This window comes from Periophthalmus magnuspinnatus, chromosome 18 (genome assembly GCF_009829125.3).
Source record: "Periophthalmus magnuspinnatus isolate fPerMag1 chromosome 18, fPerMag1.2.pri, whole genome shotgun sequence".
In the NCBI taxonomy this organism is placed as follows: Eukaryota; Metazoa; Chordata; class Actinopteri; order Gobiiformes; family Gobiidae; genus Periophthalmus; species Periophthalmus magnuspinnatus.
The window spans coordinates 2,972,191-3,116,369 of NC_047143.1; the positions used below are offsets into that span (position 1 = coordinate 2,972,191).

At 40.9% G+C, this 144,179-nt stretch overlaps 8 protein-coding genes and 1 non-coding gene across 15 annotated transcripts in view; 6 read left to right on the forward strand and 3 right to left on the reverse strand.

The window, feature by feature from the left end:
• Positions 1-946, forward strand: part of LOC117386286 (E3 ubiquitin-protein ligase TRIM21-like) — a 3,531-nt gene extending 2,585 nt beyond the window's left edge. The window contains exons 8-9 of the mRNA XM_033983627.2: positions 60-182; positions 351-946. Of these exons, the coding sequence (XP_033839518.1) occupies positions 60-182; positions 351-749 (522 nt within the window). The 3' untranslated portion in view covers positions 750-946. The remainder of the gene's footprint in view (positions 1-59; positions 183-350) is intronic.
• A 15,341-nt stretch (positions 947-16,287) lies between these two features.
• Positions 16,288-22,530, forward strand: LOC117386651 (cerebellin-1-like). Its single transcript, XM_033984062.2, has 3 exons — positions 16,288-16,607; positions 21,571-21,690; positions 22,306-22,530. Exons 1-3 carry the CDS (start codon positions 16,335-16,337, stop codon positions 22,501-22,503), a joined length of 591 nt encoding a protein of 196 aa, XP_033839953.1. The 5' UTR covers positions 16,288-16,334; the 3' UTR covers positions 22,504-22,530.
• Positions 22,531-28,757: 6,227 nt separating this feature from the next.
• On the reverse strand, positions 28,758-33,180 carry leap2 (liver-expressed antimicrobial peptide 2). The gene is made up of 3 exons (XM_033983641.2): positions 32,810-33,180; positions 30,810-30,979; positions 28,758-30,469 (listed from the first exon to the last, which is right to left on the reverse strand). Exons 1-3 carry the CDS (start codon positions 32,879-32,881, stop codon positions 30,415-30,417), a joined length of 297 nt encoding a protein of 98 aa, XP_033839532.1. The 5' UTR covers positions 32,882-33,180; the 3' UTR covers positions 28,758-30,414.
• An 8,232-nt stretch (positions 33,181-41,412) lies between these two features.
• Positions 41,413-44,287, reverse strand: bmp15 (bone morphogenetic protein 15). The gene is made up of 2 exons (XM_033983637.2): positions 43,944-44,287; positions 41,413-43,278 (listed from the first exon to the last, which is right to left on the reverse strand). The coding sequence occupies exons 1-2, from the start codon at positions 44,221-44,223 to the stop codon at positions 42,317-42,319; spliced, it is 1,242 nt and encodes a 413-aa protein (XP_033839528.2). The 5' UTR covers positions 44,224-44,287; the 3' UTR covers positions 41,413-42,316.
• A 1,607-nt stretch (positions 44,288-45,894) lies between these two features.
• phka1a (phosphorylase kinase, alpha 1a (muscle)) lies at positions 45,895-90,800 on the reverse strand. 7 transcript variants are annotated; one of them, XM_055229185.1, is made up of 35 exons: positions 90,564-90,800; positions 87,842-88,000; positions 87,020-87,067; positions 81,259-81,427; positions 79,681-79,763; positions 79,493-79,573; positions 75,577-75,675; positions 74,439-74,585; positions 73,396-73,449; positions 73,042-73,164; positions 72,220-72,315; positions 70,742-70,849; positions 70,104-70,182; positions 68,407-68,541; positions 68,217-68,326; positions 67,258-67,402; positions 66,738-66,816; positions 66,091-66,251; positions 63,524-63,694; positions 62,756-62,850; positions 62,214-62,359; positions 60,081-60,234; positions 58,948-59,106; positions 58,565-58,694; positions 57,295-57,396; positions 56,930-57,045; positions 55,750-55,776; positions 54,882-54,917; positions 54,108-54,143; positions 53,938-53,973; positions 53,168-53,212; positions 52,093-52,254; positions 50,761-50,814; positions 50,138-50,338; positions 45,905-49,904 (listed from the first exon to the last, which is right to left on the reverse strand). In XM_055229185.1, exons 1-35 carry the CDS (start codon positions 90,639-90,641, stop codon positions 49,731-49,733), a joined length of 3,798 nt encoding a protein of 1,265 aa, XP_055085160.1. In that variant the 5' UTR covers positions 90,642-90,800; the 3' UTR covers positions 45,905-49,730. The 7 variants fall into 7 exon arrangements, with proteins under 7 accessions (XP_055085164.1, XP_033839534.1, XP_055085163.1 ...); XM_055229188.1 differs by lacking the exons at positions 54,108-54,143; positions 54,882-54,917; positions 55,750-55,776 and having other exon boundaries at positions 45,899-49,904; positions 66,184-66,251; positions 90,564-90,794; XM_055229186.1 differs by lacking the exons at positions 54,108-54,143; positions 54,882-54,917; positions 55,750-55,776 and having other exon boundaries at positions 45,899-49,904; positions 90,564-90,794.
• A 557-nt stretch (positions 90,801-91,357) lies between these two features.
• On the forward strand, positions 91,358-120,141 carry hdac8 (histone deacetylase 8). Its single transcript, XM_033983632.2, has 11 exons — positions 91,358-91,574; positions 91,667-91,719; positions 93,240-93,370; positions 95,368-95,509; positions 95,745-95,857; positions 95,928-96,005; positions 97,183-97,291; positions 98,898-99,070; positions 100,288-100,382; positions 110,258-110,363; positions 118,223-120,141. The coding sequence occupies exons 1-11, from the start codon at positions 91,461-91,463 to the stop codon at positions 118,243-118,245; spliced, it is 1,137 nt and encodes a 378-aa protein (XP_033839523.1). The 5' UTR covers positions 91,358-91,460; the 3' UTR covers positions 118,246-120,141.
• A 6,918-nt stretch (positions 120,142-127,059) lies between these two features.
• cited1 (Cbp/p300-interacting transactivator, with Glu/Asp-rich carboxy-terminal domain, 1) lies at positions 127,060-134,568 on the forward strand. The gene is made up of 2 exons (XM_033983640.2): positions 127,060-127,291; positions 131,342-134,568. Exon 2 carries the CDS (start codon positions 131,353-131,355, stop codon positions 131,878-131,880), a length of 528 nt encoding a protein of 175 aa, XP_033839531.1. The 5' UTR covers positions 127,060-127,291; positions 131,342-131,352; the 3' UTR covers positions 131,881-134,568.
• Positions 134,569-140,663: 6,095 nt separating this feature from the next.
• rps4x (ribosomal protein S4 X-linked) overlaps positions 140,664-144,179 on the forward strand; it is a 4,716-nt gene continuing 1,200 nt past the window's right edge. The window contains exons 1-5 of the mRNA XM_033983635.2: positions 140,664-140,744; positions 141,303-141,380; positions 141,845-142,025; positions 142,752-142,849; positions 143,031-143,202. Of these exons, the coding sequence (XP_033839526.1) occupies positions 140,742-140,744; positions 141,303-141,380; positions 141,845-142,025; positions 142,752-142,849; positions 143,031-143,202 (532 nt within the window). The 5' untranslated portion in view covers positions 140,664-140,741. The remainder of the gene's footprint in view (positions 140,745-141,302; positions 141,381-141,844; positions 142,026-142,751; positions 142,850-143,030; positions 143,203-144,179) is intronic.
• On the forward strand, positions 142,380-142,449 carry LOC117386744 (small nucleolar RNA SNORD61). Its single transcript, XR_004542719.1, has one exon. It is a non-coding gene; the product is annotated as a small nucleolar RNA SNORD61 (small nucleolar RNA).

A 144,179-nucleotide genomic window follows, 5' to 3' on the forward strand; every position in this document is an offset into this window, starting at 1 on the left:
CGTCCATAGGGACTTGTCTGATGTGTATTTGTGATCTCACCTGTATCTGTGCTCCTCAGGTGAGCCTCTGCAGTCAGAAGAAGAAGCTCCCAGTGACCGACAACGACAAACGCTTCGACTCGTGCGTCTGTGTCCTGGGCAAAGAGAACTTCTCCTCTGGGCGACAGTACTGGGAGGTCCAGGTGAGGACAGCTCTATGTTCTATGGATTATGTTCATCTACAAATGTGTTCTTCTAAACAAGAGAATACAACCTTTAGTTAGGACTGTGATGATGAATCCACTAAGAGAATCAGGAAGTGCACGTTAGCATCCCAGTGTGTAACAAAGCTGTCTCGTGTTATGTTGCAGGTTGGAGATAAGACCGACTGGGACGTGGGCGTGGCTCAGGAGTCCGTGCAGAGGAAAGGCACTATCGTCGTGCGTCCGGACGCCGGTTTCTGGTCGATCTGTCGTCGAAGGGGCAGTCTGGGCGCGTGCACTAGCCCCTCCCTCCCCCTGCCTCTGACCCCGCCCCCACAGAGAGTGGGCGTGTACGTGGACTATGAACAGCGCTGCGTGTCCTTCTACGACGCAGAGCTCAAAAAACTCATCTACAGTTTCACAGACTGCGACTTCAGCGGAGCCGTGGTCCCGTACTTTAACCCATGTGTGCAGGACAACGGGAAGACGCCCCCTCTGGTCATCTGCCCCGTGGTGAAGAGCACGAGAGACGCCCCAAAAGACCTGATCATGAGGACCACTGTCTGACTGTGTCCTCGGGCCGCACAGTATATCACATTCAAATGAAAAACACTATTTAAGTTGTATCTGTAGTTTAGACCAAACCTTTCCTTAGTATTACTATGTGTCAATGAGTCCAAATGTTACAGGACCAAACTTACATGGACCTGATGTGTTAAAGACTTTGTTAAGCTGCTATAATTTGACTCTTTTATGTTTTTATACTCGAGTATTTGATGTTAGTGACCTGCACCAGGTCGGACTTTGATTTAAATATTGTGAATTCACAATAAAACAAGTTTAAAATGAAATCAGCTCCATCAGTTTTATTTCAAAAAGGGTCAATACACTTCTATTAACAGCTAAAACAGATTTACATCACCATCTTACCTTTTATTTCATCATCACATTTACAAAGTTGAATTAATATCAGTTTGTTTTTTGACACTCACTGTTTCTCTCTGTTCTGTGAAAGGAGGGAGGAGCAGGGGGCGGGGCCATGTGTTGTGGGTGGAGCCTCGAACACTGAACTGAAGGGAGGGTTCGACTGGGGACTGGGAGAGATTGCTAGATTACTCAAACATGTGCGGGTGACCTTTAAAACCTTTGGCTCGTTTTTGATGAGGGAATGACATTATAAAGCTTCAAAAAAACACAGTACCGCCTCTTTAAACACTCACACTGAGCCATAACCATCACGATATGATTCTTTTCAGGATTTTAGTTTAATGACTTTTAAGCGACTAACTTATCTTTAATATATTTTATGTTTTTTTTGTTTTCTTGTCTCGGTGGAGATATTGCTACACCTGAAAAGTTCTACAGTGTGTTGCATTTATTAATTTGCAGATGTTTCTATTGATAAAAACAAAATAAAAAACATGCAGTCTCTCCTTTACGCAGATCTGACCAGGGCCGGTTCCAGCTTTCAGGGGGCCCTAAGCTGAATGTGTCTCTGGGGCCCCTCCTGGTTCAGCTGTTTGTGATTCACATTTGACACATTCTGACTCTCATCACTTTGTCCAGTTGTTTTTGTTTTTATCTGAACAACATCAGACTGAAAACATAAGAACGACACAACTACAACAACACAATCATTAATTTTCACCTTAATTACATTTTTAAGCTTGGACAGAACCTCAAAACTCTGCAGTTGCTCCTCACTGATTTATTTTTGCATTCAGAGCATCGTATCTATTCACCCCGATGAGTTTATAAGCACTTTTCACACTCTCAGAGACCGAGGCAGGGTTTCGACGACAACAACTAGCATGCTAACGCGCGTAATTAGATGCAGACAGACGCGGTGCACTTATTTTGACCTCAAGAGCTGCTTATACAAAAAGAAAAAAATCAGGTACTGGCCCTTTAAATACGATAACATATGTTGGACACTCAGCATTTGTGTGTTTGGAGGGAAGCAGCGGGGTCGGATGAGACAGATGGACCGATGTGAGACAGAGAGGGACACGGAGCAGAGACGTGTGAGGACGGACGCACACGAGCAGCAGACAGGTAAGAGCTCAACGTCCTACTAATACAAACAAATATGGAAAATACGTTAAAATAAATAAAAATAAAAAACTGTATGTGTTATTTTTTAGATTTGAAATTCCAATTCCAACAGGTTCAAATCAAATACAGGTTTTACTGATCACGACTGTACGGCTGATTTAATCTTATTATTATAAAATGTTTGTGTTGTAATTTGTGTTTTGGTTTGAGACAATTATCCAATCAGGAAGCAGAACGAGCCTCACACTTGGGATGAGTCTCTGATTTGTGTTTCTCTGCGGAAATTCTTTTTGAAAACTCGACGATTTCTGAGCGCAGACTTTTACCTCTGTGTTTATTTTATTATTTTGTGTGCGTTTTATCATTACTACAGCTTGAATTAGTTAAAGATAAAGATCTGGTTGAGTGTCTGTCTCCTGACGTCCTCCACGGAGATAAATAAACAGTAAATAACAAGTGAAATGAAGCTTATAATGTTTTAAAGCCAGGAGTGTTCCACAGTACGGCTTTAAACGCATTTATCTTTCATTTATTTAATTACACATGTTAAAAATACCTCAAAAAGTAACAAGAGAGAGTAACAAATGCTAACAGTGCACTTGCTGATCATCCGGTGATTGATAGTTTGCAGTGACATCATGCTGGGGGTGCTTTGCCTGTATGTGTATGGCAGAATGTTCAGCAGCTGTTTGGGACAAAAAGGTGAGCGTGACTAACTGAATGCGTTTAACAGGAAAAATCATCTCATCTGTTGTGTTTTTTTTGTTTTTTTTTGTGTGGTCGGATTGTGTTGAATAAATTCTCAGACAGACCGTACCTACAGTTAGCGTCACACCCCCAGGGAAGGTCCAAGACGTTAAATCAAATGCACCTCCTGATTGTTCAGTCTTAAAACGTCGTGTCCTGCAGCTGATCTCACTCTCAAACTGCTCCATGAAGCGGAGTTCTGTCGTTCATTATACCGTCCATCTTATCTTTATTTTGAGGGTCTGTTTCTCCACTGCCTCGACCACGCTCTCTGAACTGACCCCCTCCCCCAACAGACTGCAGCATAAAGAACAGAGTTAGCCATGACCTCCTGATGAAACACATGCAGTTCACCGTTTACATGAAAAGACCTCAGCTTTTTTAGAAAGTACACCCGGCTTTGGCCTGTCCTTTAAAGTACATGTGTATTTCTGTCGTCCAGATGCACCTCCTGGTATTTATAAGTGGACACTACTTCAATATCCTCCTGAGACCCGGTGTCCTCATCTGTGGACAACACATTTTGGATTGTTTAGGCCACAGTGCAAATTTTTAGAAGAACAGCAACAAGAACATGTTCAATTTTGAATATTTCTAAGAGTTTAGAATATTTTTTTTTTATTTTTTTTATTTAATTATTTTTATTTAATTATTTTATTTTTTTTTTTTTTTTTTTTTTTTTTTTTTTTTTTTTATTTGATTAAAGCTCGGGTCTCAGGAGGATATCTTCCCCAACGCCTTGAGGACAGTTCTCCAGCCCGACATACTGAGGTCCACCTGTCACAGATCCACCTCATGAAGGATCAGTCCACCCCCAGACTCCGGTTTTTCACGAAGAACAGCTGCTCTGACGCTGAACGTTCTTGAAAAATCCAAAAACACAACACTGACATAATGATGTGGTTGATCCAGGTGATGGGCATGTTTAGTTTGAGATCTTAACCTTTCAAATGTTTTCATAGTATGACAGGTGAGAACTACTGGTCTATAATTATTTGGTTGAGCTGGGCGTCTTACTTTAGGTACAGGTACTACACAGGACTTTTCCCACAGAGTAGAGACCCTGTTACTGAAGACTCGGGTTAAAGAGCTTCTGCAGCAGCACAGAGTTGACCAGAACGTTCTTTGGACCAGCAGCTTTCTCAGATTCCTCAGTCCCATCAGTGCAGCTGGTTCAGACACTGAGATCAGACGTCTCTGGAGCAGGACTTTTAGTGGAGGAACCTGGAGACAATGACCTGGACAGAGGAGGAGGAGGAGGAGGAGGAGGAGGAGGAGGAGGAGGAGGAGGACTGATCGATGATGCGAGTGGAGAATTTGAGGGTGGAGTCTCTGATGATGATGGAGGTGGAGAGGTTAATGAAAGAGGAGATGTCAAAGCTGCTGCGGTAAAGGGAGAGTAGGAAGTAGAACAGGCTCCTGTGTCAAACCTGTGGATAAACCTGTCGAACGCACCGGCTGTTTCCTCATCTCCATCTATGGTCACACACTTCCTTCTCTTGTGTAACGTTAGAGACTCTTGTGTAACGTTAGAGACTCCCTGCCGCACTTCTCTGATGTTTTGCTCGTTTTAAGCAGTTTTTGGACATGTTTTACCCTGGCCTTGTTCCTGCTTTTAAAGGCCTCCTTTTTTGATTAAGAAGTGACTTGTTTTCCCTTGTGATCCAGAGCTTGTTCTTAGTGAAGCAGTGGATGGTTTTTCTTTGCAAGGACGTTCTGTGTACAGAGAAAGTCCGTCACACAGTCTGTCAATTCATCAGTGTCCTTAAATCCATCCATGAGAACAATCCAGTCTGTCACAAGGTGAAGGAGAACCAGGCTGTGGACAGATTTTACAACTGGAGGCCTCTTTGACATTAGCATAGAAGAGAAGAAATAAAACATAAAAAAATACATAAATACATGAATAAATAAATAAATAAATACATGAATGAATAAATAAATAAATACATGAATGAATAAATAAATAAATAAATACATGAATAAATAAATAAATAAATACATACATGAATAAATAAATAAATAAATAAATACATGAATAAATAAATAAATAAATAAATGAATAAATAAATAAATACATGAATAAATAAATAAATAAATACATGAATAAATGAATAAATAAATAAATACATGAATAAATAAATAAATAAATACATGAATAAATAAATAAATACATGAATAAATGAATAAATAAATAAATACATGAATAAATAAATAAATACATGAATAAATAAATAAATAAATACATGAATAAATAAATAAATAAATACATGAATAAATAAATAAATAAATAAATACATGAATAAATAAATAAATAAATACATGAATAAATAAATAAATACATGAATAAATAAATAAATAAATACATGAATAAATGAATAAATAAATACATGAATAAATAAATAAATAAATACATGAATAAATAAATAAATAAATACATGAATAAATAAATAAATAAATAAATACATGAATAAATGAATAAATACATGAATAAATGAATAAATAAATAAATACATGAATAAATAAATAAATAAATACATGAATAAATAAATAAATAAATAAATACATGAATAAATAAATAAATAAATACATTAATAAATAAATAAATAAATACATGAATAAATAAATAAATAAATAAATACATGAATAAATGAATAAATAAATAAATACATGAATAAATAAATAAATAAATAAATACATGAATAAATAAATAAATAAATAAATACATGAATAAATAAATACATGAATAAATACATAAATACATAAATGCATAAATAAATAAATAAAATGCTTTCTATTTAGATGCAGACAGTGCACATTGGGCTTATTAAACATCAAGAGCTACTTATACAAGGCGACGTAACTTTATTTGTGAAGTGCAATTGGTACAAAAAATAAGAAAGACATTCAAATCACAATACAACAAATCAAAATAAATAATAAATAATCACGATAAGCTCTTTGAGTCACATGCACAGATAAACAGAAACGTTTGGAGTCTGGATTTAAACATTGTCAAAGTCGAGGTCTGAGTCACATCTTCAGGTTTAAACTGCAGAAAACTGAAACACTGACTCCCCATGTTTAGTCCTGGTTTAGTCCTGGTTTCATCCTGGTTTAGTCCCAGTTTACCTTTGTTTTTTGACATGTTTTTAGATGTAAAAAGCTGCAGATGTTACTGATTTGATGTGTCTGTTAAAGTTCAAGTCTGAGTCCTTTATTAGTTTAGATTTCCATCCTGATTTGAAGGTTTTAGAGACACTGGAGGCGACTGCTCCTCTTTGTTTCTATCTTGTCTGAGTTCGATTGTTTTTGCATCTACACACTGATCTGGGACACATTTCGCTCAAATACATGAGAAAAAATCAGGTACAGTCTCGTTAATACCATAGTGTGGAACATACGGAGACAAGCAGGTTGCTGTCTCGCCACCAGAAGAGTTCCACAGTGCAGCTTTAGTGAAAATAGTAACTTGCCGCACCTTTTTTTTCCTTCCTGTTTTACTTCCGCTGCGATGGAGTAGCAGAAAATCACAACCAGCTCAACAAATTTAAACAACTACTGCAATGTTTTGATGACAATAATTTATGTTAATTATTAAAATGAGTCACGGTGGCATGTGCTGTAGTAACTCATCACTTTTAATTTAACGACGGGTAAACATCCGGTTTGAGTCCAGTAAAGTAATTACCCAACCCCTGTAATTGGATCTGACTAAATAAACTATTATCAACTCCATATTCTCAGCAGTAGTTATGTAATTCTACTTGTATGTCTCACAGGACTTTTGTGTGTTGTATTATTCCATTGTTCATCATCAAATTACACCAGTTCAACACAATCCAACTTGATCTTAAAGGGTTGAAAGGTGATTTTTCAAGATTCTGATCAAGTTTACTTCATTCAGCGTGCGGTAAAAGATGCTAAACGCTAACGACTTTACACGGCGACGGTTTATTTAAGGCTAATTTATTCAGGATCAGGATCAACAGTGAGGTAAACCGGCGTTCAGTTAAAGACCTGTCGCCGAGCTGTTGTTTTTCCATCTCTCGCAATGCATTGTGGTCCATATTGACCAGCGGAGTGACCACTACTTTCACAGGTGCATTGTGAGAGATTTTGAGCGCACTATTTTCTCACCAACTGGACATTCGGACACTACGAAAAATGGCGTTACCTCTAAATAGTGCCCAGAAAAATAATAATAATGATAATAAATAAATAAATACAAATAAATAAATGAATACAAAATTTTAAAAAATAAATAAATAAAAATAAATAAATGAATACAAATAAAAAAATAAAAAAATAAAAAAATAAATGAATAAAAAAATAAAAATAATAATAAATACATTAAAAAATAAAAATAAAGAAATAAATAAAGAAAAAATGTTGTAAAAATAAAATAATAATAATAATAATAATAATAATAATAATAATAATAATAATAATAATAATAATAAATAGATAAACACAAATAAATAAATAAATGAATAAAAAAACAAAAATAAATAAAAATAAATAAATAAAGAAAGAAATAAAGAAAAAATGTTGTAAAAATCAAATAATAATAATAATAATAAATAGATAAATACAAATAAATAAATAAATGAATAAAAAAACAAAAATAAATACAAATAAATAAATAAAGAAATAAAGAAAAAATGTTGTAAAAATAAAATAATAATAATAATAATAATAATAATAATAATAATAATAATAATAATAATAATAATAATAATAATAATAATAATAATAAATAAACTCACTCATTCATTCATTTTACCTGCTCAGCAATAAAACATTAGCTCAATGTACCAGGCTGTTTTGTACCAGGTTTGTCATTTTCTTGTCTGTTTCTTTGTCTCCTTTACATGTTTCAATCTCTTGTCAAATCCTGTTATGTTTTGTACTGTCCTTTTTTTGTGTGTGTGTCTGAACTATGGAATTGATGATTTTCAGACTCTTTTCAGACAATGTGCTGATGTCATTCTCTCAGACAGGCGCTAAAAGCATTTTTGTTTTATTTGTTGTACTCTAAAAGTCCATTTAAAACCTTGTACGGACATGTAAAATGAGTTAAGTCCTTCTATAGATTGTAGTAGTAGTACCGTTTTTGGACTATAAGTACTGGAAAAACTCCCTTGAAACATAACGTAACTTCACTCATCTGATCAGATAAACTTCTTTCAACTCTCTACCTGGTTTGCGATCTCTTCTTTCACGATTACAACGGCACAAGAGCCAGTTTTCCTCATTGATTACTTGTACTTTTTGTTGGCGTATCCAAAAAGTCAATTCACAAATGTTGAATCTGATCATTTCTATTGCGACTTGACCCTAAATCCCGATATATTCCAACAAAAATCAGCATTTTAACAACACATCTGTTTGAAATAATAATGGACTTTAGAATTTTTTGATGTTGCGTCATCTCAAATGTGGCAATAGTGCGGTGATTTGGACACACCCTGAGACTTCTGCTCATTTTACGTAACATTTTCTCAACCGATTGGGTCACTTTTTCGTGTCCAATCAGGCTCTAGCGATGCGGCGTTCGTGAGCCAATCGGAGTCGGTTCTTTTGAGTTTCCTTCACGTGAACGTTTGCAACTCAGGACCTCAGTTTTTGAAAGAACCGGATCGTTTTCTTTCTCATTTTTATGCGTATTTACTGGCAACACCAGTGAGCGATTTTTTTTAAATTTACCTCTAAATAGTGCCCAGAAAAATAATAATAATGACAATAAATAAATAAATACAAATAAATAAATGAATACAAAATAAAAAAATGAATAAAAAATAAATAAATAAAAATAAATAAATGAATACAAATAAAAAAATAAAAAATAAATAAATAAAAATAAATAAATGAATACAAATAAAAAAATAAAAAATAAATAAATAAATGAATAAAAAAATAAATAAATAATAAATAAATAAATAAATAAAAATAAAGAAAGAAATAAAGAAAAAAATGTTGTAAAAATAAAATAATAATAATAATAATAAATAGATAAATTTGACCCTGATTGGGTCACTTTTTCGTGTCCAATCAGGCTCTAGCGATGTGGCGTTCGTGAGCCAATCGGAGTCGGTTCTTTTGAGTTTCCTTCACGTGAACATTTGCAACTCAGGATCTCAGTTTTTGAAAGAACCGGATCATTTTTTTTCTCATTTTTATGCGTATTTACAGGCAACACCAGCGAGCGATTTTTATTTTATTTTTGTAGTGCAACGTTTTATTTTAATTCCGTATCATTCCAATCGGTAAAAAACCCTCTGTGTGATTAGTTTGTAGATAAAACGAGTTTGCACATTGGCTTCTGTTGTTTAAATAAATAGTAAAAGAGCCAGTCTTTCGAACGGCTCTCCAAAAGAATCGAACTCCAGTGAAAGATCCGAAAGTCCCGTCAAAATCAGACACATTGTTACTAAGAATTTTCAGAAACAAAACTGTCTGACACGATCTGAAACACTCGAATCTGCTGGTGGTGCATTTTCAAGCGCGACAAAACAAAACAAAACAAAACAGTCGCAGAGGTGTGAGAACTGTATGGAAACAACTGCATGACACGATCCCAGACACTCGTCTCTACGAATCACGATGAACTCACCCATGAGTCACTCTTTCAAACCAGGAATTGTCCCTTTAATTAGCGAGAGGGACTAATTATACGTTGAGTCAAAGGTATAATTAGTTAAAGCAACATCTAGGTCATTTTTTTTCAGGTTTTTAGTGCTGATTTTAAACGGTTTTGAAAGGATTTTAATGTATTCTTATTTATTCATCCATTCAAGTTAAACGCTCTTTACATTGCGTATTGTTTGGCTGCGAAATACGATAAAATCTGTTTATTTTACGTAGTATTTTCTCAGAGCGTAATGACGGGGCTACTTCTTTTCGTCCAATCAGGAGTGAGGATGTACTTCTGCTTTTCGAGGGACTTTTGGTCTTTGTTCATCTAAACTTGAATCCAAATACCTGCACGTAGACTTCGCCTCGACCAGTATGTTCTTTTGACGTTGAGTACAAATGGGTTTTTATTGCTCAAGAGTTTGGAATGAACCGGCGAGCTCGCTGTTATAGGGCGACCTCTACAGCGGCTGAGTAGCGCTGCAGTTGTCGACCGGCGCCTTGTGACTAATTGGACATAAAAAAAAAAGTAATTGTAGTAGTAATTTTGATCATCTTAATCGTCACGTCAAAAGTATTTCTCATGCTCATAAATATCCGTCCATTTTCTAGCAGGTCTAAGCAGGGATTCCCAGACTTCCCTCACCCCAGACACGTCCTCCAGCTCTTCCAAGGCGTTCCACATTGTCCCTCCGCCGGTTCAAAAGTAATAAACTTGAAATATTCTCTAATTATAAGCCTTCGTTCGCCGTATTCCAGCTGTTATATTTGGTTAAAAAGTGCGTTTCGGCTAAACTGGTTATTATAGCGGAAAGGGGTTGGACTGAACCGGTAAGCTAACCGTTATAGGGCGACCACTGCACCAGCTGAACCACTGTGGCACCTGGTATTCTCAGTGGTCTCCCGTCTAAACACTAATCGGGCCCGAAAACGCAAGAGCTGGGAAAATGTTTAGATGTAATTTCATGGGTCTTGTCTGGCGTTAAGGCGAGAAACGTTTAAGTCCATTTTTTTTTGTGATGTGAAATGCTCCGTAATAGGGCTTTAAACAGAGCTAGTTCATTTTAAACGGGTTGCGGTGGTCCAGAGTTATCCCTCACTTACCTTATGCACTCAGAACATCCTAATTATTCACCATGATGAGTTTATAAGTGTTTTTCCACAACAACAACCAAAAAAACGCTGGCTTCAATTCACTTTCTATTGAAAAACCGTCACCTCTCTCTGTACATTTTGGTCTTAAAATGTTCGTATTAACCCGCTCTACGTGATCCTGGTGTTTTTATTTCACTTTTGTGTGCGTAAATAAAGATACGAACATTAATAACAGACGAATCGGGCGTCTTCTTTCCCTGAGATCGATCCCGCTAGCGTTAGCAACAGGTTTGACTGACAGCGTTGCTAAGCGCCTGCTCCTTGCTAAAACAGCAGTGCGGACAGAAAGGGGCGGGGAGGGGCGTTACCTTCAACAGCCTCGCTCCGGATTGGCTCTTCGGTTGCTATGACACCCACGATCGGAATTCCAAATCGGGAACTCGGGAACTACAAATTCGCCGCTATAACCGCTAGCCCACTTCTTTATACAGTCTTTGGGTTTATAATTCGATGCAGACAGTTCACATCGGACTTATTTCGACCTCAAGAGCTGCTTATCCTCTACGTCTGACACTTTTCCCTCAGATCCACGCGAAAAAATCGGGTACGGATCCTCGAAAGTCCGATTCATTTCCTTATTCTTCAGACGTGACGGCGCTAATATGGTACCGTCCACAGCGCGTTATTTATAGACTGTGGGGGGAAGGCGGAGGCAGAGGGGGCAGGCGTGGGAGAGCGTACCCGCAGATGGCTTCACTCCGGTGGGATGGTGGTAGTCCGGAGTCCCCCTGTAGAGTCCAAGCTGGTCCAGATCACGTAACGTCATTTCACGGCCAAAGCATTACCTCATTTTACCGACTGGGTTTGGTGCCTTTTGCAGAATTCGCTGTTTAACTGATGCAATTTGTCAGATGCAAATTAGCTGACCTGGTTTACGGGCAATATGCTAATTACTACTACTCAGTTTCGTAAAGTTATGTCATTATTCAACCCCAAACAAGTGACTATTGTCGGCTGAAAGGACTTTAAGCCATAGGATTAGTTTGCCGCTCCCAAACAGGTAATGACCAGGTTCAACGTTTGTTTGGAGTTTGGAAAGTTCTTTTAATGACAGAGAATCTCCCTTAGTAAATATATAGTCCCCTGCTTTAAAATGACATCAGACTGTTTTAAACTCAACCTCCTATGACCCGAGCTCTTGCATGACATTCTTTATTAATTAGTCTTTGTTATTTGGGCTGATTGGGACCTGAGAAATGTAAAAAAACAAAGCATTTTTTTGACTGTATGTAGTTATGACGACATCTGTTCTACATTTTAAACATTTTGATAGAACTCAATAAAGCCACATTTGAATAATTATTTGCAAAATCTATGCATCAAGCGGCTGAACATGGCGACATTTGTCCTGAAAAACAAAACAAGAAGCAACAATTGTGGCTGTTGGAGCAATTGTGTCTCATGTGAAGAGCTGCAGACAGATGCAGGAGACGTGAGCCTTCACAGAAATATATAGAAACTCTTAAAAATATTCATTCTAAACTCAACATTTTTGCATTGTTGCTGTTCTTCTTCGTCTAAATAATTTGCACTGTAGCCTGGACAACCCAAAATGTGTACGCCAGGTCCCAGGAGGTTCAAAAAAACAACAACGTAGACCTGCAAAATGGACTTTTCCAAGATTTTGACCATGTTTTAGTTGTTTCCTTCACATTTACCCTGAACATTTTTGCATTGTTGCTGTTCTTCTTCGTCTAAATAATTTGCATTGCGGCCTGGACAACCCAAAATGCGCACGCCAGGTCCCAGGAAGTTCAAAAAAACAACAACGTAGACCTGCAAAATGGACTTTTCAGACCTTTTATTTCCTTCACATTTACCCTGAACATTTTTACATTGTTGCTGTTCTTCTTCTCCGTCTAAAAAATGTGCACTGCGGCCTGGACAATCCACCTTAGCACACGCTAGGTCACCAGGAAGTTCGCCTTTTTCCGAGCTTTTGACCGTGTTATAGCTGTTCCCTTCACGTTTACCCTCTCAAAGTCGTTCCTGGAGCGTTTCGTCATCTTCAATCGCTCATTTCCGAGACGCCATTTTGCCGATCAACCCCCCGTTTTCACCTCCACCGCTCTACGCCCGTCCGTGCCGCGATGACATTCCCGGTGACGTCGGCTCACACGCGGAACATTTCTTACACTAAGTCGTTTTAGAGGAACATTGCGAATATTTAAACGTGCAAATTATAACAAAATGATCCACAGGTGTCACAGATTAAAACTATAGAGCGACACAAGCTTTAAACCTGGAATAAATAACTTTTCCAGCCTCGGAGATGTTAATCCATGACCAGGAATGTTCCACAGAATGTCCCACACATACCTGAAAAGTGCCATAGTGCCATAGACACCTCCTGAGACCTGGTGTCCTCATCTGTGGACAACACATTTTGGATTGTTTAGGCCACAGTGCAAATTTTTAGAAGAACAGCAACAAGAACATGTTCAATTTTGAATATTTCTAAGAGTTTAGAATATTTATTTTTTGTTGACTTTTATTTTATTTTTTTATTTAATTATTTTTATTTAATTATTTTATTTTTATTATTATTTTTATTGTATTTTTATTATTTATTTTTTATTTACTTTTTTTTTTTTAAATTTGATTAAAGCTCGGGTCTCAGGAGGTTAATAATAATAATAATAATAATAGTAATGATTATAATAATAATTACAGCACATTATCACATGAAGTACTCGCATATTTTAACTTGGCCCGTCGTCCCGTCCTCAAAAGACTTCGTTGAACCTGAACCAGAGAGAGCAGCGCTATAATTTGAAACTTTTAATTAAAACACACCTTAGTCCGGGTGTGTCTGACAGTTTCAGGGAAGCGCTGGCACCGACGGTATTTGCTAATAATAGAACACAGGGGCGTGCTTTCGCTAACATTGGATTGTTTTAATTAGACATGTCTGGAAGAATTCAAAGGTGTGAAAACTCAAGTTCAGCGTTTAAATATAATGTCTTCAAAATGCCACTTTGAGGACACAATGCAACAAGAGCACAGACAGTTAAATGGGTCACACGTTTGGGATTAAAATGTGAATAATTGCGATTGAAAGTACGTTCTGTTCAAAGTTTATCATTTAAACACGTCCAGAAGAATTGACAGAACTGACAGAACATGTTTGCGCAGACGTAAACTACATTGTTAGCAGTTTTTTTACGCAGAATAAGACGGGACATTTTGGGTTTTTTTGTGGAGAACGTGATGCTACTTCACAAATGCTAGACTTCGTGAGCAGCTTTGATAAACGTTTGCCGACCTGTAACTGTATAAAGATCGAGTACAGAAGTGGACTGAGTGACCGCGGCGTTCAGTTAAATGAAGCTCGTCGAGGTTAGAGCGGTTATAGCGGCGAACTCGGAGCAGATTTCCATATTTGGCGAGGCTGTTGAAGGTAACGCCCCTTCCCGTCCGCTGCCTCAGGTTTAGCAGGGATTAGCAATGCTGGCAATCAAACCTGCTGCTAATGCTAACAGAGGGGAACTCCGGGAAAGAGAGTGACTAATTAATGTTCAGATCTTGATTTACAGACACAATAATGAAATAAAAATAAAACGATCATGTAGAGAGGCGTGTTTGAACATTTTAAGAGGAGTCTGACAGCAGCAGGTACAGAGAGGAGACAGTTTTTCAATATAAAGTGAACTGGAGCCAGTGTTGACGGAGCCCGTGCGCACTTCCTGTTTATAACGTAGCAGCTAGCAGGTTAGCTCTGTCCATTTACAGTTGAAACCAGAAGTTTAGATACAATATATAAAAAGACACATACTTTTTTTCCCTCTCGCTGATATAAAATCAGACAAAACTTTTCCTGTTTTATGGCAATTAGGATGGCAATTATCTGTGTCAGATGCCCTCCCAGTGTGTGTCAGATGCCCTCCCAGTGTGTCAGATGCCCTCCCTGTGTGTCAGATGCCCTCCCAGTGTGTCAGATGCCCTCCCTGTGTGTCAGATGCCCTCCCTGTGTGTGTCAGATGCCCTCCCTGTGTGTCAGATGCCCTCCCTGTGTGTGTCAGATGCCCTCCCTGTGTGTGTCAGATGCCCTCCCAGTGTGTGTCAGATGCCCTCCCTGTGTGTGTCAGATGCCCTCCCAGTGTGTCAGATGCCCTCCCTGTGTGTCAGATGCCCTCCCTGTGTGTGTCAGATGCCCTCCCAGTGTGTCAGATGCCCTCCCTGTGTCCTGTCTTGTCTTGACTTGCTCCGAAATGCGATTCTTGTCTTAGTTTGTCCGTTTTTTGTCACTCTTTTTGTCAAGTCTTTTGAACGTGTTTTATCAAATATTATTACTGTTATTAAAATATAAATTGCAAATCTAACCCCAGTGCTAATCAGAGAAATCAGTCATTCTGTCATTCTGCCCTGGGTTTGTACAGAAGGTCAAAACGTGCTTTGGTTACTTAACAACAAGGAGTGTAAAGACGATACGAGCCTTTTGTTCGTGGGTTTGAAGCGACTGAATGAACTCACTGAGATGTTGTTTGTGTTGCAGGTTTCACCTCAGCAAAGACTCCGGACGGGCCCCATTCCTGTCACTCATATTTGGACTTCCTCTATAGAAGGGAAAACTTTTACAGGCAGGAAAATTACAGAGTTAAAGTGGAAGTGTGAAAGTCAAATAAGACACTTTATATTTGAAATGGACAGGAAAAGGACTGGAAGAAAGAGAACGATAGATACATAGATAGATAGATAGATAGATAGATAGATAGATACAAAGAAATAAAGATAGATAGATACAAAGAAATAAAGATAGATAGATAGATAGATAGATAGATAGATAGATAGATAGATACAAAGAGAGACAGATAGATACAAAGACGGAGAGATAGACACAAAGAGAGATAGATAGACAGATAGATAGATAGATAGATAGATAGATAGATACAAAGATATAAAGATAGATAGATAGATACAAAGACGGACAGATAGATAGACAGACAGATAGATAGATAGATACAAAGAGTACAAAGAAAGACAGATACAAAGACAGATAGATAGATAGAATCAAAGAGAGACAGATAGATACAAAGACAGACAGATAGATACAAAGACGGAGTGATAGACAGATAGACGGACAGATAGATAGATAGATAGATAGATACAAAGAGTACAAAGAAAGACAGATACAAAGACAGATAGATAGATAGAATCAAAGACAGACAGATAGATACAAAGACAGACAGATAGATACAAAGAGAGACAGATAGATACAAAGAGACAGACGGATAGATACCAAAACCAGTATCAAAAATACTCAATCTAAGTATAAATACTGAAAAAATCCCCTAAATGTGACATAATCTGACCTTTCTAGAACAGTTCTAGAGTCATTTTGAACTTGAACAACACCAGTATAGAACCACACATTAACAAAGCAAAGAGTTATTATTTTATGCTGAAAATTACATCATATTCTAAGTGTTTTTCTTTTCATCGTGGTCTCTAAATCAGTATCGAGTATCGGGCCTTTTCCGTAGAAAGAGAGAGAGATATTTATCCAGAGAAAGAGATTACTATGCCACATCTTCAGTGAAATCCTCTGACTGTGGAACCATGCACCGCTCTGGCCTCGTCCCGCTCGTAGTGCTGTGTCTCGTCCAGCGGGGGGCGTCGGAGGTCGGAGGGCAGAACGACACGGACCCGGTGGTTTTGGAGGGAAAGTGTCTGGTGGTGTGCGACTCCACCCCCACAGCGGAGCCGACGGTGGGCGCTCTGGGCATGTCCATCAGGTCCGGATCAGCCAGAGTGGCCTTCTCCGCTGTGAGAAGCACCAACCACGAACCGTCCGAAATGAGCAACCGCACCATGGTCATCTACTTTGATCAGGTGGGTTTGTGAGGCTGGATATGACCAAAGTTTGTTGATTCGTCTTGTTGATAACGTCTCGAACCCCGGGGCTTAAACATGGCCGCCCGCTGACTTAGCTCAATGCTGCGTGTCGCTAGTTTAGCAAAGAGAGCAAGCGAAGTGGAGGATGCAAAGGAATAATAAACCCACAATAAATGATAATGTTTGTGCTTCCAGGAGCTTCTAAATCAGTAGTGTCAAACTCGCAGCCCGGGGGCCAATTGCGGCCCGCGAGATGATATTTTGTGGCCCGCAGGACGCTATGAAAGTTTAATGTTAGTTGCGCTGTGTACTCCTGTCACAAAAGATTCAACAAATATCGATGTACAGCCGTAAAATCCATGAGAATTAGCGTATTTCCTGATGTATGTTGAAAACAGAGATGACGTTTGAGAAGATTTTAACAACACTTCTTTTGTGGAATACCTGATGCGGTCCAGCTTCACCCGGACTCTACCCCCCGGATCATTTGAGTTTGAGACCCCCGTCCTAAATCATGTTCTAAACCTGCAGCTCGTTCACGACAGTCGGGCTCGTTCACATCGCTCAGACGCTCGTTCGTGTCGTACCACGTGATCGCTCGGACCGGCGCTTGAGGTTAGCTGGAGCGTAGCACAGGCTAATCATTGAAAAGTATTTTAAGGCAACAGACGGATTTTGAGCGAAGAAAAAGTGTATGATCTGGGAATAGGTAAAAATCAGCACAAAATTTGACCTTTGTGAAAGTTCTTGGCGCACTGTCAGCTCCTGTCAGACGAACACGAGCAGTTTGTCTTTACATTTCGCTCTATGAGAATAAATTCTTTCTGGGCAGGAGGGATTTTTTCGTTGCAGTACCAGTGAGTGGCCACTAGTCTAACTCAAATCAGCTCTAAGCAGCAACACCCTGTTCAGTTATTTTAATAGATCCATGTAACTTCTACGGATCTGAGACTAGCGCTGCATGCTAGCCGTGTTTTCGCATTTGTAAAAGTTAGTAAATAAAAAGGAAAAATTGGATTGTTTACGGCGAAACTCTTCTGCTGGGACAGGGGACACACAGGGCTCAAAACTGGGACTGTCCCGGGTCAATAGGGACGTCTGATCACCCTAGAAACACTTGATATCAGTCGCACCTCTGCTTTTTAAGGTACGATTCAAGATCTTTTTGTCGTAGACGGCCAAAATCAGACAGTGGACACTTGGTTAAAGCAGAACTAAGTAAACGTCTTTGTCCCTGTGATGGTTAAATCTGTATTTTCAGGGCGTTCGAGGTGTCTTGCTCGAGCGTTTTTTAAATATTTGGCAACGTCATGTGTTTAGGTATGTGATTATCTTGGCTTGAATTAAACATTAACCGCTTCGTTCCGGTTGACTGCTGCATTAAGTTTGTATTTGATTGAATAAGTAAAATATGTCTTTCATCAGATTGAGTGACACCGGCTCCCGACTCGATTGTGACGCATGATTATTGGCAAAAACACAGGCCAAAACGCAACAACAACAAGCTCCAGAGGTTAGGAGAGTAGAAGTAGAAGTAGAAGTATTAACGTAGTAGTCCGAGAAATGGCTCAAGTCACAGTAAAAAAAAGTACTACTCAAGTAAAAGTAATTGTAAGACGTTATAATTTGAACTTGAGAGATTCTGGGTTATTGTTGCGCATTGGGATGTGTGTGTTTTTTACCGGATTTACCACACGTCCACATTGAGGGAGAAGCTAAACGGGCTAGCGGCTAATTAACCCTTTCACCCCGAGCGTCCGAGCCACTCAGCGACAACCTGCCAAGCCAAACCTAACGCCATAGCTATTCGTTTATTAAAGAAAAAGGCTGTGGTCGGTCGCAGCCTTCAGCAAAAACAGACCAATGCGACAGGGAAACCGTCTCTTGGACTGGGGCAATGCAAAGGTCATAGGTCACAGGCACAAAGAACGATAAGTCCAACGGCAAAAGACGAAGTTTAAATCTGCCAGTTGCTCATCCAAGCCGCTTCTTCATTCTGGTCGGATTGTCGAAGAAGCGACTTGGATGAGCAACGAAACGTCTTCACTCCTACAACGATTTGTTTGACGTTTGACAGATTTAAATTTAAACTTCGTCTTTTGTTATGGATCAGACCCGGACGACTGAGGGATTACACGGAAATAAGTCCCGTGGTTGGATCAGGGAGGCCATCTTTAAACCCGTAAACGCGCCCACCAGACTGTCAATGGAGATGAGGGGACATACCAGCTCGCTCACACCTACAGTTCAGAAATCGTTCCACTTGGAGCAGCAGGACGACTTCAGAACTGTATCCATGTGTCAGTCTAGAGCAGGAGTGGGCAAACTTTTTGAGAAACGGGCCACGATAAGGTCTAAAATTTGACAAAGGGGCCGGGCCAGGATATATTTATGTATATGTATTCATTACATTAGAGATTTGGTCTGTAACATGTAGCAAAGTATGAATAACTTTGATGACTTTGGTACTTTGATCGGATTTTGGTGAAAAAATATAAACACTCGGCGCTCACTATCCACTTTTCTTTTTTTTGATAAGCTCATTTTTGTGGAAGAGCTGATAAGAGAATAAGAGAATAACACAAGGTTGATGTAGCTGAAGTGCGCCATAATTTGATCATGTTCGGCGGGCCAGATTACTAAGATCGACGGGCCGTATGTTGCCCCCGGGCCGTAGTTTGCCCACCCCTGGTCTAGAGCCAAAATCTGTTTAAATCAGCTCAATATGTTTCATGTTTTAAAATGTAATCAGTATTTCAATTTCATTTAAAGCTGAGCAGACGCATCACAGAGGAAGGCAGGAGAGTGCAGCCAAACAAATTTTAATGTAGTTTAATATAAAACAGAAGTCTCAAACTCGAGGTCCGGGGGCCAACTGCGGCCGCCGAGACGATATTTTGTGGTCTGCGGGACAATATGAAAGTTTAATGTTAGTTGTGGTTGGCTGTTTGTACAAAAGATTCAACAAATAACAATGTGTATCCATAAAATCCACAAGAACTGACATATTTCCTGAAAGCAGCGATGATGTTTGAGAAGTTTTTAGCAAAGCTTTTTTGTGGAATACCTGATGCAGCTCCCAGCTAATTTGAGTTTGAGACCCGTGATATAAAATAAAAATGTTAATCCTTGGAAATATACATTTACAATACATATGGGTGTTACAAAGTAGAAATGTATTAGAGTTACTGCTTGGGTAAAGAAATAAATATAACTGCCAAACAACACCATCATACCTTAATTTGAGGTATGGAAGTTCGTTGCGTTGAGTCGACAGAGGCGTGGCTTAACCTCCTGAGACCTGGCGTCCTCATCAATCACATTTTGGGTTGTTTAGGACAGAGTGCAAATTTTTAGAAGAAGAACAGCAACAAGAACATGGTCAATTTTGAATATTTTTAAGAGTTTAGAATATTTATTTTTATTTAATTTTTTATTTTATTTATTTTCTTCTTATTATTATTTTTTAATTTAATTTTTTATTTTTTTTATTTAATTTAATTTTTATTTTTTTTATTTAAAGGCACATGTCTTCCTGCACCTGTCAATAGCACTTCAAATGAGACACATTGTTCCTAGAGGCACAATTGTTTCTCATTTTGTTTTTTTACACTCAAATGTGTGTGTGTTCAGGCACTTAATAGTTTTTGCAAATAAAGTCTTGCGAGAGCTCGGGTCTCAAGAGGTTAAGTCATTCACATATAATTACATAAGTTTGCATTGTTGTACTTCATTTCTTCCGTTCATCACTACATTTCACACAAGTCGGTCTTTCTTGACGTTCGTTACACATCGAGGACAGTTCACGGTGACAAAGTAAAGGTAAAATCACAACAAAAGTAAGACCGCAGGCGGGATCTCCACGGCAACCTCACGTATAAAGATGTATCATTATATTAAATCAGTTAAAAGCTGATGTTTTACAGTACGGCTACGTTTTTAGCCGCTGCGCCGCCATCACCGCTCCGCTACAAAACGTCCCACACGCAGCGTCACCGTGAACGTTTAGAAATACCGATTAGCGCCACGATGGAGATGAAACTTACAGACAAGACTTGATTTTTTCTACCACCTGGAGACGAGGGACAACGACGAAAACGGACCAAAAAATGTGTGAGGTCAGAGGTCGAGCGGGTGAATCGCTTATACTGACTGACAGCTCAACGAAAATGGAGTTTCTAAGTGTTCGCAGGCGAAACTGAGACGATACCACGAAGTAAACGCAATACTATGAGATCTAAGTTTTGTTATCAGCGATTTTAAAGGAAGATTTTTGATTTTAAGTAATGTTTTGATTTTAAATTCTATAAACGTGACCTCACTGCGTCCCCAGATTTGAGCTAAACATGTTCAAATCACAGCTGTAATGTTGATTTATTCTTAATTAAAACACATCGGACACGACGCTCAAGTTGTTTACGTTATAATTTGGCGTTTTTCGTCCAATCAGAAAGCAGAACGAGCCTCACGTGACTCTGAAAACGCTGAAATCCTGTTGGTTTAAATCTAAAAAATGCCTCTCTCTGATCTGAATCGTCGCTGCCTAAACCCCAGAACCTGCAGCCAATCATGAATCGTTGCTCGTTAGATGTGAGTTTTCTCGTGTCTCGTGCCGCTTCCTTCACGCTCAGGTGTGTGTGTTCGTCGCCGCACGTGCTGTTGAGTGAGCACGCCGATGGGAATGCAAGACATCGCCTTTGTCTTGCCAATCAAAACAGTAATTATCATGTTTCAGACAGTTCTTTTCCCTCATTGTGCTTTTAACAAAACGAGATTCCACCCGTGTCCCAAAGCGAGGGTCACACATTCCTGCATCAAACGCGGCGACAGATTCGAAATGTGACCTTAAACCAAAATGACCAAAACAGCCGCTATCCCCCCACAGCGTCATACATGTCCACTGCTGCATGATGGGAATGTTTTGCACCTTTGTAAGAATATCGTCCACGATTTGTTTCAGATCCTGGTGAACATCGGCGGACATTTCGACCCGGCGAGGAGCGTTTTTGTGGCGCCGCGAAGAGGAGTGTACAGCTTCAGTTTTCACGTGGTCAAAGTCTACAACCGGCAGATCATCCATGTGAGAATGTGTCTGTTTATGGTTCATATCTTTGTAATTACAGGGCTGATTCACGGGGAGCACACATTGGCACAATACTCTGGTTTTCTGCCAGTATAAATGAACTTAAGGCGGGGTTGTTTTTTGACAGCTACGAGAGCGTAAACTTGGGTGTAAACATGTAAAGTGCTGCGTTTTATTACAATCTGACTCATATTCGTAGAGATGACAGACAGAAGCTCGTCCCTTTGTGCTTTCGTCGCAGCTCTGTCTTTGAAATAATCTCTGCTAAAGCTCCAGTGCGTCTGCGATTTCGAGTTTCTACAGTGAAAGCTCCAGCGTTTGCGTCTGAGGCCTGTTTATTTTAACAGTAAAGTGAGTTTTGTGGGTTCAGCTCATTGTAAAACTCATCTCGTTTGGTTCGCAGACACAGGTTTTCCCGATCACTCTGCGTTAAACTGAGCCGACAGCCTTAAAGGTGGAGTCATAGCGGATGGTAAAAGTGTCAGTCACTCATCAGCGCAGATAAAGATCCATAAAAAACGGTTAAAACAGATAGAAATAACACGTCATTTCTGGTAACCGTGCTCGTCTCCATGGAGATGTTAAATTCTTGTACTCCTCTGTTGTTCCCAGGTGAGTCTGCAGGTGAATGGGTGGCCCGTGATGTCGGCCTTCGCGGGGGACCAGGACGTGACCCGGGAGGCGGCCACAAACTCCGGTCTGGTCGTCATGGAGACCGGGGACAAGGTCAACCTCAGACTGGAGCAAGGACACCTGCTGGGCGGGTGGAAGTACTCCACCTTCTCCGGCTTCATGGTCTTTCCGCTGTAGAAGGACACGACCCGCTGCGTATAAAGTTTTAAACAGTTCAATATCCGCGTCATAAAAGCGTATTATGGGACATTTACTGCTACTGTGTGTTTTCTCGCCCAGCCTTTTGTCTCGTACTTGTACAAATCTGAATATTTGTGAGTTTTTTGACGCAAATTCGGCCTGAGAGCATGACTATATATATAAATTGCGCTGATTCTTTGCAGTAACATCGCTCTGGGGGGGTGCTGCATGTATGTCTACGCAGGATGTCCAGCTGTTACCATGGCAACACGATGCACACAACAGCAAACAGCCAGACATGATAAAAAAAACACATTTTCAGAAGCTTTCGATCAGTACAAGTCCTGTTTAGGTGTTTGAGTTTCAACATAAAAGGTGACTCACTGAAACACCGTCGGCTAACGCTAATGCTAATGCTAGCTAGCGCGTGACTAATGTTATCGGAGAGGGACGTGTTTACCAGCACCAATCAGCTCACATTGTTGTAGTTCCAGCTAGGCCAGTTCTTTATGTTCAGATTGTGTTAAAACAAAGCACAGATTCAATTCTAGTTTGAGAAATAGAGCTTCAGACAGAGCAGTTCCTCCAGATAGCATCGCACCTCTAGGGAATGTTAAAGACATCATCAGCTGCAAAGTATCTGTGGGCCTAGTCGAGTCAAGTCTGGGCGCACAAAATGATTCTTGCTCTTCCCTTGAGTCGGATAAAAGCTTCTATAAGATTTAAAACAGTTTCAAAGGCTTTTATTTTGTCTTTTTTTAGTCTCAGAACGTTCTTTGTTTTGTTAAATATAAGAAAATCCACTCATTCTGTATCGATGTGTAAACGCCGCAACAAAATGCAGGGTTTACGTCCTGATTACGACGTGTTTTTGGTGGGAAAGTATCTGATTAACGTGTCATATATTTTTATCGGTCAAATAAATAATAACTATCGTGTAAATGTAACTGTTATGAAATAGTAAAACTTGGATGAACAACTCCAGGTCTCTGTTTTTTTCATTGAAGTGTGGAGGACTGGGGTGTAATGGTGAGGAGTGGACACCAGAGGGCGCTGCAGGTCTCTGTTTGAATCAAAGTCACTGTCCCTGTGATGATGTCATCCCCTGAGACAGATCACGTTGTACTTTACCTTGAGTTTCCTGTATTTATTTTCACAGCGACTGAGTAATTGTTTTTTTCCATTACTTTACTTCACAGATCTGACAATTTACCAAAGTGTGTGTCATTTCTGCTGCCCCGGCTCCAACCAGGAAGTACAATTATAAACTTAAAATGGAAAAAAACTGAACAAACTAGGTAGAAATGTGATTAAAACCTTCACATTAAGATATTATATAACATAAGTTTATTTTATTTTTATTAGGGTATTGTGCTTGGTTTTTTTTTTAAGCTACTGATGTTTTATATTTTCTTAACTTTACTTTTTGATAGTTTACATTTTAATAAGACCTGGACGACTGAGGGATGTTTGATAACTCTATTCTTCTGCTGAAACTAAAATTATTTCTCCTTGGGGATGAATAAAAGTCATTCTGATTCTGATTGTTCAATAACAGTTGTTTTGTTTTTGTTGCAGTTTTTGCAGTTTTTTGGGGGGGTTTTGCCCAAAAATTCCATGGAAAGTCGTGCATTCTTACTGTGAACGGAGTTGTCTCTCAACAGATCTGACCTGTAAGTTGGGCTGATGGCGTCACCTGCCTGTCACTATGGAACACTGCAGGCACAACAATGAGGTCTCAGGAAATCAGGACACATATTTAACAAAAAAAATTTAAATAATAAATAAATAAATAAATAAATAAACAAATAAAATAAAATAAAATAAAATAAAATAAAATAAAATAAAATAAAATAAAATAAAATAAAATAAAATAAAATAAAATAAAATAAAATAAAATAAAATAAAATAAAATAAAATAAAATAAAATAAAAATAAATAAATAAAATAGCATAACATTAAATTAAATTAAATTAAATTAAATTAAATTAAATTAAATTAAATTAAATTAAATTAAATTAAATTAAATTAAATTAAATTAAATTAAATTATCAAATCAAATTTTTTAGCCATGTTACACTGTTGTCCCCTTGTCAACAACACACCTGGAGTTGCATTTTGTTTCATGAATCCATTAATCCAAACTTGTCTTTTTTGATCTCCCAAAATGCCTTGTTTACATTTTGCATGTTTAGTTGTGTCATACATAAAACTCCAGACTTCTCCTGTGTGTTTTTGAAGTCCATAAAACATCATCAGACTCATTCTACAGTGAAATTGTGTTCGCAACAAATGGCTCTACTAGCATAGCATGTTTCTACTAGCATAGCATGGCGGCATTAGTATAACATGGCACTATTAGCATTATGTGGCACCATTGGCATAGCGTGGGTCTTTTAGCATAACATGGAACCATTAGCATAACATGGCAACATTACCATAACATTACCATTACCATTACCATAACGTAGTACAATTAGCCTAAGATGGCACCGTTAGCATAGTATGGCTCTATTAGCAAAACACAGTGCTATTAGCAACATGGCTCCATTATTAGCATGACATTCAAGGGGATAAATGTTCAGTTGTTTAGTTTCCTGTTGATTATTGGAAACGTAGGTGAAGTTTATGAAGTTTAAGACATTATTTTAAGTTAGAAAATGTGAAATACATATCCCAAGGAGACTAAAAGCAGATTTAAAAGAGAGTTAAATCCAGCGGAATGTATAATGTGTGTTCTTTACGATAACATGAGAAAAATAAAGGTCGTTGTGAGTCGTTGCTATGGCGATCCTGTCCAAACATGTCACATACAGTAAGTACAGTTCATGTTATAGTGTCCCATAGTAAACTCTGACCTAAATGTCTACGCCTCCTGCAAAGTGAACACAAACACAGCAGGACGCATCAGACGCACAGTCACGTGACACAGCCAGAAGGGGGCGCCGTGGAGCCTCTCTATGAGCAGTTTGCATGTTCTGTCTGTGTCTGGGTGCTCTGTGTTTTCCCATCAACCACAAAACATGCACAAGAATCTTCCAGCAAGGTACTCCTGAGCAGAGCTGTAATAAACCTGGAGCTCGAAATGATACGAGATTAGATTTATAAAATCATAGAGCTGGAACAAAGTGTTTGAGATTCAGGTTTAGTCCTGATTTAGTCCTGGTTTAGTCCTGATTTAGTCCTGTTTTAGTCCTGTTTTAGTCCTGGTTTAGTCCTGGTTTAGTCCTGGTTTAGTCCTGTTTTAGTCCTGTTTTAGTCCTGGTTTAGTCCTGATTTAGTCCTGGTTTAGTCCTGGTTTAGTCCTGGTTTAGTCCTTTTTTAGTCCTGGTTTAGTCCTGGTTTAGTCCTTTTTTAGTCCTGGTTTAGTCCTGGTTTAGTCCTGGTTTAGTCCTGGTTTTAAACAGCCAAAATGTGAATTATGATTCTTATAAACGTTTGGAGACTTCATTGTGAGCCGTGCAAAAGACTCTATTTAAACACTAACCCTATTTATCACTGGGTTTCAGGTATGAATGTGTGAATGTGTGAATGTGTGAATGTATGAATGTATGAATGTGTGAATGTGTGAATGTGTGAATGTGTGAATGTGTGAGTGGTTCCTTGATATAAAGTGCCTTGAAGGTGGAAAAGCGTCATATACAAATGTGACAAATGTGACACTAACCATAACTATTTTTTTATTCGGCTAAATACTGTTTTTCTGATTGTAGGTCACACTCCGGGATGGGGCCAAGAGACAAATTCCCCTATTAATTACGTTGCAAAATGTTCTCTAAAACGTCTAAAATGTAAATAAAATAAAAAAAATATCGAACCTGATCATTTCGATTAGTGACCATAAATCGTTACAATATTTAACACATTCATTTCCGCTGTCCCCTTCTGTGCTAAATATCATTGGCCTATAGAATGTCGCAATGTCAAATCCTCACAGATAAGATAAGACGAGACAAAAACATGACGGAGGGAGTGGTTTCTATGGCGATCCAGTCCAGACATGTCCCATAAAGTAAAGTAAATACAGTTCATGTTAAAGCTTCCCATAGTAAACTCTGACCTGAATGTCTCTGTCAACACCCTCCTGCAAAGTGAACACAAACACAACACGACACATCGGACGCACGGTGACGTAACGGTGGCAGAAGGGGGCGCCGTGGGGCCTCTCTGGCGTGAGTCGGTGCTGGATAGTCTCACGCACATAGACGGTGTAAAGAAGCGGACTAAAAGAGCGTGACGTCGCCCGTAGATCCGGTTAAATGAAGCTAATCGAGGCTAGCGGTTGTAGCGGCCGAATTTGGAGAAGAGTTCCTTATTTGGAATTTTGACCGCGAGTATCGTAGCAACCGAAGAGCCAATCCGGAGCGAGGTTGTTGACGTATCTTCCCCATCTGCACCGCTAGTTTTTGCAGGGAGCGGCACCTAGTAACGCTCTCAATCGAACCTGTTGCTAACGCTAAACAAAACTGAAATGTCTGTTGTCAATGTTCATATCTTGATTAACGGCGACTATAACGAAATAAAAACACCAGGATCATGTAGAGGGTTAATACGAACATTTAAGACCAAAATGAAGAGTCTGACAGCAGCAGGCACAGTTTTTCAATAAAAAGTGAATTGGAGCCAAAGCCGATGGAGCAGGAAGCGCGTCCATGATCACTTCCTGTTTGGTGTAAGTTGATATAAAGCTATAAGTGACATATTTGTTTTTAAAATTAGTTCTGACAACCATTTAACTAATCCAGTACCTAGTCTTAGTCCTGGTTTAGTCCTGATTTAGTCCTGGTTTAGTTACAGTTTAGTCCTGGTTTTAGGATTCTTTTAGTCCTGGTTTAGTCCTAGTCCAGTCCTGGTCTTGTCCTGGTTTATTCCTGATGTAGTCTTGCTTTAGTCCTGGTTTAATCCCAATCCAGTCCTTGTTCAGTCCTGGTTTAGTCCTGATTTTAGTCCTGATTTAGTCCAAGTTTAGCCCTGATTTTATCCTGGGCTAGTCCTGGACTCTTTGGGACCTTAGGGACCAGCATTCTCTCTTAGTCCTGCTTCTTTCCTCCCACAGACCTGGTTTAGACCTGGTTTAGACCTGATCTAGACCTGAGTGGACTCTCTCGGGGGCTGGCTTCCTAAAGTTCTTCTATAATCCTGATGTAGTCCTGGTTTACTTTTCATTTAGTCTTGGCTTAGTTCCTTGTGTAGTCCAGGTTTAGTCCTCCTATAGACCTGGTTTAGACCTGGTTGGCCTCTCTAGGGGACCAGCCTCCTGTAGACCTGCTTTAGTCCTTGTGTAGTCCAGGTTTAGTCCTCATATAGACCTGCTTTAGTCCTTGCTCAAACCTGGTTCAGTCCTGAATTCTGCTCTTCAAATCCACTTTAGACATCACATTTTTGCTGCTCGTGTTTGGCAGATGTTGCAGTTTTGAGTCACGCGAGTTGAGATCAGTTTTGAAGAGTCTGAGTTTACGAGATCCTCCAGACGAACGCGCCGGGTCTGTGGTTTCTCTGCATTTTTAAACAGCCAGAAAGTGATTCATAAATCTCTCATAAACGTTTAGAGAGTTGCGAAAGCGTCTATTTTAAGTAGAAACACGTTGGCGCGTTTCAGATGACATCACCACATTCTTCAGGCTGATTGTGATGACGTCATACTCCCAGAAGGGGCGTTTCGACCACACGACGCCATGAAATACCCAAACGGGAAACTTACAAATGTTGAACCTGATTATTTTTATCAAGAACTCACCGCGTTACAACCGAAATCTGCGTTTTTAACAACATTCATTCGAGTTGACCCCATCCGTCCATGATCTTCCATCTATTCAAGGTTTGATCGTGCGGACATCAGTCTAAGGGATTCCCGGACTTCCCCACACCCCAGACGCTTCCTCCAGCTCCTCCAGCGGGACCCCAAGGCGTTCCCAAGCCAGGCCGATGGATACAGTCCCTCCAGCGTGTCCTAAGTCCTCCCCCCGGGGACCTCTTTCTGGTAGGACACGCCTGAAACATCCGGAAAACAGATGCTGGAGCAGGTTCAGCAGGTTCCTCTCGACGTGGAGGAGCAGCGACTCTACTCCGAGCTCCTCACCCCTCATCTCTAAGGGAGCGTCCGTCCAGCCCTGCGCTCGTTTCGGCCGCTTCTATCCGCGATCTCGTCCTTTCGGTCATCACCAAAGCTCATGAGCGTAGGCGAGAGCGAGACAAACGAGGCGATAAAAAGTCACGTTTTCCATAAATTCACAAAAGACGATAATGTGTGTTTTATTTTTATTTATTCTTTCTTTCCACGTTTCTCTTTACAGCCGTCGTACAGTACATCCGGTCACAGTACAAGGATAATTTAAAGTTTCAAAAGTGCAATCCTACCCAGAGAAACCTGCAACGATTCACCAGAAAATGTACCGAAATGATTCAAAGTCTTATGTGCAAAATAAAATCTGGTTTAAGCATTGACACATATTTATAACGTGACTTAAAAGTTGTTGAAATGTGAAGGTCTGAGCAGGTTTTATTAAACTCATTGGAAAAACTTTGGCCGATCGACACAAAAAACTACGAAATATGACAAAAAGAAAATGGAAGTCAAAGAATTCAAACTGGTATAAGGTAAACAAAAGAGAACATGTCATTTCTACAAGAATGTCATCTGGTTTAGACCTGGTTTAGTCCTGGTTTAGTCCTGGTTTAGTCCTGGTTTAGTCCTGGTTTAGTCCTGGTTTAGACCTGGTTTAGTCCTGGTTTAGTCCTGGTTTAGACCTGGTTTAGTCCTGGTTTAGTCCTGGTTTAGTCCTGGTTTAGACCTGTTTTAGCCCTGGTTCCCGGTTCAAGTCTCTGTTTAAGTTCTGGTTTAGTCTTGGTTTAGTCCATGTTTGGTCCTGGTTTAGTCCTGTTGTAGTCTTGGTTTAGTTTTGTTGTAGTCCTGGTTTAGTCCTGGTTTAGTCCTGCTTTAGTCCCATTATAGTCCTGGTTTAGTCCTGGTTTAGTCCTGCTTTAGTCCCATTGTAGTCCTGGTTTAGTCCTGGTGTAGTTCTGACTTAGTCCCCGGTCTAACTCTTGTTTAGTTCAGGTTTAGTCCCAATTCTGATCTGACGTGCAGCGTGAATGCAGCCCAGGACTAACCCAGGACTAAACCAGGACTAAACCAGGACTAAACCAGGACTAAACCAGGACTAACCCAGGACTAAACCAGGACTAAACCGGGACACGGTGCATTCTCACTCTGTTTGTTGAGGTCATCTCTTTGTGATAAAGTGTAAATAGATTTTGTTTTTTTTCAACAAACAGATATGGGAGAGTCCCGGCTTAAGTTCAAGGTTCTGTAGTTTTTCTGAGAACTCAAAATATTGTCCTGAATCAGAACTTCTTTTTAGCTTTAAAGTAAAATGTAAAACATAAAAAAATAAAACATGTAATCAAGTATGAAAAGTGAAAACCATGACTTGTTTTTAAATCCCTGACTTTTCTGGTCAAAATACAAGAAATTCAAAAAGGTGAAGATATTTAAGTTAATCTGACTATATTTCTCCAAATGCGACACACAATCTGCATATTAAAAGTGCACCGTGTAACTTTTCTGCCCGTCTCCATGGAGATGTTATTGGTTTGACTTGAGGGTTACACAGAATTCCATAAAACGTATAAAACTCCATTAAAATAAGCCGATATTTCCACAAAACCGAGTATTTTCTGGCCATAAAACAATGTCTGAACGAATAAATAGACACGTTTAATGCCATACTGCGGAACATTCCCACATGGAGACAAGCAGGTTACATAGTGCCTCTTTAAATTGTCTGAGCAGGTAACAAAACTCACAGCAGTTAGCTCGACACTAACTAAATCAGAAACTTTGGTTACGAATCCTGTTTGAAAAAGTCCAAATCCTGGTCCCGAACCTGGATCTAGTCCGGATTTGGTTCAGTTGGTGACGGAAAACTTTGCAGTGCGATGCATCGTGGCGCAGAATCCATCCCTGAAACAACAACGTATTGAATTTAAAACGACAATACTTCTTCGAGACGTTTGTTGCTCAGAAGTTAATGATTTTGCTTAAAGTGCGCCGCTAGAATGCTAACCGTCGCTAACGTTATGTCGCTGTAAACTCCGCGCTCTGGTCTGAAAAAAGTGCTTATAAACTCATCACGGTGAATAATTAGGATGCTCAGAATGTATAAGCTAAGTGAGGAATAACTGGAATGACATCTAAAACGTCTTGCGCGGCGTTTTACCATAGCAGAACGCTCCGTAAAGTCCATTTTGCACAATACCTCCTCTTTAAAGAACAGATCTGATAAAGCGCTGGGGTGAAGTACCTGCAGAGGCCAGTGGAGCACTCGTAGTTGTTTTGGCAGTACGCTCCGAACGGTTTGCTGTTCATAATCCTCCACAGAGGGGTCATCCGCGCTGACCTCCGGAGGGTCTTCAGAGTCTGGGTCTGAGATGGGACCAAGGACTCAGAGCCTCCCACTGGACCAGCACTGATCTGAAGAACGGGCGATTGTAAATGATGAATGTTTGAGAGGATCATAAACGTTCTACAGGTCAATGATACAAACACAGACACAGGCAGATCAAATAATCAGGTGTGTGTTGTGCTACACTGAGTTCTTGGGTCTAGTCACTAATAGAAATGAAAAAAAAAAGCATAATCTCCCCAGAATCTGAGAGTAAACGTTCTACAAAGTGGGTTAAGTGTCGTGCCCAAGGACACAGTGGCAGGGATGGGAGGAGGAATTGAACCTCTGAACAAGAATAAGACTAAAATGTTGCGAGCATTATATTATTTTTTCCTTGTTCTGGCAAAACGTATTTAATTGAAATAGATTCATGAGATCCCAGAATCCTGGTTTAGCTCCAGTGCATCCCCAGTAAAGTCCTAGTTTAGTCCCGGTTTAGTCCTGGGTTAGTTTCTATGACTCAGTAGTCCAGGTTTAGCCCAGGTTAAGTCCAGATTTAGTCCGGTTTTAGTCCTGGTTCAGTCTACGTTTAATCCTGGTTTAGTCCTGGTTTAGTCCTGGTTTAGTCCGGTTTTAGTCCTGGTTAAGTCCAGATTTAGTCCGGTTTTAGTCCTGGTTCAGTCTACGTTTAGTCCAGATTTAGCCCAGGTTAAGTCCAGATTTAGTCCGGTTTTAGTCCTGGTTCAGTCTACGTTTAGTCCAGGTTTAGTCCTGGTTTAGTCCAGGTTTAGTCCAGTTTTTGTCCAGGTTTAGTCCAGGTTTAGTCCTGGTTTAGTCCTAGTTTAGTCCTGGTTTAGTCCAGTTTTAGTCCAGTTTTAGTCCTGGTTTAGTCCTGGTTTAGTCCTGCTTTAGCCCTGGTTTAGTGCAGGTTAAGTCTAGGTTTAGTCCAGTTTTAGCCCTGGTTTAGTCCAGTTTTAGCCCTGGTTTAGTCCTGGTTTAGTCCTGGTTTAGTCCTGGTTTAGTCCAGTTTTAGTCCTGGTTTAGTCCTGGTTTAGTCCTGGTTTAGTCCTGGTTTAGTCCAGTTTTAGTCCAGTTTTAGTCCAGTTTTAGTCCTGGTTTAGTCCTGGTTTAGTCCAGTTTTAGTCCTGGTTTAGTCCAGTTTTAGTCCAGTTTTAGTCCAGTTTTAGTCCTGGTTTAGTCCTGGTTTAGTCCTGGTTTAGTCCAGTTTTAGTCCAGTTTTAGTCCTGGTTTAGTCCTGGTTTAGTCCAGTTTTAGTCCAGTTTTAGTCCTGGTTTAGTCCTGGTTTAGTCCTGGTTTAGTCCTGGTTTAGTCCAGTTTTAGTCCAGTTTTAGTCCTGGTTTAGTCCTGGTTTAGTCCAGTTTTAGTCCAGTTTTAGTCCTGGTTTAGTCCTGGTTTAGTCCTGGTTTAGTCCAGTTTTAGTCCAGTTTTAGTCCTGGTTTAGTCCTGGTTTAGTCCAGTTTTAGTCCAGTTTTAGCCCTGGTTTAGTCCTGGTTTAGTCCTGGTTTAGTCCTGGTTTAGTCCAGTTTTAGTCCAGTTTTAGTCCTGGTTTAGTCCTGGTTTAGTCCAGTTTTAGTCCAGTTTTAGCCCTGGTTTAGTCCTGGTTTAGTCCTGGTTTAGTCCTGGTTTAGTCCAGTTTTAGTCCAGTTTTAGCCCTGGTTTAGTCCTGGTTTAGTCCTGGTTTAGTCCTGGTTTAGTCCAGTTTTAGTCCAGTTTTAGCCCTGGTTTAGTCCAGTTTTAGTCCAGTTTTAGTCCAGTTTTAGCCCTGGTTTAGTTGTGTTTTTCATTAAGCTCTTTTTTAAGTGAATCAAACACAAATGTCACTCACAGTTTCACATTATTCATACGTCTGTAAAGTGAAATTAACTCCAAACTCAAATCATATTTTTAAATCTCACCTGTTGAATGAGCAGAATCCAGACGAGCCCCAGAGCAGCAGCTTTCCTCACGCTCCACAACATCTGGTCCATTTTAGATTCACTCCAGAAGGATCTGAACTTATTTTAATTTAGAAGTTCTTCTTTAGACCTGCCCAGATCATGAACCAGTCTTAGATCTCCAATCTTAGTCCGGATTTTCTTTGGTCTTTGGTCTTGGAATATCCCTGATCTTGAGTCTTGAGGTCCAGACTCTTCCTTATCTCTGGTTTTGGTCTGGATCTCGGTCTCTGGTCTGGATCTCGGTCTCTGGTCTGGATCTCGGTCTCTGGTCTGGATCTCGGTCTCTGGTCTGGATCTCGGTCTCTGGTCTGACTGAACAGACTGGCTGCTTTGGAGGAGGAGCAGGTCTTTTAAAGGGCTGGCCCCCAGACACAGGAGGAAGAGGAGTCACAGATGAAGAGGTGGGGTGAAGAGGAGTCACAGATGAAGAGGTGGGGTGAAGAGGGTTCATGTAACGTCTCATTTTATAGTTTAAACTGAAGCTGGAGACGGATCAGAGCTCTATGAAAAAGCCGTTCACTTCAGACTGGCGCCATTATTCAACCACAAAGACGTCCTCAGATTTTATGCAAACTTCTCTTCATTTTTCACCATGTAATAAGTTGTATCCTGTTTCCTGCAGCTTAGGAAATGTCTGTTTGCACCGACTCCCCTCATCACTCGCTGTGATTATTCCAAAACAGACTGTGGGTCACACATAAATGTTCAGAATTGTTGGGGAGCCCATTTTTCAACAATATATATGAAAATCTGCTGCTTGTTTTGGTTGAAATGTCTCTGTAAAGGGGCGGAGCCTCAGACAGTGGCTGTGGTTTGAGTTGTGCTCCAGAAACCTGAAGGTCGGAGTTCATTGTCTCGTATGAATGTGGTGTGTGTGTGTCTGTGTGTGTGTGTGTGTGGGGGGGGGGGGGGGGGTGTGTGTGTGTGTGCCTGAGAAATGCATTACGTTTATAGTTATTATTTTTGTGATATTATTACAAAACCATAAACACTTTGCTGGTGGTTATGATTATATTTCATGGGTCTGACCTTATAGGGTCTGACCCATGAAATATAATCATAACTGGGTCAATAATATCGGTCAGAAAACTCACGTTTTTTGAATCTGAGGTCTCTATAAGGCCCTTTAACAAAATGTAAAAGAAAAACCTACAAAATTAACATATGCTTTTTATTTGTATCATATTTGATACAGCAGGCTTTCATAAAATCTGGACTGATTGGGCAAACTCCCATAAAAAGTGGGGAACCCAATGGAAAGTATAAAGCTGGTTCAGGGTTCCATGGCCGGGACCAAAACAACACTGCTCCTCCTGAATCCGAGGTTCAACCTCCCTGATGATAGACCTGGGGAGGCTGAGGAGTGTGATTCCCCTGTAGTCAGAACACACCCTCTCCACCTTCTTAAACAGACCACACCCCGGTCTGCCAGTCCAGAGGCACTGTTCCCGACGGCCACACAATTTTACAAGACACAACATCCAGAGACTAAAGATTCTCAGGACAGATCTCATTCACCCCTAGAGCTTTGCCACCGAGGAGCCCAACCAGCTATTCAGGATTCTATCGTCCGACAACATCCCCAATGAAGGTCAGCAGCTCTCCGCCTGCTCTGTACGCAGTGTTGGTGGCCTCCCCAAACTCCTCCCGGCCCCGAGTTTTTGCCTCTGCTACCGCACGAGCCACAGCACGCTTGGCCCGCTGGTGCCTCTCAGCTGCCTCAAGAGTCTCACAAGTCTCAAAGAATTCTCCAGCCTGACGGCGTTCCTTACTTCCAGTGTCCACCACCGGGTTTGGAGATTGCCACTTTGACAAGCAGCACAGATCTTACGACCACAGCCACGAGCGTCCGCATCGACAATAGAGGTGGAGAACACGGTCCACTCTGAGTCAATGTCCTCAGTCTCCCCAGAGAGAAGCTCTGGAGGTGTGAGCTGAGAGTGTGTGAGCCAACAGGCCCTCACTGGGGTCCTCTAGGTGGTGATCAGTTTAGAACCCGACACCCCTTTACACCCGAGTGTTCAAGACTAAAGGTCAAATGACACGTTAACAATGTTGACCCTTGACCCATGGCAGAGTGTGTCCTGGTGCCACGTGCCCTGATGGACACATCACAGGTGGGACTACAAACTCTTCTTAATCTCACCCATCACCCAGAACCTGTTTGGCACAGGACACCAGGGCCTAATGTCCCAGGCAGCACAGATCCATTTGGGGACACGAACTCCCCACCACAGAAAGTTATTCTGAAATACAATAAAAATCATAATATGTCCTCGTTTATCCTGCTTTGGTTTGACCATAGTGATGGTTCAGTCCTGGTTTAGTCTTGGTTCAGTCCTGGTTCAGTCCTGGTTCAGTCCTGGTTCAGTCCTGGTGATCGTGGACCACGCGTTCACCTCCTGAGCTCATGTGTTTGTTTAAGTCCAAATAAAGCTGCAGTGAATGACCTTATGCAGATAAGTGTCTCCTGCACGCGGCCTTTGACCTTTGACCTTTGACCCCAGGAGCACACTCTGTTTCACATAACGAGTCTGCACGTGTGGGACCAGCACACACAGCACTTCACTGTGTCAGGTCACAAATGCTAAACAGTCCAGATTAATTAGTACAGAGCATTTACCAAGACAAACTACATGTGTTATTCAGGATTTAAACAGTACAATGGTGCCAAATGTTCCACAGTATGGCATTAAAATTACCTATTTTTCATTTATATTTTTTTATTGCTCAAAAACATATTTGAAATGGTGTTTTAATGCCATTCTGTGGAACATTCCACAGCATATTCTCCATGGCGACCAGCATGTGGCAACCCCTCCACCAGAAAAAGTACATAGTGCACCTTTAAATTATTAGTTTATTCCTGATTTAATGCTGGTTTAGTCCTGTTTTAGTCCTTGTTCAGTCTTGGTTTAGTCCTGGTTTAGTCCCGATTTAGTCTTGGTTTTAGTCCTGGTTTAATCCTGGTTCTGTCCTGGTTTAGTCCTGGTTTAATCCTGTTTAATCCTGGTTTAATCCTAGTTTAGTCCTGGTTTAGTAATGGCTTAGTTCTTGTTTAGTCCCAATTTTAGTCCTGGTTTAATCCTGTTTAATCCTGGTTCAGTCTTGGTTCAGTCCTGGTTTAGTCCTGATTTTAATCCTGGTTTAATCCTGGTTTAATCCTGGTTTAATCCTGGTTTAATCCTGTTTAATCCTGGTTCAGTCCTGGTTCAGTCCTGGTTTAGTCCTGGTTTAATCCTGGTTTAGTCCTTGTTTAGTCCTGTCTTAATCCTGTTTAATCCTGGCTCAGTCCTAATTCAGCCCTAAACCTTGTCCTGGTCTTAACTTTGTCATAGTTGGACGTATGGATGTTTTTTTGTTGTTGTTTTTTGGAAAAAGGCCTAAAAAAGGAAACATTTATCAGCAGATGGTTTGATTTTATCGAGGATCGGGGCCAAACGTCTCTGTCCTGATCCAAGTGAACTGAGCTGCCTCCGCACAAAGTCCAGCTCGCCGTTTTTTTATATAATCCCGGTTTAGTGATATGTGCATGTTTGGATGTGGCCATGTGGGTTAGTGGGTCAAAGGAAAAACGCCAAAGGTCCCCGGACACATGGTCAACACATGTGTCCCGTTACAAAACACGTCAAGGTCAAGAGCTGTGAAGATTTAAGACTTTTTTTCAGGACTAAACCGTGACTCAGCGAGAAAAACATACAGATTCAAACGACGGGGGGTGTTTCCTGTAAAGTGCATAAACACGAGCGAGAACGGAGGGTAAAACATGAGTCATATGGACCGACGGGGGAGGGGCTTAGAGTCATATGGACCGACGGGGGAGGGGCTTAGAGTCATATGGACCGACGGGGGGAGGGGCTTAGTGCCATGGTCCTGAGTCATATGGACCGACGGGGGAGGGGCTTAGAGTCATATGGACCGACGGGGGGAGGGGCTTAGTGCCATGGTCCTGAGTCATATGGACCGACGGGGGAGGGGCTTAGTGCCATGGTCAGAGCAGAGGCACAGACCAGGACAAAGTGAAAAAGCGTTGGATGAGAACAGTAAATATAAATATAAATATAAATATAAATATAAATATAAATATAAATATAAATATAGTCCAGGCCCTGTGTGACCAGAGCAGGAGCTGAGATCTCTGCAAGACCTGATCCAAGTGCACGTTTAGCCCCGGTATAGTCTTGGTTTAGTCTTGGTTTAATCTTGGTTCAGTCCTGGTTCAGTCCTGGTTCAGTTCCGGTTTAATCCTTGTTTAGTCTTGTTCCAGTTCTGGTTTAGTCTTGGTTCAATCTTAGTCCAGTCCAGGTTCAGTCCATGTTCAGTCCTGGTCCTGTCGCGGTCCAGTTCTGGTCCAGTTCTGGTCCAGTCCTGGTCCAGTCCCGGTCCAGTCCTGGTCCAGTCCTGGTCCAGTCCTGGTCTGACCTCAGACTGTGGGGACAGTATTTTCTGCTCCAGAGCTGAACACACAGAGTGAGCACATTATCCAAAAATAAAAGAAACATTGTGAATATTGTTTTGAGACATGCAAAAATTTAAATATAAAGTAAACAGTTTATAATAAAAATGCTTCAAAATGATAAAAAACAAAACAAAAACAAAACTAAATGTTGAAACCTTAAAATCATTAATGGCAGTGACATAATCCGTCTGTACCATGAGCTCCTGTTTCTGTCCAATCAGTGAGCAGCTCATTCTGCTCTGATCATTCTGCTCTCTGATTGGACGATCAGAATAAACCCACAGTTTTATTATTAGTAAAAGAAAAATTTGATCTGAATCTGTGACTCGTCTGTTCTGACAGAACACGACCCAAAACACACGAACAAAGCAGCGTTATGTAATGTTTGGGTTCAGACCTGGTTCAGTCCTGGTTCAGTCCTGGTTTAGTCCTGGTTTAGTCCTGGTTTAGTCCTGGTTTAGTCCTGGTTCAGACCTGGTTTAGTCCTGGTTTAGTCCTGGTTTAGTCCTGGTTCAGTCCTGGTTTAGTCCTGGTTTAGTCCTGGTTTAGTCCTGGTTCAGACCTGGTTTAGTCCTGGTTTAGTCCTGGTTTAGTCCTGGTTTAGTCCTGGTCCAGTCCTGGTCCAGTCCTGGTTTAGTCCTGGTTTAGTCCTGGTTTAGTCCTGGTTTAATCCTGGTTTAGTCCTGGTTCAGACCTGGTTTAGTCCTGGTCCAGTCCTGGTTCAGACCTGGTTTAGTCCTGGTTTAGTCCTGGTTTAGTCCTGGTTCAGACCTGGTTTAGTCCTGGTTTAGTCCTGGTTCAGACCTGGTTTAGTCCTGGTCCATATTAAACATTCCCAGTGAGCGAGACGAGCGGGAATCCTGCAGACGACCTGGAGCTGCCAGGAAATGTGAATTAAACATGAGCCTCACACACAAACCGTACTGAGGCTTTATATAAATAAAACACGACTCCACCGCGACACTGTGGAACTTTTCTGCTGGTGGGTCATGTTTGTCTCCATGTTGTTGTTTGGTCTGACATGTTCCACAGTACAGCATTGACGTTATCTATCACCTTGGAGACAAGTGTAAACGCATAATGGACATGTTTAATGCCACACTGTGGAACACTCACTAACCTGGAACTGATCTGGAACGGCTCTCGCTGAAAGTGACGATGAAAATGTGACACAACAAGAGCAACGACATCTCCATGGCAACAAGACAGTACCACACCCTCCAGTAGAAAAGTTCCACAGTGAAGGGGCTTCATGGCTCCTCAGACAGGAGCAGGGCAGACAGGTGCAGGGCAGACAGGTGCAGAGCAGACAGGTGCAGAGCAGACAGGTGCAGAGCAGACAGGTGCAGAGCAGACGGGCGCAGACGGGCACAGTGCAGACGGGTGCAGAGCAGACGGGTGCAGAGCAGACAGGTGTAGAGCAGACAGGCGCAGACGGATGCAGACGGGCACAGCGCAGACGGTGCAGGCGGGTGCAGAGCAGACGGGTGCAGACGGCGCAGACGGGTGCAGCCCTGTCCTGTCCCTGAGCACACACTGGTTAAACTCTGGTTAGACATTTGCTCTCTGTGTTGACTCAACTCATTTTATCACCGAACATTCTGTTTGTTTGTGGAACTTTAACACGTTGCATTTTCAGGTGACCTTAATAAATCAATCCTCTGTTTTCACTTTTTCACTTTTGAACCATAAAAGTTTTGACCTGCAACTTTGTCCAGACACAGAGATGAGACCATGAACAGGACGAGACCATGTGAGCAGAACCTGTGATAAATGTGTTTTACATCAGTGAAGTGGCACAAAGTTCAGAAGAAAAGTACAAACACACAGTACTTCTAAAACATAAAACCTCTGCCAATAATATACAGTACAGTGCAGCAGTACTCTTACTTAAGTAAAAGTTGTGGTTACTCTAGTCTGAGTCACAAAATCTTTATGTTGACAATTTGAGATGTGTAAATGTTTCTTTTACCTCGACTATATTTTTAGATGTAAAATACTGAATATTTCTACTTGTACACTTAGCTTGTCCCTTTATTTGCTATTTAATTATAATAATGTGAAGAATGATGAACATGTTTCTTCACCTTCTTCTATTTTTGCTGCAGCTCTGATTTGAATACAGGGAAACACCACCATCGTCTGGACACAAAAGGTACTGCAGTTTCCCACAGCGACACAAGATGTGACTGGAGTTTTCAGGAAAATGGCTCCTTCCTGATTTGAAGCAGGTGATTTGTGAAGACCTTTCCCCATTCAAATGTATATTTAGATTTGAGATTATTATCGCTATAGCAACGGAGGAGCAATCGGCCAATCAGGAAAGGATCCTCCAGCCTGAAACCGAAGAACGAGTCAAGTTTAAACCGTCCATGTTCATTTATTTAAACCGTGTCTTACTAAAGATTTAAGTATGAGATTTGTAAGTGAGTAAAGTGACAAAACATAAAATAATGCACAGAATCTGGTATTTTCAAAGGATAGAAACAAAAACGAGCCAAAGTAAATCAAACCCGCGAGAAACAAACGTTCAGACCTTTTCATATCGTTACATAAAGATTTTGTCATTTGTAGAAAAGGAACCACAAGTTTTACTCGAGTAAGAGTAGTACTGTTACTCCAATAACACTCAAGAAGTAAAAGTACGCGGTTAGAAATACTCTGAAAAGTACAATCCTTTTGGAGCTTAGTCAAGTAAATGTAAATTGTTCAACCCACCCAGAAAAAACGTTGTATATATATATTTTTTTTGTCCTAAACTCAGCAGAAATGTCCCAAAGCTGCAGCCTCAAGTCACTTTAGACTGAGGCACAACTTTTGCTCAAGTAAAAGTACTTTTACACTGTACAATATACTACTGGAGTACTTTTACACTGTACAATATACTACTGGAGTACTTTTACACTGTACAATATATTACTGGAGTACTTTTACACTGTACAATATATTACTGGAGTACTTTTACACTGTACAATATATTACTGGAGTACTTTTACACTGTACAATATACTACTGGAGTACTTTTACACTGTACAATATACTACTGGAGTACTTTTACACTGTACAATATATTACTGGAGTACTTTTACACTGTACAATATATTACTGGAGTACTTTTACACTGTACAATATATTACTGGAGTACTTTTACACTGTACAATATACTACTGGAGTACTTTTACACTGTACAATATACTACTGGAGTACTTTTACACTGTACAATATATTACTGGAGTACTTTTACACTGTACAATATATTACTGGAGTACTTTTACACTGTACAATATATTACTGGAGTACTTTTACACTGTACAATATACTACTGGAGTACTTTTACACTGTACAATATACTACTGGAGTACTTTTACACTGTACAATATATTACTGGAGTACTTTTACACTGTACAATATACTACTGGAGTACTTTTACACTGTACAATATATTACTGGAGTACTTTTACACTGTACAATATACTACTGGAGTACTTTTACACTGTACAATATACTACTGGAGTACTTTTACACTGTACAATATATTACTGGAGTACTTTTACACTGCGCAATATATTACTGGAGTACTTTTACACTGTACAATGTATTACTGAAGTACTTTTACACTGTACAATATACTACTGGAGTACTTTTACACTGCGCAATATATTACTGGAGTACTTTTACACTGCGCAATATATTACTGGAGTACTTTTACACTGTACAATATATTACTGGAGTACTTTTACACTGTACAATGTATTACTGAAGTACTTTTACACTGTACAATATATTACTGGAGTACTTTTACACTGTACAATGTAAACCTCAAGTAGGAGTAATAATAATAATAAAATAATAATAATAAAATAATAATAATAATAATAATAATAATAATGCTGCTTTAGTCCCATATAGCACTTTTCCTGACACTCAAAGTCGCTTAAGTTAAGGTACGTTATTATTGTAGCCACAGCTGCCCTGGGACAAACCGACAGGAGTGAGGCTGCCAATCTGCACCATCCGATCAAACTTTAACAAACTCAAACACAAACTCAAACTCAGCTCCAGCTTTAAAAAACGAAACGAAAAAAAAGCACTAAACACGAGTCAGTTTGAGAAAATGCATTACTTTTATTGTTTATTTTTTCTATAAAACTGCATCACTTTTCACACCAAACGCTTTGGTTCACAATCAGTGGTTTTTTTTTTGTCAACATTTCCATTTTTTCCCCCCATTTTTTCTATAAATATCACACTCCACAGTTTACGACGAAGCAGCAACAATCGAACAATCGTCCACAACACCTTGAATAAAAACGCCTCCTGTGTCCTCTGTAAAGCCGTTTTGATGAATGACGTGGGATTTTTTTCCGTTTAAAATTTACCGGAGCACAGAAAGTGACAAACTTTTAACATTATAAATATGTGAAATGCTTTTTTTTCTGTAGTTGGTGTCAATATTTTATACAAAACTTGGTCAATAAATAACTAGAACGCCGTCGGATTTCAAAGTGCGATTCATATTCCTCACATTCGTCCTTGGCGTTTGGGCCGTGCAAACTTCACAACAGTGCAGATCATTACAAATCCATTATTTTTCTACCAAACCAACTTGCCACTTGCATTTTGAGCATTTTTTTTTAAGCTACCGTCTTCCAAATCCAACAAATCTGACAACTTTCATAACCGCACACGAACGTCTCCTTCGCCCGAGACCAACGCGTCGTTTTTGTGCAAATTTCAGTCTCATAAATCCAGCTTTTTCCTCAATCTCACAGCTTTTTTTTTGGTCGAAATTGCACCGAATCGAACACCAACGCAAGCTTTTCGGCGAGCATTTTTGCGCATCGTTCAAGCTAGAGTCTCCTAGATCCAACTTGAAAACAAAAATCTCACAACTTGCTTCATCACCTCAGACCAAACCTGAAAAAAACTGTCGTATTTAGTCCATTTTTGAAGAGATTTAACATTTCCAAATCTCTTACGTCCATTTTTTTTTACGTGCTGCTTCGCTATCGACACGTACAGGAGTCGGCGACCATGTCCTCCAGCTCCCTGTACTCCACCTTCTTCTTGTGCACCACCAGGACGCTGAGGGGGAGGTATTTGAACGGGACGCACGAGAGCGAAGGGACCTCGCCCAGGCCTAACCCGTGGATGGTGTTCTGGATGACGGCGTGGTTCGGGGAGTTGTAGCCGTAGGGCAGCACGCGGGGGCAGTCTCCTCGGCAGAAGCGGGGGTTGTACATGGGCGGAGCGATGAAATAGTGGCCCCACCCGAGCTGCTCGAACGACAGCCGGAACGAGTGAAGCTTACAGCGGTTTTTGGGCGTTCCCGTTTTCCGCTTGTAGTTCGGAGAGTCGAAGAGAAGCGAGGAGGAGGAGGTGGGGAGAGAGGGGGAAGAGGAGGGGAGCGAGGTGGAGGAGGAGGAGCGTTTGGTGAGAGCGTCTAGAGTCAGGGCGCTGTCTTCGGACCTCCTCTGGCGCACGGCGGGGAGTCCATGTCTGATCTGGTTTATAAAGTCCTCTCCTCCCTCTCCCCCCTCTCCTCCCAGCAGCTCCCCCACCCACTCCTTCACCTGGCGCTGCTCCTCCAGGTAGAGCAGCAGAGACGGCACCTCCACGTGGGGGTTCTCTGCGCCGCGCTCGCCGAAAGAGAACCAGCTCCACCAGGGGAGCTCGGCCTCCTCGTGCCCGGGGTCTGAGCACCAGTACTGGGCCGTGAGGGTGAGGTGAGGGGTGGGCTCCCGGAGCACGTGGGCAGTGATGTCCGTCTCTGTCCAGCGTTCGTGAGGCTCCAGGACCACCAGGCTGCTGTGGCCTAGAGTGGAGAGCTGCCCCCTGCAGCGAGGGGCTTCGGGGGTCGAGTCCTGGCCGAAGGAGGACGACCGGAGGTGGACGAACGAGGCTCTGAGCAGCTGCTCCGAGGGAAGAGTGTCCAGATGATACTCAACTGTGAAGGAGTAGTGATGATCTGAGACACAGAGGAGGTGAAGACGGAGGTTAGTGATGATCTGAGACACAGAGGAGGAGGTGAAGACGGAGGTTAGTGATGATCTGAGACACAGAGGAGGTGAAGACGGAGGTTAGTGATGATCTGAGACACAGAGGAGGAGGTGAAGACGGAGGTTAGACCAAACAGACACCGTGTGACCACATGGGCCTGAGTCTGTGACTGACAGACGGTAAAAAGACAAAACGACAGAACATTTATATTTACAGTGAGAGACGTGAACCAAACATGAACAAAACCTGTAGATCTGAGACACAGACGGGACCTTCAGTGAACAGAGGTGGGAGTATAACTTTTTCTTCTTCCCTCTCCTTTATATTGTTAAATTATATTGTTTATATCGTTTAAATTATACATTTTTTTCTTGGCACAAACTCGAAATAAAACAAATCAATCAAACATTAAGATAAAAGTGACACTGTATGAACCAAAACATGACCCTGTCCCACTGACCCGGGCCGCGCGCACTGACCCGGGCCTGCACACACTGACCCGGGCCCGCACACACTGACCCGGGCCCGCACACACATTTGCGCTCTTTTGCTCATAATCTTTGCACATGTTTGAGTTTGAGCCTTAAACCTCCCGCACCCACATGACCGCGCACGTGCTTGTATCACACTGACCTCTCGTGGCCGGCAGGTGGCGCACTGAGGACGCCGTGGGACGCAGGAGTCTCACGGTGTTGGAGCCGAACTTGCGGTGCTGTCTGGGCCTCCCGTCGGGCCCCGCGGCGCTGCGGTACAGACTCAACATGAACTGCAGGTTCTGATCGGCCTCCTGCTCGTGCGTGAGAGGCCGGTGGTGCGCGCGCTCGTGTCTTGGACTCCGGCGGCTCCGGTTCGACTCCCGCGTGGACACGGCGCACGTGAGGAGGAAGAGGAGGATGAAGCCGCGCGGCTGCATGTTCAGGGTCAGAGAGCTTCACGGGACACCATCCTCACACGTTTCACACGCACACGCATCTACCAACACCGCGCGCTCACGTGACCCCAATTAACTCCTCTGACGTGCACGAGCATGGGACACACCCACAGTGAGCACGTGACCAGCGTAAAGACGTGTGCGTGAAAAGGACAAAACAAATATTCAGGACTGTAGTAGTGTGTAGTGTGTACTGTAGTAGTGTGTAGTGTGTGTAGTGTGTACTGTAGTAGTGTGTACTGCAGTAGTGTGTACTGTAGTAGTGTGTACTGTAGTGTGTGTAGTGTAGTAGTGTGTACTGTAGTAGTGTGTACTGTAGTGTGTGTAGTGTAGAGTGTACTGTAGTGTGTATTGTAGTAGTGTAGTGTACTGTAGTAGTGTGTACTGCAGTAGTGTGTACTGTAGTAGTGTGTAGTGTGTACTGTAGTATTGTAGTAGTGTGTAGTGTGTACTAGTAGTGTGTAGTGTGTACTGTAGTATTGTAGTAGTGTGTAGTGTGTACTAGTAGTGTGTAGTGTGTACTGTAGTATTGTAGTAGTGTGTAGTGTGTACTAGTAGTGTGTAGTGTGTACTGTAGTATTGTAGTAGTGTGTAGTGTAGTGTGTATTGTGTAGTGTCTAGTGTGTATTGTGTAGTTTAGTAGTGTAGTAGTGTGTAGTGTCTAGTGTGTACTGTAGTAGTGTGTAGTGTGTACTGTAGTAGTGTGTAGTGTCTAGTGTGTACTGTAGTATTGTAGTAGTGTGTAGTGTGTACTAGTAGTGTGTATTGTGTAGTGTTCATGTGTCCTGCCTCAGTTTAATAAAGATTCAACACTCACACCTGACCCTGTGTCCAGAGCCTGGACCTGCAGAGACACAAGTGTCTCATTCTCAGTTTATGGACAGGCCTCATGTTCAGAACCTCCAGATTCACTCCCTGAGCTGCAGAGGCTGCACTAGCACTGAGTCAGACCATTCAGATCAGAGAGAGGCATTTTAGGTTTAAACCAACTGGATTTCAGCTTTGAACCTGGCAACACAAAAGAGAGAGTCATGTGACGCTCATTCTGTTTTCTGATTGGATAATCATCTTAAACCAAAACACCAAATTATAACAAACATCATGCCCAGTGTTTATATCACACAAGAGACACATAAATGATCAAACAGGTGCACTGTTCATGGAAATGATCCACTTTGAAAATGCCTCATGTTCTGATGTTGATGATTTGTTGAACTCTGTGACTCTGAGTGTTTTGAATGTTCTGCACATTATTGCCCAGATGAAGGTCAAAATGGTTCAAGATGAGCAGAAAGTGCCATGAAGGAATGAACTCAGTCTGAGCACAGAGAAGGGACAGAGGGCTGAGTGGAGCAAGTCAAAGCTCCAGGTTCATTATGAGATTTACAGAGAAAAGATGAAAATGTACAACCACAGTTTAAGTAGAACAAGAGAGAGGGATTTTTCAGACATTATTGGAAGTTGTAGTAAAACTCTCGTGTCCTACTTTTAACAGTAAACAGATTAATAAACCTCCAGCTCCTCTACTGTTAGAACTGATTTCCACATCTAAGTCCATAAATGGCATTAAAAAGTAAACGCTCCTTCAAACGGCGCCCTCTGCTGTCCACTCCCCACTGTCCCACACGAAATGAAAAAGAGAAAACCTCACATTGTTACAGCATTCGACTTTTATTTATTTATTTTTATGACAATCACATCCAGAAACATCAGCCGACAGTGAAACGAGCCCAGACTGTGTTTATGTTCAAACGTTAAACTGCCGTGGAGTGGATGAACCAACGAAACCACAATCGGACGGAAATGATGAGTTCGTCTCCACAGAATATGGCATTAAACTCATCCGTTTCCGTGGAGACGATGTAAGATATTGCATTAGAAACATCAGTCACTGTGGCGTTCTTTTCCCAGATGAATAAATTAAGTGCGTGGCTAAGGCTAACACACATTCAGACCAACATTATATACACAGTGGACTCAAAAACCCATAATGCATTGCTTTCAGTACTACAAAGCAAAGGCCATAGTACTTTTGTGACTTCTAACACGTGATATGTACTTAAAGTAGTAACATATTTAAGATTTTTCAAAAGAATAACATGATATTAATGTTTAAACTGACAGAAAAATGTGTTTTGGATGGGATTTTACGTATTTTAGCGCACATTTTTTTAGCTTTTTTTCTCAGCGCTACTTTACTTTTTCAACTTTTCTTCAACAAACTGGAAAAAACTTTGATAAATATTCACCGCAGTTACTATCCCACCGAACCAAGTCAGGATTAGAAACAAACCTGTCGTACACACTTGCGTTTCGAGTATTAAAATGAAACAAAAACATGCACAAACACCTCGTTACTTCCTGGTTTGGAACATTACAAAAGTTCTTTCTGTTCATGCAGTTTTTTGACACATACTTGTACAGCATTTTGACAGTTTTTGTTAGACTTTAGCACAAATTAAAGACACAATTTTGAAATTATAAACCAAAATAAAACTGAAACTTTATTACCGTATTTTCAGGAGTATAAGTTGCACTTTTTTCATAGTTTGTCCGAGGGTGCGACTTATACTCAGGTGCGATTTATACGTGAAATGTGTTTTTTTTCCTTTATTATTATGCATTTTTTGGCTGGTGCGACTTATACTCCAGAGCGACTTGTACTTTACTACGACTTATACTCTGAAAAATACGGTAATAAAAGTGCAGTACCATCACACAATTAGGTAAAAATGAAATTACAGCGTCTAAAAGTGACGATTTTATGAGTAAATTGACGAAAATTGAACATCCAGACTGTAATTTTACCCTTAGATCAGAGATTTTGATGGATTTTCGTGGGTTTAATAATAATTCTATCTGCAGTCATCATTTAAATAAAACGTCTCAAGTATTTGCAAAAGTATCTGTCCAGTGCAAACTTTGAAATGAAGGCACCAAAATCATATTAAAGTGTAATTATTAAGGCTCTATATTAAAGGGTTAAGTGCCCATTTACACAATTAATATGAACTACATTTGTTTTTATCATTAAAGGGCCCACATTACGCTGTTTTCTGATCTATTTTATAATGTTTTTCATCACAAACAGACCTGGAGTTCTTCTCTCAAACAGAAAACGCTCCGTTCCACCTTGTGATGTCATCGTGTGGCGATACAGGAAGTGCTCCGGTGTGTTTTTAAACTCCACGCACCTTCATTTCTCAAATCGTTTGGATGATTTCCGTCTCCGCTGCACAAAAGGTAAATATGAGCTGGTGAAAACGACCACTTCATGACATCACAAGGTGGAACAGAGCGTTTTGAGGTTTGAAACGTGCGCGAATGAAACAAAAAACACAACCCCGGGTCTGTTTTTGAGGAGGTAACGACATTATAACACGACTTAAACCTCAGAAAAGTACTTTTTTTTTGTAATATAGGACCTTTAAATATCAACTATTGAACAAACAGCATTTGGACGTAAAGAAAACAGCAGGTTAACAGCAGGTTTAACGATAAATATAATAATAAAACACCTTTACACATGATTTTATTGTTGAAAATGTAAAACTAAAACTGTAAAGTATTTTCTGAAATCCAGTTTGTCATATCTTGAAACGTAAAACTGCAGCACAATTTAAAATGTGTCTCAAATATCAAACTTGTATTTAGAAGTACATTTGAAAATAAAGACTTTCTACTGTATTTCTTACTTATTCTTTGTTTGTTTTTTTGAGTAACAGTAAACAGTTTTATTGCATAATGTTTCTCGTTCACAGTTTGCGTCTCTGATGTGGAGCAGCGGTGGAGCGTAACCAAATACACGTAGTAAAGTACTGCCCTGAAGGAAGAACGTGAGGTATTTGTACTTTACTTAAGCAGATTTTACAGTGTGCTTCTTTTTACTTTTACTTCACTGCATTTGAGAGCAGAACCTGTACTTTCTACTCTACTGCATGTTTGAATTGGACTGAAAAGTAAAAGTATTTTATTTATTTATTTTTTTGAGGGTTTATTTTTAACACGTATAATTTGAACAAAGAAAAATATACAAATATAATCAATCGTTTCTGAACAAATCTTTATCTCACGACATTTGAAGCTTCGTAAGACTCAAAATCTGCGTGAAATACTTTTACTTTTTACTCTTTAAGTGCGTTTTTAAACAGGTACTTTAAGACGTACTTAAGTAAAAGTGTCAAATGAAAAAAATCTACTTGAGTATTTTTTATTTTTTTGGCTCAAGTATCTGTACTTTTACTTAAGTAACAAAATCGAGTACTTTTCCCACCACTACTGCTGAGCGATGACGTCATTACTCAGTAGAAAACAAGGCATTTTGAAACATTTTAAAGCTCCACTGTGTAACTTTTCTAGCAGCGACCTGCTTGTGTGCGTGGATGTTATTTCTGTGCTTAGAATGTTCCGCGTTATGGCATGAAACGCATCTATCTCCGTGGAAACAAGCAGGCGGGGTGTACTCTCTTGCCAGAAAAGTCACACCCAGGGCACGTGACAGGTCAGATCTGCGGAGAGGCGACCGTGGCTTTACCTTTTGAGCTCCTAAAACGACTGTAATTAAACCAGCGCTCGTTCGATCAGTTAGAATGTGTCGTACTGTGGAACATTCCAGGTAAAGTGATAACATCTCCATGGAGACGAGCAAGTGGCAGACCCTCCCGCTAGAAAAAGTTACACAGTGCGTCTTTAAACCTCTAGATTTTTTTAACAAATCTCTTGACAATGTTCGACTGCACAAAGACAATAATTGCACTTAGATTTTTTTCATTCTAAAAATAAAAACGGTTAATATAATCAAAGCAGGGACACGCAGTTATATTATTTAGCGTGAAAAAGTTCCATGATGCGTCTTTAATTCAGAAAAACTCCCTGACGTCCCGTTTGTTTTGACCAGCGTGGATTATTAAAAAGAAATAGTCGTCGGTAACAAGAAAAGAAACGTCCAGTACCATAATTTCAGACAGGGCAGCACAGTTTTTGGAGAAATATTGTGATTATATTTGAGATAAATGTTTAAAAAGTAGGATTTTGTTCAGAGTGGACACGGGAAACAACTCCAAGAGCGTTAATATTTGAGACAAGACTGAAATCTGAACTTTAAACTATGAATCCCACGTATTTCAGAACGTGTTTGTAGAGGTTTAAGCTACAGGGTTAGCAGCTTTTTACGCAGAATAAGACGCTATGGAGACAGAGGGAGGGCATCCGACACACAGGGACATGTTTGTAGAGGTTTAAGCTGCAGGGTGAGCAGCTTTTACGCAGAATAAGACGCTATGGAGACACTGGGAGGGCATCTGACACGTTTGCAGAGGTCTAAACTACAGGTACGATTATATTCTTCTATTAAAAGGCGATCGCAGACTTAAAATGACTCAAACTGCGCAGCCCTAAGTTCAGACGCAGGCACAGAACACGTGTTAGTTTAAATATAATGAACCGTTACTTCCAGTGAATATTGTAATACACGGAAACTCTTTGTCGAGTTACTGCACGGCACAGGAGCCGCCGGGCAGAAAGTCCTGCACGTAAACAGCCACGGCTTTAGTCAGGTACGTCATGCTCCCGAAGCGGCCACTGGGGGCGCTGTCGTAGAGGAGTCTGCACACGCCGGTGGACGGGTCTCGCTCCAGGATGGACTCCTCTGCTCCGAGATCCACCTGTAAAAAACACAAACACAGATATAACACTTACAGAAGAGAAGTATTACATCATTAGGATTTTTATAGAGGGTCTTCAGATTTGATTTAGTTCAGTTTGAGTTGGTTTAAACCTAAAAAGACTCTCTCTGAGCTCAATCGTCACTGCCTAAACTTAAAAAAAACTTAACAAACGTCCTCTATCTTCAGGTTAAGATTCTGGCGTAGGGAGGGCATCTGACACACAGTCCTACCTGGTCCTTATAAAACATATCGTTGGCCGCGTGCACGATCTTCTCCACGTGGATGATGGACCCGATGGAGTGGATGTCGACGTCGGCCAACATGGTCAGCACCAAGATGGCCTCCACCAGCAGCTGTCTGTACTCGGGCTGAGGGACCCTGTTCAGAACCGTCTCCACGTGGACCGAGAACTTGATTTCTCCCGGGGTCATCTGCAGCGGGGACGGCACGACAGGACACAAGGGGTTAGCGGGAATCGGAAGGATCACGAGCGAAACGTGTCAGATTATAGATGCGTCGATCAGGTTTATGGTTAATATCTGTGTGATTTCTGGGCCGATCCACGTGAAAAAACCCCGCAAAGTTCGACGTGTTCTCTGTCGGTATAAATCAACAAAAGCGACATGATTTTTTCACAGTAGCGTCAGAAAGCGGTGGCGTTATTCAACCCTAAAGTCGTGAGAGTTGTCAGATGAAAGGACTTTAAACTGGAAGATTAATTTGACAGGTTTGCGGAGCCGATCGCAAAAACAAAAAAACGATGAGGTTCAACGTTTGTGGATCATATTTTTGGATGTTTCCTTCAAAAACGGCGAGTGTTCCATGGAGTTACACAGGCCCCGCCCCCACTGACCTCTCTGGTGGTGGAGGAGGGAAGCACGAAGCCCTCGATGGACAAACCGTGGCACTGAAAACAAACAAAGACAAAGATTAGAACGGTCATTTACTTAGAATCTGCCCTCGCTTTAACATGGACTCTAACGTTTACACTAGTTTTATCTAGAGTTAGACGACGTAGTTAACAATGTGGTGTTTAAGAGTTTAAATCTTGCCTAGTTTCCGCCATTTTCCTCCATTTTTTGCCTAGTTTCCGCCATTTTTCCTCCATTTTTTGCATAGTTTCCGCCATTTTCCTCCATTTTTTGCCTAGTTTCCGCCATTTTTCCTCCATTTTTTGCCTAGTTTCCGCCATTTTTCCTCCATTTTTTGCCTAGTTTCCGCCATTTTCCTCCATTTTTTGCCTAGTGTCCGCCATTTTTCCTCCATTTTTTGCCTAGTTTCCGCCATTTTTCCTCCATTTTTTGCCTAGTTTCCGCCATTTTTCCTCCATTTTTTGCCTAGTTTCCACCATTTTCCTCAATTTTTTGCCTAGTTTCTGCCATTTTCCTCCATTTTTTGCCTAGTTTCCGACATTTTTCCTCCATTTTTTGCCTAGTTTCCACCATTTTCCTCAATTTTTTGCCTAGTTTCCGCCATTTTTCCTCCATTTTTTGCCTAGTTTCCTCTAGGTTTATCTTTTTTTTTTTAATAATTTGACTTCCTGTGCAGCAGATGTGACATACTTAGACGTAATTCCATAACTGTTATCTAGAAACCGTGACGTTAACGAGGCCAAAGCGTGTCTGAATTACACAACAGTTTTGATTGTACTAATAAAAATAAACAACAACTCCTTTATTTTGTCAGACATATTGTGCTTGTGTCGCTCTGTAGTTATGATTTACGACACCAGTGGATCGTTACGTGATTAAGAAAATGTAATCGAAGAACGAAGTGGGCGCGAAAACGGGGTCGATCGGCAAAATGGCGTCTTGAAAATAAGAGATTAAAGATTCCTCAAGCATGCACGAATCACTCTAAAAGCAAATTTGGGTGAGTAAATGTTGAGAGGAAACAACCATAGTGTGATTAATAATCGGTCGGCTTTAAATCAGTGTTTAATCTGTCAAAAAAATGCTTTCCTTGTGCATAAATTATCAGTTTTCTGTGATGACGACGGAGGTAAAGAGATTCGGTTTTAGAATTCAGTGCCACTTCCTGTATTTTTCTACTTTTTCCCAACTTTTCTGCCACTTAACTGATGTAAAACTCTGATAAATATTAAGCACAGGTACTATCCCACCAAACCAAGTCAGAATTAGAAAAAAAAAAAACATGAAACCCGTCAGGCCCTTTAACGTTTTACCTTCTGCAGGATCCTCCAGACTTTCTGATAGAATCCGACCGGGACTCTGTTCAAAGCTCCGTCCAGCCTCCTCCTCCTGAGCCACTGCCCGTGCCGAGTGTCCTTCACGGGGGGGAACGAGTCGGGGATGTCCAGGGACTCGATGGAGGGCAGCCGGTACCTCTGTGCAACAACACGGCTCAGTCAGCGCGATCGTTGTGAGAAGAATCATCACGATTTAATTAATTATCGACACAAAACAAAAGAGAAACCCTGGATTTTCTTTGGTATTAATCCATCACCACTGTTTTATGTGGCCAGTGTTATAAAATCAAACTTTCTTCATGCAAAAGTAAACTTATTGTGATATAAACAGACACTTTAAAAAGCACTACATCTTTATCTAACCTAAAATAACTTCATTTTGCTTCTAAAATGGCCACGATTATAATATTTAAGTCCTTATATTCTGACCCGACTGAATAATCAGTTAGTAATGAACCTAATCATTTGGAAATCCCTGTTCATCCTTCACAGTCACTCGAAATAAAACAATTTACACAACAAAATAATCCAGAAGTGTCAGTCACAGTCAGATGGAGGCGGGTTTATGTAACTCTATGGGGAATCCACTGTTTTTGAAAGAAATCTGATGATCTACAAAGGTTGAATCTTGTTTGTGGAGCCAATCCCACACAATTTGTCATATTAAGGGAACTGGATGCAAGATTTTGATTTTAAATTCCATAGACTTGACCCGTCTGTGTCCCGTGATGCAGCTAAACAGAATCTAATCCATAGAGTTTTTACTTATAACAACTGTAATGATGATTTAGTCTTAAAAAAATAAATGGAACATCATGTTTTTTGTAATTATTAGGATTCAGTGTTTTGGTTCAATCACAAAACAGATAGATCCAGTGATTACAGAGACATTAACCATAAACCAGGTCAACACGTCTGTAATCTGAGAGTTAAACGGTACATTCCACCACAGAGCTCTGACCCGTCTCCAGCTCAGGTTAAACTTTGGACATTTCACATAAAATAAGAGTTAAAATGCTTTTATATTTGAACAAAGTGAAATGAGATTCACCCCTGATTCGATGTTGTCTAAATCCATCGACTGGGAAATTAAACTCTATGGAAAAACAAAACAAAAACACAAAATACAAATATTTTAGGCACAAATGGAGTAACAGAATAAGTGGATTAGACCAACAGCCAAAGCACCGTCTGAAGAAGCTTCATGCCACGATTAGATCAGGAAAAAGACTTTGGTTAAAACTGTGAATTCTAAAAACTACAAATTCACACGAGTGAAATTAGGACCAAACAGATTATAATTGTTATTATTATAAAACACATTTTCAACATCAAATTACATCAAAATGATACAGTTTGTTTTGTCTTTAAGATGTCGTCTCAGCAGTCGCACAATTAAACCCCAAGATCAACGAATTATTGAAGCAAAACGCCCTTTTTTAAAAACTCTAAGATTTATTTTAGTGTAAAAAGAATTACTGAACAGCCAGGGAAGTTCCTGTGATAAATATGTAAAAATAGTGATACCAAAAGACTTTTTAATGTGTTATCTAACCTTACGACGCCAGAAAAAAAACTGGTCAGACTGAAAGAGAAAATGAAAAACACTTTTAAAACCCTGTGGTTCATGTTACTCTCATTACCTCACCAAATATTTTTAGTTTATCATAAATTTATAACACGCTTAGTTCTCAGATACACTTCTGATTAGCATGCTGTCTCGTGTTAGCTCCACTGTTAGCTCCACTGTTAGCTCCACTGTTAGCTCCACTGTTAGCTCGGCGCTAAAACTGCATTGAGTCTGAATAGGGTTTGTTTCACCTTCACGGACTCGGTCAAAGACACACTCCGGCTCATCTGCAAAACAACGGAACAACAATGGAAATGCATCTCACATAAAACATTCACATTTCTCAAAATAAAATGATCAGAAATCCACCACAAAACTGGCTCATATTTCACAAATAAAAACATTATTTATTTTCTTTCACCTCCTGCACAGAGTCAGTTAGAGACAGTCTCGGCTCCTGGACACAAAACAAAGTGAACTCAAAGTCATCATGAGCACAAGTTTTGATCTAAAATGGTAACATCTGCAGAACGTAAAATTTTAAACATTAAAAAGCCCCAAAATTAGAGAAAATGTTATTTTTAAGGATGCACTGATCCAGTTTTATAGCTTTAGCTTCAAGTATCTGATAAAACCATCAACCGATACCAGAGCAGAGACTGAAAACAGCACTTATTTCCTTAAAAAATAAAATAAAATAAAGACAAAACTGCTCCAAATGTGTAGTGTAGCTGCTCTTCTTTGTGTCAATTCAAATCGAGACTTTCTGGTCCAACTACAACCAAAAAAAAGAGTCTTATTTCACTGATTTGCATTTCCAACCAGGATATTTGGAAGCCGATATCTGATCTGATCCTGCAAATTCCCCAGTATCGGCGCAGATATCCGATACCAGTATTGGATCGGTGCATCCCTGGAGTTTATGGAGCAGACGTACTGTATTTAAAAGAGTCAGACCTGAACAAACATCTAAAATTACACAGACTGATTTTCTAAAGTTGGACATTTATTATTTTTATGAATTAATTGTAAAAACAGGCATCTCTTTCTTGTATTTGCTTTATAAATGTTTAAGCCCGTCCCTTTATAATCAAAATCCATGCATTTATGATTAAATTGTAGTCGAATGTAAATTAGGGAGGAAAATAAATAATAAATAAATAATAAAATAAAAGTGAATCGTCGACTTGTTCACCTTGAAAGTGTCGGCCAGAGAAAACCTGCGGTCGGCCTGAAAAACATCACCTGCGTTAAACCTTTTAAAAGACGCCGTTATGAGAATTTTCACCCACAGAAACGAATTATTACGATGATTTAAAACCGTTTTGAACAGACCGCTCTGATCTCAGGCGTTCAAACTGTACAGCGCCTTCACAGCCATAAGGTTTCTGGTTCAATTCCCAACTCGGGGGGTTTCTGTGCGGAGAGTCTGAGCGCAGAAAAGTACATTAATGCGCCTTGATTTTTAAAAAAGGTACAATATGGAACTTTCTGGAGGCGGCACATTACTGCACGGTTCAATAGAAAGTTAAACCCAACATCCTCCATAGAGATAGATACGTTTTTTAAAGCACTTTGTATCACTTTGTGTACAAATTGTGCTATACAAATACACTTTTCCTTGTCTTGCCTAATGCCATACTGTGGAATATTACAGCCAAATGTATAATTTCCACGGAAACACGCAGGAGGTTTGTGAGGGAGCGTGTTTTTCTATGTTTTCCAGTGCAATAAACTCAACCAAAATGTAAAAAAAAACACAAAAACATGCTTTCATTTTAGTCTATTTTTGAGCCACAAGAGGGCGCCAGTCGCAAAAAACTGTCACTGTGTCCTCAGGCAAAGCGCTTCATGAATGTGGCGTGTCGGGGCGGCTGTGGCTTTGAGCGTCTGGATAATCGTGTTATAAGTTACGCCGCTGTGATAAAGAGCGGTCTATTACAGGATTACAATCAGTGAAATTAAGCCCCGCCTCCACGAAGCCCCGAGAAGACGATCGTTTTGACGTAATTATCGTCGAAACAAAAGGCTCCAGATTTTCAGGACGTTTGACTTTTACTCACATCTGACAGAGACAACCTGTGCTCCAGCTGGAAATGAAAAACACGTCCGTTATATTCACGATAAAAACACAACATCCGTGCTTAAAAGTTAGAAAAAATGGGTCAGACGGTTTGCCCTCCGACCCAAAGATCAGAGGTTCAATCACAGCTCAGTACAAATGCATAATGCTGCTGTGTCCTTCAGCAAGACACTTTGGATGGAGTGAATGAATAAAACTACAGTCGGGCGTTTGAGAGGCAAAGTGCATATGACAGATTAGAAAACACATTTTACTAAAACCGTTAAATGGTCCAATATCGCACGAAATCGACTCTTGTGAGATTTAAGTCGTGTTATAATATTGTCACCTCGTCAAAAACACACCTGGAGTTGTGTTTTGTTTCATTCGCACATGTTTGAGTCAGTTTTTATTATTCGTCTGTCGCATCTCCAAACCTCAAAACGCTCCGTTCCACCTTGTGATGTCATCAAGTGGTAGTTTTCACGTTAACAGCTCATTTTACCTTTAACTCGGTACAGATTTGGCGATTCCAGGAGCTGAAATGATCCGAATGATTCAAGAAATGAAGGCGTGTGGAGTTTAAAAACACAGCGGGGCACTTCCTGTATCACCACACGATGACATCACGAGGTGGAACAGAGTGTTTTCAGCCTAAATGTGCAGGTTTGTGTGTTAAACATGTGTGAATGAAACAAAAAAAACACAACTCCAGGTCTGTTTGTGACGAGGAAACGACATTAGAACAGAAAATAGTGTAAAACGAGGCCTTTTTTTATTTTGGTGAAGTTTATAATTTTACTTCCTGTTTGGACACGGGCCACAGACGTTACCTAGCAACCATAATGCTAACAAGGCTCAAAATGTGTCTAAATTACACAATAGTTATGATTTGACAAAAAAACAACAACAAAAAAACACTTTATTTTGTTGAATCAATGTTTAAAGTGTCAGAAAATTGCCTTCCTTGTGCGTAAACTGTCTGTATTTTGTACTTTTCTTCAACATTTCCCCACAAACTTCCACTTAACTGATGTAAAACTATGATAAATATTCACCACGGGCACAATTCTCCACCAAACCAAGTCAGAATTAGAAAAACCCTGTCAAAAAAACCTGTCATATGCACTTTAATTATAATTCAGTTCTGTAAAAAATAAAAACTAAACCATTTTCCTCACCATTTTCATGTCGCTCTTGAGTTTGCTGATTCCGGCGCGTTCGCTCTTCGTCGCCCCCGTGTTTCCGAGCTGATGGATGGAAATGGCAGGACTGACCCCGGCCTCGATCTCACGCACTCGAGAAAAACACAACATTTGACACGATGAGAAAAAGATCTGATTTAGTGTCATTTGACTATACTATTTGACATTTCCACCTCCTGTTACTAAGGAAAATCTTCAAAACGAGGTGACGGAAACGCAATTTACGGCAGGTTTGTGGAGCCAATCCCAAAAAAAAAACGATGAAAATCCCACCTGAGTCGTAAACTACAGGGATTCAACGATGTGGGACAGTTAGAATAATTATAATAATAAATATTTACTGCTGCGCTGGACTCCAAACTCCTTCCCGCTCAGGATGTGGTGCAGCAGGTTCTTCACTTCAGACGGGCTCATGTTCATCAGGCTGTCTGTGGCTTCATCTCCTAAATAAATTTAAAAAACACACACAAAGTTAATTAAAAATGTGACGGACCTGATGATACTTCACCCCGAGCCAACGCTGAATGGAAAAAACTGATTCTGTTACAGTTTGAGTTAAAAAAAGACATTTCTTGGCAACTAAAAATGTATCTGACCCAACCTGCGCTCGCAAGGCTACACCAGCAGGGGGAGCTCATGCGAAAACTGCTATTTATGCAGGAAAAAGTACAAGGAAACGATGTATTTATATATAAAAAATAAATTAAAAAAAAACAGCTTAACCTCCTGAGACCCGAGCTCTTGCAGGACTTTATTTGCAAAAACTATTAAGTGTTTGAACACATATATTGTAAAAAACAAAATGAGAAACAATTGTGCCTCTAGGATCAATGTGTCTCATTTGTGCTGCTGACAGGTGCAGGAAGACGTATGCCTTTAAATAAAATAAAATAAAATAAAAAAAAATATATATATACTAAAATACAATTTTAAAAAACAAAATAAAATAAAAAATAATACAATAAATGAATACATTAAATAAATAAATAAAAAATAAAAATAAATGTAAAATAAATAAAATAAAAAATATATATATATTAAAATACAATAAAAAAAACCCAAAATAAAATAAAAAAAATAATACAAAAAATAAATAAATAAAATTAAATAAATAAAAATAAATAAATATTCTAAACTCTCAGAACACCGGGTCTCAGGAGGTTAAACTTGTGAATCATGAGTTTAATCTGACTCTTTCCTAAAAAACACCAAATCTTCAGCTAACACTCGCTTTTTCTTTCTGTCGTAGTCTCATATACATCGAAACAAAAGGATTAATCGACTTAGACTCCATCAGCGGTGAATAATTAAACGACCACACTCCAATATTTGTCAATCGTTTTTTGCTCCTAGGGGTAAAAACGAAAAAATATTCCGGACAAATATAAACATTTTGGAAACGGATGTTCTGATTTTAGGACTTGGTTGCTCAGAAATGTTTAACTGCACAAATAAGCTCGTCCTTTTGTAGTTTCTCGAGTTCTTTCTGGTCCGATCGTGTTAAAACAAATCTTCAGACAGAGCAGAGCCTCCAGTTAGCATCACACGCCCGGGGATCAGCTGAAAATGTTTAAAACGTGTGAATAAAAGCGAGCCGCCAAAGCCTTTTACCCGAGCAGCTGAGCGACTGCGCGAGCTCCGTGGCCATGACCTGAATGATGAGTCCGATTCTGAGCCGGAACATTTCGCTGAAGAGGTCCGGCTGCGTCCGAATGCTCATGGCCAAGTACACCATGATCTCCTGAACGAGACAGAGGTCAAAGGTCAGCCACGTACCACATGAAAACAGAACATTTTAATTGATTTTGGCGAGTAAAATCATCAGTTTAAAGTTTAGACACTGGTAAAATCCTGTATTGATGTCCATGTTTCTCTGCACTCGTCTGTTTGCTCTAGACTTTTAACAGATAAATAAATAAATAAACATGTTTGAAGATAAATATAAACAGAGAGCGTGTTAAATATAGTTTGTCCGTGAGCGTTTGTTCCCGCGCCTGTGTGAGGATGGCCACGCTGATGTTCCCGTCGCTGGCCTGGTCGATCAGCTCCGACAGCAGGTCCGGAGGAATCGGAGCCGTGATGGTTTTCTCCCGAGGCTCTGGAGGTAAACCCACCGTCAAGTGTTTCTGATGAGCCAGGAGGTCTGAGCACGCCTGGGAGGAGAGGAGGAGGAGGAGGAGGAGGGGAGAGGAGGAGGAGGGGAGGAGAGAGGGGAGAGGAGGAGAGGAGGAGAGGAGGAGGAGGAGGGGAGGAGGAGGGGAGGAGGAGAGGGGAGGAGGAGGGGAGGAGTGGTAGGGGGGAGGAGGAGAGGAGGAGAGGAGGAGAGGAGGGGAGGAGGAGGGGAGGAGGAGAGGGGGAGGAGGAGAGGGGGGAGAGGAGGAGAGGAGGAGGAGGAGGGGAGGAGGAGGGGAGGAGGAGAGGGGGAGGAGGAGAGGGGGAGGAGGGGGGGGAGGAGAGGGGGAGGAGGAGGGGGGGGAGAGGGGAGGAGAGAGGAGAGGGGAGGAGAGGAGAGAGGAAGTGGGGGGAGGAGAGGGGAGGGGAGGAGGAGGGGAGGGGAGAGGAGGAGGAGAGGAGGGGGAGGAGGAGAGGGGGAGGGGGGAGGAGAGGGGAGGAGAGGAGAGAGGAGGAGGAGGGGGGGGAGAGGGGGAGGAGGAGAGGAGGAGGAGGAGGGGGGGAGGGGAGAGGAGGAGGGGAGAGGAGGAGGAGAGGAGAGAGGGGAGGAGGAGAGGGGAGGAGAGGAGAGAGGAGGAGGAGGAGAGAGGAGGAGGAGGGGAGGAGGAGGAGAGGAGGAGAGGAGGGGGGAGAGGGGGGAGGGGAGAGGAGAGAGGAGAGGAGGAGAGAGGAGGAGGGGGAGAGGAGAGGAGGGGAGGAGGAGGGGAGGAGAGAGGAGGAGGAGAGAGGAGGAGAGGAGAGAAGGAGGGGAGAGGAGAGGAGAGAGGGGGAGAGAGGAGGAGGAGAGAGGAGGGGAGAGGAGGAGAGAGGAGGAGGAGAGAGGAGGAGGAGAGAGGAGGCAGGAGAGGATAGAGATATAAGAACACGTGTGATGTAACACAAAGTACCATGTGACTTTTATTTAAAATCACATTCTGTTGTCTAAAGTCTATTCCTTAGGTTGTATTGTTCTTACCGAGTCCAGCTCCTCCACTTTCTTCTTGAGCATTCCTGAGATCATCCGGATCAGGCCCCAGTGCTTGAGCTGCCCCACCCTCTGGTACAGGTCAGACAGAAGAGTCTGCACCGAGCTGCCTTTACCATGGAGACCAGTGTCCCAGGACATCCCCCTGAGAGACAAGAGACGAGAGGTGAGAAAGAGACCTCCTCTGCACCTCCCAACACCTCCTCTGCACCTCCCAACACCTCCTCTACACCATCTGACCCTCCTCTACACCGAGCTGCCTTTACCATGGAGACCAGTGTCCCAGGACATCCCCCTGAGAGACAAGAGACGAGAGGTGAGAAAGAGACCTCCTCTGCACCATCTGGCACCTCCTCTGCACCATCTGGCACCTCCTCTGCACCATCTGGCACCTCCTCTGCACCATCTGGCACCTCCTCTGCACCATCTGGCACCTCCTCTGCACCATCTGGCACCTCCTCTGCACCATCTGACCCTCCTCTGCACCGCCCGACGCTTCCTCTGCACCATCTGACACCTCCTCTGCACCATCTAACACCTCCTCTGCACCATCTGACACCTCCTCTGCACCATCTGACACCTCCTCTGCACCATCTGACACCTCCTCTGCTCCATCTGACCCTCTCTTCTCCTGTGTTCTCTATTCCTTCTTTGCTCCATATGACCTTCACCTCTGCTCCTCCCCTCCACTCCTCTCATCTTCTGCTCCTCCCCTCCACTCCTCTCATCTTCTGCTCCTCCCCTCCACTCCTCTCATCTTCTGCTCCTCCCCTCCACTCCTCTCATCTTCTGCTCCTCCCCTCTCCTCCCCTCCTCTCCTCCTCTCTGTGTCATACGTATCAATTCTCACTTGTCTTTAAACAGGATGTAGAGGATGTCTGCTCCTCCACTCCTCTCCCCCTCCTCCTCTCCTCCTCCTCTCCTCCTCTCCGTGTCATGTGTAAACCTCACTTGTCTTTAAACAGGATGTAGAGGATGTCTGCTCCTCCACTCCTCTCCTCCTCCTCCTCCTCTCCTCTTCTCCTCTCCTCCTCCTCTCCTCTCCTCCTCATACGTGTAAACCTCACTTGTCTTTAAACAGGATGTAGAGGATGTCTGCTCCTCTCCTCTCCTCCTCTCCTCTCCTCTCCTCCTCATACGTGTAAACCTCACTTGTCTTTAAACAGGATGTAGAGGATGTCTGCTCCTCTGCTCCTCTCCTCCTCTCCTCCTCCTCCTCTCCTCCTCCCCTCCTCATACGTGTAAACCTCACTTGTCTTTAAACAGGATGTAGAGGATGTCTGCTCCTCTCATCTTCTCCTCCTCCTCTCCTCCTCCTCATACGTGTAAACCTCACTTGTCTTTAAACAGGATGTAGAGGATGTCTGCTCCTCTCCTCCTCCTCTCCTCCTCCCCTCTCCTCCTCATACGTGTAAACCTCACTTGTCTTTAAACAGGATGTAGAGGATGTCTGCTCCTCTCCTCCTCCTCTCCTCCTCCCCTCTCCTCCTCATACGTGTAAACCTCACTTGTCTTTAAACAGGATGTAGAGGATGTCTGCTCCTCTCCTCCTCCTCCCCTCCTCTCCTCCCCTCTCCTCTCCTCTCCTCTCCTCCTCCCCTCCTCCTCCTCCTCTCCTCTCCTCCTCATACGTGTAAACCTCACTTGTCTTTAAACAGGATGTAGAGGATGTCTGCTCCTCTCCTCCTCCTCTCCTCCTCCCCTCTCCTCCTCATACGTGTAAACCTCACTTGTCTTTAAACAGGATGTAGAGGATGACTGCTCCTCTCCTCCTCCTCCCCTCCTCTCCTCCCCTCTCCTCTCCTCTCCTCCTCCCCTCCTCCTCCTCCTCTCCTCTCCTCCTCATACGTGTAAACCTCACTTGTCTTTAAACAGGATGTAGAGGATGTCTGCTCCTCCACTCCTCTCCTCTCCTCTCCCCCTCCTCCTCTCCTCCTCCTCCTCCCCCTCTCCTCCTCCTCCTCTCCTCCTCCCCTCCTCATACGTGTAAACCTCACTTGTCTTTAAACAGGATGTAGAGGATGTCTGCTCCTCTCCTCCTCTCCTCCTCCTCCCCTCCTCTCCTCCTCCTCCCCTCCTCCTCCTCTCCTCCTCTCCTCCTCTCCTCATACGTGTAAACCTCACTTGTCTTTAAACAGGATGTAGAGGATGTCTGCTTGGTCCTGCAGACAGGGCGTTTCTTTGAGCAGTCGGACCAGGGCGTTGTAATCGATCGCTCCAGAAGAATCTCGTGGAATCCCACTCTCTGCAGTCACCGTCACCTCCGGAGTCTGCGGACAAAGAGTAAATTAGGTAAATACGTACATACATTTAGTACTGCACATACTATTAAAGAAGTACACACTAGTGGTCCAAGTACTAACTTACTCGGGACGTAACATCTGATTTGAAATTTGAAGAACTAAACATTAAATAAAGCCCAGAATGTGGTATTTTTAAAGAATAGACACAAAAATAGACAAGTTAAATCATATTGAAGGAGCTAAAAACACAAATGTTCTAATCAGTTCATAAAAATAAATCTTTTGTCACGTGTCACTCACAGGAGGAAGAGGAAACTAAACTTTTACTCAAGAGCCCTGTTACACTCTGTAGAATATTACTCAAGTAGGCTGTAGTGTGGTGAATGAAGTGTTTTGCCCAAAGGCACAGCGGCTGAGGCGGACCTCGGTCTTGTGTGGAGCAGGGGATTCTGGGATGCTGAGGTTGAGGGACGGATGCCGCGTCCTGAACAGTTTGTTTGGGAGGTACATGTTCACGTCTACGAGGAAAACAACACCAGTTATTTAAACATAAACCAGGACTAAACCAGGACTAAACCAGTAACAAACCAGGACTAAAGCAGGACTAAAGCAGGACTAAACCAGGACTAAACGAGGACTAAACGAGGACTAAACCAGGACTAAACCAGGACTAAACCAGGACTGAACGAGGACTAAATGAGGACTAAACCAGGACTGAACGAGGACTAAATGAGGACTAAACCAGGACTAAACCAGGACTGAACGAGGACTAAACGAGGACTAAACGAGGACTAAACCAGGACTAAACCAGGACTAAACCAGGACTAAACCAGGACTACACCAGGACTGAACGAGGACTAAATGAGGACTAAACCAGGACTAAACCAGGACTGAACGAGGACTGAACGAGGACTAAATGAGGACTAAACCAGGACTAAACCAGGACTGAATGAGGACTAAACGAGGACTAAACCAGGACTACACCAGGACTAAACCAGTAACAAACCAGGACTACACCAGGACTAAACCAGGACTAAACCAGGACTAAACCAGTAACAAACCAGGACTAAACCAGGACTAAACCAGGACTACACCAGGACTACACCAGGACTAAACCAGGACTAAACCAGGACTAAACCAGGACTAAACCAGGACTAAACCAGGACTAAACCAGGACTAACTTAGACTCACTGTGCACGTTGAGATCTTGAGCCTTGTTCATGAGTGACACCATCTCTTTGGTTTTGGTGGCCACAGCCTTGAAGCGGCTGAGCCCTCCCACCGCAAGGTTTTGGGTTTGAGTTTTTTTAGGAGTCGCGTGGGCCAAAAGATGATCTAAATACTGGGCCAGGTCGTCGGCCTCTGAAACACGAAGCAGGGAACACGACACAAATGCAAGACTAAAAACGTTTATCTCTTTAAAAACAAAAAATAGTGTAACTGTTACCAACTTTTTTGTTACGGCCAAAATGAAAATGTTCCATGCAGTGACTTTGTTTGTTGCAATGAAAAATATATTAACACATGTGTCCATACTGTGCCTCCCGTTTCCATGGAAATGTTTCTTTGGCTGCAATAATCCACAGTATGGCATAAATCAGGGACGTCAAACACATTTTCACCGAGGGCCACATCAGCAAAATGGTCGCTCTTAAAGGGCCACGTGTAAAATAAATGCATCTACTTTTTTAACTCGTTCATTAACTGTCTCTGTATTTATTTCTTATTTATGTTACAAATATCACACATACATTTCCATAGATGTAAAAAAAAATGTCTGTACAACTGTATCTCCTGATAAACTCACATTTTAAGACAGTCAAGACAGTTAATTTATCTTGTTGTGGGCCACATAAAATGACGTGGAGGGCCACATTTTGCCCGGGGGCCTTGACTTTGACACACGTGGCATAAATAAATCTTAATCTATGTAAAGTTTGGTTTTAACTTTCTATTTCCGTGGTTCCAAGTTACATACTGTACCTTTAGTGCGTAGGACAGGTTAGACATTATTGTGTTGTGTGTCAGATGCCCTCCCGGTGTGTCAGATGCCCTCCCTGTGTGTCAGATGCCCTCCCACGGGGTCTTATTCTGTGTAAAAGCTGCTTACCGTGCACTTTAGACCTCAAACATGCTCTGAACTGCATGAGATTCTCGGATTAGTTTAAAGTTCAGATTTCAGTCTCTCTGTGCGTATAAGACTTCGATTAATTCAATAACTCAATAATTGATAAGTTGTGATTAATCGATTAGCTTGTTTCAGCCCAAACTGTGAGCACTCCTTCATGCAGATGCAGGGGGAACGACAGAACTGTTAGTATTCAAGTTCAGACTGCAAAAAAGCCCATTAAAGTCAACGCTCCATTGTAGTTTTGCTTGTTTTTAAGGAAAGATGTGGGATTAAATAAGCATGGATTTCACTGGTATTAGCCAAGCGTCCGTTTAATAAAGAATAAATAGACAGTTTTGCAGTCGTCGGCCATGTTGATTTAGAGAGAAACGGTCAGAACAGCTTTGTTTAGATACAGAAAGGAACTAAAAATATAAAAATGTAAATATGTTTTCTCATTTTAAAAGGTGCACTACGTAACGTTTCTGGCGGGAAATCTGGAACTTGCTTGTCATAGAGGAGATAATTTGCCTGGAGTTAGTATGTACGCATGTATTTATGTATTAGTATGGCATTAAACTTATCAATCTCAATAGAAACCAAGTCAGATCTGTGGGGAATGCGCACTTTTTAAGATATTTCAGCGATAAAACCATGTGTCAGGATGGTTAGATCTGCTATACAGTTATAATCAATGACACCAGTGGAATATTATGTCGTAATTTAGACATTTTAAATCACGATATTGATCTAAAACGACTTAATAAAAGAAACACGTGCAAAGAAAACTGTGGTGGGCAGCTGAAATGACGATGTAATGCTGGCGAATCCTACGTATATCACTGATCAAATAAACAAAATAATGAATTAGATCTGAGCAATGACGTCTTAAATACAGAGAATAAACATTACTCAAACATAAATCACTCTAAATACAACTTTGAGAACGTAAAACAGAAGGGAAACGACGATAAAATGGTTAAAATCTCTTAAAAGTTCACTCAGCAGATTAAGTCTCCTTTTTCTTTTTAAACTATTTTTATTGCGTTTTTGAACAATAGAACAAGATAATTAAATAAAAGTAAAGAAAATAAATAAATAAAAAATAAATTAATATACATATACACACACACACACACATATATACACATACATACACATACATACACATACTTAAATAAATGAGAAGCAAAAAAAAAAAGAAAAAAAACCCAGAATACCTGCACCTAAACATACATAAATGGACACACATCTACAGTTTTATACAAATAGGAGGACCGTCTTGTATTCATCTATTATTAAAATAATCAATAAAGGGCTGCCAGATAGAATAAAAAAGTTCTTGTTTGTTTCTCAGTGAAAATTTGATATTTTCTAGTCCTAAATGTTGGATTATGGATCAAGTCTCGTTTAATCCCATACTGTAATACATAGACAAGCAGATGGTCACGGACCCTCAACCACAAAAGTTACATAGTGCACCTTTAAAGTGGATTATCTGTTCCAAAACTTCTTCTGGATATTTTCCCCCACAATTCAATTTATGATAAAAATAAGTTTAATCTCTTTCTTCAAATCACAGACTGTCTAAATGTCCGTTTGGCTGTCTTGACCTTTGCCCCCCCAAACCCATGGCTGTGTTTCTTACCATCGTCACAGCGTAACTCATGCACGTATCCCTCCTCCCCCTCGCCACCGTCATCGTCGTCATGTGGGCGGGGCATGCTGCCGGGGACCTTACCATCCAGGAAGCTGAGGTGAGCGAAACAGGAAGTGGTCATCAGCTCCGACAATCGCCCGGTCTGGATCCTGGACTCAAAAAAATGACTCTTTAACATTTTAATTGTAATTTTTGTTGATAGAAATGAGCAATTGATCAAAACGTATTGGATTTTTAATGGTCAGTGATCAGTTTGGCGCTTTTTAACGGAGAAATCAACAAAGATGATGGTTTGGAGCAGACGCAGAAGACTTAGGAGGAAGAAATTAGGTGATTATTTGTGTTAAACGGCAAAGTATTTACATTCAGAAAAGGCAAGTTTACAAAAAAATGTACCGAAAATTGCGATGACTAATATGTTGTGTTCAGGTTCTACAATTTGTCACGTCATAATCTCAGATGGAGGGCGGGGCCTGTGTAACTCTAGGGCAGATTCACCGTTTTTTTAGAAAGAAATCTCCAAAATTATGATCCTCAAATGATGAACCTTATCGTTATTTGTTTGTGATTGGTTCCACAAACTTGTCACGGAGTGCTAACCGCTTTTGGACAAAGTAAATAAACATCAGTGTGACCTGGCTCCTCCGTAGTATCCGTCCTGTAGTTTCTTCAGCGTCGCCAAAACGGCCGGGTCCAGGTCTGTGTGGTCCTCCGCTGCAAGAATCACATCATATTGTTATTAAAGTGATTTTTTTGGGGGCTTTCTACCGTGTTTTAACGTCGTTCCCTCATCAAAAACGTGCGTCAAGAGGTTTTAGATGTCACCAATGTCCCAAACACTACTTGAACCCTCCTTACAGTTCTAAGGCTCCGCCCACAAGCCTACATAACCAGGAAGCTCTCTACTTCCTGGTTCTACTTCCTGGTTCTACTTCCTGGTTCTACTTCCTGGTACGGCCCCTCCCACCACTCGGCCCCTCCCATCACAGAACATCAAGCGACAGAGATGCAGAACGTCACAAATGAAACTGAAACTAATTAAACCAACACATTGTTTTGGTGAATACTGTGCTTTTTAAACCAACTAAAGGTAACGTAGTGATCTAAAAACGCGACGTGTTATCGGATTTGTGAATGTGATAGTCGTGTCCTCACTGAGCATGGTCTGGGAGATGGGAAACGTCACCGTAGGGCGTCCGATCATCCTCCACCTCGAGGCCAGGTACGCGATCTCCGTCCTCAGCATCTCCACGATCATTTTGTTGTCCAGGGCGATGTAAAACTGCTGGTGATCTATGAACTGCACGGGGAAATAATGACGTCGTACAATTAAATGAAGTGTGTGTCAGATTTTGATTTTAAATTCCAGTAAAACAAAGTAAAAATAAGAAAGTACTGTGCAAATTTTTAGGTATCTGTACTTAAGTAAATTTTAAAATAGATACTTTTACTTCACATGTGAGAGCAGGTATCTTACTTTTCAGTCAAAGTTTTTTATTTTTTATTGCTGAAAAGTCAATTTTTTTTTTTTGCGACGTTCATAACCCGAGCAAACAAAAATATACAAATAAAAATAAGTAGAAAAAACGATTCACTTAATTATTTCTGTTGAACAAAAGTCAGAACAAATGTGTATCAAAATCCCTACATTTCAAGCTTTATAAAACTTCAAAATCTGCGCAAAATACTTTTACTTTTTACTCTTTAAGTACATTTTTAAAGACGTACTTCAATAGTTTTACTTAAGTAGATATTTTCATGTTTCAAGCGATTTTTACAAGTGTAATTTTTGCCTTCAATCATGTAAAAAACAGAGTACTTCTTCCGTCACTGCTGTGTCCCCAGATCTGAAGTAAACACATTCAAACCAAACAAGACTGATAATAATTCTAACGTGGATTTATTCTCAGTACAAAAACACCGGACACGATGGCTCAACCGGGTTCAGTCGTGATCTGATCGTTGTACCTAATTTAAAACCGTAAGAGTGCAGGCTACAGGTGTTTTAATAAATAATACATTTCACATTAAGAACCTTTATAGATGAAATACCGTCTGTAAAGTTCCGTTTCTGTTTTTAGATTGTGTAAAAGTAAAGTCTTTCCGTGTCGTACCTGAGGAGTGAAGGAGAACATGGTGTTTCTGATGATGTAAAACTTAGACGTGCTCAGTACCCCGATCCTCCTGTAGGGGCGCCCTGTCAGACCCAGGCGAGGGTTACGACCTGGAACAAAGAAAAAAAAACAGAGAAACAGTTAAGCAGGGAGGGCATCTGACACACGGGGAGGGTATCTGACGCAGTACCCAGCCTGGCGTAGATGTGGCTCAGCACTCTGGACGGCTGGACGTGGATCGGGTGGATGTCGGCCACCGTCTCCACGTCGATGCCGTTCTTCATCAGCAGCTCCTTTATCTCCTCCGTCTCGGCCAAAATGGAAACTACACAGAACAGAAAATATACAAATACAGGATTATCAAAATACTGCATTAAAAACGTCTGTATGACACGGTTTTTTGTTTTCTGATCTATGCTCTAACGTTATTTCCTCGTCGCAAACAGACCTGGAGTTGTGTTTTTTTTGTTTCATTCTCACATGTTTAACGCACAAACCCGGCAGATTTAGTTCTTCTCTCAAACTGAAAACACTCTGTTCCCCCTTGTGATGTCATCGTGTGGTAATACAGGAAGTGCTCCACCTGTTTTGACCTTTGTTTACATTATGGTTGCCAGGTAACCGTTATGAAATCCCCTCTACGTACGTCATATCTGCTGCTTATGTCCAACCAGAAAGTAAAACGATCAAACGTCACCAAAACGACATACCCTAAAAATGCTAGGTTACATTTTTCTTTCTACCCAGTTGCTAGGTTACGGATGTTGCATATTGCTTCTTTATTATGTGAAGTTAAAGCGGACCACATTACACTATTTTCTGATGTTATAATACGGTTTCCTCGTCACAAACAGACCTGGAGTTGTGTTTTTTTGTTTCATTCTCACATGTTTAACGCACAAACCCTGCAGATTTAGTTCTTCTCTCAAACTGAAAACACTCTGTTCCCCCTTGTGATGTCATCGTGTGGTGATACAGGAAGTGCTTCACTGTGTTTTTAAACTCCACACACCTTCATTTCTAGAATCATTTGGATCATTTCAGCGAATCTGGAATTGCCCAATCTACTACTGAACTAAAGGTAAAAAGCAGCTGTTAACTTGAAAATTACCACTTGATGACATCACAAGGTGGAACAGAGCGTTTTGAGCTTTGGAGATGTAGACAGACTAATAATAAAGAGTTACTCAAACAAAAACACAACTCCAGGTCTGTTTTTGAGGAGGAAACATCATTTTAACATGGATAAAAGCTCACAAGAGTCCAGTTTGTGTAATATAAGTCAGGGCTGAACGATTTGGGTAAGAATAACTGCCATTTTTATGATACGCATTGTGATTACATTTGTGATTTAAGTTTTAATAAAAGTATTCCCACTAGGATTGCAAGAATAACCACAATCAAATTAAAATGAGTTTGAATGGATCCAATTAGCAAATCACAAAAGGCTGCAACAAAGTGTAAACACAATGATTTTATTAAAACATAAATCGCAAATTTAATCATAATCGCAGCATTTGTCCAAAAAAACCCCCACACAAATAGATATTTTTTCCCTAATTGTGCAATTCTAATTCACATTTTTAACAAGTCAAGCAGAATTAACAAAAAGGCTGAAATCTGAACGGACAAACTAAGACAAGAATCACATTTCAGATCATGTTTGTACGGATTTAAACTACAGGGTTAGACGTTTTTACGCAGAATAAGACGGGACATTATGTTATTTGTGGAAGAAATTATGTTATTTAAAAAAATGTGTTCATTCAAATTGTGAGTTGGATTTAATTTTGACAGTATTTTGCAGCCCTAGTACAAATATAAGATTATAACTGCACTAAAATGTCACTTTTTACTCCTAAATAAAGTAAGAGTTGCTTTTCTCACCTTGGACCACCACATCCGGTTTGGGGATTGTGGAAAAGCGGCGGTTTAAAGGGTCAACCTCACCCGGAGCCAGGAAACCCTACGACAAAACACAAGACTGCATAAATTATAAAGAAAACATCAAATATATGTGGAAATGTGCAATAATCCAGCTCTGTACCTACTGAGATTAGTTCAAGTCGTACACAAAAAGGTTCAAAAATGTTAGGCCTTATATCACGTGGTACTTTTTCTTTCTTCTAGTGGGGAACTTTTTGTAATTTTTTTGTACTTTTCTGAAGATTTGAGCTGTAGCGGATCAAATAAATAACATCTATAACTCATTAACTGTTTGTTTTATGTATTACAGCTCATATTTATTAACAATTCTGCACGTATAGAATTGATTTTTGGGGAAAATCCTGCTTAAAGGCGATCGTGTCAGTGCCCATTTTCCAAAACAAAAACACAAAAAATGAAAATCCGCTGCTTGATTTGGAGTTTGCCGCTTTCATTCTGCAGTTTTGAGCTGAAATTTCTACGATAAACACGATCAATTTCGCGGTTTACGGTGAACAAAATGTAAAACGATGTAATTACGTCATCGTACCTCGACTAGCGCGAGGGCTAAGGAGAATATCGGTCCACAGAAATCTCACCTCTGACAGCAGATTTCCTAAAACATACAGAGACTGGCCCCACTTTAAAGGGCATTTTCCCACAGAGACTCTCTCCACCGAGTGAGGGTTCTCGTACTCCTCCTCCACCTGCAGAAACAGAAGGAAAAATCAGTCACGTAATAAATATACAGCAAAAGAAAAACTCAATTCTCTACGTCTTCGGTTCTGGTCAGATTGCTGGTGGACACTGCCTTATAACGATTTGAAAAGAGGAGCTAAATACACTGAAAATAACCTAAACTTTTACTATTTTTGTCCAGTTGTCCAGTTTCTGCAATGGATCAGACGTGGACGACTGCGGGATTACACAGACACACAAAAACAAAACTGTAATAAGTCAAAACGGGAAAAAAAACTGTCCCCGTTTGAGAGAAGTTTGCTCGCACTTTAAACAAACATACAGTATTTTCTTGATTTACTAATGCAAAGGTAAAAAACACGTGCCCACCGGTGGATATTGAACCAGAACGCCATGGAGACCAGCGTGGGAGATTACAAAAAGATAACAGCTACGTCCGGGTCATTTCGGTTAAAGCCGCATCTCAGGAATGTGTGACCCTCCGCTCTGAGACGGTCGTAAAACGCTCACCGTGTTCGACTTTGCCCCAAGTTTCTTAACGTGTAACACCTCTCTGACCAGAAGAAGACAAACATAAACACTGGGAGACACTATAAAAGCTCAACAGGCACGTCTCAGGACTCTCTTTCTATCGTTTCCTGAGCGTCCGTTGCTTCATTGTTCACTTTCCCTGTGTGGAACTCATTAAACCTTCTGACTTTACGTTTGACGCTTACACCAGAAACGAACATTCCTTACAACATGTGTTCAGTTCTGTCTGTGCTTCATGTCGCTGAATAAATATAAATGTGTTACGTTAGCGTGATGTACTGATATTCAGCCTGTTGTTCTCTATTTTACTGTTATTATTGTAATTTGCCTTTCAAAATAAAATGGCTATTTTTGGTCTCAGATTTTGTAAAATAAATTTCCCCAAAAATGCGACTTGCGATGTTTGTTTTTTTTCATTATTATGCAGTTTCCCGCTGGTGCGACTTATACTCCGGAGCGACATACGGTCCGGAAAATACAGTAAGTAAATAGTCTATAGCAGCTGTGTCAAAGTCAACTTCACCGAGGGCCATCAGCAAAATGGTTCATCTCAAATTTGCAAAGATATAAAAAATATATAACTGCGTAACATTTTAAGACAGCCATACATTTAAATTTACCTTGTCGCCGTCCACATAAAATGACACGGTGGGCCGCATTTTGCCCCCGGGCCTTGAGTTTGACATGTGGTCTGTAGAGTAAAGCTGTTTCGTTATTGCGTTTGGTTTAACCTGGCCTTATCTGCGAGCACACTGTACACGTTGTAGTGAGATCCGTAGTCTAACCTGTCGTTTACACTTTATTTGACTGTTTAAACGTGCGTATTTAACGAGCGGTGTTGACTGGCCTTGTCCGCGGGCACGCTGTACAGCTCCGGCACCAGTCTGATCCCGTCCTTCTGTTTAATCAGGATGCCCTCCAGAGCCTCCTGATACTCCTGCACCTGCAAACATTTAGACCAGGGACGTCACACGCATTTTCACCAACAGCAAAATGGCCGCTCTCAAAATAAATCTAACAAATTCTATAACTTCTTAATTAACCGTTTCTGTATTTATTACTTATTCACGTTACAAATATTGCATATACGTTTCCCTAAATGTAAAAATATGACTGTACCTGCGTATCTCCTGACAAATTGCGATTTTAAGACCATCGTACTTTTTAATTTACCCCGTCGAGGGCCTCGAGTTTGACACATTTAGACAAAAGTACGGCGTTTGTCCACTGATCTGAAGGTTCCTGGTTCAAATCCCGCCCTCAACTTAAGCGTCACTGTTTGAGCGGTTTGATCCACTGACCCACAGGTTGGCGGTGTGATTCCAGCTCCCACAGATGAATAAATAAATGAATGAATGAATGAATACTGCTGTTATGTCCTTGGGCAAGACACTTAACCCACTTCGCTGCCGTCGTCTGTGTACACTGGCGTTCGCAATGTGCTTTGAGCGACTTGAACGTGGAAAAGTGCGATATAAAAACGTGTCAGCGCAGTCGCGGAGGACAGAAGTACTTGTTGTAGTCCCTTTTCTGGGAGTTGTAGTTTTTAATGAACAGTTCCTCCTTAAAAGTAAAGTGACAGGAGCCTGATTGGTCATTTTTTGCAGCTGTGTGTTATGTCCAGTTGTCTGTAGTTGTCATAGTTACGAAACAGTTTGATTAGTGGTACCTGTTCCGGGCTCTTGATGAAAATTCCATCCAAAATGAGGTAGGTCCAAAACAGCGGCCACTCGCACTCGATGTTCTCAAATAACTTCAGTTCGGCCGATTCGTAGTAAAGACGATTTGGGTCCTGCACAAGAAGAAAGAAGATAGAAGATAGTTGGCGTTTTTATTAAAGTATATGGGTTATTTCGTTATTATTGTTCTGGATCCCTGAGTGAAGGTGATGGGGACACGCTGAAGCTCAGAATAGAAGTGCTGACTTTGTGTAACAGAAGCTTTTACAGAATGGACTGGGACTGAATAGTGACAAAAACAAATACTGAAATACTTTTTTTAGTCTCAGAGTCACATTTTTTACCTCTCTGGGAGTTTTGTGTCCATCTCGGAGAAACCTGCAGCAGCCATATCGACCCTAAAAATAAAAGTCAAACATTTATTTCACTTAAATTTCAAAGTACATTATGTAGAAGTTACAATGTTAGTGATGCAGTATTGTTTGTACGAGCAGGAATCACTTCATTTTAACCAGTCGGTCGCGTGGAGCTGTAATTATTCTCTTCTCTTCTCTTGGCTTTTGTATAGTTTTAAAACTTAATGAATATGTAAGCATTATAAACGTGAGAATATAAAGAGGCGCTGCAAGAGTAAATCTGATGCGTCTGGTGTAAACTGAAGCTACAGCAACGCGTAACATTTTTAAAGCTGCGTATGTGTGTATTTAAAAGTGTCAATTAACAGTATCTCCACACAACTCAAGGCTTTATACATTTCCTATTCATTCAATAATTTTAGTTTATTATCAAAAGTATATTCGTGTATATTTTAGTCATGTGCATCGGCCAAAAAAAAAAATCAAAAAAAAAAAAATCACATATTACGCATATTAAAATGGTAATAAATAAAATGTCCTTAGTGTTTGAATGCTACAGGGTGAGCAGCTTTTACACAGAATAAGACGCTATGGAGACAGAGGGAGGGCATCTGACACAGGGACATGTTTGTAGAGGTTTAAGCTACAGGGTTAGCAGCTTTTACACAGAATAAGACGCTATGGAGACAGAGGGAGGGCATCTGACACACAGGGACATGTTTGTAGAGGTTTAAGCTACAGGGTTAGCAGCTTTTACACAGAATAAGACGCTATGGAGACAGAGGGAGGGCATCTGACACAGGGACATGTTTGTAGAGGTTTAAGCTACAGGGTGAGCAGCTTTTACACAGAATAAGACGCTATGGAGACAGAGGGAGGGCATCCGACACACAGGGATATATTTGTAGAGGTTTAAGTAATAAATAAAATGTTCTTAGTGTTTGAATGAGCTGTAGTTTAGAAATGTCTAAATGAGGTTTTATAAATCATTCTACATTAGTCATAAAAACATGTATTAAAGCTGCTCTGACCTGTAGTTTGGAGATGATCTCCTCCTTCGTCAGGTTCACGATGCCGATGTCCTCCACAGCGAAGGCGGGGTACGAGATGATGGCCAAAACTCCAGCATCCACCTCTTTAGAGATGGAGGCTCGAGGCAGAAGAGACGTCAGGATGGACTGAAAATGCACACGTTTATATCAGAGTTTATGAGAGGAAAGGAGAGAGGTCAGGATGGACGAAGAGAGAAGAGGGCCACAAGAGGGCGCTGGTTTCCTTTATTTACAGGCAGAGCTATAAATGTGAGGCACAGTTTATCCGCCTCCATGACACCAGCCTGTTTTGTAACTGGATCCACCGGCATTTTGTGCATGAGTGACCTGTACTACAAAAAACAAGAACTTTAAACGGCTGTGTCTAAACTACATATACACACATCCACACATTTACAGCATCAGACCAGGCCAAACCTACGGAAAACTACGGAAGAGAACAGCGGATTTTTTTAATAATTCATGCCCAAAATGACAATACTTTGCTGCTTAATCCCAGTGGTGGAAGTAGTACAGACACAAAAATGGACCAAAATAATACTAAAATGAAAGTATCGCATGAAAAAGTCTAAGTAAAAGTTTTAAAGTACTCGCTGAATGTACTTAGATTAAAAAAAAAAAAAAAAAAAAAAAGGTCTCATAAAGCTTCAAATGTATTTATTTTGCTGAATTTTGTTCAATAGAAAATCAAATTTAGCTTTTTTTCTAGTTGTTTTCACTTCAGCAGGTCTCAAATGATAATACTTTTCAGTCCAGTTAAAAATGTAGTGGAGTAGAAAGTACACATACTGTTCTCAAATGTAGTGAAGTAAAAGTAAAATGTATCCCCTTTGAAATCTATTTAAGTAAAGTACAGATACCAACATGTTTTATTATTTTTACTTTACTCCTTTTACTTTGTTACGTTCCACCGCTGCTTAATCGCACGTGTGTCACCGTTTAATGAAAAAGCAGAGACGTCTTGAATAATAAAGATTACTCAAACGTGAATCACTCTAATTGCGACTTCAAGAGGGTAAAAGAGAAGGAAACAGCTACAGCACGGTTAAAATGTGTGGAAAAGTCAATTTTACAATAATAATAAGTCTCCTTTAACATCCATTTCACAGAGTTGTACCTGACAGTGCTGGATGTCGTCAGCCAGAGCGTGGACCACAGACCCAGGGCCTCCTTTGGCTCCAAACAGGTTCAAATCGTCTAAAGCCTCTAAAGCCGCCTGGAAGACAACGACACGCTTTAACTAGATTTCAAATTGAAGTTTTAAAATTCAGAAAGAGATCAAACTCAAACTAGGAGCGTTCACATCGGAAGAAAACAACTGAAATCTGAAGAACCCCATGTATTTCAGAACATGTTTGTCGACGTCTAAGCTGCAGGGTGAGCAGCTTTTACACAGAATGAGACGCTATGGAGACACTGGGAGGGCATCTGACACACAGGGACATGTTTGTAGAGGTTTAAGCTACAGGGTTAGCAGCTTTCACACAGAATAAGACACTATGGAGACACTGGGAGGGCATCCGACACACAGGGACATGTTTGTAGAGGTTTAAGCTGCAGGGTGAGCAGCTTTTACACAGAATAAGACGCTATGGAGACACTGGGAGGGCATCTGACACACAGGGGGCTTTGAGTAACACGCCTATAACACGCCCCATTTCTAATAAGATGGTACTATTCCTTTCTATCAGATAGGCCACAACAGGTTAAGTTCAACTCAGCTCTGTCTAACACAACCATGTGCAGCACTGGGGCACCTCAGGGCGCAGTCAGTTCTCCATTTTTGTTTACATTCTATACCAATGATTGTGTTAGTTCTGAATCATGCCAGTATATATTGAAATTTTCTGATGATACTGTCCTACTCAGCCTGTTAACAAAGACATCTGATGTAAAGTTTCATGGTGTTGCTGTAGAGAAGCTTGTGGCCTGGTGTGACTCACACAAACTGCAGATTAATACAAATAAAACAGTAGAAATGGTGATTGACCCCAGAGCAGCTGGTGACCATGGCCCAGTGACCATTCATGGCCATAACATAGAGCAGGTGAGCTCCTTTAAGTATCTGGGAGTCCATATTGACAGAGATCTGAGCTGGAACACACAGGTGACCACTGTCTGCAGCAGAATACACCAGCACCTCCATTTTCTGCGCAGGCTCAGATTATTTGGTGTCAGTAGTAATATCATGCTCATTTTCTACAGAGCTACCATGGAGTCGGTGCTAAGATATGGAATCACCAGCTGGTTTGGAAACTTGCTGGTCAAATCAAAAACCCAAATTTTAAATCTGGTGAGGACAACAGGGAAAATGATGGGCTGTGCTGTCCCTCTGAGCCCTCAAGAACTTTACAAACAGGCCATGAGGAGACAGACCAGGAGCATTCTTTCAGACCCGACACATGTGTTGTACCCTGAGTATGAACTGTTGAGTTCGGGGAGGAGGTACAGGGCACCACGATGGAAATATAACAGATATAAACATTCATTTGTGCCTATTTCGGTGGAACTGTTAAATGATAAATGATGTAGAAATGAGTGTGTGTGTTGAGAGAGATGTACTGCACCCTGGGTATGGTTTTGTTTGTTTTTTGTGGTGTGAGCAGCCCATTGGTCCAAGAAAAATTTCTCTTAAGGGAGACAAATAAAGAAATCTTGAATCTTGAATCTATAGAGACAGGTCATGGTTCTCAGGTGAAATTTGCTGTTTAACTGTCAGATTGCAGACGTGTCGACCTGGTTTATGGTTAATATTTCTGTCATTTCTGGGCCTATCCACATGAACAAAACAAAAACTGACAAAAAAAAGTTCAACGTCTCGTCTTGTCAGTCTAAATAAACAAAAGTGAACGCATTTTTTTCACAACAGCTGCAGAAAGCGTCGCCGTTACTCAAACCCAAAGACGTCATCGCTGTCAGTTGAAAAGACTTCGAGCCGTAAGATTAATACGACAACTAACGATCAGGTTCAACGTTTGTGGATCGTACGTTTGGAGCTTTCTTTCCAAAAACGGCGAATCTCCCTTAGAATTACACGGGCCGCCGCTTTCCATCTGAAATCACGACGCCATTAGAACATAAATGCCATCTATTCAGCCCCGCGTTTATAATTCGATTAGACGGCGTTTAATCTTTGAGCTCCTGTGCCATTTCTGTTATGTCCACTCGTCCTTTAGTGACGGCGCTCCCGATTTAGCCTCCCCGGTGTGAGCGTGTGCGTCTGTAGTTGTGTGTGTGTGTGTGTGTGTGTGTGGGGCCACCGCTCATTCCTGGAGGATCACGGCGAACTTGATCCTCTCCCTCCGCTCTCTCTCTAGACTCAGGAGCAGGAGACAGAATCACTTATGTAAGATTATGACAACTATTTGAGCAGGAGAAATACAGGTATATCCCGTTACAATGTTAGACCGTCCTTGTGTTATATATCGCGGCGTTTCGGATGACATCACTACCTGCTATAGGCCGATAACATTCAACACAGATGGGGTCAGATGAAATTAAATTGTTAAAGTGATATAGTGAGTTCCTGGGTCTCGTCTCTAGATTCAACATCCGTGAATTTACCTTTTGGATATTTAACCCGTTAGCGTCAGATGCTATCGCCGCGGACAGACTCGCGGTTGCGGTCTTTCCGTTACCGTAACTTCGCAACCGATTGTTCTATCATGTAAATTCAAACGGCGTCTCAAAGCAGAGGCATGTGGCTCTTTAAATATGTTACTTATTTTACCAAAGACAAACTCAGAAGCTGCAGAACTTCAGATATTCTTTAGCAAACATTCCAAAAAATATGACCTATGGCAAACTCAATGTCTTAGCTGCATAAACGCCTGACTTTTTTTTAATAAGAAGAGCTGTATAAACCTAACCCTAACTACAATCTGCATAATCTCTTGTATAAATGTTGATTATTGTTCAAATATGTAATTTAAAGTGTTTCTGAGCTGCTCACATAGTTTTTTCATTGTTTTCTTGCATAAAAGTTACTCAAAAGTACATTCGTTTTTATATTTTTCTTCTACTTAAACTGGTATCACACATTTGTTTGACGCATCAATGGAAAAATAAGGATGGAATTGTAAAATAGAGGTAGTTGTGTGAAAAAGAGCAAAAGTACATGGTGATATTTCATTTGACGTGATTTTTATGGCTAAAAAAAAGAAAAAAAAAAGTCTAGGCGAGCTGTAATGTTCTATAATATGCTCAGTCCTTAAAGGGTTAATGGTAAAGTACAATGTGATTAATAGGGGAATCTGGCTCTTGCGCCCCCATCTGGCAGTATGACGTCATCACGCTCTAATCTGACCACCAAATTGCGATCTTGAGAAAATAAGGCTGTCAAAATGGTCTGTATCCTTCGTGGTTGAGAGTAATAATACTGTACATAACCACCTGTACGGCGCTTTTCAAGACGCTCAAAGACGCTTCAAACCGTTCAAGACAAAACACAAATTAACGAAACTGATGATCTAAAGCGTGGATGTGTTTGGGCAGAGAATTCCAGAGGGTGGGGGCAGCGGCGGAGAAGGTCCTGTCGCCCCCCCGGGTTGATTTACTTAGAATGTTACAGCTCTTGACGTCAAAATAAGTCAACTGTGTTCTGTCTGCGTCTAAATATAAAGCAGTTTATTGTCCGCGCAGCTTTAGCGTAATGACAAAACGGCTGGTAACGGCTCTGGTCTCTGAAAGTATTGAAACGTACGTATTGCAGTCGATATTTATAATGCTCAGAGTGACGAAAAAGTTTGTTTGTTTTTGTTTACAGCTGCTTTAAGTAGTAAAAACGTGCCTTAAGCAAATGGTTGCGCAGTCTGGACAATCCCACTGAAGTTAAAGGTCATGTAAAGGTCATGTAAAGGTCACGTACGGGTCAGTCTAAAGGGCGACATTTTTATAGAAACTGGAAACCCAATACACACCGGCGCTAAACTGACCAGGAAGTGTGTGCAGAGATGAATAATGTTAAAGTATATGAAATAAAGTATATCTAAAGTGAAGTATATGAAGTAAAAGTACAGCGTGTGCGTACTGACCTTGGCCATCCCGATAGAGCTGGCGTTGATCTCTGTGATTCCCTGGTTGGTTTTGTCTCCTCTCTCCCACATCCCATAATCCTGAGCAAAAAGAGAAAGTTTATTTATTTATTTATTTAGTGTAATATATGGATTTACAGAACAGTTTAACTAATACAATGTGCAGTATCGTGAATAGAGACACTCACGGCGACTTTGTACGCCGCCTCGATGTAGAACATGAGGTTCTGAACCACGTCCACCTCGTCCTGAGTGTAAACGATGTGCAGACCTGGGGATGGGGGACTTTACATTAGGTTTAAGTCTAATATTACACAACAGACATTAAACACGGATTCAAAATAACTAAGCTACTTCTTTAGTCGCAGCTGCCCAGGGGCAAACTAACACAAGTGAGGCTGACAATGTGCGCCATCTGCCCCTCCTACCACCAACACAAGCTCAACACTTTCAAACTAGGCAAGATGGCTGAAGTGTCTTGCTTAAAAACACAACGACAGTCTGAATATGAACTGTGCTGAGCTGTTTATTACACAGCATTAATTAAACTTTGACCTTTAACCTTTAAATATCACCAAACCTTAACCTAAACTACAGTAACTTCATGAATAATGTTGATAATCTAATGTGATATTATAGAGCACATGTGTCAAACTTAAGGCCCGGGGGCCAAATGCGGCCCGCCACGTCATTTTATGTGGCCCTCGAGAAGTTAAATTAAAAGGCATGACTGTCATTTTAAAAAAAAGCCTATACTGTTTTAATGTGTGCACTGACAACAAACTAATGAGATTTTCCCAGCACGTGAGAGCAATGAAATGAGAAATATTTGTAAATAATCATCACAAAATGTTCATAAAGAGGAAAATTGTCGGCGTGGAAGGAAGAAAGGTGAAGGTGAATACAACTTTGTGCTTTGAGGAGAAAAACCTGTGTGTTTTTTGTGTTATGAGGCGCGGTCGATACAGTCTACATTGACATTCGGTTACATTTAGTGATATTTACAACATGGCCCTTCATAGCGGCCATTTTGCTGACGTGGCCCTCGGTGAAAATGAGTGTGACGCCCCTGTTATAGAGTATTATAGACTTTCTACCATGTTATAATGTTGTTCCCTCATCAAAAACACGCCTCAAGAGTTTTTAGTTTGGCATCATGCATGTTTGAGTAATTTAGCGATCTCTCCCGGGCACTATCGATACTTTGCAGTGACGTCACGCGCGCTAGGGGTGTTTTACGCGGATCTCTACGGGCGAAATCGCGTTCAGTAGTTACCCGGGTGGCACAATGCACACGTAAAAATAAGTTAAGACAGCCTGAAAACTCAAGAAAAAATACAAAATGGATTTAAACAAAACATTTTCAGGAGCGTGCGATGATTAAGAGAGTTTGATTTTTAATAAAAAGATGAAAATGACTAACTGAAAAGCGTTTGGCTAATGCTAGCTAGCTTGTGATTGTAATTTTATGTCTGAGCGACTTTTTAAACAGCACAAATCAATTAAAATCGGCTCTTTCTGGTCAGATTATGTTAAAATAAAGCTCAGATTAAGTCTAAATTGTGTAACAGAGCTTCTGACGGAGTAGTGCTTCCAGTTAGCATCACACCCCAGGGAAAGTTGATGGCATCAGCTGCAAAGTATCAACTCAAACCTTCCGTATGAAAACAATACAATACAAGGTGTGTGTTAGCGATTAATCCTCTCTCTTTAAGTGTATTTCCCATCATTTAAATACTGTTTTTATTCGTGTTCTTGCCGTTCACCTGAAGCCGTCATCTGAGCGAGGAAGAGCAGGAACAGCGAGGTGGCGTCGACCTGCAGGTGTCCCCACTCGCCATCGCCGACCACGGGAGCGCACGTCTTTGTGTTGAACTTGGCGTGGAGAGAATCCGAGGTGCTGCGGCTGTATTTAAACTTCTCCACTTTATCCAGCTGAAAAATACACAATTTAATAATATAATACGCAAAAACAGACATGGGACGATACTGAAAATCACGGTTATCATGTCCAAAATAATTGCGATTAACGATTTTATCATGATAATTATTAGCGTCTGACAGTTTAAACAGTTATGGATATGAATAATTATAATTTTAATCTTATGAATGAGTTCCCTGTTATAGTATTGTACTTTGTTATCAGTAAAAACTAGAATATTCTGGATGAGCAGGGCCGTCAACTGAAATTTGGGGGCCCAGGGGCGAGACGTCTGACATGGGCCCCCCTCTAATACAAATTAATAGGAAAAGAGTCCAATTCTGGGCCCCTAAACCCTGGGACGACAGACTCTTTTGTCCCCCCGTGGTGACACAATGGCAATTATCATTGTTGGCGATTATCATGATTATAAAATGTTCTACAAATAAACGATGTTATTCTTTTTTGTCCCATCCCTATATGCAAATGAGGTCCCGGATATGCAAATGAGGGCTAACGTGTGTATTTATCGTGGAGAGTCTGAGGAGCTGTGGCTGTATTTAAGTTTCTCTATTTTATCCAACTGAAAAAAATACAGCAGATTATGCAAATGAGGTCCAGGATATGCAAATGAGGTCCAGGATATGCAAATGAGCACTACAAATAATTAGCAGGAAGAAAGTCTGAGGTGCTGCAGCTGAACTTAAACTCCACTTTATGCAGATGGAAATATAAAACAGAATATGCAAATAAGGTTCAGGATATGTAAATGAGGTGGAGGATACGCACTACAGAACACTACAGAACACTACAGAACAATACAGAACACTACAGAGCACTACAGAACACTACAGAACACCACAGAACACTACACAACACTACACAACACTACAGAACACTACAGAACACTACAGAACACTACACAACACTACACAACACTACACAACACTACAGAACACTACAGAACACTACACAACACTACACAACACTACAGAACACTACAGAACACTACAGAACACTACACAACACTACACAACACTACACAACACTACACAACACTACAGAACACTACAGAACACTACACAACACTACACAACACTACAGAACACTACACAACACTACACAACACTACACAACACCACAGAACACTACAGAACACTACACAACACTACACAACACTACACAACACTACAGAACACTACAGAACACTACACAACACTACAGAACACTACAGAACACTACAGAACACTACAGAACACTACAGAACACTACACAACACTACACAACACTACACAACACTACAGAACACTACACAACACTACAGAACACTACACAACACTACACAACACTACACAACACTACAGAACACTACAGAACACTACACAACACTACACAACACTACACAACACTACACAACACTACAGAACACTACAGAACACTACAGAACACTACAGAACACTACACAACACTACACAACACTACACAACACTACAGAACACTACACAACACTACAGAACACTACACAACACTACACAACACTACACAACACTACAGAACACTACAGAACACTACAGAACACTACACAACACTACACAACACTACACAACACTACAGAACACTACAGAACACTACACAACACTACACAACACTACACAACACTACAGAACACTACAGAACACTACAGAACACTACACAACACTACACAACACTACACAACACTACACAACACTACACAACACTACAGAACACTACACAACACTACACAACACTACAGAACACTACAGAACACTACAGAACACTACACAACACTACACAACACTACACAACACTACAGAACACTACAGAACACTACACAACACTACACAACACTACACAACACTACACAACACTACAGAACACTACAGAACACTACAGAACACCACAGAACACTACAGAGCACTACACAACACTACACAACACTACACAACACTACACAACACTACAGAACACCACAGAACACTACAGAGCACTACACAACACTACACAACACTACACAACACTACACAACACTACAGAACACTACAGAACACTACACAACACTACACAACACTACACAACACTACAGAACACTACAGAACACTACAGAACACCACAGAACACTACAGAGCACTACACAACACTACACAACACTACACAACACTACACAACACTACAGAACACTACAGAACACTACACAACACTACAGAACACTACAGAACACTACACAACACTACACAACACTACACAACACTACAGAACACTACAGAACACTACAGAACACTACACAACACTACACAACACTACACAACACTACACAACACTACACAACACTACAGAACACTACAGAACACTACAGAACACTACACAACACTACAGAACACTACAGAACACTACAGAACACTACAGAACACCACAGAACACTACAGAGCACTACACAACACTACACAACACTACACAACACTACAGAACACTACAGAACACTACACAACACTACAGAACACTACAGAACACTACACAACACTACAGAACACTACAGAACACTACACAACACTACAGAACACTACAGAACACTACAGAACAATACAGAACACTACAGAGCACTACACAACACTACAGAACAATACAGAACACTACAGAGCACTACACAACACTACAGAACAATACAGAACACTACAGAGCACTACACAACACTACACAACACTACACAACACTACAGAACACTACACAACACTACAGAACAATACAGAACACTACAGAGCACTACACAACACTACACAACACTACAGAACACTACACAACACTACACAACACTACACAACACTACAGAACACTACACAACACTACAGAACACTACAGAACACTACACAACACTACACAACACTACAGAACACTACACAACACTACACAACACTACACAACACCACAGAACACTACAGAACACTACACAACACTACACAACACTACACAACACTACAGAACACTACACAACACTACAGAACACTACAGAACACTACAGAACACTACACAACACTACACAACACTACACAACACTACACAACACTACACAACACTACACAACACTACAGAACACTACACAACACTACAGAACACTACACAACACTACACAACACTACACAACACTACAGAACACTACACAACACTACAGAACACTACAGAACACTACACAACACTACACAACACTACACAACACTACACAACACTACAGAACACTACAGAACACTACACAACACTACAGAACACTACAGAACACTACACAACACTACACAACACTACAGAACACTACACAACACTACAGAACACTACAGAACACTACACAACACTACACAACACTACACAACACTACAGAACACTACAGAACACTACACAACACTACACAACACTACACAACACTACACAACACTACACAACACTACAGAACACTACAGAACACTACACAACACTACAGAACACTACAGAACACTACACAACACTACACAACACTACACAACACTACACAACACTACACAACACTACACAACACTACACAACACTACAGAACACTACAGAACACTACAGAACACTACAGAACACTACACAACACTACACAACACTACACAACACTACACAACACTACAGAACACTACAGAACACTACAGAACACTACAGAACACTACACAACACTACACAACACTACACAACACTACACAACACTACACAACACTACAGAACACTACACAACACTACAGAACACTACACAACACTACACAACACTACACAACACTACACAACACTACAGAACACTACAGAACACTACAGAACACTACACAACACTACACAACACTACAGAACACTACAGAACACTACACAACACTACACAACACTACACAACACTACAGAACACTACAGAACACTACAGAACACTACACAACACTACACAACACTACACAACACTACACAACACTACAGAACACTACAGAACACTACACAACACTACACAACACTACACAACACTACAGAACACTACAGAACACTACAGAACACTACACAACACTACACAACACTACACAACACTACAGAACACTACAGAACACTACAGAACACTACAGAACACTACACAACACTACACAACACTACACAACACTACAGAACACTACAGAACACTACACAACACTACAGAACACTACACAACACTACACAACACTACACAACACTACAGAACACTACAGAACACTACACAACACTACACAACACTACAGAACACTACAGAACACTACAGAACACCACAGAACACTACAGAGCACTACACAACACTACACAACACTACACAACACTACACAACACTACACAACACTACACAACACTACAGAACACTACAGAACACTACACAACACTACAGAACACTACAGAACACTACACAACACTACAGAACACTACACAACACTACACAACACTACACAACACTACACAACACTACACAACACTACAGAACACTACAGAACACTACACAACACTACAGAACACTACAGAACACTACAGAACACCACAGAACACTACAGAGCACTACACAACACTACACAACACTACACAACACTACAGAACACTACAGAACACTACACAACACTACAGAACACTACAGAACACTACACAACACTACAGAACACTACAGAACACTACACAACACTACAGAACACTACAGAACACTACAGAACACTACACAACACTACAGAACAATACAGAACACTACAGAGCACTACACAACACTACACAACACTACACAACACTACAGAACACTACACAACACTACACAACACTACACAACACTACAGAACACTACAGAACACTACAGAACACTACAGAACACTACAGAACACTACAGAACACTACAGAACACTACACAACACTACACAACACTACAGAACACTACAGAACACTACAGAACACTACACAACACTACACAACACTACACAACACTACAGAACACTACAGAACACTACACAACACTACAGAACACTTGAAACCAGATGCAATTTGGCACTGGCATGTTTTGCATTTAAAGTGTGTCACAGTCGTCACCACCCTCTTCCTCTCCCTCACCCTCACCCTCTCCCTCTCCCTCTCCCTCACCCTCTCCCTCACCCTCTCCCTCTCCCTCACCCTCTCCCTCTTCCTCTTCCTCACCCCCTCTGTGCTCCCTGGTGGGACACTGCCCAGCCCTGACATGTTGCAGAGGTCATGTCTCACTCTGGCCACTAGGAGGCGCAGCGTGTTGGCTCCTCTGACTGTGTCTCTCATTTGGGAAACAACAGGCGGATTCAAGGAGCTCCTGAGAACACAGCTCAGGGAAGAGAAGCGTACAAACTTTACTTTTGTATGAGAGCGAGCTGGAGGGGGTTTAAAAAAAAAAAATCCAACAATCATACGGCCACGGAATTTTAATTCAGCATCTTAATAATTGTTGTCATAATTCTACTTTCTGTATATTTAATAAAGGAAAAAAGAGGTCTGTGTATTTAGCATGAAAAGAGTCTGACGTGATAGGATTCTCTGAGTATTTTCCATTTATTTAAACACAGCCATACGAGTCGTACCTGTCTCATGTAGCACTGCAGGATTCCTCTCATCAGTTTGACCACGCTCTGCAGAAACACAGTTCACGCATTAGATCTTGGACATTTTTCCAGCAGCTTTATGTTTAAATACATTTAGGCTGGTTCCAGTTAAAACATTATATATATTCTGTTTTTTCTGTGTGTGTTTTCCTCCTGGTTTTTCCTCCAGCAGGTTAATAACAGCGTGACATTTGATGATTACACTGAATTTTGTAAGATAATGCTAATGCTAATGCTAATGCTAAGTTAAACCTCAACAGTACATGAAGTTCTGCTGTAAAAGACCATCTACTTGAGTTTTTCATACCTGCTTCAGTCTTTTGTACCTGCTATAGTTTTTTGTTTTTTATTTGAGTCTCTTCGTACTTTATTTGAGCGTGTAGATCTGGGATTTGAAGTTCTTAATTTATTTCTTCTACAGAGGACAACTATAGTTTGAAATTACAGCCGAGCAAACAAACAAATAGTCAAATCCCTTTTTTCTAAACTCAGCACTGACAATTAGAAAGAAATAGGAAAAAACATGATACAAAAATTTCGATATGAAGGAACAGACTCAGTACTCGATACAGTTTCGGATACCGTGATGATAATAATTCTTTTTTAGATGACAGAATGTGAGTTTCCACCTTAAATGGTAGTACTTTATTTTACTATTCCCATGTGTCCTTAAATCTGTGTAATCCCTCAGTGTCCAGTAGGTTCATCGTGGTCCATGGGTGTATATTATGCGTCTTATACTCGCTCAAAATCATTCATTCTGTCCTGTGAATGTGACTTTTTTTTTTAGCCGCCTCGTACCTGTTCGAGCTCGTACGCTTTGGCCTTGTCCTCGTCTCGGTCGGCGTTCTTCCGATAGGCCAAGCTCAGCGCCCACACGGAAACCACACTGTAAACATTATCTCTGACCCAGGCGTCCGGGTGCTCGGGGCTGCCCGGGAGGAGGCCGGTCACCGGGTCCTAAAAGAGAGACGAGGGGGTTAAAGAGAGCGGAGGTTTGAGAGTTCATAGGTCTGGAGTGATCACAGGTTATGTTTTGAGCTTAAAGACGACATATTATGCTTGTGTCTGTTATATAATTATAGTATATGACTCCGGTGGATCATTACGGTATAATTCAAATGGAAATATTCATATAAAACAGCTTAAAAATAAACACATCAGCTGATTTCAGTGTGTGCTAACGTGATGATGTATCCACAGGAGGGGGACAGCATGTGGGGCTTCACTGTGACGATGTTTTTTTATGAATATTGTGATTTAAAATGTCTAAATTATAATTATAAATCATAACCTGCAGGAAGAAGAAGTGAATCATAAATATTATATATACTTTTCGATCCATTTCCCAGATGGATTTAAGGCTCAGGGACAGAGCCCAGTGTCACGTCACAAGAGTTACAGCTGTGCTCTGCCGACTCAGCCCTCTCTCCATCCTTCTCTTTCTCTCGTCCTCCCTCTCTCCCCCCATCACTCATCTCTCGCTCCATGACCTCGCTCCTCTCTCTGTTCTTTCAACCCCCTCCTCCTCCTCTCTAAACTAAATCACTCGCGGCGCCCCTCCCTCATCTCATTCCATCCCTCCTCTCATCCTCTCCCCTCACTTTCTCTCCCTCCCTTCTCTCTCCATCTCCTCTCCCCCCATCACTCATCTCTCGCTCTATGACCTCGCTCCTCTCTCTGTTCTTTTCAACCCCCTCCTCCCTCTCCTCCTCTCTAAACTAAATCACTCACCTCCCTCATCTCATTCCGTCCCTCCTCTCATCCTCTCCCCTCACTTTCTCTCCCTCCCTTCTCCCTCCATCTCATCTCTCACTCCAAGACCTTGCTCCCCTGTTCTTTCCACCCACTCTCTCACTCACTTTTTTCTCCTCTTTCTACCCACAGCTATTGTCTCCCCCTCTTCTGCATCCTTCTCCATCCTCCCTCTAAAAACCTTTCTCTCCTTACAATCTCTGTCCCTTTTCCCTCTCTCTTGCATCTTTCTCTCTCTTCTCCCGTATTCTTCTCTCCATCTCTCTTCTCTTTGGCATCTTCCTCCTCCAGCCCTCACTCTACCCGCTCCTCTTATCTCTCTCTCCTCTTTTATCTCTCCCTCCCTTTCCTCTCTCTCCTCTTTCTCCTCCTTGCCCTCCTCACTCTCTCTTACCCCTCTCTCTCCTCCCGTATTTTGTCCCTAATCTGGATCACATCTGAACGAGTCCTCTAATCCCACATTTTATTGCCAGATGATGATATAATAGAGATTGTACTTGTTTCAAACGCTCCGATCAACTAAATGAATAAAAAATATGCTCCGATCTTAAGTATCAACACAGCGGTTTGTGGTGTTTTCAGATGTTTGTCTGATTTGAAATGTTCTCAAGGGACAGAACAGTGAGACATGTCTTCACTTAATTAAAAAATGTAATTGCTAAAGCAGTTTATTGACAGAACACTAAACATCTGTCAACATAAACATCGAAATTTTAATTAAAGTGGCTAAATACTGCAGACAGTGGTGGTACTAAAGTAAAGTACAATACTGAAGTACAATTTTAGAAACATCGAGACCTAAAAATTGTACTTAAGTGAAGCACAAAGAAGAAAGAAAAACACTGCATGAGAAGGTGTGTCCGAACTTTTGACTGGTATTCAGTGGTGGAACACAACAAAGTAAAAGTAGTAAAGTACTGTACTTTAAAATGGGTACTTATTACTTTTATTTCACTACATCTGAGAGCAGTATTTGTACTTTTTAATGGGACTAAAAACTATCAAGTAATAGTAGAAGTATTTTTATTATTGTGTGAGAGCTGCTGAAAAAGCTGAGGGTTTATTTTTAACACACAAACAAAAAAATAACAACTAATGAACAGATTAAAAACAGATCAAATAAACACTCGATTCAATTGCTTTTAGTGGACAAAATTCAGCACAAACCTTTAACAAAATTACTACATTTGAAGCTTTAATAAACCTAAAAATCTTAAGTAACAAAACTGAGTGCTTCTTCCACAAATGACTGCATATAAACTCACTTTAACTGTGCACGTTTCTGCTAATCAATAACATTTATTCTGCTGTGTTTGACTTTGAACTTTGCCAAAGCTAGAATGAATGGCATGGCAGTAAAGGAATTGAAATATTAAGGTATTTTCCATTAAATAAAGGCAACACAGACTCCCCAGCTCTATGTATATTGTATTCTGCATCTTCTGTATGAAATCCAAATGCATTCCCCACATAACAGCATGACAAATTTAATATTTAACCAACTTTATAACGTGCTACACACCTCTGAAATCAATAATATTAATATAAAAGCATATTTCTGCACGTATTTACCTAGAAACAACGCAACTCCAGTGTGTTTTCCTTGTGCATGCCCCTTGCAGCGGCTGGTGCACTGCATGAATTGTGTAAACTTACGCAAGCCCCCTACTCCATGTTAGCAACTCCACTGACATTTAGACACATTACCACCCCGAATATCTCCATTTCACTGCTTTAAACCCGCTGAAGTTCACTTGTAAACACTCACCTGGTGCTGCAGAATGGTTTGCTGCACGACCCGAGCATAGTTATCCAACTTTACCCCCGAGTTACTTCTACTTCTCATGTTTCACGGGTTGTCAGTCCAGTTGAGCTAAAAAATAAACTTTAAATGCATTTCCTGGGTTGTTTTGGAGGTTATAAAAGGAGAGGAAACAGGTTTAATCCAGGGTGTGAGGCAGCTGTCCCCCTCGCTGTCAAAATCCAACCGCAGCGTGCGTGAGTTCTCGTAACGTAACTTGAAACGGGTACCGGAAGTGTCTCTTTCAAAATAAAATAATTATTTAGCATTTTAATAAAACACTATTCCCCATTCAGCTGCCTTATATAGCAATTTTTCTTTATATACAAGAAATATAACGTTAATCTCTTGAATAATTGGTTGTTTGAAATGCGAAAGACACTTAGTTAGTTGTAAGTAAAATTATTTGTTTCAGGGTGCTTACATTAAAATTACGCATTAAAATATATTGTTTAATAAAAATAATCATATTCTATTTTAATTTATGTGTAAATGGAGGCCTGGAGTTGAAAAAAAAGAAGTAAATATTCCAAAGACTTCATTTCCCAGAAGGCATTTCGCTCGTTTAACGTCTCGCTTTGAAACATCCGTGTCAAAACTGTAGATTAAAGTGATTTTATAGATTTAGTTGAGCAAAAACAAAAATAAAAACACGTCTTATAAAAATAACTTCACGTAATATAGTTCATATTATGTGTTTATGGGGTTTATTTGACTAATTTGTTGATAGGAACTATACAAGAACATCCAATGTTTCTGGGGGGGAATGTAAGTGTGACACACATTCAAAGCCTTCGTTCACATCTTTCCGCTGTTGTTTTTAAAACCTAAACATTGCTCTTTTTTGTCGTTTTATTGCTTTAAATGAGTTGCAGAGAAAACAGTGACGATGACAGCTCCAGTAAACGCAGAGTGTGTTACGTTTATAGTCCGGAATACATCGAAAAATGCGATAGTTTGTCCAAAGTACCAAACCGGGTGAGTCCAGTGAATGAGTTTTCAGCATCTAAATGTTTAAATGGAACAAAAAGCAAATCATAATGAGATTTATGGTTATATTTCTGTTCCAGGCGAGTATGGTTCACTCCCTGATAGAGGCGTATGGTCTCCTGCAGCACATGAGGTCAGTTTGGACGTAATAAAGCCCATTTTACCCTGTAATAGGTGATGGACTGAATGTCTTCATTTAAGAAGTGGTGGATGAAGTGCTCAGTTTTGTTACTTAAGTAAAAGTACAAGTACAGAGGTAAAAAGTTACTCAAGTCTAAGTAAAACTATCACATGAAAAAAATACTTGAGTAAAAGTATGGAAGTACCTGTTTAAAAATGTATTTTAAGAGTAAAAAGTGAAAATAGTTTTGTTCATTCGTTAAATGTTAAATGTATTGATTAAAAAATATACATATTTTACAATAATACGGATCAATTTTGCAACAATACATCAATTTCTTAATTTTTCTTATGAAGTTTATGTATTTATTTTTGTAAAGGTAAAAAGTTACTTTAGTAAAAGTATCACATGAGAAAATCTACTTAACTCAAAGTATTAAAGTACATTTTTAAACGGGTACTTAAAGAGTAAAAAGTGTTGTTAATTTGTTAAAATATGATATTGATTTAAAATTATACATATTTACGAATCAATTTTTGAAATCAAAGTTTGAAATAGAAAACTTTAGTCAGGATGTTTCCAAGGACATGGTAAAAATAACCCCTCAAATCATATGAAAAGTACTTTTTACTTTTTAGTCCAGTTCAAAAATGTAATTGGGTAGAAAGTACAGATACTGCTCTCAAATGTAGTGAAGTAAAAGTAAAAAGTATCCACTGTAAAACTTACTTCAGTAAAGAACAGATACCTAAAAATGTTACTTTAGTACAGTACTTTACTATTTGTACTTTGTTAGTGCATTACTTTTTCATGTCTTATTACATTTTTTGCCAATTAAGATTATTTAAAAAATGTCTTTAAGTACGTAAACAAGTTCTTGTACCAGCTTTTGTACCACCTGATACTAGTATAGTATAATGGTAATTAATAAAGAATAAAACTATGACTAAACTTTGGATAATTTATCAGCATATAAAAACTAAATAAAAATAAACAGGATCCAAGCGACTGTTTAATTTAATGTTTAAATCCCAGACCCCCAAAACAGACCATAAACAAACTCGGGAGGATACCAACGTTCCCACGGCTTTATGATCTCACAGGTCTGTTTTCTCACATTTACAAGATATTTTTGAAAGTAAATCCATAACCATAAACTCACCCTGGTCCTAACCTTAACCATAATCTCAAAACTAGGGCCTAAATAACTATAACCATAACCCTACAACCCAACAAATTAAGATATTCGATTTAAAATTTAGATCTGCTGTATTTGTATGGCACATTTTATAAACATGCAATTTCTAAAGTGCTGCACAGAGACAATAAAAAAACAAAAATATTTGATTTAATCTTAGTTCTAAAACAATAAATCCAGTAAGATCAAAGTGAAAACTATAAAATGCCAATAGATAAAACCAAACATAATTAAAAGACAAGAGGACCTCACATTTTACATCTTAAACTGTTTTATTGCACATTTTGCATTTGCCTGTATGTCATTACATTTAAATCTATTCAAATGTTTGCAGTATTGTGAAACCTCGAGTGGCGACGACAGAAGAAATGGCAAAGTTCCACAGCGATTCGTATCTAGAACATCTCCATAAAATCAGCCAAGAAGGAGACAATGACGACCCGCAGTCTGCAGACTTCGGACTGGGTAAAACATCACTACACTCTAAACATTTCACCTATTTAGTGCTAAAGGGGTGACATTTTTTGGGCTGTTTTTAAATTCTCAAGCCCTGTCTCTCTCTGTGGAAATGTTCTCAAAGTATGGCTTTTGTGAAGTTTGTTCAGTGGAAATAAAACTTATTTTGATTCTGATCATTTTCTATTTCCATGGAAACATACAGGTGATGTGCCACCACCACCACCACCTCCAGAAAGTTACATACTGTACCTTTAAAAACTGAAAATACTCATCTGTTTCATAAATAGTTTGACCTGTAATTTTGTGTCTTTTTAGATGATAACTTTCAGATTTTAGTTATAACTTGTGGAAAATTCTTGGTTGTTTCATGTTTTAAACAGCAGAGGGCAGTGTTTGAGTGTTTGACCATAACATTTATTGAGCAACAACTAAATCTAATAATTTGCTAGTTTAGATGAAAATTACAAGTGCAAAATAGTGTTGTCACGATATTAACATTTTAAACTTTTTGATTTTGATACTAAGAAATAGACTCGACACTCGATAACAATTCTTATACCACGATGATAATAAAAACACTCTATATTTACACGATATAATGTGATTTTCAACTTTAAATTTTAGTACTTTCTTTCCCATGTGACTTATATCTGTGTAATCCCTCAGTAGTATCGATTAGTATCTGATTTATGATATTTCTGACAACCCTAGTGCAAGTATTTTTAACTAGAAGTAGGAGATGTTTATAAATATATATAATACTACAATGATCACAGATTATAGCTTATTTTTTGCAGAAAAGGGTGAACTGAAATCACTTCCTCTAAACGTCTTACGATTAGAAAACTACGATCGCTTCTTTCCATTATAGTGAACTGATGATTCATTAACCGAATAATCCTATAATCCACAACTGCTTTGTTTTGTTTTAAAATGAAGAACGTTTTTACATGTGAAAAACAGTTGCAGTCGATCCTTGTTGACGTAGTGGTTTTCCCTGGACTTTTGGTGAATCCTGGTTGAATCCGCTGCGTTGTCACTTCCTCCTTTTGTGTCTCCTCTGGTCCATCCTTCCTCTCGCCTCTCTCCGCCCTTCCAGGAATTTACTTTAATTTTCCAACGCAAACAGAAAAAAAAAACACATTTGTACACATTTTTTCTACTATTTCACCCTGAAATTATCTACAGAATTGTGACAAAATATTGACATTTAGCAGGAACAGAGATGCCACGATTTAACGCGATCCTTTTGAGACGAGGGATCACAAATTTATTATTGATTATTACAGTGTCTTTTGTCTTTTATACAATACTCTGACATTAAATATACATATAACATTGATTTACTGTTATTATAATTCTTTTCCTGTCACGATAACACATTTTACAGAGAAATATCACGATAAATAATAAGATTTAAACTAATTTTTGCGTCTGATTCAGATTAAAATAATGCAATAAGACAATCCCAGTAAACACTTTGTTAAATGAGTAGTATCATTAAAGGCCTGAATGTACCAGAATGTACCAATAATTATCCAAAAGAGTGACTTATTCAACCCTTTACAGCTCAGATCTGATCACATCGTACTTAAAACACAAAAATATTCACACTTTTGCATAAAAATGTACACGTTTTCATGCAAAACTAAAGGTATTTTGTTTCTTATTTCAAATTAAAATAGTTTGCGAACCTAAAGCTGTGGGAATATTTACTGATTGCTGCTCATTATGAAAGGTGCACTGTACTGTTCCACAATCATTAAATGTGTCTATATCCACACAAACGCATAAACGCACGTCACTTTCAAACTAGGCAATGCCGGTGAAGTGTCTTGCCCAAGAACACAGCAACAGTTTCCACTATAGTGTCACTGTCGCCTAAATGCTAGACGAAAACATGAGTACGGACGAGCTATTATAATTCTTTCTGTGTCGTTTGGCTTAATTTCACAGACTTTTATATCTGTATTTTCCTGTTTTTTTGTTTTGTTTTCGTCCAGGATACGACTGTCCCATTGTCGAGGGCATCTATGACTACGCCGCAGCAGTAGGGGGCGCCTCCGTCACCGCGGCTCAGGCTCTGCTGGACAGGAAGTGTGACGTGGCCATTAACTGGGCTGGGGGCTGGCACCATGCAAAGAAGTAAAAATCAGAGCGAAGGATGGGTCAAATACAACATAATGTGCCGTAACCTTAAAGCGGGGAACCGGGGTTTTTTGATGATTATGTCCCTCGTGTCAGATGCCCTCCCTGTGTCTCCATAGAGTGTTATTCTGTGTAAAAGCTGCTCACCCTGTAGCTTAAACTAATCCAGTAATCTCATGATTTTCAGAACAGGTCTAAAGTTTATATTTCTCTCTCGTTCTCTGCTCCTCAGGGATGAAGCTTCCGGTTTTTGTTACGTGAACGACGCAGTTTTGGGAATCCTCAAACTGCGAGAGAAATACGAGAGAGTGCTTTACGTGGATGTGGATTTACACCACGGAGACGGTACAGACTGGAAAACAGCGCGTCTTTGTGTATTATTTCATGTATAATTGATTTATTTCTTCCGCTGTAGGTGTGGAAGACGCTTTTAGCTTCACATCCAAAGTCATGACCGTTTCTCTGCACAAGTTTTCACCTGGATTCTTCCCTGGTTTGTGTTTTGTATACTTTTTTGTCATTACTATATTGATTTATCGATCAAAACATGAACGATGGAGCAATTATTTTTAGGTAAGGCAAGTTTATCTGTATAGCACAATTCATAATTCAAAGTGCTTTACAGAATAAGAAAGGCAATAAAACCAGGAGCTGCTTTAAAGTCTATTCTCTGAGCCACAGGACACATGTGTGAAGTACTTCCTGGTTCTAGACCTGAGCCACAGGACACATGTGTGAAGTACTTCCTGGTTCTAGACCTGAGCCACAGGACACATGTGTGAAGTACTTCCTGGTTCTAGACCTGAGCACAGGACACATGTGTGAAGTACTTCCTGGTTCGTTTGTAGAGTCCAGTGATCAGGACGTTACAGTCGTCTAATCTACTGGACACAAACGCAGGATAAGTCTCTCTAAGTCTGGATTTGACAGTTTACCTTTGGGTTTTGACATGTTTTTTGATGCTAAAAAGCTGCAGATGTTCTTGATTTGACGTGTCTGTTAAAGTTCAAGTCTGTGTCCATTATTAGCCTTAGATTTCCAGCCTGATTTGAAGGTTTTCGAGACTGGAGGTGACGCTGACTGTTTTTAAGAGTCAGTATTTTTAGTGGATACTTTTTGAGCTGTAAAAGTAAAAGTACAGATACCGGAGCTAAAAAATCACATGAATGAACACTATTAAAGTACCTGTTTAAAGAGGATTGTGTGCAGATTTTGAGTCTAATAAAGCTTCAAATGTAGAGATTTTGAGGATTTGTGCTGAATTTTGTTCAACAGAAGCAGTTGATTCTATAGTTTTTGGGTTTTTTTCTGGCTGGTTTTATTTATTTGTTGTTGTATTTTTGTTTCTCAGATTATGAACGTGTTAAAAATAAACCCTCAGCCTTTTCAGCAGCTCTCAGACAATAATAAAAAAAAAATACTGTACTTAATGTAGTGAAGTAAAAGTATCCGCTTTTTAATCTATTTAGGTACAAATTTTAGGTATTTGTCCTTCACTACTTTTACTCTGTTACGTTCCAGCACTGGGCAGTGTCATAAGGTTGTTGTATATTATAATAATCTGTATATTTTCTGTTTTTGTGACGAGCTGGAGGATTATCGAGACATTACTCCTGTTTATGAAGTTGAGTCCTATGAACATTAACCTTAGCTTTATGTTTTTGTCTCAGGGACAGGAGACGTGTGCGACACAGGTCTGGGCAAAGGCCGATGGTACGCCGTCAATGTCCCGATGGAGGACGGTATCCAGGACGACCGGTACTACCAAGTCTTCAACAGGTACGAGGCCTGAACGCATCATACGCCTGTGCCTGTCACAACAAGCACGACATCCACTTATTCAATATATGAAGCTGGAACGATGTATTTTGGGGCACAATATTCATCATGGGAATGTTTTCTTCATAAAATTGGGGAGATTTTAGTTATTTTTATGGAAACAGGCGACATTTGAACTGTAGAAGGTCGAATAAGTCACTTCTATGGCTAATTATTGCTTCATTCGACTATTTATTTGTTACGGCTCAGCTCATGTCTCTTATCGATACTGTCCATTTACAAACTCGTCCACCGGGATTATCGTGCTTTATTGTAGTTTCAACATGATCGTTTATCACAGCACATCTCTACAGCCTCAAAATGTGTTACTGTGACAGACCTAAGAACATGTTTGTCTATAAAACCATGGTAGGGCTCACACCTTTTTATCTAAGTCAGCTGCTCGTACAAGAGTCTCCCTCCAGATACAACACTCGGTCCTCACGGCTCATCAAACTGAAAGTTCCTAAGTCTGGGTCTTCTCTTTGCCTCATGTCGTTTCGATGCGCCGCTGCTAATGATCGGAATTCGGCTCAAAGCTCACATAAACTGGACTCCTTCATTTCTCTTTCTGCTTTTAAATGTAAACTGAAGGTAATTTTTAAAGACAAGTGTAAATGTTTGTTTTATATTTTAATGAAATGATGTGAGTCTAATTGTGTTAACTCCCCTTCTTCCCTTGGCTGCTCTGGCCCAGGCCAACATTGTAAATAAGAGTTTGTTCTTAATGTTTGCCTGGTAAAATAAAGGTTAAATAAATAAATAAATAAACATGAGGCTAGTGGCTCTAACCCAGAACATGAGAATATTAGGAGCTGTGCGTAGCCTTCTCTCTTATTGTTTAAAAAAGGTTAAGGTTCACTGTATTGTCCCTTTAGAGAAATGTGTTCTTCGGTGTCTCAGGGTTAATCTACATTTGACCCATTCTTCAGTTTCTTTGAGTTAAACCCGTCAGGAGCAGTAGGACCCATTTCCAGATTAGACATCGACTGATATTGGTTTTTCATAGCCAATACCGATGCCCGATAAGATCTGCTGATAACTTTTTGCCGCGATGTCCGTTTTGAATTTTTCTGTCATTTAAATTTACTGCAAACTCGCCCACAGCCCCTTTTTTTTATCACAAACCTGTAAGGGAGCTGTGTAGTCACGTTTTGTGTTAAACTATACTTTTACGTTTATATCTTTTAAGCAGCAGGTCGGCCAAAATAGAATATCGGCCTGTCCTGGAGATTTAACAGCCAATACGCTAAAAAAAAATGCAAATATCTGTAAATATCTATCACGAGTTAAATCTGTACTCCCAGATTTTGAGCTAGTTTTGGTCAGAACTAACTTAGCAGGAGGATTTGACCTGTCGTTTTTGGGTTTATAGGGAAAAGTGGAAGTTGCCAGAGCCTTAACCTGTAGACAAAGATAAAAGTTTTTCTTATTCTCACTGTTTGGTCCCATTTGAACTCTATTCTGCTTTCTGATTGGATAATAGTCTTGAGAACTAAAACACCAACTGAACCCTGTTATTCTCTCTTTTGCTTTATATAATATTCTAACCTGTTGTATTCCCCAGTGTCCTGCAGGAGGTGTGGTCGACCTTTAACCCCGAGGCCGTGGTGATGCAGCTGGGGGCCGACACTATGGCTGGTGACCCCATGTGCTCCTTTAACATGACCCCAGTGGGCGTGTCCAAGTGTCTGCTGTACGTGCTGCAGTGGAGACTCCCGACGCTGCTGCTGGGAGGAGGTAACGACGGCTCAACGGTTTGGGGAAAACGCGGAATTGCGATTTTCCTTGACAAACGTAGCAACTAGATTTATGATTTATGTTTTAGTATTAGGATCCTGTTCAAAGTTCACGTTAGAAACACGTCCAGAAGAATAAAAAAAAAAGACTGAAATACTGGAAGAGCGTTTCTCCACTGATGCAAAGGTTGCCGGTTCGAATCCCGCTCTCAAACGTCATAAAACATCACCGGTTGAGCGTTCGGATCCACTGACCCACAGGTTGACGGTGCGATTCCAGCTCCCGCGGATGATTTCTATGTTGTGAATAAAGATGACTCAAACACGCACGAGTCACCCTAAATACAACGTCGATTTGAGAAGGAGAAACGACAAGAATAGGTCTGCGAAAAAGAAAAGCGCTTATAGACTCATCGCAGTGAATAATTAGGGGGTTTGGAAAAGTTAGGAATAAGTTTGATGACTCCCAAACAGTTTAAAGTAAAATAGTTTGGGTTTTTTTCATGATTTTGAGAGTAAAAATCAGGTACAGTGTATTTTAATAATGTATATTTATTTAGTTTATTAGTTCTTCTTCTTCTGGTAATTCATCCCTCACCGCTCAGTCTCCTCTACTGCCATTACACAGTGTCGTTATTGTCCTTGTGTCCTTGGGCAAGACGCTGAGCTGTGTTAATGCGTCACGGTGGGAATGGGAGAGGTCAAAGGCACAGAACGTCAGCAGTGTCTTCGTTATTCTGCCCCCGGGACGGCTGTGTGTGCCACCAACAGAGAGTGAGGAGGGACAAACGAAGAAACAGTTTATCAAAGACTAATGTTCTTAATCTCATGTTCAAATCAAATCTAGCGTTTAGTGATAATAATTCTAATGCCGATTCAGTCTTAATTACAAAAACATTGGGCGAGACGGACGTTTATTTATGTTATGATTTGGTGTTTTGGTTCGAGACAATTATCCAATCAGAAAGCAGAAAAAAGCCTCACACTAGTCTCATTCACGTTGCCAGTTTCGACGCTTAAATCCAGTTGTTTTAAACCTAAAATGCCTCTCTCTGATCTGAATACTCGCTGCTTAAACCCCAGCACCTGCAGAACAATCATGACTCAGTGCTAGTGCAACCTCTGCAGCTCAGGGAGTGAATTTTTTTTGAGGTTCTGAGCTTCACACGAGGCACGGTGTCGATTCGCATAAACACTCACACTGCCCTCTGTCTGCAGGGGGGTATAACCTGGCGAACACGGCGCGCTGTTGGACGTTCCTCACGGCCACGGTTTTGGAAAAGACTCTCCCGTCTGAGATCCCGGACCACGAGGTACCACAGTAATAACCACACACACACACACACATATATCGGCGCTTTTTAGATTTTAGAACGTGATTATGTCTTACTCCCAGATGTGGGCGCAAGAGACATGATTTTTCTATTGATTACGTCGTACTTTACCATGAAATATCCAAAAAGTTGAATGTGATCACTTCTATTAGTGACTAGACCCAAGAACTCACTGTATCACAACAGAAACCTGCATTTTAACAATATTCACGTTAGCTGCCCACATCTGTATCCCACCAACACACAAACACACACACATCTGCTTCAGTTACACAATAATAAACACACACACGTCCGAGATCCTGGCTGTTAGATACACAAATATAACCACACACACACACACGCACACACACACACGTCTCTCCGCTCACAAAGCCTTCTATTCTCCGACCGTCTCAAACCTGAACACTCCTCTGTGTTTCACTTCTGCTGAGTCACCCGCTATAATCAAAGATGGCCGCCCACGTCTGCGGCACAGGTGAAGCCTCTGTGTGCGAGGGGGAGAGAGGGAGGGAGGAGAGGGGAGGAGGAGGAGGAGAGAGGACAGGGGAGAGACAGCTGAAGCCTCTGTGTGCGAGGGGGAGAGAGAGAGGGAGGGAGGAGAGGGGAGGAGAGAAAAGGGGGAAGAGAGGGACAGGTGAAGCCTCTGTGTGCGAGGGGGAGAGAGGAGAGGGGAGGAGAGAGGACAGGGGAGAGACAGGTGAAGCCTCTGTGTGCGAGCGGGAGAAGGGGGAGAAAAAGAGAGGAACAGAAGGGGGTAAAAGGGGGAAGAGAGAAAAGCACAGAACTCCTCTGTTATTGAACCACAACAGTCCTGGTGCTGTTTCAGACCTGCTTTGGACCAGGACCTACAAGCTCCTTTCAACACCGACTCAATTAAAAGTCACTCTGGCGCTTTTTATTTTTGTACTTTTTGTTTTCGCGTTGTCACGATACTAAAATTTCAAACTTGAAACTCAGTACTTATTCCAGTACCACAGTGATAATAAAAACACACTTTCTTTAGACGATAGGACGTGGTTTTCAACATTAACGTGTAGTAGCGGTGTGTAAAAAATATAAAAATATCGATATCGTATTGTTTAATTTAATGATACTGTATTGATATCATAGGCTGCTGTTTCGATATATCTTATTACCAAATTATTCAGTCACAGCACTACATTTGTGTGGCTTGTTTAGAGGAAAAAAACTTGTTTACACACAACATTTGACATTAGATTCACTGTTTTGACGATTAAATTAGGTGTATTTCATATTAGTTTGGCACAGACAGCGGTTTAACTTAAAAACATTTAGTATCGCAGTTGTTTTAGTCGATACGTCGTGATCCTTCAGAGCCGTTAAACTTCACATTTCCCCGAATCACAAATCACGAATCACAAAAGCCTGTATTTTTCAGTGAATCGTATTGAATCGATTTGAAATATATCGTATTGTATTGAATCAAAAAAGTACTATATGTATCGCATCGTGGCTTATGTATTGAGGTATATATCGTATCGGCGTCGTTTTCGGTACTTCTGACAACCCTATTTTATATATTATGTTTTAATTAATCCATCAGCGTTGGCACCATTTGCATGCTAGTTTTTAAATCCATGTATTCATCTGAAGTTCTTGTTATTCTGTTATTTTTTTTGTGAACCTACAGCTCGAATTAGTCATTTTGTCATGACACAAATCTTATCTTTTTTCCAATTCAGCTCAATGTTTAGTTTTTGGGCAGAACAAAAGTTTTAAAATAGCTTTAAAATAACATCATTATTCAGATTTGGGAAGTCCCATTGACAATAGTGGCTTTTATTCTTGATTAACAGACTAAATATAGATAAGTTTAAACAATAGCGCGCTCGGTTTCACTTATTATGCTGCGATATCTTATAAAAACATGTGGCACAGGACCGTGTGGCGCAGATCTGGTAGGGTCAGGTGTCATTAACCCCCAGCACTGACTTGTATTGTCCAAAGAGGCGCCTGATCCGTACCGGCCTCCATTGTTTGATAGTGCTGGAGCCAATCTGCCCGGTGATCACAGACTATGGGCTTATCAAGGACTTTCTTTCTCTATATTTGACTTTTTTAAATAATTTTGGGGATTATGAGTTTTCAAGGATAAATTAAATTGATTAAAAAAAAATATATATATATAATTATTTTAAACATATGATATTTTCTCCATCCTCCAGAATTGGTTGAAAATGTCTTGGTTTATATCTGTATTTTAATTTTAACCTTTTTTTTTAAATATATATTTAGACATTTCTGGAGTGAAAGGTAAAATTATCAAATGTAATTGTAATTATTTTAATGTGCAAAAATACCTGAAAATATTTAGATTTATATGTCAGTTTGAAATCTATTTATTATTAAGTTTTATTAAAGTGAACTTAGAAATTATAGGGATTTTTATGCATTATTTAACAATTTTTTGTGATATTTTTGTGCATTCATAGAAATTTTTTCCTGCTTAAAAATATAGAGTAACCTGTAAAGTAACTATAGTTCATAAACTTTATATGTGTTGAGATTCACTTATCTCAGCTCTGACTTTGTTTTTGTCTCATATTTAGTTTTTTCCTCCCAGGGTGCCTTGCCTCGCTGCGTTCGTGCGTCGATCGTGGTGTGAACTCTTTACAAAAACTCGCTTCCTCTTTCTACTGTGTCCTTCCTGAATCTACTCCGGCCAAGTCAATAAAACAATAAACGTGACCTCAGCACATTTTGGTTTAAACTGAGCTGAGACGGGGCAGGATTCTCAGGTGGGATTTGTTGTTGTTTAACTTTCAGATTGCAGATGTTTTTGACCTGGTTTATGGTTAATATCTTTGTAATTACTGAGCTTATCCACGTGAAACAAAAACTGACACAGAGTTTAGCATCTTTCTCAGTGTAAATAAACAAAAGTGAACACATTTTTTCACTACAGCTTCAGAAAGTGGTGCCATTTTTCAACCTTAAAGACAAAAACTGATAAGATTCAACATTTGTGGATTTCTATTTTTGCATATTTCTTTTCAAAAACAGTCAATCTCCCATAGAGTTATATAGGCCTTGTTCACATTTTCATGTTTCCTCTGTCCTCTTATTGTCGTCCTGCGGTGAAGAATCTTGTGTTATTGTATTTTTGAAAAAGCAATCCAGACATTTGTAACGCGACGTCGACATTATTGTGATTCTTTGTCTGTGGAGTTGGACCAGAGCTCACTGCAGCGCTCACAGAATGTCCACAACACCGCAGCTCCTGTCTCATATCGCGTCCAAAAATGTTCCTGATTGTGTTTAAATGTGTCGCTCTATGGGTCCTCTTTATCTGAGGGCGTCACTGCGGCCCTTTACTCCCCCCAGAGCCCGGAGATCAGCTGACCAGCACCTCCTTCTGTGCCCAAAGCCAAACTCAAGACCAAGAGGAGACTGAGCCTTTTCTGTGGCAGCTCCCAGACTCTGCAACAGCGCCCTCTGTCTGTCAGATCGTCGCGGTTTTTCACCAGTTTAGGACTAGACTGAAAACCTACCTCTTCTCCCTGGCATTTAACACAAGCTAGACAGGATATGTTGGTGTTTTATTGTTCTTTTCCTATTTATTTTGTGATCTGTATATGTGTTTTCGATCAGTTGACGTTATTTTAAATGTTCTACCTGTTGCCGTACTTTCTTATTCAGCACATTCTGTCACTCTAGTCCACAGTTTTAAAGCGGACAGGACTCTGTGTGTGAACATGGGTCTAACTAACAGAGGATGTGTCCTTGCTTCCTCCCTTCCTACTTCCTCGTTTCCTGTCTGCGTCCTACTTCCTCCTGACGTCGCCCTTTTCCTCCGAACGGCATCGCGAGGACGCCATTGTGTCCAACGGAAACTCCGCGCTCTGTTTACGGATATCACACTCACATTTAGGAATAGGCTGTGCGCAAAACATACGGTTTATCATCATTTCAGATAGAGGGCGGGGGCTTGTGTAACTTTATGGGAAATTCACTGTTTTTTTGAAAGAAATGTGCAAATTTATGACCCACAAATGTTGAACTTTATCATTATTTGTTTGGGATTATGCACATTTTCAACTTTGTTATAATGTTTACCTCATACTTGTAGTTGTGTTTTGTTTTCTTTCACACATGTTTAACGCACAAACCCTGCAGATTTAGGTTGAGCTCTTCTCTCAAACTGAAAACACTCTGTTCCACCTTGTGATGTCATCATGTGGTAATACAGGAAGTGCTCCGCTGTGTTCGTAAACTCCACACATCTTCACTAGAATCATCTGGATAATTTCAGCGCTGGAATTGCTAATCTGTACTAAACAAAAGATAAAAGGAGCTGTTGAAAACTTGAAAACTACCACTTGATGACATCACAAGGTGGAAAAGAGCATTTTGAGGTTTGGAGATGTAGACAGACTGAAGATAAACATGTGAGAATGAAACAAAACACAACTCCAGGTGTGTTTTTGAGGCGGAAACATCATAATAAGATGGATAAAAGCTCACAAGAGTCAATTTTGCGTAATATCGAACCTTAAAACTCAAAAATCACATATTTGGGGTTGAATAATGGCACAACTTTCTGCAGATATTGTTAGAAAATATATTTATTTCTACAATCTGCAAATTCCACCTTAGAATTCTGACCTGTTCTGACATAATTTGCTGTATTTCTGATCATGTCCTTGCGGTGAATTGGAGTTTTCGTGTCTTATTCTTGTTCGGCGTCGATTAATATTTTTCCCCCGTGTTTGGAGTGAGCGTGTCCTTAGTTCAGGGACAGTGTGAAAAAGCAGATCTGTGACTCATCTGAACTTTCCGTATACCTTGTGTGTTTTCCTAATCCTCTTCCTGCTTCATAAGTACACCTTTTAAATACATCCAGAATGACGACATATACTGGATTCTCTCATCGGGGTTTGAACGTTTAGTTGATTAATCGCTCAGTAGTCCAAGTTGACACATTGTACAACAGCAGAAAAGAGAAGAGTTAGCTGAGGAGTTAGCATTTAGTGGTATTTATATGTAAAAAAGTCAGATTAAACTCCTTTCCTAGTACGTTTTCATTCGTCCACTGCTCTGTACTTTCTAGTTTCTTCGGTTCACTTTGTTGTGATGTCGGCCTCCTCCGTCTTTGCCCTCTCTGCTCTCTCCCTCTCCTCCCCGTTGCGTCTTTCTCTCTCTGTACCCTCCCCTTTTCTACCCTCTTTCCACCGTGTGTCCGCTCTCTGGTCTCTCGTCTTCCCCCATCCCCATCCCTCTCTCTTTTCTCCTTTTTCTTCCTCTCTTCCTGCGCTCTTCTTTCCCCATTTCATTTTATTAATCCTGGATCATGTGTTTTCGCAGCTTTCCCCCTCATCTCTTTCTCTTGCTTGCCCTTTCTCTTTTTCTCACTCTCTGTCTATCGCTATATCTCTGTCTCTCTCTGTCTGTCTCTCTCTGTCTCTCACCCTGTCTCTCTGGCTCTCTCTTTTTGTCTCTCTATCTCTCTCTGTCCCACTTTATCACACTCTGTTTTGCTCTGTCCCTCTCTCTCTCCATCTATCTTGCGCTCTCTCTATCTCTGTCTATCTTTCTCTGTCTCTTTCTGTCTCTATCTCTCTTTGTCTCTCTGGCTCTCTCTTTCTGTCTCTATCTCTCTTTGTCTCTCTGGCTCTCTCTTTCTGTCTGTCTCTCTATCTCTCTCTGTCGCTCTCTCTCTCCGTCTGTCTCTTTCTGTCTCTCTCTGTCTCTTTCTGTCTCTCTCTCTGTCTCTCTCTTTCTGTCTCTCTCTATCTCTCTCTGTCTCTCTATCTCTTTCTGTCTCCCTCTCTCCCTGTCTCTCTCTCTTTCTGTCTCGCTCTATCTCTCTCTGGCTCTCTCTTTCTGTCTCTCTCTCTATCTCTCTCTGTCTCTCTTTTTGTCTCTCTCTCTATCTCTCTCTGTCTCGCTCTTTCTGTCTCTATCTCTGTCTGTCTCTTTCTGTCTCTCTCTCCCTGTCTGTCTCTTTCTGTCTCTCTTTGTCTGTCTCTGTCTCTTTCTGTCTCCCTCTCTCTCTGCCTCTCTCTTTTTCTGTCTCTCTCTCTTTCTGTCTCTCTCTCTCTGTCTGTCTCTTTCTGTCTCTCTTTGTCTGTCTCTGTCTCTTTCTGTCTCCCTCTCTCTCTGCCTCTCTCTTTTTCTGTCTCTCTCTCTTTCTGTCTCCCTCTCTCTTTCTGTCTCCCTCTCTTTCTGTCTTTCTTTCTGTCTCTCTCTCTGTACTCATCTCTGTCTCCTCATTTTATTAATCCTGGATCATATGTTTTCTCAGCTTCCCCCTCCTCTTTCTCCTGCTCTCTTTCCCTCTCTCCCTCCTTCTCTCCTTCTCTCCTTCCCTCCCTCCCTCCCTCTCTCCCTCCCTCCCTCCCTCTCTCCTTCCCTCCCTCCCTCTCTCATTCTCTCCTTCATGACTGAACGTCCTGTCAAACCCTGAAATAACAAACACGATGTTTTTCAATGAAACGTTTCCCGAAAACTGGCCCCTGAACTCACTGTACTCGTCCAAATAATGACTCAAGTACAACTACACATTATGACTCCAAGAAGTGACTCCAGAGTAAAAAAGTATTTGTGAAAAGTACTAGAGTAATGCAACAGCGGATTTATAATCTGAAGTGAATGTAATTAGAAGAACAAAACATAAAATGAACAAAAAAATGAAACAAAATCATATCTGAAGAACCGCAGGAAACACATGTTCAAATCATTTTATACATCGACATAAAACTTTGACCACTCGAGAACTTACTCACAGCGGGAAGACTAACGCAAACTTAATCAGCGATACACGTAGGATTCAGCCGTCACGTCGCCACAAATGAAAACAAAAATTCTGCTGATCTATCCATAGGTGGCGCTGTCATTTTGGTGCAACAGAGCGGCACTTTATTGTGACGATTATTGCACTTTAAATCATTAGAAATATAAAATAATGATCCACGGAAGTTATGAATTAGCACTATAACAGATAAAAGTATGAATATATCTTTTTAATCGCAAAAGACAAAGTTTAAATCTGTCAACGGGACAAATCGTTGTAGGAGTGAAGACGTTTCATTGGATGAGCCGCGAAACGTCTTCACTACTACAACGATTTGTCCAGTTGACAGATTTAAACTTTGTCTTTTGCTCTGGATCAGATCTGCATGACTGAGGGATTACACAGACATCTTCTTAAAAGTATTTACCGTATTCTCCGTAGAGTATAAGTCACTCTGGAGTATAAGTCGCGCTGGAGTACAAGTCGCGCTGGAGTACAAGTCGCGCTGGAGTACAAGTCTCGCTGGAGTACAAGTCTCGCTGGAGTACAAGTCTCGCTGGAGTATAAGTCTCGCTGGAGTATAAGTCTCGCTGGAGTATAAGTCTCGCTGGAGTATAAGTCTCGCTGGAGTATAAGTCGTGCCGGAGTATAAGTCGTGCCGGAGTATAAGTCTCGCCGGAGTATAAGTCTCGCCGGAGTACAAGTCTCGCCGGAGTAAAAGTCTCGCCGGAGTACAAGTCTCGCCGGAGTACAAGTCTCGCCGGAGTACAAGTCTCGCCGGAGTACAAGTCTCGCCGGAGTACAAGTCTCGCCGGAGTACAAGTCTCGCCGGAGTACAAGTCTCGCCGGAGTACAAGTCTCGCCGGAGTACAAGTCTCGCCGGAGTACAAGTCTCGCCGGAGTACAAGTCTCGCCGGAGTACAAGTCTCGCCGGAGTACAAGTCTCGCCGGAGTACAAGTCTCGCCGGAGTACAAGTCTCGCCGGAGTATAAATCGCGCTTGGAGTAAAAGTCGCGCCGGAAGTAAAAGTCGCGCTGGAGGAAAAGTCACGCTGGAGTATAAGTCACGCTGGAGTAAAAGTCGCACCAGCCAAAAAATGCATAATAATGAAGAAAAAAAACATATTTCACATATAAATTGCATCTGAGTATAAGTCACATCCCCAGACAAACTATGAAAACAAAAAAAGTGCGACTTATAACCTGGAAAATACATTTTAAAAAGTTATTTTTGCATAATATTAATTTCTAATTGTATAAATAGAGAAATGGACGTCAGGACAACACTGGCTTTAAAATCACAGCAGCTCAGTTTATACGCAAATCTGAACATTTTTCATTTACCATAAAGGGTCATAAAATCAGATCTTCTCAGACAGTTGTTTTTAGGGCTGAGAAAAATGTTTTTATTTGATTGTAATTTGTCAGAAACCAGAGAGGTGAGCTGAAATCATCTTTGGCGTTTCTCTCCGTCTGAGGTCAGTCTGTCGGCCATTTTGTGGATGTGCTCCTGATTTGCTTTTGAAGAATTTGCCAGCTCAGATAAGACAAACAATGGAAGCTGGACATGCAATCACGTCACGAATAAACGTTGAGTTACACAATAAGGATTTAACAGACTCGCTCCTATAGCTCAACGTTTCTAATCTTGTTCTTGATGTGAGCGATGGACTGTGGAGGTAAAACAAAAACATGAAAATGAGAAGAATAACTTGTCTTGGTTTAGTCTTGATTAAGTCCTGGTTTGGTCCAGGTTTTGTTCCAATGTAGACTTGTTTTGTTCTGGTTCTAGTCCTGCTTTGGTCCTGATTCAATGTCAGTTTAGTCCTGGTTTAGTCCGGGTTTAATCCTGGTTTAATCCTGGTTTAGTTCTGGTTTTGTCCTGGTTTAGTCCTGGTTTAGTCCTGGTTTAATCCTGGTTTAATCCTGGTTTTGTCCTGGTTTTGTCCTGGTTTTGTCCTGGTTTAGTCCTGGTTTAATCCTGGTTTAATCCTGGTTTAGTTCTGGTTTAGTCCTGTTTTAGTCCTGGTTTAGTCCTGGTTTAATCCTGGTTTAATCCTGGTTTAGTTCTGGTTTTGTCCTGGTTTTGTCCTGGTTTAGTCCTGGTTTAATCCTGGTTTAGTTCTGGTTTGGTCCTGGTTTTGTCCTGGTTTAGTCCTGGTTTAATCCTGGCTTAGTCCTGGTTTTGTCCTAGTTTAGTTTTGTCCTAGTTTAGTCTTGTTTCGTCCTGGTTTGCTCTTGATCTCTGCATTTGGTCCTGATTTGATCCCAGTTTTGTCCCGTGCATCCTGGTTTAGTCCTGGTTTAGTCCTGGTTTAGTCCTGGTTTAGTCCTGGTTTAGTCCTGGTTTAGTCCTGGTTTAGTCTTGGTTTAGTCCTGGTTTTGTCCTAGTTTAGTCCTGTTTTTGTCCCAGTTTGACTATTTTGCATGTTTTTGGTTGATTGGAGAACCAGAGCCCCCAGACACAGGTAGAATGTGCAAACTCCATATTTTTGTCACAATTCCAGGCCTGATTCTCAAAACTTAATATATACTATACTATAAAAAAGATTCTCTCAGTTTAAGGACTACAAACTCTGACAATTCTCCAGATAATGATTAAGATTATCACGCTGGGGGGGCTCTACATGTATCTTTATGACAAAATGTTCAGCAGTTACCATGGAAACGCAATGCACACATTAGCAAACACTCAAAAAAGTTTTAAGATAATCAGAAAACTTAAAAAAAACAAAAAATGCAAAATGGATTTAAACAACTATTTTTCAGGAAACTGTGATCAACCGGAGTTTGATTTTCGCCAAAAAACGGTGAGAGTGACCAGCTAAAAAAAAACGCTGACTAATGCTAGCTAAAATGTTTAAGCGCACGAATCAGCTTACCCGCTGTAGTTCCAACGAAGTCGGCTCTTTCTGGTCACATTTCGTTCAAATCAAGCTCAGATTTATGTCTTAATTTGAGTAACAGAGCTGCAGACAGAGTAGTACTTAAAGTTAGCATCACACCTGAGGGAGTGTTGATGATCATCTGCGAAGTATCGATAATGTTATGACACTTTAGGGCTGCGTCATTCTCATGTTTTTTTCCTCGTGTCTCAGTTCTTCACAGAGTACGGGCCTGACTATTCGCTGGAGATCAGTCCAAGCTGTAGACCCGACCGAAACGACTCCAAACACCTCGACAACGTCATCTCCACCATCAAAGGTTCGATTTGTTTAAACTTCAACTTGAACTTTAACTTAATAAAGGTGCACTGTGGAACCTTTCGGGAGGGAGGGTCCATCACCTGCTTGTAGAGAAGTTATTTCCTTGCCTGAAATGTTCCACAGCATTGCATTAAACTTGAAAAACGTGGAAATAACGGGATTTTATTGTCCTGAAAAACATGCATTGTACCTGTAACTTGGCCTAGGTGTGACTGAGATGGATGTTTAATGCCATACTATGAGACATTTCGTCAATAGCCTCTCCAGGGAGACGAGCAGGCGACCTTCCATCCAAAAAGTTCCACAGTGCACCTTTAGACTGAGCACGTCGCCTCTTAAACCTGATATTTATTCAATATTCCTGGGTTTCCGATGACATTTGTGGATCGTAATGTTATGATTTGCACGTTTTAAATCGCGGCGTTCATCTAAAACGACTTGATAAAAGAAAGGAGTCCGTCGATTTGTGCGTTTAAAAACTGCGGCGTCCAATAGGAGCTGAAACATAAACGCCATCGCAACGAAGAGCTGTCGGCGCCTCCTGTGGATAGCTGCAGATTACACAAGCGAGTAGCAGATTTTTTTGTTTATTTGTACTAAAATGAGTAGTAAATGTATCACAAAGAAAGAAAAGAACCTAAGAAAATAAAAAAATCGGAGAATAAAGTGGAGATGTACCGGTGGAGCTGAAAACGGGGGTCGATTGGAGCAGCGGCGTCTCGAAAACGACTCAAACCTGCACGAATCAGTCAAAAAACGAGAGGGTAAATGAGAAGAGGAAACGGCTATAACGTGGTCAAAAGTTCTGAAATGTCCATTTTGCAGAACGCAGATGTGCTCAGCTGAATTGAACAGTGTTAAAATGCAGATTTCTGTTGGGATACAATGAGTTTTTGGGTCTAGTCACTGATAAAAACGATCAGGTTCAACATTTGTCAATTTACCTTTTGGATATTTCATGGCAAAGTACAACGTAATCAATCAGGAAATCTGTCTCTTGCGCCAACATCTGGAAATATGACATCATCACAGTTTTGTACAATCTGAAAACCACTGATTTGTCCAAAATACAGACAGGAGATTCATTGCTAACATGATAATATAATCCAGAAATGGTTGTTTTTAAATACAGAATATATCGTCTGTACGTGAGTTTCAGTGAGTTTTAGCTTGAAATATAAACCCATCAAACCCTGATAGCTGTAAATACAAGTCCTAAATAAAATCCCAGGCGTTTCAGTACATGTCAGGGTTAGTTTTACACAGAATAAGACGCAGGGAGGGCATCTGACGCACAGGGGCACCTCGGAATATGTTTGTAGACGTCTAAACTACAGGGTTAGCGGCTTTTACACGGGAATAAACCCCATTGAGACACAGAGTCATTTAGTTCTCAAAGTGGACAGTAGATTACCTAATGAATCACGGCCAGATGTTGCCGTTGAAATTCATCGCGGGATAGGGTCATCTCTACGCTCGCTGCTCCTTGTTCGCCGTTACGTTTTATGTGTACCATCTTAAGTTGGCAGAAGAATAGAAGGAAAAGCGTCGTCTTAATTGAACCAAAATGTGGAAGGCATTAGAGGCTAAAATAAGTGACGTAGATGTAGTGAGGTTTTTGTTCGGATCAGAGCTCATAAAACAGTTTGTGGAGATTTGGTTTTTTTTCGTCTGTTGGTTTAAATTACAGCCATTGTTGTATTCCACTTGTGTTGTTTATTAGCGCTCAAAGTGGAGACAGGATGTACAAGACGCACAAGTGTGGACGGATGGATTGAGTTGTTTTGTCCATGCATCCATCCATTTTTTTCCCCCGTTTATCTGAGGCCGTGTTGCAGCGAGAACTTCCAGACTTCAGCCATCCTAGACATAGTACCTCCCGGTGGGTCGTACCTGGAACACTTCCCCCAGGGAGGTGTCCAGGAGTCACCTCAGCTGCTCCTCGCAACGTGGAGGAGCAGCGACTCTACTCCAAGCTCCTCCTGTGTGACTGAGCTCCTCACCCTATCGCTGAGGGAGCTCCGAGCTACGCATTTTGACTTGTCTTGTCCTTTCGGGCATTAGCCAAAACTCATGAGTGTGGGGCAAAAAAAAAGTATTTAGTCAGCCACCAATTGTGCAAGTTCTACCATTTAAAAATCCAATCCAATCCAATCCACTTTATTTATATAGCACATTTCATAAACAAATTGTTTCCAAAGTGCTGCACAGAGACAAAGTGACATAAAAAAAAATATAAAATCAATAAAACACATAAAAATAAATAAAAGAAAAGAAAAACACAGAGGACCACACAACTCACGCGGTGTTAAAAGCCAGAGAATAAAAGTGGGTCTTAAGACGAGACTTAAAACACTCTACAGTGGAGCTGTTTGAACGTGGGGGGGCAGGGCGTTCCACAGTTTAGGTCCAACCACAGAAAAGGCCCTGTCCCCTCTGGTTTTAAGTCTGGTTTTAGGGACCACGAGCTGGAGCTGGCCCTCAGACCTCAGAGCGCGCACCGGGGTGTAAATTTTGATGAGGTCCGAGATGTAATCTGGGGCCAGACCATTCAAAGCTTTAAAAACAAACAATAAAATCTTAAAATCAACTCTAAAATTAACAGGAAGCCAGTGCAAAGACGCAAGAATTGGTGTGATATGATCGTGTTTTTTGGTTCCTGTTAAAAAAAGATGATCATCATAGTTTCACTTCAACTATGAGAGACAGAATGTAGGGAAAGAATCGCATTGTGGGATTTTTAATGAATTAATTGGTAAATTCATGGAAGAAGGGGCCAAACTACCAGCAGCAGTGTGTGAAAACCTTGTGGAGACTTACGGAAAACGTTTGATCCAACAAAGTGTATACAACAAAGTGTTAAGATGAACTTTTGTCACTTATTTTACATCATAATTTCCAAGTAAATTCTTTGCAGAGCACCTATGATGAAAATGACAGGCCTCTCTCATCTTTTTAAGTGGGAGAACTTGCACAATTGGCGGCTGAATAATACTTTTTTACTCCGCTGTATGTGAGAGTCATAGAATCTGGCAACCCAAAGTGAGGCGCTCATGAAATATAAACTTTTTAAATAGTAAATACTTGCTCAAAAATTTGTGAAAAATACATTTACAAGGGCTGTTGTCCTTTATAATACCGGGCACCTTAATATGTCATGTTTGCACTGTTGTTCTGATGTTGTTGTGTATATATTTTTAATTATAATAGTTATACTTCTACTTTTTTATATTATTATCAATCAGTGTTTTTATGTTGCACTTTATGAGCGAAGTAAGTTCCTAGTTTGTTGTGAGTTGCGTTCACTGACAATAAAAGTCTTCTGATTCTTTAGACGTTTAATTGGTCGTGGAGTCTTAGCTGAACAAAATTCGACTACGGTAATTATTTTATTTAAATTATAACAAGTTATCTTAAGATTTTGTTTTTGCATTTATATGTAAAAAGCCACAAGTTGAATCTGTCTTTATATAAATCCACTGTTCCTTTAGTACTTTCTTCTGCTTAAATAGTAGGTGTAGTGTTTTGAGAGCAGTTTGGGTCAGATACATAGAGATACTTAATAGTTTTGAGAGCTTTTGCCACGCCCCCCCTTTTCAGCTGACCAATCGATCGGCAGCACCATCTCCCGCAACATTCTCATTCACAGACTTCAATCCATTGGTGTTTCCCACACTCCTCTCTCCTGGTTCACCTCATATCTCTCTGATCATAGTCAGTTCATTCATCTCAAATCCTACAAATCCAACACTCTCCCTGTCTCTACTGGTGTTCCCCAAGGCTCTGTCCTAGGTCCCCTTGTCTTCATCATCTATAATCGCCCCCTTGGTCTTCTGTTCCGTAAACACAATATTCACTTTCACTGCGGATGACACCCAGCGCTACATCTCCACCAAACCTTCCTCATCTCTCCATCCAACCTCTCTTACCCTCTGGTTTCTGGTTCCTGGTTCATTCATTCCTCCAACTTCCTCCAACTTAACAGTTCTAAAACCGAAGTCCTCCTAGTAGGCGCTCCCTCTCCTATCTCCAAATCCAACAGCTTCTCCATCTCCATCCGTGATTCCACTGTCCTTCCTTCCCCTCAGGTCAAGAGTCTGGGTGTCATCCTCGACCACACACTTTCTTTCCACTCCCACATCGATAACATCACCCGCTCTGCTCAACTTTCACCTCCGCAGTATCCCTCGTCTCCGTCCCTCTCTCACTCCTCACACCTCTGCCGTACTTCTTCACAGTCTCGTCACCTCCCGGATTGACGACTGTAACTCCCTCCTCTACCGTCTCCCCAACAAATCCCTCCAGAAACCTGCAGCTTCTCTCCAAAACTCCGCAGCTCCCGTCATCATCACCAGGACGCCATCTTCTCACCGCATCACCCCCGTCCTCCGAGAACTACACCGGCTTCCCATAAAACAGAGAATCCGCTTCAAAAATCCTCCTCACCGCCTTCAACGCTCTCCATAACCTGGCCTCACCTTACATCTCCGACCTCCTCCACATCTCCATTCCCTCTCGCTCCCTCCGCTCCTCTTCCTCTCTCCAGCGCTCTGTCCCCTCCGTCTCATCACCGCTCTCTGGAACTCTCTCCCTCCTGACCTCCGCAACATCGACTCTCTTCCACTTTTCAAATCCAGACTCAAAACCCAAATGTTCACACAATCCTACACCACAAAATCAGTCACTTTCACCATCGTTCAGTTTTGTATCTCTGTTTTATCTGTAAATATGTGTTTTTAACTTTGTCTTGTACAGTGTCCTTGAGTGTCGCTTTCAAATAAAATGTATTATTAATTAAAAACTTCTTTAGTGAACTATAACCCCGAATATTTACTGTGCTCACAACTGTTAACAAATGTGAACAAACGAAGTAAAAAAAAAACGCTAATGGCTAACAGCTAACTCTGACGGACACATAATAAACACGTAAATAAAAAACTTGCCAGGTCTTTCTCACAGAATTGAACCATGGCGTATGTATTTATAGAAGGACGTAACACTCAAAGTACTACTAACAATTAAGTGATAGTTTACGCATAAATCCGGCTCAGTCTCGTAAACAAACACACAATCTCCAATAAAAAAAAAACATGGAAATGAATCCTCCAGACTGCGCCGCCTCGGAAACTCTGCCAAAGAAACACTGTCACGTTTCTGGAGCTTTGTTCATTTTTTTATTCTCGTTAAATAAATAAAAAACGTGATGGAATGATCATAAAATATATTTGTGAAGTTTACGCTCAGACAGTTAATCCCGGTTACGACTTGTAGCCACGCGAGGAGCTGTAATGTCTGAGCGAATGAGTAAAACCGCGTTTGTCTGCGCTGGTCCTTCGTTCAAGTAAAAGTAGTTTATGTCGAGCTGCCCCTGTTTTTACCGCCACCGGGGACACGCCCACTGCTCTGTACTCGTCGTTCTCTAGTTTTATTTATTAATCACGGTGGTACACGTAGGATTAGGAGCAGCACGTCGTCATTTTGGTGCAGGTGGTTTAAAAAAAAAAAATATCTCGCTGTTTCACGGATTTTTTTGGTGCAATTTTTCATGTTTTTTTTTACATCGTATGAACGTGCATTGTGTTCTTTGTCCTGATTGGCTGTTGGACTGTAGACCATTGTGTCATGCGTCCTGATTGGCTGTTGGACTGTAGACCATTGTGTCCTGCGTCCTGATTGGCTGCTGGACTGTAGACCATTGTGTCGTGCGTCCTGATTGGCTGTTGGACTGTAGACCATTGTGTCGTGCGTCCTGATTGGCTGTTGGACTGTAGACCATTGTCCATCAGTCTCCTCCGTGCCGTGTCTCCTGTCCAGTACAGAATGTGTTCAGACAAATTTACATAAACGTTGGATCTCAGTGTGACTCTGAAGTGCTGTACGTTTGCAATTTGTTTTCTCTCCGACAAAACCCACAATGTCGATGAAACGTTCTGCACCGACAAAGACGCCTACGAAGGTTTGAACTTTGAGAGAGTTTAAACGAGCGAGAAATGTGAGAAAATGTGTGAGAAAAGTGTATAAAGTGTGTGGTGAGGGGATTTACAGACAAAAACGTATCGAATAATTGTAAAAAATGACGCTGATACTTCACAAATTTCGCCTATTGTGGGTTATTTTTAGAACGTAACCGCGAGGAACCACTGTATTGAAATTTAAAATGTCCAAATTATAACACAATGCTCTACTTGTGTCATAAATTAGAACAGAGTAACACAAACAAGCGCAATATGGTTCTTTAAAAGACATGGGATTTGCGTTGTATCAATTTTCGGTTCAAAACGGTAGATTTTTACAGCAATTACGCCAGCACATTTTGAGGACATTTTGAGTTAATCACGTTTGTACCGACAGAGAAGACGTTGAACTTTGTGCCAGTTTTTGTTTCGTGCGGATAGGCCCAGAAATGACAGAGATATTAACCATAAACCGGGTTAACACATCTGTAATCCGACAGTTCTGACTTGTCTCCAGTTCAGTTTAAACCATCAGCAGATTATAATGTTGTGATGTCATGAGAAAACAATTATATTAAGTAGTTCTCCCTTTTTTTTTTAAGTAAAATAATCAATTTGATCTTAATCGGAGACAGAAGAGGAGTGTTTGGGTTTGTTTGTGGTGAGGATTTGTGTGTCAAATTAGATTTTTGACAAAGTACGTTCTGAGTGAAACGGACTTAAAAGAACAAGGACGAGACGGAGCGCGAGAAGATGGAAAGCAGATGTGACAGATGCAAACGGAGGGCAAATTTAGAGAGAGAAAGAGGGATAGAGAGAGACAAAAACAGAAGAGGAGGCTCCAGCAGTGCAGACTGATATGAGCTGGAAGTAATAAGAATGTTTGAGTTTGATCAAATAAAGTGTGTGAACTTAAGTCCAAGTGAGTTACAGCTGATGGGGTTTGTTTACGACTAATACTGTCACTTTATCTAGTTTAATTTAGTTTTTTTATGTTATAACCAGGACTAAACCAGGTCAAGACTGGACTAAATCAAAACAAATGTAAACCAGGACTAAACCAGGACTAAACCTGGACTAAACAAGGACTAAACCAGGAGTAAACCAGGACTAAACCGTGGTTAAACTAGGGCTAAACCAGGGCTAAACCAGGACTAAACCAGGACTAAACCTGGACTAAACTAGGGCTAAACTAGTGCTAAACTAGTGCTAAACTAGTGCTAAACTAGGGCTAAACCAGGGCTAAACCAGGGCTAAACCAGGGCTAAACCAGGGCTAAACCAGGACTAAACCAGGACTAAACTAGGGCTAAACCAGGACTAAACTAGGGCTAAACCAGGACTAAACCAGGGCTAAGCTACGACTAAGCTACGACTAAGCTAGGACTAAGCTTGGACTAAACCAGGACAAAACTAGGGCTAAACTAGGGCTAAACTAGGACTAAACCAGGACAAAACTAGGACTAAACCAGGACTAAACCAGGACTAAACTAGGACTACACTAGGACTAAACTAGGGCTAAACCAAGACTAAACCAGGTCAATACTGTATTTGGATTAAGCCAGGACTAAATCAATAACTAAACAAGGACTATACTAGGACTATACTAGGACTAAGCTAGGACTAAACCAGGACTAAACCAGGTCAAGACTGGATTAAACCAGAACTAAACCAAGGACTAAATCAGGGACTAAACCAGATCTGTACCTGGAATGAACCAGGATTAAAGTGAGGCTAAACTGGACTAAATTAGACTCAACCGGGAGTAATCCAGGTTTAAACCACTGCCTAAACCAGGATTTAAACTAGGTCTGAACCAGGGACTAAACCAGGGACTAAACCCAGACTAAACCAGGTCTACCCTTTACCCCATTACAATCAGCCTTTTGTCCTTCTGTTTACAGGGAATCTGAAGAATGTGGTGTAGGACTCAACGTCATGTTCCTCAAGTCTGCTCTCCACTCTGGTCTCTGCTCTAGACTTTCTCTGGTCTCTGCTCTAGGATCTCTGGGATCTGGTCTAGACTCTCTCTGGTCTCTCTGGTCCCTGGTCCCCGATCCCTGGTCTCTGGGCCTAATGAAGACCGCATGGAGCCCTGAGGCATGGAGCAAACACTGGGATAAAACCTGGAAAACTGTGGAAATGTATCATGTTTTTTTTCCGGACATGTTTTATAACAGGACAGAGGGGGGAGGGGCTGTGAGGAGTTTGTGAATGAAGCTGTTTCACTGTAAAAAAAAAAGGGACATCGACGTTAAAATGATTTGAGTTCAGTCATTTGGTTTGAGTAATATAGAGTAGAAATAAACCAGGTCCAAACTAGGACTAAAACCAGGACTAAAACCAGGACTTATCAGATATATATACTTTATCAGAAAGTAACAACATTATAACATGACTTAAAGCTGAAGAGTCAACATTTCGTAATATAGGACCGTTTAAAGTCAAATAGTCTAACTCTGGTCTGATAAAACAGGTCTAAAGGTGGTCTAAACCAGGACTAAACCAGGATTAACCCAGAACTAAACCAGGATTTAACAAAGACTGCCCCAAGGTCCCAGGAGGAAACATAAGCAGCAAAGTGGTTTAACCTGCAGAGTCCTGCTCAGATCTGCTGGACTCTGACACAAATTAAACATCTGGACGGAGTTTGGAGGTTTTCCCTAAAATGGAGTAAATACTGAAGTAAGTAATGTTATAAGGACTAAACCAGGACTGAACCAGGACTGGACCAGGGCTGAACCAGGACTGAACCAGGACTGAACCAGGACTGAACCAGGACTGAACCAGGACTGAACCAGGGCTGAACCAGGGCTGAACCAGGACTGAACCAGGACTGAACCAGGACTGAACCAGGGCTAAACCAGGACTAAACCAGGACTGAACCAGGACTGAACCAGGGCTGAACCAGGGCTGAACCAGGACTGAACCAGGACTGAACCAGGACTGAACCAGGACTGAACCAGGACTGAACCAGGACTGAACCAGGGCTGAACCAGGACTGAACCAGGACTGAACCAGGACTGAACCAGGGCTGAACCAGGGCTGAACCAGGGCTGAACCAGGACTGAACCAGGACTGAACCAGGACTGAACCAGGACTGAACCAGGACTGAACCAGGGCTGAACCAGGACTGAACCAGGGCTGAACCAGGACTGAACCAGGACTGAACCAGGGCTAAACCAGGACTAAACCAGGACTGAACCAGATTTGAACGAGGCCTAAATAACTTCATATTCATTCATGTTTCACTCGTGTTTCATTCGTGTTTCACTCATGTTTCACTCATGTTTCACTCATGTTTCATGTTTCACTCTATAGGACTCGGGTCATTTTAGTTCATGTATGTGTCATTTATCTTGTGTCATGTTTTTCTTCATCAGTTTGAGCTCTAGTTGTTTTCACTAAACTGGATATTTCCGTCTCAAACATGAAGTTGTCAGCTCTGTAATTATAAACGCCTCGTCTTTCATTTCCACGTTAGCGCGGCTCTAATTTGTCGCTAACCATTTAAAACTCTATAAGGAGGAGGAGGTAGAGTAAAGGGACACTTCTAACTTCATAAACCGCTCCAGACGTCTGAATTCAAGACATTTTAACTCATATTTTTGCAGTGTGTCGTTAAAATGGTTCACATTGTTGGATAAATATATTAAAATGCCACGTCTTTTTGAAATGTATAAAAACATAACAGATTTTTTGCTGAAACAGAATTTTTTTGTAAACCGTGTGTTCATGTCTTGTTCGGTTGTTCACTTGATCCAGTTTAACTTTTTCCATGTAAATACAATAAAAAAAAATAAAATCTATTGTACCTTATGTTAAAAATACCTGATTTTTCTCTTATATTTGCCCCAGAATCAAAATAAATCCACTGTTTTCTGTCTGCGTCGAATTATGAACCGTTTTACTGTCCGAGAACCAGGAAGTGTGTGTTAGCATGCTAATTTTTTGCTTTACCGTGAGGACATACTCCGCTCTGGTCTGTGAAAGTTGTAAAAAGTGCTTATAAACTCAGCATGGTGAATAATTAGGATGTTCTGAAAGCATAAGTTAAGTGAGGAATAACTCTGGATCACTGCAAACTGTTTAAAATGAACTTGTTTTATTTATGTTTTTAAGAAGGTACAAGTCAAATACAGTGGCTTTATTTATTTACTTTTTATTTATTTTATTATTATTATTATTATTAATGTATTTATTTTATTTTATTTATTTATTATTTTATTTTTTTTATTATTATTATTATTTATGTATTTATTTATTTTTTATTATTATTGTATTTAATTTTTTTTATTATTATTATTATTAATGTATTTATTGTATTTATTATTATTTTATTTAATTTTATTATTATTATTATTATTATTTATGTATTTATTTTATTTATTATTATTATTTTATTTTATTATTATTATTATTATTTATGTATTTATTTTATTTATCTTATTTTTTTTGCAGCTTGGTGACAGTGTTTCAGACGATGTAGTGAGTGTTGATGTTTTGACTCAAAAAACACCATCCTGCCTCTGTAACGTGTGGGAGAACATGCAAACTCCACATAGAAACCCTCGGGAGTCGAACCAGGAACCATTTTGCTGTGGTTAAGCAAACAGACGGGGTATTAACAGTCTTTTTGGTGTTTTCTACCATGTTATAACATTGTTTCCTCATCAAAAACACGCCTGAAGAGGTTTTAAATGTCATCCATGCATGTTTGAGTCATTTAGCGATCTTTCCCAGGCCCTATTAAAACCTTGCTTCATCGTTAGCAGTACGATTCTGTACGAGGCTCCGCCCACAAACCTACGTCACCCATGCTCCTACTCGACAATTCTCCATAAATATACAAAAAGATGATACAAAACTGTGCACTACGACTTCACAAACCTGATGCGATGTGCAGTAGTTGTGCTAGCGCTCTGAAGGGGGAGTAACTTAACACAGAGAGCAAAGGGAGAGGAGACTCAGACCGTATAAAACATGTTAATACGTTGTTTTTGGCGAATAAAAGGAAACTAAACAATAAAAGGAACATGGTGATCTGAATGTTATGTGTTTGCGGTTAATACCCCCGTAGAAATGTAATACCCCGTCTTTAACAATCCCGTCTGTCATTATGAATCATTATGAAACGTAATATTCCAAACCACAAAACAATCTCCCGTTTTAAGCATAAAATCCCATGTACTTCACAGTTCTGTCTCTGTGCCAAATCCAAACTCCATCTGCTCCCGTGTCCGTCCGTGTGTGAATCCGCGTTTTCCTCCGAGTTCGAGGATTTTAAACAGACGCGAAAGATTTAAGTGAAAAAACAGAACTCCCAAATCTAAACGAGTTACATAAGACGCACGCCGACCCAGGGGCAGTTTCCGAGGGGCAGTTTTACATCGTTTGAACACTTTACGAAAACAATTAATCTTTACATGACAGGTTTACTTTTTATTTCATCTTTTAAATCAGTTTTTCTCGTTTATTTGAGCTAAATGTGCAGATAAGTATGAGCAGCTCCTGAGGTCAGGAAGTGCTACTATAATCATTAGCATGCTAGTTGTCAAGAGCCACAAGTCACATTTGCCGTGGATGTTCCGCAGTATGGCATTTAACTTATTTCCAAGTGGAACGGTCCAAAGTTTAGTTTTAACTTTTTGTTTCCATGGTAACAAGAACGGGCGTGTATTTAGTGTTTTAGAGCAAAAACACCTGATACTGAACACACCTCTGCTGCTCACATTTATCTCTCTCTCTGTTGTTCTCACTCTCTCTCTTTGTTGTTCTCTCTCTCTCTGTTGTTCTCTCTCTCTGTTGTTCTGTCTCTCTGTTGTTCTCTCTCTCTATTGTTCTCTCTCTCTCTGTGTTGTTCTCTCTCTCTATTGTTCTCTCTCTCTCTGTTGTTCTCTCTCTCTGTCGTTCTCTCTCTCTGTTGTTCTCTCTCTCTATTGTTCTCTCTCTCTGTTGCTCTCTCTCTCTGTGTTCTCTCTCTCTATTGTTCTCTCTCTCTATTGTTCTCTCTCTCTGTTGCTCTCTCTCTGTGTTGTTCTCTCTCTCTATTGTTCTCTCTCTCTCTCTGATGTTCTCTCTCTCTGTTGTTCTCTCTCTCTATTGCTCTCTCTCTCTCTCTGTGTTGTTCTCTCTCTCTATTGTTCTCTCTCTATTGTTCTCTCTCTCTCTATTGTTCTCTCTCTCTCTGTTGCTCTCTCTCTCTGTGTTGTTCTCTCTCTCTATTGTTCTCTCTCTCTCTGTTGTTCTCTCTCTCTGTTGTTCTCTCTCTCTGTCGTTCTCTCTCTCTGTTGTTCTCTCTCTCTATTGTTCTCTCTCTCTGTTGCTCTCTCTCTCTGTGTTCTCTCTCTCTATTGTTCTCTCTCTCTATTGTTCTCTCTCTCTCTGTTGCTCTCTCTCTGTGTTGTTCTCTCTCTCTATTGTTTTCTCTCTCTCTCTCTCTGTTGTTCTCTCTCTCTGTTGTTCTCTCTCTCTATTGTTCTCTCTCTCTGTTGTTCTCTCTCTCTCTGTTGTTCTCTCTCTGTGTGTGTTGTTCTCTCTCTCTCTATTGTTCTCTCTCTCTCTGTTGTTCTCTCTCTCTGTGTTGTTCTCTCTCTCTCTGTTTAAACTTTACAAAAACAATGAATCTAATAAATAAATTGAACTTGCACATCTCTGTGTGAAACGATCCAAAGTTTGGCTTTAACTTTTTGTTTCCATGGTAACAAGAACGAGGCCTGTATTTTGGTGTTTTAGAGCAAAATCCCGTTAGTGAATACGTCCAAGAAAGAAAAGTTTAATGTCATACTGCGGGACATGGAAACAAACAGAGAACGTTATCAAGTCACAGCTCAGATCTGTGGAGAGGCGAGCCCATGAGTAAGAATCTGTGTTTTTGTTTAATTTTTTTTCTATCGTTTTTGCGACTAAAATCACATAAACATTGCAGTTCCATCTGTCCCAAAGCCGTTACCTCTCCCTCTTCCCCTCTTTTAATCTCTCCATTATTTGTCGTCTGTCTGCTCTCTGTCCATCCCTCGTTCGCGCTCAAATCCAAATGAAAAAGTGTTGATGTTTTTTGCCTAAATTTGCATAACGTGTTTTTTTTTTTTCCCCAAAGGAGAGAAACAAAAGGACGAGTGTGAGGAGGGAGAGAGAGAGAAACAAAAGAGAAAGAAAAGAGACAGATGTCGTCTTTTCACCCCGGCCAACGGAAGAAGAGAGTCAGGCGCGTGGATCTTTATCTCCCTCTCCTCCTCCCCTTCTCTCCCCTCCCTCTCCTCTATCCCTCCCTCCTTTCCTCTCTTATCACCCCTTCTCTCTCTGCTCTTTATCTCCCTTTCCTCTCCTCTCTTCTCTTCTATGTCTTTACCTCCTTTCCTCACCTCTCTCACCCCCTCCACTTCTCTCCTCCTCCCCTTCTCTCCCCTCCCTCTCCGTTATCTCTCCCTCCTTTTCTTTCTCATCCCCCTTCTCTCTGCTTTTTATCTCCCTCTCCCCTCCTCTCCTCTATCTCTCTCCCTCCTTTCCTCTCTTCTTTCATCCCCTCCCCTTCTCTCCTCTATCACTCTCCCTAGTTTCCTCTCCTCTCTCATTCAGAGAAAGGGAGGGCCCTTTCTCTCCCCGTCTTCTCTCCCTCTCCTCCTCCTTTCCTCTCCCCTCTTCTCATCTATCTCTCTCCCTCCTTTCCTCTCCTCTGTCATCCCCCTCCCTTTCTCTCTCCTCTTTATCTCCCTCTCACCCCCTTGTCTCCTTTCCCCTTGCTCTTCTCTATCTCTCCTTTCCTTTCTCATCCCCCTTCCTTTCTCTCCCTTTCCTCTCCTCTATCTCTCTCTCTCCCCGTTTCCTCTTCTCTCTCATCCCCCTCCCCTTCTCTCCCCTCCCTCTCCTCTATTTCTCTCCCTCCTTTACTCTCTTATCCCCCTCCCCTTTTTCTCCCTCACCTCGCCCTTTCCTCTCCTCTCCCATTCTCTCCTCTATCTCTTTCTCATTATTCCACTCTTTTTGTCACTTCATCCTTCTCCTCTGCTTTTCCTCTCTCCCTCTCTCCCTCCCCCCTCTCCTTCTCTCTCTCTGTCTCTCTCCCTTTCATCTCACTTTTTCTTATTTCTCTCTTCACTCTTCTATCTCTCCCTCGCTCTCCTCTTTATCTCCCTCTCATCCTCTCATCCTCCCCCTCTCCTTCTCTCTCTACCTGCCTCTCCTCTATCACTGTCCCTTTTATCACCCTCTTTCTTATTACTCTCTCACCTATCTATCTCTCCCCCCTCCCCCTTTCTCTCACCCTCTTTCTGCCCTCTCTCTTTCCTCTTTATCTCCCTCTGCTCCTCCCCTCTCTCTTATTCTCACCTCATCCCTCTCTTCTCCCTTTCCTCTCTGCCTCTCTTCCTTCTTTCTCAGTCTCTCTCTCTTTCATCTTCACTTTCTCATTTCTCTCTTCTCTCGTTTATCCCCCATCTTCCCTTTAACTCTTTCTCCTCTCTCCTCTCTCTCTCTCTCTCTCTTCTGTCTGTCCTCCCCCTCTCTCTCCCTGTCTTTCTCCCTTTCATCTCTCTCTTTCTTATTTCTCTCTTCACTCTTCTATCTCTCCCTCCTCCTCCTCTCTCGTCTTCCCTTTCCCTCTTTCTACTCCCCTCTCTCTCCTCTTTCTCCTCCCCCTCTCTTTCCCTCTCTCCTGCCTCTCCTCTCTCTCTTCATCCTCTGTTCAGATAAATATTGTGAGTCTTTTGAACTTTGTTCTTTTGTTTTTCTGTGGAGGTAAAACTCAAACCTCAGACACAGCAGCAGCTCCAGACTCTTCATTCATGTTATTCTCTCTCTCACGCTCTCTGCTGTTATTTCTCTCTCTCGCTCTGTTGCTCTCTCCTCTCTCTCTCTATTTGTTCACTCACCTCTCTCTCTTTCTCTGTCGCTCTTTCACCTCTCTCTTTCTCGGTTTCGTTCTCTTTGTTACCCCTCTCTCTCTCTCTCTGTTGCTCGCTCACCTCTCTCTCTCTGTTCCTCTCTCTCTCTCGCTCTCCCTCTGTTTCTCTCTCTCTCTATTACCTCTCTCTCTCTCTCTCTCTCTCTCTCTCTCTGGTTGAGAGACATAGAGTTTGCATTCACTGAAACACACATTTGTCCACAGCAGAGACCTGTCTGCGCCAGGACCAGGATTAAACCTGGACTAAACCTGGACTAAACCTGGACTAAACCTGGACCGTACCAGGTCTGTCCCAGGTCTGGTCCAGGTCTGGTCCAGGTCTGTCCCGGGTCTGGTCCAGGTCTGTCCCGGGTCTGGTCCGGGTCTGGTCCGGGTCTGGTCCAGGGCTGGTCCGGGTCTGGTCCGGGTCTGGTCCAGGTCTGGTCCAGGTCTGGTCCAGGTCTGGTCCAGGTCTGTCCCAGGTCTGTCCCAGGTCTGTCCCAGGTCTGGTCCAGGTCTGTCCCAGGTCTGTCCCAGGTCTGTCCCAGGTCTGGTCCAGGTCTGGTCCAGGTCTGGTCCGGGTCTGGTCCAGGTCTGGTCCAGGTCTGGTCCAGGTCTGGTCCAGGTCTGTCCCAGGTCTGTCCCAGGTCTGTCCCAGTTCTGGTCCAGGTCTGTCCCAGGTCTGTCCCAGGTCTGTCCCAGGTCTGTCCCAGGTCTGGTCCAGGTCTGTCCCAGGTCTGTCCCAGGTCTGTCCCAGGTCTGTCCCAGGTCTGTCCCAGGTCTGGTCCAGGTCTGTCCCAGGTCTGTCCCAGGTCTGTCCCAGGTCTGTCCCAGGTCTGTCCCAGGTCTGGTCCAGGTCTGGTCCAGGTCTGGTCCAGGTCTGTCCCAGGTCTGGTCCAGGTCTGTCCCGGGTCTGGTCCGGGTCTGGTCCGGGTCTGGTCCAGGTCTGGTCCAGGTCTGGTCCAGGTCTGGTCCAGGTCTGTCCCAGGTCTGTCCCAGGTCTGTCCCAGGTCTGTCCCAGGTCTGGTCCAGGTCTGTCCCAGGTCTGTCCCAGGTCTGTCCCAGGTCTGTCCCAGGTCTGGTCCAGGTCTGGTCCAGGTCTGGTCCGGGTCTGGTCCAGGTCTGGTCCAGGTCTGGTCCAGGTCTGTCCCAGGTCTGTCCCAGTTCTGGTCCAGGTCTGTCCCAGGTCTGTCCCAGGTCTGTCCCAGGTCTGTCCCAGGTCTGGTCCAGGTCTGTCCCAGGTCTGTCCCAGGTCTGTCCCAGGTCTGTCCCAGGTCTGGTCCAGGTCTGGTCCAGGTCTGGTCCAGGTCTGTCCCAGGTCTGTCCCAGGTCTGTCCCAGGTCTGGTCCAGGTCTGTCCCAGGTCTGTCCCAGGTCTGGTCCGGGTCTGGTCCGGGTCTGGTCCGGGTCTGGTCCAGGTCTGGTCCAGGTCTGGTCCGGGTCTGGTCCAGGTCTGGTCCAGGTCTGTCCCGGGTCTGGCCCGGGTCTGGTCCAGGTCTGGTCCAGGTCTGGTCCGGGTCTGGTCCAGGTCTGGTCTTTACTTTTTAAAACCACAATCTAAAACATCTCAGTTACTGTATTTCAGATCCATCCGGTCCATTTCCCTGCTCCAGTCCGTGTTTCCCTCCTCTCTCTCCCGCCTTCTCTCTGTCTCTCTCCCTCCTCTCTCTCTCTCTCCTCCCTCTCTGTCTCTCTCTCTCTGTCTGTCTCTTTCTCTCTTTTCACTTGGAGAGACTCAGATCTATAGTTTTTATTCAGTCTTGTGCTCGTCTCTTGAGCGGCGGTGCCTCCTCCTCCTCCTCCTCCTCCTCCTCCTCCTCCTCTCCAGCTCTCCTCTCATTCGTCTCATTCTGCTCGTGTCAGACTCGGAGCTCTGCCTAAACTATAAACTCCAAACTTTCTTTCCATTCTTTTCATTTAAAACCGGCGGACTCCTTTTATTTTTACGCCTTTTACGCACAGACTTTTACGCACGGACTTTTACGCGCGGATGTTTTTTGGGCATCACCTGTGGATTTGTCAGTTTCTCATCCACGTTTTTATCTGGACATTTTCTTCTGAGCTGCTAAACAACAAAACACTCCGTGCATAAGGTGAGTCGGTGCATTTTGTGTGTTTTTTAGTCATAATTTCGCTACATTTTTGTACTTTTTTACGCACAAAAGCCTCGGAACAGTTGTGCAGCCGCCCCCCTGTCTCGCTCCGTGCGCTGACTTCACTGTTTACATAACATTAAAACCAGGTCAAGTTCTTTTCGCTTCGCTCCACATAAGTTTAACTTTTAAAGAAGCCTGAAATTACACTTTTAATTAATTCTCTTTCTTTTTAATTGGTTTTAACGCTGAGATTATACTGCATTTTTTGTTTAAGTCCCTTTTAGCAAATGTTTTCTCTGTTATGTAACGTGTAGTGCACTTTTATAGTCCAGACCAACATGAGACTGTTTTATCCATTTGTGGTGAAATTGCAGTGTTGTAACAGCAAAGTTGAAGAATGTCTGTCAAAGTGACCAGATCGACCGATTAAAACCAGATCGACCGATTAAAACAAATGAGCATTTTGAATTAAAGTCGCAAATTGAACCCAACTTTGGATGAAATAAAAACAAACATGAGTAAAAGTTTTCTACTGATTCTGATCTATTTTCATTTATACATGAAAGGACTAAACCAGGACTAAACCAGGACTGAACCAGGACTAAACCAGGACTAAACCAGGACTGAACCAGGACTAAACCAGGACTGAACCAGGACTAAACCAGGACTAAACCAGGACTGAACCAGGACTAAACCAGGACTGAACCAGGACTGAACCAGGACTAAACCAAGACTAAACCAGGACTGATCCAGTTCTAAACCAAGACTAAACAAGGACTTAAAACTTTGGACTTCATCAGGACTTTACTAGGTCTAAACTAGGAGTAAACCAGGAATAAATTGGGACTGAACCAGGACTAAACCAGGATTTAAGACATTGGACTTTACCAGGACTTTACCAGGACTTTACCAGGTCTAAACAAGGTCTAAACCAGGACTAAACCAGGACTAAACCAGGACTAAACCAGGACTAAACCAGGATTTAAGACATTGGACTTTACCAGGACTTTACCAGGACTTTACCAGGTCTAAACCAGGACTAAACCAGGACTAAACCAGGACTAAACCAGGACTAAACCAGGACTAAACCAGGGGGCAACAGGTGCGTTGGAGGAAAGGATGAAAGAGTTTTTCTTGGTTCACTTTTATTAGTACAATGTTTCATCCCGAGACACTGTGCAGGATGAAACAAACCAAGTCTGAACCAGGACTGAACCGGGACTAAACCGGGACTGAACCAGGACTGAACCAGGACTAAACCAGGACTGAACCAGGACTAAACCAGGACTAATCCCTGTAGCAGATCCACAGACCGTGTTGGGCCCTGCTGGTTTGTGATGCATTTAACAGCTTCATTTAATTGTAGCTACAAATGCTGCTTGAACAAAACAAAACTATATTATTACGTTGGCTGTAATGTTCCACAGTGGGGCATTAAACATGTCTGTGTGCATGGAGACGCCACCAGACCCAGTGATCTGTGGAGAGGCAAGCCTGCACGCAGCAAGAACACTTTAGCATTTTAATGGAATGGAATGAATGTAAGTAGGTTTAATGCCAAAGTGTGGGACATTCCAGACAAGAAAATAACATCACCATGGAGATAATCATGTGGCAGACCCTACAGCAGGAAAGTTGCACAGTGCAGCTTTAATATGTGGTTCTATTGTTTACTGTGATGGTGAATTTGGTGCCAATTTAGAAAAAAATAGTGAAATCTGTAAAGTTTCCTCGACCATATTTGGCAAAGACGAGCTTCACTTTTGGACGAGTCTAAACAAATAAACTCAGACGTGTAGAGAATTTAAGTGTTTTTCCAATTAAAATAAAAATAAATCTCCGGGGATTCACTACAGCGGACAATTATAAAACTCAGCCAACAGCGCAATTTAACGAGCTCATAAAAACATAACATTAAAACTGTTGTGGATTGTAAAAAACCTTGGCGTCGATCCAAATGTTTGACATGACATCGTCCAAAAACCGCTCTGGAAAAATGACTCAAAAAAAAACTTCCGACTTTGGGATATTTCCGTCTCCGCTCTGGGATTTGAACTTGTGTCTTTGAGGTTCAGGCCCAGATCTTCGCGCACAAACCAACTGAAAGTACACGCACTTTAAAAGAAAAACGAGACAACGGTGAGACCTCCCGCGGAAAAGTTACGCAGTACATCTTTAAGACTATCTCCCGTTTTGTGTCAGATGCCCTACCCGTGCGTCAGATGCCCTCCCTGTGTCTCCGCGGGGTCGTATTCTGTGTAAAAGCTGTAAAAAGGCTGTAGTTTAGACCTCTACAAACGTGGGATTCTTGTATTAGTTTAAAGTGCAGATTCTCTCTCAGATGTGAAAATAAATCAAATCACAATGAGATATTTGTCTAATTTTGTTAAACTAAACCGTGAAGACTTAAAGCGCGTCTTAAACCAGCGCGGCGTCTGGAGGTCACATGATTTCAGAGCTTTTTTATTATTGGCTAAATGAACCGTGAGACAGAGAACAAAGGGGGCGTGGCAAAAGCTCTCAAAACTGTTACGTATCTCTGTGTACAGTATCTGACCCAAACTGCACTTACAGGACGACACCTGCAGGGGGGGCTCGTGCAAAAAAACAACGATTAAACTTGTGAATCGTGAGTTTAATCCGACTTTTTACATAGAAACACCAAAACCGCTAAACCTTCCTCTCACTCAATCAGCTAACTCAATACTGCTATTGTCTGAAATAAATCCTTTTAATCTAATGTTGTTTCGACCATAGACTGTTTAAATGAAGCATAGCTAACCCGCTAGCTAACCCGGCTCCATCAACTCTGGCTCCAATTCACTTTCTATTGAAAAACTGTGTCCTCTCTCTGTACCTGCTGCTGTCAAACTCGTCATTTTGGTCTTAAATGTTCATATTAACCCTCTATATGATCCTGGGGTTTTTATTTTGAATTTTTTTGAATTTTTATTTATTCATTTATTTATTTGTTTGAGTTATTTAGATTTTTTTTTGTTATTTTGACTTTTTTTTGTTACAGCTATTATAACTTTTTTTTTATTTTGAGTTTTTTTTCTTTTTTTAGTTTATTTTCTTTATTTTTTATGTTATTTTGAGTTGTTTTTATATTTTGAGTTTTTTATTTTTTTTATTTATTTTTTATTTTTTTGTAAAACTGTGTCCTCTCTCTGTACCTGCTGCTTCAGACTCGTCATTTTGTATTTTGTATTTATGGAGAATAGATCATCAGATATTTTAGAAACCACATAGTAAAATGTCAAAAACCATTGGTATACTTTATAAAACCAAATCTGTATTGAATAAGAAATACTGCATATACTATATTCATCACTTGTGCTTCCGTATTTATCTTACTGTTTGGAAATTTGGGGAAATGCTGCAAAACATATGTAGATTCTATAATTAAAGTACAGAAAAGGGCGATAAGAATCATTAATAAAGCAGGATTCCGTGATCCAACTAATGAATTATTTAAAAATCAAATATATTAAAATTTACGGACATAGTTAAGTTAAAAATTTTGACAATTCTCTTTCGTTTTGTGAATAAGGAATTCAGTCCTCCTTTAAATTAAGAAGTAGTTACTTTATTTATTTTATTTATTCAGTGTTTAATCAGGTGGGTCAATTGAGAACAACTTCTCATTTACGACGACGACCTGGAGCTTCAGTGAAACATAAAACACAGACAAAATTCACAAATCAAAAAATAAAACATTAAAAGCGGAGGGAGGAATAGTGGTTAAAAACATGTGCAGTGATCTTTTAAAATTAAACAGATTGAGCTTTAATAATACTATAAACTTTAATTTAAGAGGTTTGCTTCAGTTTGAATTCAGTAAAATCAGAGCTAATGTGAAACAAAGATGTGTGTCTGTTTTAGGAATAAAGTTCTGGAATGATCTCAATGATGAATTTAAGTTAATTAAAACTCTGTCTAAATAAAAAAAACAACAACTTAAAAGCATTTTTTTATGAGGAAACAACATTATAACATGTAAAAAGCTTCACTAAGTCATTTTTCTCGTTTCTCTGTGTATCTCAGGTCTCTTTGTGATGACCTCACTGCTGCTCCCCTGCTCCACCATGAAGGACCTAAGCTCGCCTCCTCTCTCCTCCTCTCCTCTCTCCTCCTCTCCTCTCTCCTCCCTCCTCCACTTCCAGACCTCCGCCAAAGCTCCGCCCTCCTCCGTCGCCTTCGGCCCGTCGCCCGGACAGACGGCCCCGGGATCCCACCTCAAACCCCCGGCCTTCTCCCTCCAAAACGGGCCCCACCTCATCGCCAGCATGCACCTCCAGAAACTCAACTCGCACTACCAGAACCTCCACCACCAGACCCCGGCGCCGCACAGAGGCTTCCCCCCGACGCAGCTCTCCTCGGCGGGGCAAAACCTGGGACCCGGCGCGCCCGTGGGAGCCGCCGTCAACCACAACCAGGGGGCGCTGGATTCAGACGTGGTAGACGAGGAGGTGCTCATGTCCCTGGTCGTGGAGTTGGGGTTGGATCGGAATAACGAACTTCCAGAACTTTGGCTCGGGCAGAACGAGTTTGATTTCATTTCTGACGTTCCGGCCGGATGCTGAGAGGAACTAAAGACAGAAACAACTTCTAGGGAACGTTCTGATCGGAATTACGAGCTTCCAGTTGTGTCCTGAAATGGTTTTGGGAGCTGTGGAGACGTCGGACATGACAGATGATTGGGTTCTTCTCATCTGGACCGAACTTCACGTGGAGTTCTTGAACGTATCGTATGGAGGACGCTGATTGTGATTAACCCTTTTCTATATAAAAATCACTATTTCATAAGTTACCGTATATAGTCAACTTGTGATTTTTGTGTTGCATTTTGGCACGTTTCCAAGGCGATGGATAAAGTTACACCATATTTGAACTCTATAGAAAGTTACGATCATATATAAGATTTTGTTAATATATTTGGCTTTTATAGTTTCATAGTTGACTCCTTAAATACTTGGCATTTCGTCCAGGGGCAGGACTAATTAGCTTTACACGTCAATCATCCGTCCATTTTCTTCTGTTTATCTGGGGCTGGGTCAGAAGGTCAGAGGGTCAGAGGTCTAAGCAGGGATTCCCAGGCTTCCCTCACCCCAGACACTTCCTCCAGCTCCTCCAGTGGGACCTCAACGAGTTCCCAGGTCAACCAAGAGACATAGTTCCTACTTAGGACACGCTGGAGGGAGTAGCTTACGCATTTCTGGGACTCCCTAAACCCTCAGCATTTCGTCTGGAGGCAGGGCTTAGCGTAACACGTTAATCAGAGCTAGCTAACTGGTGCATGCTGCGTTTTCCGTAGAGAATGAGTTTGTTTCATAACCAGCAGATGGAATTACGGCTAAGACTAATGTTCAGAGACATCAGCAGTATCATTTGGGATCTGTTAAATCAAAAATAAAGATTACAGATCATTTTTTTCCAAGATCCAGTTAGCAAAACCTGACGCTAACCCTGACGCTAACCCTGACGATAACCCTAACCTTCACCTGATTGTGAGAAGTCAACATTAGCAAACATAACCGCTAAGACAAAGTGACTGTGACTGTGTTTGGGTAAAAATGGTGCATAAACGGAAAAACTGAATGTGTTTTTTGTGTAATTTTAGCTCTAAATTCGCTTTGTCTTGTCAAAAAAAGACTGGCAACACAGGAGAATAGCACAACACTGTTTAAAAGTGGGTTACTATGGTTACCCCGGACGAAATGCCAAGTTTTTAGGGACTCTCGTGCGTTCCCAGCTAGGTTTAAATTTGACTTCCTGGTTGGAGATCATGACATCACACTTGGGAATTCCATAACTGTTACCTAGCAACACACACATGGGGCCAGAACTCGTCTAATATACAAAAAAATTATGATTTGACAAATAAAAAAATAAGAGAACACTACGCACGATTTTGTTGAAATAATGTTTAACGTACCAGAAAAAAATTAGCGTAACTTTGGGCTAGAATTCTCCCTCGTGTGATGTCATTTCATGTTCTTAAACTCTACTTCCTGTAATTTCCAACATATTTTTCTTCACAAACTGCTTCCTGATTGGTGTAAAACTATAATTTGTATTTACGACGAGTATTTTCCCACGAGATTTAAGTCAAAATGATCATAAAAACTTGTGATACGCACTTTACACATCGTTCATTCCTGTCTCAGTCGCAGCTGCCTCGGGGCTGACCAACAGAAATGTGGCTGCCGATCTGCGCCAGCATCGATACGGGGTTAAGTGTGTTGCTCAATGACACAAAGAGAACACGCAATTTAACGTTTGCAGAGGTAACAAAGATCGAACTACCAACTTTTCTGCTTCATATTAAGACTTAAACTGTTAACTGTAGTTGGTTTTGGATAAGATTTGTATTGGTTAAAGCTGCACTATGTAACTTTCCCGGTGGATGGCTCTGTTGCTTGTATCCATGGCGATGTTGCAGCTTTCCCTGGAGTCTTTCTAAGTGAACCTCACTCCACAGATCTGACCTGTAACTGATGTTCTTGTGCCGTCGCCCGCTCATCTCCCTATAACTAGACCCGTTTTTACGCCATAACGCGAAACAAAAAAAACGACGACATCTCCGTGGAAACAAGCAGCCGGCGGAGCCTCTACCGGGGAAAGCTACGCAGCGCGGCTTTAATGGCGCCGTACCTGATGTAAAAACGCGGAAATACAACAGCGGTAGTTCATTTTAAACAGTTTGCGGTGCTCCAAAGTTCCTCCTCGCTCACCTTTGGCACTGAAAACATCCTGATTATTCACAGTGATGAGTTTATAAGCACTTTCCCCAACTCTCAGAGGACAAATGTCACGCTAACACGCACTTCCTGATTACCTGGCAATAAAAAAGCGTTATAATTAGGCACAGACAGGACACAGCGGACTTATTTTGACCTCGAGAGCTGTTTATAGAGTATATCTGCACCGGGGCGAGTCGTTTAGCTCAAAAACATGGGATAAATCAGGTGCAGAGCCTTTAAACGTTCAAATAGGTCACTTTCTCTTTGGGCTGCGTTATCCGAGCTCCTCTGATGTGAGACAAGGCCCGACTCTGTTTGAGAAACTTGAGCGTTCAGATCTGCGGAGGCTAAAAACCAGGACGGGGGGCTTATGTAACTCGACGGGAGATTCACGGTTTTTGAAAGAAATCTCCAAAGTTCTGATCCACAAATGTCGAGTCTTAACTTTATTTGTTTGGGATCGACGCCGCAAACTTGTCATATTAATCTTATGGTTTAAAGTTGTTGGAAATGGCGACAATCACGTCTTTGGGGTTGAATATCGGCGCTATTTTTGAAGCTGTAGTGGGAAAAATAGTTGTTTATTTGACAGAAAAGACGTTGAAGTTTGTTTCAGTTTTCGTAAATACAAAGATATTAACCAAAAAACAGGTCGAAATATCTGAAATCTGATAGTAAAGTACTGTATTTAAGTATCTACGCTTTACCTAAGTACAATTTACAGTGGATATTTTTTACTCGACTACATTTTTAACTTTTCATATGATTTGAGAGGTTCTTTTTTACCATTTTCACGCAACATCCTGACTAAAGTTTTTGAGTTCAAGCTTCAACTTTGAGCAAAAATAAATACACAATTTTTATTCCGGGAAGAGTAGAACGACTGACGAGAGGTGGAGGTGAGATTTGTACCGGTCGTGGAGAGCTGGGTCGGAGACAGAGGAGCAAAAAAAAAAAAAAAATCCAACTCAGAACGAGCCACAAAGAGCAAAAACATGAAACTGAGCCAAGCCAAAGTCGCTTAAAAGTGGTTTACACAGACGTGACATGTTCTTTGGTCTCATCCCGTTTTGGTTTATTAAAAGAGTAAAAAGGAAAAACAAAACTATTTACAAGAAAAACTAAATGCAACCAAACTGTCTAAATGCATTGTACGGTAAAATAATAACTCTCGATCCACTTAAATAGGCAAAATTCGTGAGAAAAGCTACGGAATTGATTCATATTTTGACCGTCGAACCAAAATATGCATCACTTTTAGTCAAAATCACATCATTTACACTTAAAAACACGAACAACGCTTTTACTTTTTACTCTTAAAGTACATTTTTTAGTTGATTTTTCATGTGACGCTTGACACTTTTGACCTGTTTATCTGTACTTTTACTTAAATAACATCACTGAGCACTTCATCAAACGCTGACAACGCTACAGTTCGTTCTAAATCATTATCTTTAGAGCGTGTTTTAAGCGTAATTAACATGTTTCAAAGACAGGACAAGTTTGCATTATTGAAGAAGCCCGGAGGAACCCGAGCCGCTTTCATTTATTTAAACGCTGCCCAACCTTCCAGTAACGAAAACTGGACAAATGGGTTCACGTTGAGCTCAAAACCTTCTAATTTTATAGTTTAAACTGAGCTGGAGACCGGTCAGAACTTTGTATTTTGACCTGGTTTATGGTTAATATCTCTGTAATTACTGGGTCTGTCCACATGAAAATAAATTAACACAAAGTTCAGTGTCTTAGACGGGCAAACTACGGCCCTGGGGCTTATTAATCCGTCCCGTTCGATTTACGTTTCCCCTGTAATACCAACGTTTCCCCAAAAGATGGCGCACGTCAGCTACGTCAGCCTTGTTCACGCGTGTGTTTCTCTTTTATTCTTTTATCAGCCTTTGTGCAAAATTGAGCTTATCGAAGGAAAATAAAAGTGGACAGTGAGCGCCGAGGGTTTAAAACGGAGCGGACGACTAAATATTTTTCCACTGAAGTCCCAAATACGTCAAGAAACTGTCGCGGTTAAGTACGACATCAGCCGTCACTTTGCTACGAAACACGGCAACAACTACGCTAGCGACGTTAAAGACACAATACAGAGAGAGGGGCCGCGGTTTTTCAATGTAAAGTGAATTGGGGCCAGAGTCGATGGAGCCGGAAGTGCGCCCGTGATCACTTCCTGTTTTGGAACGCGGCGGCTAGCAGGTTAGCTATGTCCGTTTATATATACAGTCTATGGTCACAAAACAGCGAGGTCGATTTGGTCCTCGTTTTCGTTCCATTTGGTCCCGTGAAAAACCGTCTGCACAAACTCGAGTGTGCGTTTATTTCTTCAACCTCGAAATAAATCCAAACAATCTGCAGTAAGTCGCATTTCACTTGTATGTAATGATTTAAGATGGCGGGCAGGGGCCTCTGTAACTGTGTGTAAAACAGATTTACTCGTTCACTTTTAAACTTTGTGTCGGTTTTTGTTTCATGTGGATAGGTCCAGTACTTAGACAAGGCGAGTACACAAAGTACACAAAGTACACAGAGTAATTCAAAGTGTTTTACAGAATAAGAAAGACGTTAACATCTCAATACAACAAAACAAAACATGAATAATCACAAATAATTATCATACAATTTGTATTAAAAGAGAAGAGTGCAGAATAAACCCCTGTCAGTCACACGCACAGATAAACAGAAACGTTTGAGTCTGGATTTAAACATCGTCAAAGTCGAGGTCTGAGTCACATGTTCAGGTTTAAACTGCACAAAACTGAAACACTGACTCCCCATGTTTAGTCCTGGTTTAGTCCTGGTTTAGTCCTGGTTTAGTCCTGGTTTAGTCCCGGTTTAGTCCCGGTTTAGCCCCGGTTTAGCCCCGGTTTAGTCCCGGTTTAGTCCCGATTTAGTCCCGGTTCAGTCCCGGTTTAGTCCTGGTTCAGTCCTGGTTTAGTCCTGGTTTAGTCCCGGTTCAGTCCCGGTTCAGTCCCGGTTTAGTCCTGGTTCAGTCCTGGTTTAGTCCTGGTTTAGTCCTGATTTAGTCCTGGTTTAGTCCTGGTTTAGTCCTGGTTTAGTCCTGATTTAGTCCTGGTTTAGTCCTGGTTTAGTCCTGGTTTAGTCCTGGTTTAGTCCTGGTTTAGTCCTGGTTTAGTCCTGTTCTAGTCCTGGTTTAGTCCTGGTTTAGTCCTGTTCTAGTCCTGGTTTAGTCCTGGTTTAGTCCTGGTTTAGTCCTGGTTTAGTCCTGGTTTAGCCCTGATTTAGTCCTGGTTTAGTCCTGTTCTAGTCCTGGTTTAGTCCTGGTTTAGTCCTGTTCTAGTCCTGTTCTAGTCCTGGTTCAGTCCTGGTTTAGTCCTGGTTTAGTCCTGGTTTAGTCCTCCTCATGTGAGATGGTTCATGTGGCTCATGTGGGAGATGTTTCTTTGGTGCTGGTCCATGGAGAGACTTGTTCACACTGAGCTGCTTTAAAGTCTCTGAGCCACAGGAGCCAGAGACTGAGCCACAGGACACATGTGTGAAGTACTTCCTGGTTCTAGTCAGGACAGGAGCAGTACTTTTCTGGATGTTCTGCAGCTACAATCACAAAGAGATGAACCATAAACCAGGTCAGTCTGACAGTTACACCTCACACCAGAGAACACCTTTGGTTCACTTTCTAATATTTTATAATTTGCAATAAACTGGTAAAAATATTCCATACAATAAAATGAACCGTGCAAAATGAATGTTTTCAATAACAGATCTAGGAGGGATGTCACTTTCAACAACCTCTCTCCTGATTGGCTCTTTGGTTGCCATGATACTCCCGGAAAATCGGAAATTCCAAATACAAAACTCGGCTCTAGACTCGCCGCTGTAACTGCTCTAACCTCGATAAACTTCATTTGACTGGCGCCGAACGCTGCGGGCGACGTCACTCAGTCCACTTTATATACAGTTTATTTTGGTGGTATAATTAAAATATTCACATTTGTTGTCACCAGTTATAAAATTATAGTTTTTTTAGAGTCTTTTTTCCTCCATGGACCTGGTTTCACTGGTGCGGTCGGGTAAAGTTGTAACGGGACAGAAATAACAGCCCCTCCTCTGGACTTATTTTCTTTGGCTTTTCTTTAGTGTCATGTCAAAGCCTCATTCTGACACTGACCCTCCTTTGTCCACAGGGGGCGCCGTTTCCCCTCCTCAGGTTCATACAGGAGACTATGGCACCTCCTGCTTTTCCCGTTTAGTCCAAAATTCTCCTTCAGATGCTAAAATAAACGGGATTATGTATTGGCCAGTGGTGGAAGAAGTACTCAGTTGTGTTGCTTAAGTAAAAGTACAAATACTGGAGCAAAAACATCAATTTGACTTTGTATTTAGGTCAAAAAACTTCAGTCCAACACATTTTTTTAAATTCTTGTGTTGCTTTTGACACAGTATTTGTTACAGTGACGTTTCAAATCGAAGTTTCAATATCACTTTTTATCTCAGAGATTCAGAAATAGCCCAAAATACGTCAATTTCTAAACTAATTCTCACAAATGAAAATAGATTTACAAAGATCGTGCAGCTGTCCCGTTTCAAAATCATCAAAATCACGTGTCTTTGTTATTTAATCAAACTCAAACTTGTTTAAAATGATCTGTAAGCGACACTTTAGTTTGAAATTTCATAAACTCGACTTATATCTGCATCACCAGAAATGAGGTAAATGCAAGTTTTGTTTAATTCACACATGTTTAACACACAAACCTGGCATATTTAGGCTGAAAAAACTGAAAACACCCTGTTCCACCTTGTGATGTCATCGTGTGGTGATACAGGAAGTGCTCCACTGTGTTTTTAAACTCCACACGCCTTCATTTCTAGAATCATTTAGATCATTTTAGTCCTGGAATTGCCGCTTATCTCGACTGAACTAAAGATAAAAAAAGGAGCTGTTAACTTGAAAACTACCACTTGATGACATCACAAGGTGGAACAGAGCATTTTGAGCATTTAGAGAACTCTGCACTGATCTGATCCATGTCTTTATCTTTATCTTTGCATCACGCTCTGACCATGTTTATATGTGAAATAAATGTACATATAAAGATGATTTTACTGACTTTTTTTACTATCCTGTCTTGTATATCTTTGTAAATGATAAGAACCTATTGCAAACTGCTTGTATTTTTGTTACGAATCAAACCAAATAAAACCTTAAACACATTATTAGTGTCTATTTTGCCATGGAAAATTACTGGTGTCGTCTGATTGGTGCTTTTCAGCTTCTAGATGTTGAAACTGATAATTACTCTTAGTGAATAGACCCAAAAACTCACTGTATGACAACAAAAAACTGCATTTGGACAATATTCATTTTAGCCGCCTCCATCTGTATCAAACATTATTGGCCTATAAAATTTTTTGTTGTCACCTGAAACCCACCAATAGGTATAATATAAGCCTACTCCAAATAACTGAGGTCAAATACACAAACTTTAATCCCACCTATATTTAATTTCTCCAAACAGAAAACTAAAATCCAGAAAGTAGAACACTGCCCTCTTGTGGCGAACTGTATAAACACCAGAGTGACAAAATACATCTAGTGCCTTTTGTCATTTATTTTTTATTTTGTATATTCTCTGATACCTGCTTGTCTCCACTGAGATCGTATTGCTTTGACTGAAATTTCCCACAGTATGGCATTAAAAATTGAGCCAAGCACATGCACAACAAAGTTACAGATCAGATCTGTGAAGAGGCACGATCCTCACAGTACAATCAAAGGCATGTTTTAGTGAGGTTTTTTTTTTTTTTCAAGGTATTTTGGAGCAATAAAAACACATGTGGGCCAAACTGAATAAATGCAAGTTAACATTCAGACAAGATAGACAGATTACTAAATTAACTTGACCTTTTGACCTAATGCTGTAGATACATAAACATGCACAAAATACCTAGCTATGTCTATGTATTTTTAAGTATTAGAAGAGTTTGTATTCTAAACTTTGAATTGGGCAAAGAAATATGAGTTTAATAAAAAGTTTATGCAAAAAGTTATATGCTTCCTGTTTCTTTGGACAAGAGATGTGTCATACTTCTCAGCAGGAACAATAGAGTACCTTAACCTTAAACTCCACTGATATTAGGCTCACATTTTTCCTATTGTTTAATAAGCTACATTATTATTAGATTTGGGTTTGAGTATTTTCTTATTTTATTTTAATTTATTTTAATTTATTTTAATTTAATTTATTTTATTTTATTTTATTTTATTTTATTTTATTTTATTTTATTTTATTTTATTTTATTTTATTTTATTTTATTTTATTTTATTTTATTTTATTTTATTTTTATTTATGTATTTATTTATTTATTTATTTATTTATTTATTAGTTTATTTGTTTGATTATTTATTTGCTAATTTATTTATTTGCTTATGTATTTATATGTTTATTTATTTTTCATTTTATTTGCACAGTGTACATTTTAAACTTCATCAACATTTAAAAACATGACAGAACTTGAAAAAAAAAAAGCAAAACGTAAATATAATCATGTTAATTCTATTTAGTTTGTGGTATAACCTGTAAAATGCACTTCAAATAATTATTGTATTCACAACCTTAGTAAAATCGACGGTATGATTTTCGCGTTGTGTGTTTTGTCCCTCGCCGCCCTCCGTCCTCCATCTTATCACTTCCTCCCGGAAACTCTCTCGTCCTTTTCCTGCAGACTCCAACATGGTGAGCGCTTTTTCTGACATTTTCCCCCGAAATCATCTCCAAACATCTGATAATCCACGAGTTTTATCACAGCAAACAAACCCCAACCTCACAGTGTAACGTCTTTACAAACGATCTGTGTGTAAATTAGAAGAATAAACTGTTACGGAATGTTTTTATTCATAGTTTAATGTCACGGATTCTGTTCTGTGGGTATAAGGGGAGAGCGTTAGCTTCAATGTGGCTAATGCTGTTAGCTGTCGGTATTTCTATAAAACGCACATTTCTGGACCCATGGTATTATTAGACCTGTCGTTTTGACTTAAACATTTGAGTGATTTGCACATGACCGTGGATAAAAACATTGCATTATTAAAGTGTTCATTTTACCAGTAAAAGATTGAGGCCCCGGTTCAGTTAGGCACATTTCAGCATGTTAGCATCTTCAGCTAACGGCTTCAGCGCTCGTTTATCCTTTAATAAAGACTTCCACGCTCCTATTTGCGTCTCAAGCCCTTATTATTTGATCTGTTTTTTGTGTATTATCTTCATTCTGACTGTATCTTTCCTTCTTTTCAGGCGAGAGGACCGAAGAAGCACCTGAAGCGCGTTGCGGCGCCGAAGCACTGGATGCTTGACAAGCTCACCGGAGTGTTTGTGAGTGATTCAGGATTAAATATTTTTATTATGCGGTCTGTGCTCGTTTACCAGACACTTTTGGACGGTTTAAATTGTAGATTGTCTTGTGTGGTTTAGAAATGTGTCTGCACTCTCCGCAAATGGGAAGATTTTAGGGATTTGATGTAACAATGCTTTGATTTCCAAGCAGTGAGCACATGATCCAAACTGATGATGCTGCTAGTGTTGTTTTGAGCATGTGACATTTAAATCAAAATTGTAATAGTGTTTTGTATTAACCGCTGCAAAAAGAGCAGGTTAAATCAAATAAAAAATAGTAAATGGCTCTGGAAAGTGTTCGGTCTCAATGCATTGACTTTGAAAATTGGTATAAATGTAGGGTGTAATAATTCAGTTACTGTGAGTGAGAACCAGATGTTGTCATTTTTATTTTAGAGCATGTAATTGTCTTAAATCTGACCCGTCCCTTCTCTCTCCTCCAGGCTCCTCGGCCCTCCACCGGTCCCCACAAGCTGAGGGAGTGCCTGCCCCTCATCATCTTCCTGCGTAACCGTCTGAAGTACGCTCTGACCGGAGATGAGGTCAAGAAGATTTGTATGCAGCGCTTCATCAAGATCGACGGCAAAGTGCGCACAGACATCACCTACCCCGCAGGGTTTATGGGTATGTACAGTTTACACACATTAATGCCACAGTATGTAGCTTTTAGCCAAAAAATAAGTCAAATTAAAAATCTAATGTATTGCACTGAAAAAACATGTCCTCACCCTGAGCGGACTTGAATCTCCACAAACCTGACTCTTGTTTGACCTGGAGGGTGGGCCTTGTCCTGTTTGTTTCCATGGAAATGTTCCCTTAGCTGTAATATTCCACAGTATGGAGCATAACTGATGCAGGTGTCGTGCCACCTCCAGAGAGTTAGGTGGACCTGAAGTCCAGGGCCTTGTTGCTTAAACGGGTCAAGATTGTTCTAAAAGTATAAATGTGTTGTGACCAGGTGTCTCTTAATGCACAGGAGCCATGATGACTTTGTTGGTTTGAGCTTTGGCTGAAATAAAACTTATCTCCTCTAAGAAGTTCTGAGCTCCAGTTGTTTTTATTTTAACGTAGTTGGAGAGTGGCTGTCTCATACGGTTTTTGATTTGTCAGCAGTTGATTTTAGCTGAGCTCTCAAATAATGTTTTGTGCCGATCATGTTTGCAAGTGGTTGATGCTGAATTGTTGTACGGAGTTGAGTCTCAGATCTCCTGATCCTGGCTCTGGAACACAAAAGCTGAGTACTATAAAGTGCCTCTGCAGCAGTTTTTTTTGGTTTTTTTACGTTAAACTTCGTTCCAGTTGGTTCATGGAATTGTGTTAAAAATGGTTTTCATGGTGGTTTTCCTTCAGATGTGATCAGCATTGAGAAGACTGGAGAGCACTTCCGTCTGATCTACGATGTGAAAGGACGTTTTACTGTTCATCGCATCACTGCCGAGGAGGCAAAGGTGAGTGGGAATCTCACCTGCAACCCTGCATTGCATTGTGGGGTTTTGTGTATTATGGGGTTATGTCATAAATGATGGATAAATAAACTTGTACATACTGGTTTCAAGTGATAATACAAAGCGCTCCCCTTTAGCCACAAACTCACTCGCTCGCTGTTTCCCCCTCTCTTGTATTTTCCAGTACAAGCTGTGTAAGGTGAAGAAGATCCTGATCGGCACCAAGGGCATCCCTCACCTGGTGACCCATGACGCCCGCACCATCCGCTACCCTGACCCCCTCATCAAGGTCAACGACACGGTCAGGATCGACCTGGAGACGGGCAAGATCAACGACTTCATCAAGTTTGACACCGGTGAGACTTTAACACCTCACACACAACCAGCCTGTGCGTGTGTGTGTGTGTGTGTGCTCAAAGGCGATGTACCTGATTTTTATTGTTTAAAAACTGGGACAAGGCAAACTGTTTAGTATCTCAAGTTATTCCTCACTTACCTTGTGCATTCTGAGTATCTTAATCATTCACGGTGATGAGTTTGAGGGCGTTTCATAACCACAACTTGTGCTTGAAATGTGTAACAAGCATGAAAAATAACTGGATAGTGTATTGCTGCTTAGAGCTTTCGCAAGTTGAATTTGTCATTGGTTCTACAACAAAACAATTCCCTGCTGCCCAGAAAGGATTTTTCTCATACATCGCATTGTAATCAAACTCGTGTTCGGCTGACAGGAATTCACAGGGCGCCCTGAATTTTGCGACGGTTTTGACCTATTTTCAGATCATAAACTTTTTCTCAGCTCAAAATCCGTTGTCTTAATCGTTAGCTTTGGCTGTGTTCTATATCCGCTCTAGCTCAAGCACTGATTGGTTAGAGCAGCCATGTGTTATGACGTAAACAATAATAAACTGTCGTGAACGAGCCACAGGTTTAGAACCCCGCCCCTGGAAGCATAAAAATTATAATTTGCAGTGTATTTTTTATTCCCTTGCCTCGTCTGCTCGCTCTCGTCGTGGAAAGGCTAAACTCGTGACGTGCACCACTGAGCACGGCCCATTAACTTCAGTAGTCGGCCATGTTTAGGCTCCGGGGCTTGATAACAAGGACTTCCTGCTTGGCCCCATTTATCAGTGTTGTATCAAATTGAAGTAAAATTCTCGTTTGTTTTTGACATGAACAGTTGAATCATCTCTGAACTCCCTGGACAGTTGTTCATTGTGTCATATCCGCTGAATAAAATCATGAATGTGTCCAAATGAAAAGTGAAGCTTCTGAAGTGACACGACGCGTTCCTTAAATAGAGGTTTAGGTCGACACGCTTGCAGTAATGTGG

Bases quoted from the DNA above. Each gene is read 5' to 3' on its own strand.
- bmp15 (XM_033983637.2), bottom strand. From the start codon at position 44,223: ATGCAGCCGCGCGGCTTCATCCTCCTCTTCCTCCTCACGTGCGCCGTG. The intron at 43,279-43,943 runs GTCAGTGTGATA...TCTGTGTCTCAG, and splicing joins CCACCTGCCGGCCACGAGAG to ATCATCACTACTCCTTCACA.
- phka1a (XM_055229185.1), bottom strand. From the start codon at position 90,641: ATGAGAAGTAGAAGTAACTCGGGGGTAAAGTTGGATAACTATGCTCGG. The intron at 79,764-81,258 runs GTGAACGGCAAG...CCCCATCCCCAG, and splicing joins CGCTCAGATGACGGCTTCAG to GTCTGCACATCGTTTACACT. The intron at 58,695-58,947 runs GCGCGGGAACAA...TGTCTCGTTCAG, and splicing joins GCGTGGCCATCCTCACACAG to GAGATCATGGTGTACTTGGC.
- cited1 (XM_033983640.2), top strand. From the start codon at position 131,353: ATGACCTCACTGCTGCTCCCCTGCTCCACCATGAAGGACCTAAGCTCG.
- LOC117386651 (XM_033984062.2), top strand. From the start codon at position 16,335: ATGCACCGCTCTGGCCTCGTCCCGCTCGTAGTGCTGTGTCTCGTCCAG. The intron at 16,608-21,570 runs GTGGGTTTGTGA...GATTTGTTTCAG, and splicing joins TGGTCATCTACTTTGATCAG to ATCCTGGTGAACATCGGCGG. The intron at 21,691-22,305 runs GTGAGAATGTGT...TGTTGTTCCCAG, and splicing joins ACAACCGGCAGATCATCCAT to GTGAGTCTGCAGGTGAATGG.
- leap2 (XM_033983641.2), bottom strand. From the start codon at position 32,881: ATGGACCAGATGTTGTGGAGCGTGAGGAAAGCTGCTGCTCTGGGGCTC. The intron at 30,980-32,809 runs GTGAGATTTAAA...CCCGTTCTTCAG, and splicing joins GGATTCTGCTCATTCAACAG to ATCAGTGCTGGTCCAGTGGG. The intron at 30,470-30,809 runs GTACTTCACCCC...TTGTTGTTTCAG, and splicing joins TGCTCCACTGGCCTCTGCAG to GGATGGATTCTGCGCCACGA.
- hdac8 (XM_033983632.2), top strand. From the start codon at position 91,461: ATGAGTTGCAGAGAAAACAGTGACGATGACAGCTCCAGTAAACGCAGA. The intron at 97,292-98,897 runs GTACGAGGCCTG...TGTATTCCCCAG, and splicing joins TACTACCAAGTCTTCAACAG to TGTCCTGCAGGAGGTGTGGT. The intron at 100,383-110,257 runs GTACCACAGTAA...CTCGTGTCTCAG, and splicing joins CTGAGATCCCGGACCACGAG to TTCTTCACAGAGTACGGGCC.